The sequence below is a fragment of the Nycticebus coucang genome, chromosome 18, assembly GCF_027406575.1.
Source record: "Nycticebus coucang isolate mNycCou1 chromosome 18, mNycCou1.pri, whole genome shotgun sequence".
NCBI lineage: Eukaryota > Metazoa > Chordata > Mammalia > Primates > Lorisidae > Nycticebus > Nycticebus coucang.
The window spans coordinates 68,128,929-68,237,066 of record NC_069797.1 but is presented as its reverse complement, the minus strand read 5'-3'; the positions used below and the strand labels follow the sequence as shown (position 1 = coordinate 68,237,066).

At 40.5% G+C, this 108,138-nt stretch overlaps 1 protein-coding gene across 7 annotated transcripts; it reads right to left on the bottom strand.

Moving 5' to 3' along the window:
* Positions 1-8,927: 8,927 nt before the first annotated feature.
* On the bottom strand, positions 8,928-84,406 carry ABCA9 (ATP binding cassette subfamily A member 9). 7 transcript variants are annotated; one of them, XM_053568320.1, is made up of 34 exons: positions 84,103-84,406; positions 76,642-76,750; positions 74,971-75,178; positions 72,548-72,712; positions 71,692-71,795; positions 69,902-70,128; positions 67,102-67,243; positions 66,699-66,884; positions 65,700-65,847; positions 53,152-53,317; positions 50,928-50,986; positions 50,286-50,396; positions 49,731-49,906; positions 49,419-49,538; positions 49,083-49,221; positions 48,487-48,577; positions 46,264-46,403; positions 43,520-43,639; positions 41,664-41,862; positions 35,451-35,617; positions 34,714-34,847; positions 31,937-32,074; positions 25,569-25,742; positions 25,266-25,379; positions 18,833-18,952; positions 16,221-16,289; positions 15,681-15,772; positions 14,430-14,550; positions 13,786-13,903; positions 13,039-13,130; positions 10,641-10,801; positions 10,226-10,301; positions 9,251-9,370; positions 8,928-9,064 (listed from the first exon to the last, which is right to left on the bottom strand). In XM_053568320.1, exons 2-33 carry the CDS (start codon positions 76,735-76,737, stop codon positions 9,284-9,286), a joined length of 4,260 nt encoding a protein of 1,419 aa, XP_053424295.1. In that variant the 5' UTR covers positions 76,738-76,750; positions 84,103-84,406; the 3' UTR covers positions 8,928-9,064; positions 9,251-9,283. The 7 variants fall into 7 exon arrangements, 2 of the variants coding, with proteins under 2 accessions (XP_053424295.1, XP_053424297.1); XR_008375462.1 differs by lacking the exon at positions 50,286-50,396 and having other exon boundaries at positions 9,036-9,064; positions 9,251-10,301; XR_008375463.1 differs by lacking the exon at positions 84,103-84,406 and having other exon boundaries at positions 9,036-9,064; positions 9,251-10,301; positions 74,971-75,134; positions 76,642-76,727.
* Positions 84,407-108,138: the final 23,732 nt, after the last annotated feature.

Genomic DNA, 108,138 nt, shown 5'->3' with positions numbered 1-108,138 from the left:
CTAACTGTCATTGTAAGAAGACCCAAATCCCAGCAGTCTCAGTATCTTAATCCCACAAAGTGCTCGATGGCAGCTCAGTTTTCCCCTTTGGTTCGGCCCCTCTCAGCTACCACAACAGAAGGGCCCTCATTTCTCCTCATGTGGTCCCACCATCTTCAAAGACAGACACGGAGTAGCAAGTCCCCTTCCTGTTTCAAGTCCCTATGACTTTCCCTTCTGCCACTGGTTGGAAGTAGCTCTCTACAGTTAAAGATGACACGATCAGGCCATACAGATAATCTTTCTGTCCTAATGTCATGTGTTGTGCAGCGTAACAGAGACAACCGTGTAATAACACATCATCTTTACAGGGTCCAGAGATAAGGCCAGAGCACCTTTACTGAGCCATTTTAGAAATTCTGTCTCCCACCGTGGTAAATATGAATAAGAATATTTATTGGTAATATTATTGTCAGGCCTACATAAAATAATATATGTACAGAACCTGGCAGATAATGTATATTTAGACTTCTTATAAATGATGATAACATTGCCATTACTATACTAGGCTACTAAAATCATTGTATATCTGAAATTCTATGTGGCACAAGTTCATTCTTTTAGTTTCTTTCACAGAACTGTTATATATAAATCCTTTACTTGACAAACTCTCATTAAGATTATTAGCATTGCTTTTCTTCTCTCTCTCTCTCTTTTTTTTTTTTTTTTTTAGCTTTGGGAACATACTCTCAGAATACTAAAAAGGAATAAGCATCTCTTGGTCAGCTCCTGAATTATAGCATATCCACACTTTCTTGTTGAAAAATGCTTCACTAAAGTCCTCATTCTAACGAGTGCTATTAGTCCAGTTAAATCAAGTCTTAAAAAAACTATGTCTTATTTAGGAGCAAGCCTTATGTACAATGATAAGGGCATAGTCTTTGACAATTTGGTTCATTGCAAGGAATATTTTACTCTACCAATAATATAAGTAAAGTGAACTACAGTTTTCAACATTTAACTTATATTAACTCCTTTGTGATTCATAAGAGTTAAGAGAATCAGAATGACCAATATTAATGTCTTCGTCTCTCCCTTTTTTTTTTTTTCCTTTTCAGGCAAGGTCTTGCTCTGCCCCATGCTGGTGTGCAATCACAGCTCCCTGTAACTGTGAATCCTGGGCGTAAGTGATCCTGCCCCCTCACCTCAATCTCCTGAGTAGGTAGGACCACAGCACACGCTGCCACACAGTTTATTTACTGACTTATTTATTTGCAGAGATGGGTTTCATTATGTTGCTCAGGCTGCTCTTGAACTCTTGGTCTCAAGTGATCCTCCCATCTCAGGTTCCCAAAATTCTGGTGTTATTGGTGTGAGTTATAGTGCCTGTTCAATGTCTTTTTAAAATAAAGAATCTGGAAATTTTCGCGCAAGGTCTCCTAGAAGTGTTCTCATAGGTTAATGGCAATATTTTGCCTTCATAAACTAAGAGGATACAAGGATACGAGCAGTATCAAAATAAAGATCTTTCACATATCTTCCTTCAAATGTTTGATTAATTAGCAACCATAATAGTAGTATCAACAACAAAAACTCACTTAAATGGTAAGAGTGTACAAGTATATTGTGTTTACATTGAGGTGTTTATACAGTCACCAGTTGGATAGGTCAGAACAAACATACACACAGGAAATTAAGATGTATGAGGTTTTTGTGCTTTGCATAAGAGTAGAGCCTTGCATCATAAGAAACATAAAATCAGATACGTTTCAAACTCTTACATAAAATATATATTTTTTAATTTTCACTAATTTGATTATTCAAATTCTTATTTCAATTTTCTAATGTAATAGATTACAAATTTCCTTTATACCTATGACAAACAAAAAACATGAACTCTACAATCTAAAGTGTATAAAATTACAGGAAAGGAAAATCAGTGAATTAAGAACAGGTTAAAAAAGGAGAATTGGGCGGCACCTGTGGCTCAGTGGAGTAGGATGATGGCCGCATATGCCAGAGGTGGCAGGTTCAAACCCAGCCCCAGCCAAAAACAAAACAACAACAACAACAACAACAACAACAAAAAAAGTGAGAGAGAAGTACAAAGAATGAATACTGTGCTGCTATGTAACAAATTGATTCCCTTTTCCCCAATATAAAACTGATATCTTAATTTATACTTTCATCAAAAAAACTAAGAAAATAGTCAGCAATCTGAAGTTCAGAGAAAGATGATTAAACAATCTCCATTATTTTTACAAGTGTAAACAATTTGATAATAAATGCATCTTTAAGCTGGATCCTGTGTGAAATGTGGGACTCGGATGCTGGTGTGGATTCTGGTGCTCTGCGATTGCCCTCAGTGAAACCACCCCCCGGTCCTGCTCTGAGAAATACTAAGGGGAAAAATTATGCCATGACTCTCAAAAGTATTCAGTATCATGTGCTACAAAATATTGTCTTAAAAAGAGTTATACATTTAACAAGAAACATGGGGTATATATATTAAGCTTTAAGGCTCATCCTGTGGGAGGAGCTTCTATTTCACTGAAGGATCAATTTCCTGATCAAAATCATCCAACTCCTGCTCCTTGGAGAGTTCCAGGAAAACCTGTAATGGAAAAAAAATCAAAGGAAAGAGCTATGTCAAGCTATCTTCTACAGCTCCAAGTGAGTGCAAACAGTATGCACACACGAAGAAATACTTATATTCCATGGATGATATAAAGTCACTAACAGTGACCCACCTGCTCCAGGGTGGACTGTGAGAGGCTGTACTCCTCCAGGTCCAAGTTCTGTTTAACTGCTTAGGAATGAACATGCATTAGGAGTTTTGTATGTATAAATTTGGGGTATATATATGTATACATCAAAAAATTAAATTAAAAATTAAAAAATTTACATATATAATTTATTTAATTCAGGGAGGTTTACCAAGTCATGTTAAAAGTATAAAAATATATCTGAAAAGATAAAGTATTCCTGCCCCAAATTCCTCCACCTTAACTACAGCCTGTCTCCTGCTCAGATCTAGAACTAGACAAGATTCCCCACTGTCACTACTTCTATTCAACAAAGTGCTGGAAGTCCTAGCCGGAGCAATCAGAGAAGGGAAGGAAATCAGTGGTACCCAAATGGGGACAGATGAGGTCAAATTATTACTCTTTGCTAATGATACTATCTTATATCTAGAAAACTCCAAAGATTCTGCCAAGAAACTTCTGGAATTCATGAATAAATTAATCAGAGTCTCAGGTTACAGAATCAATATTCATAAATCAAAAGCATTCCTAGACGCCAACAACAGTCAAGCTGAGAATCAAATCAAAGACTCAATACCTTTCACAATCGCAACAAAGAAAATAATATACCTAGGAATACGTTTGACCACGGAAATAAAAGACCTCTACAGGGAGAACTATGAATCTTTGAGAAAGGAAACTGCAGAGGATATAAACAAATGGAAAAAAGACATTACGCTCATGGATCAGCAGAATCAACATTGTTAAAATGTCTGTACTACCCAAAGTGATCTACAGATTCAATGCAATCCCCATTAAAATACCAATGTCATTTTTTTGCAGATCTAGAAAAAATAATTCTACGCTTTGTATGGAACCATGAAAGAGCTGGAATAGCCAAAGCAACTGTAAGCAAAAAGGACAAATCAGGAGGCATCACTTTACCAACTTCAAGCTGTACTACAAAGTGACAGGAACCAAAACAGCAAGGTACTGGCACAAAACAGAGACATAGACCAATGGACAAGAACAGAGACCTCAGATATAAAACCATCTTCATATTACCATCTGATCTTTGACAAAGCAGACAATAACATACAATGAGGAAAAGAATCCCTAGTCAATAAATGGCACTGGGAAAATCAGACAGCCACATGTAGAAGACTGAAACAGGATCCACACCTTTCACCAATCACAAAAATTAGTTAAAGATGGATAACAGACTTAAACCTAAGACATGAAACCATAAGAACTCTAGAAGAAAATCCTAGAAAACTCTTATAGACATTTACCTAGGCAAGGAATGTATAAAGAAGACTTCAAAGGCAATTATAACAACAAAAATTAACACATGGGAACTAAGTTAAAAATCTTCTGCACAGCCAAAGAAACAATCAATATCAGACAACATATAGAATGGGAAAAATATTTGCATGTTATACATCTACTAAAGGGCTGATAACCTGAATCTATAAAGAACTCAAGCAAATCAGTAAGAAAAAAGAAACCCAAACAACTCCATAAAAACATGGGCAATAGACATGAGCAGAAGCTTTTCAAAAGAAGATAGACTAATGGCCAATAAACATATGAAAAAAAAACACTCAATGTCTCTAATCATTAGGGAAATGCAAATCCAAATCACAACAAGATATCACCCAACTCCAGTCAGAATAGCTTTTATCAAAAAAATCCCCCAACAACAGATGCTGGCGTACATCAGAGAGAAAGGAACTCTAATACACTGCCGGTGGGACTGCAAACGAGTACTACCTCTATGGAAAGTCACATGGAGACACCTCATGGAAGTAAAAGTAGACCTAACATTTGACCCAGCAATCCCAGTGTTGGGTATTTACCCAAGGGGAAAAAGTCATTTTATCAAAGAGACACCTGCACTCAAATGGTTATTGCACCACGATTCACAATTGCAAAGTTGAAGCATCAACACAAGTGCCCCTTGATACGTAAGTAAATAAATAGAATTTGGTACATGTATACTCCGTAGTACTTACTCAGCCACTAAAAAAAAAACAAATAGTGAACTAGCACCTTTTGTAACAACCTGGATGGAACTGGAGACCATTCTTCTAAGTGAAGTGTAGCAAGAACAAAAAACACCACATGGACTCCCTATTAAATGGTAACTAATTGATCAAAACCCATGTGCACATTTGGTAGTAAAATGTAAGAGAAAGCAAGCAGGTGGGATGGGGGACTACAGAAGGGGCAAGTTAAAATCTAACAGGTACAGTGACACTGTCAGGGTGATGGGCACACTTACAACTTTGACTCACACTGGACAAGACAGATTCATGTCACAAAAACATTGTACTCCTGTAATAGTCTAAAATTAAAAACAAATTAAAAGAAAAATAGTGGAACGCATTATTCTTATTAAAGCATCACAAGAATGGAGAAGCATGAATCCTATGTACTCAATGTTGATATGAGGACAATTAATGACAATTAATGAAATGAGGGGGTGGGGAAAGGGGAGAGCAAAGAGAGAGAGAAAGAGGGAGGGATTTGGGGTCTCGGTGTGTAACAAATCTTGTACTCTAATGAATCCCCAACAATAAAATAAATAAATAAAATACGATAATATTGAAAAGATATGAAAGAAGTGTAGATTAGTGTTGCCTAGGACTGAAGAAGATGGGGTGAAAGGGTGTTTTCATGATGATGAAAATACTCTTAATTGGTTATGGTGGTAGATGCACAACTTTGTGAATATAATAAAATTCCTAAAATTATATACTTTAACACACAAAAGCTATTTTTTAAAAAAGATAAAGTAATAAGTATACTTAGATTAAATATGGAAAAGCAAATGCACCATGTAGTCACACAACAGGATGGAAATACTGTCCCATTTTCCTACATGTTTGCAGAGACACCACAAGACCAGAAAATAATATGAGAAGTTCCAGAACACCTAATAGCCAATAAACATATGAAAAAAAAATACTCAGTGTCCCTAATCATTAGGGAAATGCAAATCAAAACCACAACAAGATAAAAGATGGCACCCGGGTACTTTCTGTGCTGGAAAATCATGTGCCCCTCCACAGCTGCCCTGATTGTCCTCTGCCCCACTGTCTACCCCAGAGGCTGACATGAGTCAGGTCTCCTGGTGGGTTCCACCAATGGCAGTCCAGCAGGAGGGGGAGAGGACCACGGAGGTCACAGCCTTAACTCCTTCACTCCCTCCCTGACAACAACTGTGCCCCTAATTGAAGGTCACGGCTCCTGTCCAGGTGGGCAGTTCCACCTGACTCCACCCCCATGTTCAGGTCACTGCTTCCTTGCTTAGCCCCTTTGGCCCCGAGAACGCTAACAGTCCTGCTGTTTCCAGTCCCGGGTAATTGCACTGTCCCTTGTACCTTTGCAAATATTCCCTTGATAAACAAAATTTCCTCTAATTATGCTAGTCTGAGTTTACCATCTGATACCAATGGGGCCATGACTGAAACCTCAAATGTGTCAATACGTAAGAGCAGGGAAATAGTGACTAGAAAAGTGATACTGGAAAGCAAAGATCTCTCTGGACAGTGTCAGACCACTGTGGTGTTTCTTCCTTCTCACCATGGACAAGGGCACTGGCCCCGTCTGGTGTCTGTAAACATGTGACAATGAAATACCACAGGTGGCCAACTGCCATGACCTTTTAGGGTTTGGAGAAGTCAAGATGCTTGTGTGTTTCTCATGGGATTTCAAAGGAGAGGTGCCTTGAGAGGATTACCAGGAAGGAGAATCTCAAGGAAGGGTCCTTTGAAAAAAAGGAGGGTGGGATCACACGTCCCAGGAAGCAGTAGTCAGAGGTTACAGGTGGGAGGGAAAGGGAGACTCCAAGACCCCCAGAAGCACCCCGTGAAAGAAACAGCCACCAGATGCATTTTTACACGGCAGGCCCTGATGCTGTGTTACCGCTGCAGTGATCAAGGCAAGCTTCACTGCCGTCTCCTCTCCTCTCCCTTCCCTTACACTCTGCCCTGGAGAGGCCCAGCACATTAGCTTGTGAGTCAAGGAGAGAATGAAGGAAGAGAAAAGATAAAACTGACCATCCCTCCATCTAGCTACAGGTCTCAGATACCAGGCAAATCCAGCCTGGAAGGGGCAGGCGGCTCTTACTGCAGTTTGCATCACCCAAGGTGTAGGTGGTGAGGAGGAAGGAGTCTACGTAGCAAAGCACAGGAATTGTCAGGACGTGAGCATTCAGCCTGCAGGACGCTGGCCTCGCTCGTTCATTCCACGTGCTACAGCTGAGTATGGAACAAAGTCCAAGAACATTTGGAGGAAAGATGCTGCTTACATTCCACATGTCATACTTTGTGTCACCTTCACATGATGGGGCAGGAAACTGTGATAAAAAGTAGGGATTTCTGCCTCTAACTGAGAACCTTAATTTCAGAATTAAACACAGCAGAGGAATTGGGGAGGGGCAGCTCTAAAAGCAGCAACAGTAGGAGGCTTTTAAGAAAAATCTCCATTGTGTTCCAGGGAGGCGGCCTTCCTGGAACGTCACCCTCCCTGCCCCAAATCCATCATAAAACGCTCCCTGTTGATCCCACTGTCGGAACCCTTCCCACAGGAATGATGCAAGACTGGCCACTGGGCCAAAGGGTCATGGTGGTCAGCATGGAAACTGGCCACGTGGCCCACAGAGTGAGGTTGACCAGCAGGATGAGAAGATGGAAAGAAAACCCATCAGGATAATCCTCACCCTGTCTCAGGAAAAGTCTCTGTAAAAACGAGGAAGCCCGAGGGTTCTGCTGAAGGAGGTGGGGAGCTCAGGAGGAGGCAGAGGTTCCACACACGGCTCTCAGGTTCCACACACGAACACAGAGGGCAGACATGGAGCCCAGACGGATGGATACAAAGAGCCGGGTCCAAGGGCCTAACTGAGAGTCGCAGGTCAGCGTGCCTGGACAGGGAGGAGCCTCCTCATCCGGATCTATCGCCATGGAGGAATACACAGGGACAAGCCAAGTTCTGTTGTGTGAATCTGTGGATCTCTAGCCACAGTTTCCTGCCCCATCACGTGAATGTCCATGGTCTCTGTCCTCAGGAGCCTGGATCAGTTACAACAGGGCTTCTCAACCTTGGCACTAAGGGTGTCTGGTCAGATCCCTCTTTCTGGTGGGGCTGACCTGTGCACTGTGCGATGTTTAGGGCCATCCCTGGCCTCTACCCACTAGATGCCAGCTGTGTCCCCCACCAACCACAACTGTGAGAGCCAAAAATAATCCCACCATCATCAAATCACCCTTGTTGAGGACCAGTGGATTAGAAGCTTAGTCATTTATTGACAATGTTCGTGTGTTTTGTTACCACTGGTGGCATGTAAGGTTTGGACTTAGCTGTTCCCCACAGTCTGTTCTCTAACAGCCGCTCTTACCCATCTCTAATTTGAAGAAAGCCTGGGATAAAGGTCGCACGTCCTCCACAGGCAACTTGTAGACCATCAGGGAGGAGCATCTGGGGAGAAGATGAGGGGTGAGGCTGCACTCTGGGTGTCCAGGTCGCGACCCCATAGGGTGCACATCTAAAAGGGGCAACACCTGGTCATTGGTTTGTTTAAAGTGCAGCTCTGTGGTGGGGACACTGAGAGCAGAGGCTCTTTGATCACAAGAAGTCAGTCTGCTCAGAGGGGACAAGAGGACAAAGTGGAGAAAATCACAGCAGCTGCTCCTTAAGAAGGGAAGGTCCCTTCTCCTTAGCCAGAAGAGAGCATTTTCATAAAAAGGACTAGGGTCAATCCCTCTTTCTCCCACTCTGAACCTCACACTCCCCACTACTAATAATACAGTGCTGAGATCCCCTCCACTGAGTTTTGACGGATGCCTGGGACTCCGGCAGGCTCTGGACAGGTGATCTCCTTTAATAGAGGACGGTTTTCCTTCTAGAAGGGACCTCTGAGCCGACCTGCATGCGTGCCCACTCCTGTAGCTGGCACACTGCGCGACCCGCATGAACACGCCTTCCCTTGTAAGAGCCAGGGGCAGGTCAGCTCTCTGTTCTCTTACTTCCCTCCTGTGGTGCCCTTGGAATTGAATTGTCTCTGCCAATTAAAGTACTCACAATTACCAAAGAATTACGCCCCCCCCCCAAAAAAAAGAGAGAGAGAAGATACTTTTATTTTTATCACCATAAGAGAAACACAGACCCAGTTGAAACAAAATGACACGTGTGTTCACCTGTCCTGCCGAGCAGCCTGGGGGAAGAGCCTCAGGATCTCTGTGTGGAGGGGCTCCACCTGTGTGGGGGTCTTCACCTTCATCACCAGCAGATACTCTCTGCCGAATTTGCTCTTCAGGTGTTGGATGGAACCGATGAACCTGGAGGTCGGAGGAGGATGAGGTCAGGGAAGAAAAGGCGGAGTCTGTGGCTGGGGACGCCCATTCTCTGAAGCCCGGGAAGGGCGGCCAGCCCAGCTCCTCCCAGGGGGTGGCCTTGTGCAGGGACCTGTCCTTCCTTCAGAGCACACAGCCTGGGGCCCAGTGTGGGCTGGGGTGGGCACTCACCTCAGCCTCCCCGACACCATGATGGCCACTTGGTCACACACGGCCTCGGCCTCGGCCATGTACTGGGTGGTCAGGAGGACGCCCCTGTCCGTGTTCCTGCACACGGCCCGGATCACCTGCCTGAATGTCAGTGGAGGGAAATGTTAACTAATTTAAGGAACATTTAAGGTATTGTGGAACTTTTAAAAAGAAGTTTCCACCGACACTCATATGAAGGAAGAAGTGAGATTAGACAAAGAAGGGAGTTTTTGGACAGGCATGGAAAACAACCAGACTGCTAGTTAGAGTGTGTAATTCAGAACGTGGCTTGGTTCGATTATAGGGAATGGTACTGAGTAAAATGTTGTTTAGAAAAATGGTAAGTTAGGGGACACTTAGGAGAAGGCAGTGAGAAGAAAGACTGACTAAAATGCACAATAATCAAAAAATATACCCAACAGGTACCAAACAGCAGAATTCAGGAAGACTGGGAATGTTTCTTTATTTCCACTGTAAGAATTGTGTATCAGATAATGCTATAGAAAAATTTAAATTGTCATAAGAGATTGATTTGACGGAGCATAAAAGTGTTCCATGCAGACCTAACAGATCTAAGAAAAAACAAAATTCTTAGAATGTTTATGCAGTGAGGGAACACGCCTTTCTCTGCTCAGTAAAGACTGGCTGTGCTATGACATTAGGTGATTTTTTCTCTCAATCTTGCCCTTCCTGGTGACGCGGGGTCTTTCCCTTTCCAGGTAAAGGGCGACCGTGAAGGCCACTGTCAGAGGGTATAAATCCGTGCAGAAGTCACTCGTGATACTGCTCACCACATTTGTTGTTGCCCCTCAGGATCCATCCCTGTGGACGGCTCGTCCAGCAGCACCACCGGCGGGTCCCCCAGTACGCTCAGGGCGAAGCCCAGATGGAAGGGGAGGGAGAGCGCGTCCGGCACGGTCTGCGGGTGCACAGAGCAGCCCCGAGCCCCGGCCCTACCTTTCTCTTTATTCCCTCCGATAAGGTCTCCACCGGGGCCTTCAGATGGTCCTGCAGCTTGAGCGCATCAGCCAACCTGAGGGGCACAGAGCAAGTCGGCCGCGGGACCCTGCGCCCTGCGGACTGTGTGCGGGGACGCTGCTGGGAATAGTCAGGGCCCTCAGGCCACTAATCCCACCCTGCTCCGCTTAGGAGCCTTTCCTGGTCATCTCTTTAATCCTTTCTCTCCACAGTAAGAATAACCTTTTCCTCTCCGGGAATGAAGCAACAGAAAACAGTCCTGAGCCCAGTTCTGGACGGCCACGTCTTCTCCCACCAGTTCGGGGCCACTGGTTAGAACCTTTCCCCCTTAAGGAACATCATGCCTGTGGCACCCGGCAGCAGAGAATGGTGCGTCCTGTCCCCCTGCACGTACCATGAGCCGGCGATCTCCGCGTCCCCTCTCCGCAGCCCCTTCACGGCGGCGTAGGCCTCCAGGTGCTCCCCGGCGGTCAGGCTGGGCCACAGCGCGTTCTCCTGAGGACAGGACCCCAGGACGCCCAGGGGGTCTCCTCTGCCGCTCCCTTTCAACAGCACCTGCACGAAATAAGCTCATTCTCAGAGTCTGTCCAGAGTTCTGTGTGTGCCTGTGCGCGCGGGTATTTCCGTGGTGGCCTCTTCCCGCGGACAGGTGCGAAGTGTACAAAAGCAAATAACTAATCCCTCAGCTCGGGGGAAAGACCGCAGAGCACAGGAAAGTAGAAGGCAGATACTCCACCGTGTTGCATCCGTTATACTTTAGCCTCTATTCCCAGTCCCGGCACCGTGGTTGGATCCAGACTGCCGGTCTGACTGTCTGTTGTTTCCCTTCACTTCATCATTCACTGATCCAGACACTCAGAGGAACAGACACTCAACTGAGGAGTCTTCCCCGAGAGAAACAGGAATAATTACAGGATCCATTCCCCAGTAAGGAAGCAGCTCTGGGTCAGGGACAGTCCTCCTCCCAGGGGAGATTCACCTGTGTCTGCACACACTTGGTTGTCATGACTGGTGTGTGTGCACACTGGTGGGGGGGATGCCACTGGCATCAGGGAAGGGGGCCAGGCCCAGCGCTAACTGTCCCACAGTGCAGGGGACGGTCCCCAACACAGAAAGGGTCCAGCCCACACTGTCACTGGAGCTTCAGCACTGTGTGTGGCCCATGGGGACCTGTAAATGCCTGAGGGCATTTATTAATCATGTGACAGGCACTGGGCTATACTATAATAACAGCTCGTGTGCACTCAGCGCTTGCTGTCTGCTGGAATCCAAGCATTTTATGCATTTTGGATAACATTATCATCTTACCGAAGCCCCGTGTGTGTTAGATGTGTTTTTTATCAGTCATATTTTTACATGTGAGGAAACTAACGCACACATGGATTAGGAAACTGGCACAAAGTCCAGATGGGAAATCTGAGACTTAAAACTTGACCCTGAGAATCCAAGCCCTTGACTTAAGTGCTATATGGTTTTCCCCAAAACAAAAGCGGGGAGACCTAGTCATCCCTGGCCATGGAGCTGTCATTCCACAGAAACGGAAAATAAACAAGTAAGCGTGTAAGAGATCTGATTATAGCCTCTGCTTCCTGCTTTGGAGGAAATAGATCTGCTGAACAGTAATAGACAGGGCTTAGGTTATCTAGTAACACAGCAGGGAAAGGCTTGGGGGGAGGTAGGTGCTAAAGTGACAAGGAGATGGCTGAGCACAGGGAGAGGTGAGGGAGGGCACTCTGACCCTGAAGAGCAAACCCGGAGGCCTGAGGTGAGAAGGGACCTGAGGCCAACAGGAGCAGGGGGAGGGCTACAGAAGGCCGGGTCTGTGGCCGCCATGGTGAAGATTTTGGATCAATTCTCAGAGAGGTGGTAAGTGGGAGGTGACAGGACCTCAGGTGCATCACGTGAGGACTGCTGGGGCTGCTGTGTGAGGCAAGAGTGGATGTGGGAAGACAACTTAGGAGTCTCTGCAGCGGTCAAGGCCGCCGGGCAACCACACCCCTGACGTCAGGGCAAGGACAAGGGTCAGCAGCATTTCCCCTTCACAGGTGTAGACCTTTGACCTCTGTCCATTATTTTACTCACCTTGGCCTAGCCCTAGACTCACCAGCAAAGGGTATTCCTATGTTATTATAGCAGGTTTTTCTCACTCTGATCACTATTGTTTTAACAAATCCGGAATCTTTTCTCACTAGGCCAGCACCACTTTGTGCTTCAGAAACCTCAGTGTACCCGCAATAATATTAATACTTTCTGCTGCTCTGTCATTCCATGACATCACTGGGGCCAGGACATGGCTCAGCAATTTTAAGGAAGTTTCTGTTGTGAATGCTCCATGCAAAGACACGTGACATTTTATCTGCTCCTGGACTCCTATTGTTTCGCGAGTGACGTACAATCTGTGATTACAGCACGTAGGTGGCAAGCAGATACTACACGGGAAGATTCTTGACTCTTCACACACATGAGCGGCATCTGTCAGGGGTTTCTGCGGGATGCTGCTGAGACTGCCCAGTTCTGACACTTCTTGGTTTCCAAGAATCAGCAAAGCATAGTCCTATGACCTTTCAATGAATCTATTTTTCACTCATTAAAGAGCATGCCATAGATTATATGTAACCCTTCTTAGCAGCTAACTATTAAAAAAGAGAAATTTTTAATCAACCCTCTTCATTAATGCATCTCACTAACTGATTAAGGATTATCTACCCAGTTTTAGGATCACCATTAAGGCCCCTGGTATCACGTTTGCCAGAGGCGGCATCAGTGACCATCTTTCCGTGTGTTTCACTGACCTGCCCTGCGGTTGGTTTTGTGTCTCCAGAGATCATCTTAATCACTGTACTTTTCCCAGCTCCATTGTGTCCTAACAACCCTATAACTTCACCTGAAAGAAAGAGATATGCTCAGAAATATGCAAATCATTACAATGAAAATAAAAGCAAATACTATAGGAGGACTCATTATCCATCAAGCAGTTTGTGAAATGTGCTGTGTGCATCATTACACACACACACACACACACACCCAACCCTGAGCATCTTCACGAGCTTCACTCTACAGGTGAGAACGCTAAGGCTTAAAGAGGACGAACAACTCACCCAGAGACACGCAGCCAGTAAGAGGCTGAGCTGGAATTTGAAATTAATTTAATTTCAAAGCCTGTTGCACTGAACCACAAAATGTGCTATTTGTTAGGAATGAAGACCCATTACTATGTCTCAGAGGGATCGGTTTTTAGTACTATTCTCTGCTGTGAAATTAATTCTTACTTAAACATTGACACCATCTTTCCCAACAGAAAGACCGCCTCTTTTGTTGTTGTTGCTTTGCTTGTTTTGACAGAACAGACATAACCGTCTTCCTATACAAAGAGAAACTCTATTATAATTATAACTGAGGCTTTTCTGTGGGAAGGAGCAACCTCAGCCTGCAGATGAGCTTGTCCACAGATGGCCCCAGACTCAGGACTCTTACTCCCTTTGCAAGGCCCAATCTTCAGAGCTCAGGATTGCTCTGCTAACAGACCTACTGTTTCCAACCTTTTTTAACACAGAAAGAGACATTCCTTGTGGCGATTTTTTTCTTCCTTTTGGAAAAGCAATTTTTCTTTTTGCCTGCATATTCCTTCCGCAGGCAGCTGGCAATGATGACTGGTTTCTGCAATTTTAAAAGCAAACTCTCCCGGCCTGTATTCCTGCAGGGAAAGGGTATTTGCACCGCATCCTGTGATTTGTTCTTGTCCTTATCCAGCCAGCAGGAATAGAGACATTTGCTGAAAAGAAATAGATTTGTTCATACACACCCTCTCGCACACAAACATGCAAACCAACTCACAGTCATCTCAAATGAACGTGTGTTTCATTCATTCTCCTAAACTCCCTCTGAGTTGTTTTGCAGTAAGTTTTACTTGGGTTATAGAAGTCAGAAACGTTACTCAGGTACTGCACTGTTTACTGTACTTATCAAAACTGACTCTGAACAATAAATTTACACAATAATGTCTGTGTCTGTGTGTTTCTTTGTCCCCTGGCCTTTGTGGGCACCGCGTAACCACTGAAGTCGAGTCATGAGCTCTGTGTGTAAGAATGAAAGAACTTCAAGTGTTTTTCAAAGATTAAGATTAGAGTGTCGCTCCCTTTATCTGACCGAAAAGAATACTGGGTGGGCATCTTGGTGACTCTACCTCATCCGTGTCTGTGACAGTCACAGCGTTCTCTGTCCTGGTTCTTTCCATCTGAACATCTTCATCCTCCACTTCTGGTTCTTCTGGGTTTGGGAAAACATCACTACTTCTTGGAGAAATTCTGAAATCAAAACAGTGTGATAATGACAACTTGCAAGTTGAAAAACTTGTAGAAAGTGGGCAGCGCCTGTGGCTCAGTGAGCAGGGCAGCGGCCCCATATACGGAGGGTGGTGGGTTCAAACCCAGCCCCGGCCAAACTGCAACAAAAAAATAGCCGGGCGTTGTGGCGGGCGCCTGTAGTCCCAGCTACTCAGGAGGCTGAGGCAAGAGAATCGCCTAAGCCCAGGAGTTGTAGGTTGCTGTGAGCCGTGTGACGCCACGGCACTCTACCGAGGGCCATAAAGTGAAAACTCTGTCTCTACAAAAAAAAAAAAAAAAAATCTTGTAGAAAGTAATGAAATTTCTAACATGAAGTCATGTTTACTTCAATTCTCTAATTGTTAATGGTATAAATGGACATTTGTACGTTTAATTTAAAAAAATAATAGAATAGTGGTAAATATTAAAAAAATTCTGTAGGTAAAGGACTGAAGTTCAGGCTCAAGGTCATTGCAGTGGCTATAATTGTATTAGTAAGCTCACTGAATATGCTATAGAAATGTAAGTTCAGGCATTAATAGGTACACACTAAATAAACCACATAGGCTGTTGGAAACATTATTTCTGATGCTGGGATTTTACCAGTTATAGAAATAAATAATGTAATGTGTGAAACAAACAACAACAACAAAAAAAAAACACCTTTTTTCCTGATACCTCACAATTTCCCACGTTTTCTCCTTTGTGGTAATGACTAATAAACCAGTGTCTTCACAAAAAGAAAAAGAAAGTAATGAAATTTCTATAAAATGCTATCAATAATTTGAATAGATTTCAATAATTTGAAAGAATAGATTATTGATAGCATTTTATAGAAAAAACAAAATCTCTGTCCTTGTTCTCTGCACCACGTGACTTTCAAACAGCCTAATTTCCACCAGTGAGTCTAATGACAAAGGTCTGATCTTATCTTTGCTTTTTACCTAAATTTAATTCTTCTGTGTGGATGTTGAATTATGGTAATTTCATATACCACAAAATACATTTAACACCAAACATGATACTTTTTTGCTTAATTTAGGCATATCAAAATGTCTGTATGCAATGAATTTTTAAAATAAAACAAGAAGTTTGACTTGAATTCTCTTCACCTGAACACAGGGTCATTTCTCATTCCTCCCTTTCTGAAGTTTTTTTCTAGACATCGCAGAATGAAGAAGAAAAGGAAAAACTGAAGATAAGGCTAGGGAAAGAGAAAGACAAATAAAATTAATATCACCACGCGAGCAATGATTTCAACATTGGAATTAATGGAAGGAGATTGATTATACGTAAAACTAGATTTGCTAACATTTTCATGAGATTGAAAGACCATCTACTTAATATACTATGAAACTCCCAAAATTAGCGTCACTGCTACCCAGATAGAGCCTAAGAGAATCATAGTAAGTAGTAGGCTGGAAACAGTATGATTTAAGCCAATTAAAGTTCAAATTTCACACTTGGCATTAGACAGTTGTTGTAAAGATAGTGGTCCAGATGTAAAAGCCATTTTTTGTGTGTGTGTGTGTGTGTGCTTCAGATGCCCAGAATGACCAAATCTTTTTCACTTGATGCGATTCAAAGAAACTCAAAGCATACACGGCTGTGTTCCCTCATGCGAGCACATTGACAAGGAGATGCCTTCTCACCAGGAGCGGTGCCAGGTATACTATTTGAGACTCTGACTCTCCCAAGTAATCCCTGGAGTTAGGAGAAACCTGTTAAGTGAGGAGAAAGTGTGTTCAGATGGACCTTTATCTGTTCACGGAATTGGCCCAACTTGAGACAAATCACTGTCCATTAAATGGCCTTAGGACAATTCTACCTGACCTTCCCTCAGGGACCAGATAAACGCTAATTTCTCTCTGTGTAGATGTTGTCTTTGCTTCCAGGGTATCTCAGTGAATTGTCGACCTGTGCTCATCTGTAAGCTGAGACACTTTTGTACATAACACCGTGAGTTAGCAAGATTTGCCCTGTTAGGAGAACCCACAGCTGGTTCTGGCAGGACGCTCTGAAGCAACCTGCAAGTTTATCTTAAGACAAACCCTCTCCCCTGACTTTCCCTGTCTTTCCCTCTGCCCTTGTACTCCTGCCTATATATTCTTCCACAGAGAGCACTGGAATTTCTAAATTGCTCTGCCCTCCAACATTTGCTTTTGAAAATAATCATAACAATCCCTTCACACTGAAGGCAAAGTGACTGCCCCAGAGTTTCACATGGGTACATGCAAGGGCACTTTCCTAGCATCCCCCACCTTTAGTGAATAAAGGTGAAAAGGGCTAATTTTGTTCCTAGGGCTCCACTTAGTAAGACTTTTCCTGAGCAACTCTAACCCCTTTGCAGTAAATTTTTAATGATCACAGCCATCTACCATCCACCAGATGACTTTTTTGGTAATTTGCACAACTTAACAGCATTTCACATGATTTTGTCCTCTGAAGTGCCTCAGTCGTCCACTTTCAGTAATTGCCCACATCCAGAATGAACTCTGGGCTCCCCCCTCTCTGCCACCACATTTCAGTTTTCCGGCTTCCTGATCCCAGTGTCCTTACCACAGAAGGTGGAGCTGGTGACCCTCCAACACGCCAACCTCTTCTCCACTGTTCACAACCCCCCAACGACCTGAGGGGACATTGTCCAGCTTAGAAGACACAGTACAACCCTCCTTGCACAGACCACAGCTCACTCACTTATCCTTTGCTTTGTCAGACTCGGCCACCAACTTTCCAAGCCTGAATGAATGCAACTCCCTGCCTTCCCAAACCTCAATGAGAAGCAACTTCAGTAAGACCCCTCAGATTTGCTGACTTCACTTGAAAAGTGGGGCACGGGGACTTGAGCCCTGCCTGTTGATCCTGCAGACAGCATCAACTACTTTCCACATCTTTAACGCTCAGAATCCCAAGACTCCTCTACCACCATCAATTGGGATTTCACCTCTCATTTCCCCAGGAGGTAAAATCGGGTAGAGAAGAACCAGCTCATTTTTCTACCAGCAAAAACACCAACTCCCTGCCTCTGTGCTCACTCACTCTGGTCACGATTTCCTGTTCAGCACGTGGGAAGTTCCTGCTTCTGTGGACAGGACCCCTCTGCTTCTGCCCTGAATGCACAATTTTTTCCCAGCTATTCAAGGACGTGACTCCTGAGGTGCCTCCATCTCTCCTTTCCATCAGATCAGCACAGTGAAGCTACTTTCTCAGCACAGACAGACAAAACCTCCCCTCCCCATTCATCAGCCCTTGAATTTTTCTGCTGCCCTTTTTGGCAAAATTCCTGGAAATACAGGGTGGCCATTTAAATTGTGCACTGTTTCGAATTGCACAAGGACTTTATGGCCGCCCCGTATTTCCCGTACCCACTTTCACTACCTCCTCACCTCACATTTGCTACTCAACTTACTAGAATTTTAAAATTGATGCTTTCATTATAATAAGCTTTGTTAAGCTACATGACCTCCATGTAGGCAGCCGGCATCTTTCTAGACCTCTCTGCAGCACTGATAATTTACCATGCCTTCCTCCCCAAAGCATTCCTTATTGCCTTCTGCCACATACAGATTAAGAGTAAGAGTGACTTAAGTTACAGACACTTAAATGTTTGAGAAGTTTCTGAGCAGAGATTCTGGCCCACAAGAGTCTGCCATGTCTGCTCTCCTGTCCCCCTGGCTCCATCTCAAACTGATTTACTGGATCCTCCTCTTCCTAACCTCTGAATTTTAAAGTTCAAGGTCAAGTCCTTGCCCCTCTTTTTATTTCTGCCCGTACTCACCATGTAGGTCATATTATCCTGTGCTAGGACTTTTAATACCATCTATAAACTGATGAATCTCAAGTATTTAGTTTCAATTCCAATATCCACATGCCCAGACACACTGAATTCCAGACTTGTACACCTGAGTGGCTACTGGACATTTTTCTTTGCATGTCTGTCAGGACCCTTAAATCTAACAGGCCCATAATGTTACCCAAAGGGGGGATCTCTTCAGCCTCACCATCAGAGTTCCCAGAAGTGAGGGCTGTCTTGACAGCTATAACATGCTACTCCCTTGAGTTGCCTTTGACCCCCATAAACCAAGGCAGGGCTTCGTGCTGAATGAGAACATAGCCTTTGCCTGTGCAAGAGAACTGGCTTTCCAAAAACAGAAGCTTGCAAACTTTGCATAGCCAAGGACACTACCAACATTTTTAAAATATTCATGGCTTTTTCAAATAGCCATATTTCTCATGACCCTAGGACAGGCGTAGAACTACTTACCTCAAAAAAAATGTATAGACAGCCAAGCATTGTGAATGGCGGTATTAATACGGTGCTGAAAAGTATTACTAGAAATCCATTGTGATTCATTTCAACAGTAAGTATCGCAAAGATGGTGGCCTAAGGTAAAAGCACAGCACAGTGTTACGGAAGTGTAGCTATCTGAATTCTAAGATATTTCCAAGAGGGTAGGAACTCATCTTGAAATTTTTCTACTTTTCCATTTCAGTTCCCAAGCTAGCATGGCCATCACTTCTCTTTCTTTGCAACATGGGATTGTGTCACCATTTTGTGTGGGATTGATTATGAATGGTTTAAAAGATACAACAGTGTTTTTCAAACTTACTGTGCTCACGAATCATGTGGGCTTCTTGGTAAAATTCAGATTTGGATAAGGGGATTATTTACTATGCATTATTTTGCCTTTTTCTTTTTTCATTTCTCAATAGAGCATAGATGTCCTTGTAGATTTGGGCAGACATGGGTACCAGCTATTTGTTTCCACGGCAGCCCACGAATCATGTGGGCTTCTTGGTAAAATTCAGATTTGGATAAGGGGATTATTTACTATGCATTATTTTGCCTTTTTCTTTTTTCATTTCTCAATAGAGCATAGATGTCCTTGTAGATTTGGGCAGACATGGGTACCAGCTATTTGTTTCCACGGCAGCCACTCACCTGAATGGACTGCAGGAATCCAGGAATTTTGCCTTCAGATGTGTTTTCAATTTTTCTACTCCTTTAAATGATAGTCTACATAAATGTTTTTATACAGGAGAAATTCTGAAAACTACAACTGCAGGTTAAAATGTACATGCATTTAAAATCTTAAGTTACTAACAGATTGTTTTATTAAAAGAGTGTGACATCCGACGGCACCTGTGGCTCAGTCAGTAGGGCGTGGGCCCCATATACCTAGGGTGGCAGGTTCAAACCCAGCCCCAGCCAAACTGCAACACACACACACAAAGTGATCAGGTCCCAGTAGTGTATTTTTGATGCTGCTTCAATTGCCCGGGGGGTGGGGGGGGTCATCCTCATAAAATACTCGCCCAGACCAATTTCTTCAAGAGTTTTCCCTGCACTCTCTTCTAATATTTTTATAGTTTCATGTTTTAAGTTTAATCTTTAATCCAGTGAGAGTCTATCTTAGTTAATGTGGGTCCAGTTTCAGTCTTCTACAGGTTGCCAGCCAGTTTACCCAGCACCATTTGTTAAATATACAATCTTTTCCCCACTGAAAGTTTTTTATTGGCTTGTCAAAGATCAAATAACGGTAAGTAGCTGGGTTCATTTCTTGGTTCTCTATTCTGGTCCATATATCAATCTCTCTGTTTTTGTGCCAGTACCATGCTGTTTTGATCACTATGGATTTATAGTACAGTCTGAGGTCTGGTAGCGTGATACCTCCTGTTTTGTTTTTATTGCTCAGTAATGTTTTGGCTATTCGAGGTTTTTTCTGATTCCATATAAAATGAAGTATTATTTTTTCAAGATCTTTAAAGTATGACAATGGAGCTTTAATAGGAATTGCATTAAAATTATATATTGCTTTGGGCAGTATGGACATTTTAACAATGTTGATTCTTCCCAGCCATGAGCATGGTATGTTTTTCCATCTGTTAACATCTTCGGCTATTTCTTTTCTTAGAGTTTCATAGTTCTCTTTGTAGAGATCTTTCATGTCCTTTGTTATGCATACTCCCAAATAGTTCATCTTCTTTGGCACTACTGTGAAAGGAATAGAGTCCTTGACTGTTTGTTTGGCTTGGTTATTGTTGGTATAGATAAAGGCTACAGATTTATGGGTGTTGATTTTGTAGCCTGAGACATTGCTGTATTCCTTGATCACTTCTAAAAGTTTTGTAGTAGAATCCCTAGTGTTTTCCAGATATACGATCGTATCATCTGTGAAGAGTGAAAGTTTGATCTCTTCTGACCCTATGTGGATACCCTTGATCGCCTTTTCTTCCTTAATTGCAATGGCTAAAACTTCGATTACAATGTTAAAGAGCAATGGAGACAATGGGCAACCTTGCCTGGTTCCTGATCTAAGTGGAAATGATTTCAATTTAACTCCATTCAATACGATATTGGCTGTGGGTTTGCTGTAGATGGCCTCTATTAGTTTGAAAAATGTCCCTTCTATACCAATTTTCTTAAGTGCTCTGATCATGAAGGGATGCTGGATATTATCAAAAGCTTTTCCTGCATCAATTGAAAGAATCATATGGTCTTTATTTTTAAGTTTGTTTATGTGTTGAATTACATTTATAGATTTACATATATTGAACCAGCCTTGAGACCCTGGGATAAATCTGACTTGGTCATGGTGTATAATTTTTTTGATGTGATGTTGGATTCTGTTTGTTAGGATCTTAATTGAGTATTTTAGCATCTATATTCATTAGTGATATTGGTCTATAATTTTCTTTTCTTGTTGGGTCTTTCCCTGGTTTGGGGATCAAGGTGATGTTTGCTTCGTAGAATGTGCTCGGTAATATTCCTTCAAGTTCCTATTTCAGAACTTGATATAGGCCTGTTCAACATTTCCACTTCGTTCTGGCTAAGTCTTGGTAGGTGGCGTGCTTCCAGGTATTGGTCGATTTCTTTCAGATTTTCATATTTGTGAGAGTAGAGTTTCTTGTAGTATTCGTTAAGGATTTTTTGAATTTCTGAGGGGTCTATTGTTATTTCATCATTACCATTTCTGAATGGTAAAATTGATGAAATTAGAGATTTTACTCTTTTTTTCCTGGTTAGGTTGGCCAAAGGTTTATCTATTTTATTGATCTTTTCAAAAAACCAGCTTTTGGATTTATTGATCTGTTGTATAATTCTTTTGTTTTCAATTTCATTTAATTCTGCTCTGATTTTGGTTATTTCTTTTCTTCTGCTGCGTTTGGGGTTGAAGTGTTCTTCTTTCTCCAGTTGCTTGAGATGTTCCATTAAGTTATTGACTTCCCCTCTTTCCATTTTCTTGAGGAAGGCTTGCAGTGCTATAAATTTCCCTCTTAGGACTGCCTTGCAGTATCCCAGAGGTTCTGGTAATTCGTGTCTTGACTGTTGTTTTGTTCCAAAAATATGGTGATTTCCTTCTTAATCTCGTCTATAACCCATGTATCCTTCAGCATAAGGTTGTTTAGCTTCCATGTTTTTGTATGGGTATGCAGGTTCCTGTTGTTATTTAGTTCAACTTTTATTCCATCATGGTCTGAGAAGATGCAAGGAATAATTTCTATTTTTTTAAATTTACTGAGGTTAGATTTGTGGCCTAGGATGTGGTCAATTTTGGAGTATGTTCCGTGGGCTGATGAGAAGAATGTGTATTCAGTTTTTTGGGGATGAAATGTTCTATAGATGTCTGTTAAGTCCAGATGTTGAATGGTTGAGTTTAAATCTAAAATTTCTTTGCTTAGCTTCTTTTTGGAGGATCTATCCAGAACTGCTAAAGGCATGTTAAAATCTCCAACTACTATGGAAGTGGAGGAAATCGAGTTGCTCATGTCTGTTAGAGTTTCTCTTATAAATTGAGGTGGGTTGTGGTTGGGTGCATAAATATTAATAATTGAGATCTCATCATATTGAGTATTACCTTTAACAAATATGAAGTGTCCGTCTTTATCCTTAATTATTTTGGTTGGTTTAAAGCCTATTGCGTCTGCGAACAGGATTGCAACACCTGCTTTTTTCTGCTTTCTATTTGCCTGGAATATAGATGACCATCCCTTCACCTTGAGTCTGTATCTGTCTTTTAATGCAAGATGTGATTCTTGGATGCAGCAGATATCTGGCTTGAGTTTTTGTATCCAGTCCGCCAACCTATGCCTCTTTAGAGGACAATTTAAACCATTCACATTAATCGAGAGTATTGATAAGCCTTTCGTAAACCGGTGGACATTTTTAATCCTTTTGCGACTGTGGAAGTTGGAATTGGATCAAAAATTTTGGGGGTGGGTTTACTTTTGTGGTGGAGAATTGCTCTGGTCTTTATGGAGGATAGGTCTAAGAATGTCCTGTAGAGCTGGTTTAGTTGTGGCAAATTTCTTCAACATGTGAATGTCGTTGAAGTATTTAATTTCTCCGTCATAAATGAAGCTCTGTTTAGCTGGGTACAGGATCCTGGGTTGAAAGTTATTTTGTTTTAGGAGATTAAAAGTCGATGACCATCCTCTTCTAGCTTGAAAGGTTTCAGCAGAGAGATCTGCAGTTGTTCTGATATTCTTCCTCTTGTAGGTAATGGTTTTCTTTCGTCTGGCAGCTTTCAGAATTTTCTCCTTCATTTTAACTTTAGTGAAATTGATTATGATGTGTCTGGGGGATGTCTTATTTGGGTTGAGTCATGCTGGAGTTCTGAAACTGTCTGCTATCTGAATTTCGGAATCTCTTGGCATGTCTGGAAAGTTCTCCTTCATAATCTCATGGAGAAGAGACTCTGTGTCTTGTGAAGCCACTTCATCACTTTCGGGGATCCCTATAAGACGAATATTGGTTTTCTTCAAATTATCCGAGAGCTCTCTGAGAGAGTGGTCTGTTTTTGCTCTCCATTTCTCTTCTTCTTTGATGGTTTGGGAGCATTCAAAAGCTTTGTCTTCAATGTCAAAAATCCTTTCTTCTGCTTGCTCCATTCTGTTACTGAGGGAGTTTACTGTGTTTCTCAGATCTTCGAGGGATGCAACTTCTTGTCTCAATGTGTCAAAATCTTTGGTCATTTGGTCTTTGAATCCGTTGAATTCTTTAGATAACTTTTGGAATTCTAATTCGATCTTATTTGCTATCCAGATCCTGAATTCAATTTCTGACATCTCAGCTATTTGTTTGTGCATGGGGTCTTGTGCTCTTTCTGCCCCATTGATCCTTGGGGGAGTTGATCTACTCTGATTATTCATATTGCCAGAGTTTTTCTGTTGATTTTGCCTCATGATTGTTTTTCACCGTTGCCTCTGGCTGTCCTCAGAGTTGGGGAGGTGTCTCTCCAAGATTAGACCCCAGCGGGATCACTCTATTGTTGCTGGATCTTTGTAGGGAGTGACCCTGTGTAGTTCCTCTGGGGCTGCTCTAGCTAGGGAGTTCTGGTTGTGGAAGGAGCTCTGGTTTGTGACACACCCGGATCCAGCAACAGGGCTGGGGGTGGTGCGCATGGTTCTGGGAGTGCCAGGTGCCCAGTGACTTTGGCACAGAGAGCCCAAGCTTCCAGCAGTCTCTGGCCAGGAGAGGAGCTCTGCACAGAGGCAGGGAGGGCTCCAAAGGGCACGCAGCTACCAGAGTCCCTGTCCAGATGAACGGGCTAGTGTGGAAGCTGGGAGGACACAGGAGGGAGGATGCAGGGTTGCATGGCTTCTGCAGTTTCTGGTCAGGGAATGTGGAAGCCTGGTGGGTGCGGGTCACCGGTCGGGAGTCGCTGCACAGCTCTTATGGATGTCTGGGCGGATCCAAGCCCAGGAGTTTGAGGTTGCTATGAGCTGTGACATCACGGCACTCTACCCAGGGCAACAGCCCAAGGCTCCAGTGTGCCAAAACCGTTCACTCTGCCCCTAAGGATTAAGGCTGTAAGGCAGCTCAGTCCCAGCCTTTAGGCTGCTCAGTTACTTTGACCTGCCCAATCCTTGCTCTGAGACCCTGGGGGCGGAGCTTGTAGGGGCAGTTCTTTCACAATGGCTTCCTGTGACGCTCTATTTCTTGATATGTCTGGTAGTTTGGGGGAAGTGCTCATTTAACACATCTTATTGTGCTGAACATATGACATCTGTGTATTTTTACATAGGTAGGCTATATTTTTAAACTAACATTTGTTTTTAAAAGATACCTTCACTTAAAGAATAGTTTACTGAAAGCAAGCGTAACAACAGAGAGACCAGTTATGGATCTATTGCAATACTCCTGGTGAGAAGTGATGAAAGCTTAGACAAAGATGTAGCCATAAAGTTGGGATACCCCAAACAGACTGGGAAATGTTTAGAGTTTAAAGGACATGCCTGAGGATTGAAAGCGGGAAGAGAGGAAAAAAGAGCAATCAAAAACATTTCCAGAATTTAGGTATGAGAAACTAGCTAGGTGCATTCTGTGACAGTAACCTAATCTATTAAGAGGCAAGCACCAATTGGATGAAGGAGGCCACTTTATTTCAGATATGTGGTCACTGAGGTCATTTAAAATATTCAAGCACAGTTGTTAAGTGAATTGCTAGAGGTATAAATCTCCAGCTCAGGGGAGAGGGCAGACCTGTAGACATGTCTGGGAGTCATGGTTTATAAACTGCTCATACCCATACATGGAGCAGATTCCTGGTATATCTGTGATTATCTTACAGTAATTAGAATGCTCTGGAGAGCAGTATTAATTTGCCATTCTGCTTAGTGGCATTAAAATATGCTCTTAGATTTATACAAAAATCATTTAAAACTAAAATAATACACACTATATGCATACTTACAATTAAGAAGAAAAATGACCAGGTGCCACTATTTTTTCTCCCATCGCGAGAAATGAATGAAATCACATATGTCAAGAAAACAAGAGATGAGACATAGCCAATACTACACAAGATCTGAAAATAGAAATATCAAGGTTGGTAAGGTTAATCCTATTTAGAAAATGCCTCATCCTTACCTTCAACTTTTCTAAACTGTGCAATAGCTCAGATAATTTGAAGTTCTTTGATTTAGGATTAATAATGTTACTGAGTTCATGGAAAAAAATACTCGAGCAAAAGCATTTTGTAACTCTTTCCACTTACGTGAATGAACAAGTTTTGAATTATCAATGCAATCTCTTCTGGGTTGAAGACGTAATCCATCGTGTGCATTAGAAGGAGGATCAGGAAGTGCAGGAGAACGTCCACCAGCGCCTGTCCACACCAGTAAGCAGAGGCGTAGAGGCCCGAAACCCGCAGCTGGGAACGAGCTTTTATCTGGTAAAGAATAGAAAAAGCACCAAAAGGTTCTGAAAAGTTGAGGTTGGGAAATTGCAGATAGAGTGTCATTAAAGCATTTATTTTTGCCACATACCTTTTGCAAATCTTACTCTGACTTGACAGATGACACTGCTACTTGCCACACCCCTAGCCAGAGGCCTTAATAATATTATAAACTGTTGTGACTTCATTGTCTAATGGGAAAATGCACCAACATAACTACCTAATGTTTCATCATAAAATGACTGGGCACTGTCTCAATAAAGACATCCGTTCTTTCTTTCTTTCAAGGCTAAACTTACCATTGCCATGAAGAGTCACAAATTGCACAAAAATTCAACAGAACTTTCCAGTAAGAGTCTTAAGATGTGTGGTGAATAGGAACAGTTCATTATAATCGGCATTTTATTTTAGGTCTAAGAATTGGTCATCTAACTAGTCAATTTTATTAAAAAAAATTTGGGTTGGCATAAGCTAGACAGCCTCTATTTTCATTGTCTTGAAGGAAATTACATTCTTTACTATGACATTGGGAAAACTGGTGTGTGGATTTCGTTTGCGACTCACCATATGTTGTTACAGGAGTTGTTATAACTCAACGTCTTAAAGTAGAACTTGGACTGTTTTAACAGTAAAGCAGAAAAGCAATTAAATTTTTAAATCTAAAATTGACTTTCTACATATGAAAGGATGTTGGAGGAAAAAGTTGAAATGCAGATAAATATTCTGGAATGGAGAGCACATCTGAAAGGAGGCAGAAAAGAGGATGACAGTGAGGACCTGTTAGACAGCGTGATGTTTGCTACTTGATAAGTGACTTAACACTTATTTTAAGTATATGACATGTGGCTGGGTTTGTGTGGGTCACAGGGCCCTTACAGACTGGAATAAAGGCAATAAACAAATAAACATCATGATAGCAACAAAATTAAAATTGTGTAAGTACGAAGAAGAGTTCAGAGTCATCTGAGAACTTTTCAAAGGGAAATGGATTGTAATTAGGGGGTCAGGTCAGAGAAGGGTCCCCTGGGAATGGGTGTATGAGGTGGGGTCTCGGCATGGATAGGCATCGTCCAGGTGACAGGCAGAGAGGGCAGCAGGAGAGAAGCACCTTTAGTGGGGAGAGGTTGATGTTTTGGAGAAACTGGGAAGAAACGAGTGTGGCTGCCGGATGGTTATCAAGGTGGCAGTGGCATCAGATCAAGGTGGAGAGATATACCCGGGTGCAGATCATCTGTGGGTTTTCAGGCTACAGCAGGGATTTCGTTCCTACTCCTTCACATGATGAGAAGCCCCTGAAGGGATTTAGGCAGGGAGCCAACATGGTCAGCTCTGTGCTCCTATTTGTGGAGAACGGAGACTCCCTAGGACCGAACCCTGGACACCTAGGCATCAAATGCCAGATCCGTGGGGAGGTTACCATACACCAAGGATGGGTCCAGGTGATTCACAGGTACTGTTCCACCACAGAATCACAGAAACCCCTCACTAATAGGTGGGTTACACAATCCACCCTTCTCTGAGAAGGGACCCTTCTCTGACCTGACCCCCTAATTACAATCCATTTCCCTTTGAAAGGTTCTCAGATGACTCTGAACTCTTCTTAGCACTTACACAATTTTAATTTTGTTGCTATGATGATGTTTGTTTATTGCCTTTATTCCAGTCTGTAAGGGCCCTGTGACCCACACAAACCCAGCCACATGTCATATACTTTTTAAATAAGTGTTAAGTCAATTATCAACCCCACAATAGGTGGGCTACACAACCCCTAACTATTATGTCTACTTTGTAGGTGATAAAAACGAGGCACAGAGGGATTAACCAACTTTCAGTGTTCACACAGCCTGACAATGGAAGACTCGGGATTTCTCTCATGGAGGTTTAACTCTGAACAATGAGAAAGAGTCACAATAGTTGTAGGAATAAAATGGTGAATGTGTGGTCTCATAAAAGTAAAGGAAGAATATCATTTTGTGTTGCTCATGAAAGAATTTGCTGAAGATGGGGACAGTTAAAGAGCAGAATAAATAAAAATGAATTCAGCCTTTCAAAAACATCTCTGGCACAGCAGCTGATGATTTCCAGGACTCAGAGACTTGGGACAGTGGCATCAGAAGTACCAAAGAGGGGCAGAAAGAGTCAATGATGGACTTCTTGAATTTTACATTAAAAAATCACAAAAAATACAGATGTATAGCAACAATTTTTTCCCAAGAATAACTCAAAGTGCTGCGGTGAGTTAGTTAGAGCTGTTAAATAAAGCAGCTTTCCCACCATCTGGAAGGTGGAAACCACCACTGGGAGACGGGAGGTGATGTCAGTGGCCGAGTGCCCATAAATAAAATTCTGAGGGCTACACAATTAAAAGCTGCCATTCTCTCTTAGCAGGTGAGATCCACGAGGCTGTCCTTCCTGAGGCCTCACATTTGTTTAAGAAAAATAGCATTTTCTTCATATCTGGCAATTTACTATTAAAATCTTGATTATTTACTGGATCAAGCACAAAAAGTAGCTCTACCATCTGCATGTCAATTTGTGGCCCTGGGGTGGGGAAGGGACATTGAAAACATATGAAGACTTCATTAATGCTTCTTACGCTGTGGTCAGTGATGCTGCTCATTGCAATGTACGGGGAGAAGCAGGCTGCCAGGGGGATCCAGAAGAGGGCGTGAGTCAGCTAGACATACCCAGCATCCTTCTGAAATTAAATAGAACGTGGTGAGCTGACAGCCACTGGACATCCACTTCATTTGTACTTTCTTAACTCAATTACTCAAATAAATGAACTGGGATAACCACTCAAAGCACTTCCTGAGCTCCTATGTGTAACTTCTTACCCGTATGCATTTTCAGTCCTGTGTTGCAACAACTTGGACATTTCCAGTGTGTATCCTGGTTTACTTATGAAGAAGCAAACTCAACAAAGTGGCAAGAATTGGCAAAATTCCCGCAGTTAATGTGTAAGGTAGGCATGCAACCTCCACTCTCTGGCTTTCTGGTTACAATATCACACGCGCTGCTGTGTACAGCAGGGCTGACACCTCAACAGACAGCAGACAGTGTCAACTGTGGCGGGAGATCTATTCCACTTTCCGAAATTGGTGCCAAATCTGTCCAGTTCGACCTTCATGAAGAGTCATTCCCCTGGTTCAGAATTCAAGTGCTTTCCAGGTACTTGAATAAATTAATACATTAATGAACTAATGATTAAGAAGATGTTAGAAAATAAGAGTAATGGAGCTTAAAGAAAAATGGTCAACTTGTGATCCGCATCAAGGAATTGAATTAAAAATAAAAATGAAAACCTTGTTACAGAGGACCTTGAGTTTTGCATCAAGCCTTGATGTGATCTTGTGACAAGTTGTTCCACTATCTTGCAAGTCACCTCTATCATGAGTTTTTCAGTCTCCTTACTTCTTCCTACTTGTACCTCTTCCTAAAACCTGGCATCCCTTTGAGACCTTACAGTATATGAAAATTGTTTGAATAAAGATGTAGAAGTGGCAAATAAAGCTCTGGAAGAGGAGAAAAGGGCACCGACAACTACATCACTCATCTCATATCTTGACTAAGGACACCACTGTTGATTTTCCTGATTTTTAAGATCTCTGGGAATGGAAAAGTCACAATCCTTCCTAATGCTAACCTCCTTACTCATGGTTCATAGACAATACATTATGTCCATATTAAATGTTACCCACCCACAGTTGGAGTCTGACATGACTCGGCCTAAAAGAGACCCACAGAAAGACACTCAATACCAACTGGGAAGTTTGGTCAGGAGGCCACAAGCAAGTATGAGATGAGTGGCTACAACAAGTAGTGACCAGGTGGGAGCTTTTTAGGACACTCTGATAGATGATAAAAATCCTTGAGTACAGTCTGGGCTAAAGTGAGCCCTGTCCTGCAGGTTTAGGTGGAAGAGGTTTTCAGAATTGCAAGAGAATGCCAGGTCCTGGGTAGGGAACCCAGCAGTGGCAACTCAAAGACATAATTTATCTACATCTGAGCGTAAGGTCAGCTGGGCTGCTGGGTAGCAAATACTTTGTAGGTGAGGAACCTCTAAAGGCAGAAACTCAGGTTACTTGTTCATTCTTGGGACAGTCCTATTCTTGGTTATCCAAATAATTAACCAGTCCACTTGCATATAATAGATAATAAAACACATTTGGCTCCTCTGGGTGCTATAGTTTCCTCAGTTGTCTGATAATAATAATGGGGAGATGGAGCATCCCTAAACTGAAAACCCAAAATCTGAAATGCTCCAAAATTCAAAATTTTTTGAGGACCAACATGGGCTGCAGTCAAAATGGCAGGTGTACAACACACAGTTTATTAAAATATTTTATTAAAAATACTGTACAAGCTTATCTTCAGGCTATGTATATAAGGTATATATGAAATATAAATGAATTTTGTGTTTGGACTTGGCTCCTACCCCCAAGATATTTCATTAGGTACAAGTAAGTATTCCAGAATCTAAAAATGTTTAACATTTAAAATGCTTACGGTGCTAAGTATTTTGAATAAAGGATATACAGACTATAATAAGAATAAGAATAACAACTAACTGAACATTTTTGGGGGGGGCATTTAAACATGCTAATACATACAAATCTCTCAGTAAATACCTGGTTTTGCCCAAAAGATCTTTGAAGGAAGGGGGACTGCTGAAATGTGGTTTGAAAGGACAGAGGTATGATGTGCTTTGGAGAAGATGTGCCAACCCCCTTCACACCCCCAAATTATGGACAGCAGACAGCACCTGAGAAACACTCAGCAGTTCTCGTAGCTCTTTCTGAAGCAGCACAGAGGTTAAAGCAAGGGCAGAAACCGTGGAACGCCCCGGATGAGGGCCGCATGGAAAATGAGCAATGTAGGCTGGAGGAAGCTTGATGGTGTGAGCTTCTCTGCAGCAGCCTGAGGAAACTCAGCTCCCCCACCATGAGTGTGCCCTCATCCCCAGGAGGGACTGGGGTCAGGACACTCACATGGGTCACCTGGGCTGTGGTGACCATGTGAGTAGAGGCCACCAGAGTGGATATAACTAGAGAAAGCACGGATGTCTCCTGGTACTATCTCCACAGGGTGACCTCCACCTCCCATCCTTCTCTCTGCCTCCAGCACCAGCAGTGTTTGACTCAGACAGGAAAGAAAGGGTAGAGTTTCAGAGCTGGAACATTCCCCGTACGCCTCATTTTCTGTGACAAGTGTTAGACCATAAAGGGAAATAAGAAGCAAATCTGCCCACTTCCTCCCACCTTGCCATGTCACTTAGGTCACAAGTTGACCTGCAGTGCTGGAATTTGATAGGAAATTGAAGTTTTGGACTGTGCTGGAATAATTACTAATAAAGCTACAGAGAGTGACTGAGAAGCTATAGAGTGTGCTCAAGGTGTCATTTAAACCAGCCAAGGGAAGCGCAACACAGCAAGATGAAAGGGATGGCGTGATGACACAGATGTGCACGCCCCACCCCACCTGGATATTCTGCTCACAGCATCTGAGATCGCATTTGAGACAAGAACCGCTCCTGCTTCTAGCTCAGCTGGTCCCATGATCTAGTCAAAGCTGAATTTTTTTCATAGAAGCTTCTTTTGATGCATTCCTAGGAAAAATAATGTTAGCAGCAATAATAGTAAGAAGTGAGATTTACCGAGCACCTGTGGTTTTTCTGTTTATGCACCTCGTCACTGGTCCTTACACGACGTTGGCCAGCTTAGCCTGGTGCTCACATTGCCTCACTTACTTCTTAAGAAACTCCTGTGATGAAGTTTGTATCTGTGTTATTTGTGGACTGGTGAACTCAGTCCTACAGAAGTCAAATGGTCTAAGAAGGCCACATAGTCCAGCCTTTAAGACTCTGACTGTTCCAACCACATCCCATTACCTAGGATCACAGATGGTGACAGAACAGATCCTAGACCAAAAGTTTTCATTTTTTCCCAATGAATTCTATGTCTATTGCTCCAATGGCCCCTCAGTCATCTGAGTAAAGTTATAATGTTATATAATCGTTGTTGAACAATGTGTATAAATACACACACACACATATATAAAATATATGAACTGATTTTTATATAAAATATAAAGGTATTTTTTAAAGGTTCATAAATATTACTATGTTATTTCAGCATTTCAAGAATATTCTTGAAGTCTCAGTCTAAGTGAGATGTAATTATACTTACCACAAACAATAAACTTCCTTCAGTCTGGATGTGTTCTGAAGAATTAAAAATTCTAAGCAGCCCATTACTAAGGACATCCATGAGGACAGGAAAGCAATTGAGCCTTTTTGTATTACAAGCTATTGAAAATCTGTGATCCTGAAACACAACAAATATCAATTCTAACTTCTCAAAAAGCAAGTACAAACCTTAACAAGTGAGGATGGTAGAAAATCATTCAAATTATTGATAGTATAGGGAGGCCAAAGCACTAAACGTGATTAACATTATCATCCCCCATATTATTTGATTAATTCCCAGCATATTTAAAGGAATCTAGTATTTTGGTTCCAATGCACATGGCTATGTATGCCTAAACTTTACAAAATACCTCAAATGCTTTTTAAGAGTAGCACTGTCAAACTCCATAATGCAACCTCTCATTAACAGAAGGGCAGACTTTGTTTCAAAATGTAAGATATACATTTTAGGAGTGAAGAATTTATGGATACTTGGCAAGAAGAGGCAGGCAGGTAATGAAAGCACAGGTTTTCAGAAATACATCTAAAATCTCTTTTTAAACAACGTATTTTTTGCAACTCAATTCACAATTGCCAAAATGTGGAAACAACCTAAATGCCCACCAACCCAGGACTGGATTAACAAGCTGCGGTACATGTACACCTTGGAATACTATTCAGCCATTAAAAAAGATGGAGACTTTACATCTTTTGTATTAACCTGGACTGAGTTGGAACGCATTCTTCTAAATAAAGCATCACAAGAATGGAGAAGCAAGAATCCAATGTATTCGATTCTAATAGGAAGGCAATCAATGATCTAATGCAAGGTGAGGGGTAGGGGAAAGAGGGAATGGGGAGACAGGAGGAGGGAGAGGGATAGAGGTCATGGTATATGACACACCTTTTGGGGGCGGGACACAATTATAAGAGGGACTTCACCTAACAAATGCAATCAGTGTAACCTAATTCTTTGTACCCTCAATGAATTCCAAACAATAAGAAAAAGAGAAAAAAATGACATATTTTATAGATACCTATATACAAAGTCTGACAAGTAAATTTGCAAACCTGCCACCATGCACTTAGGTTAGCAACACTGTACAGACAGTTTGTTAACGCTTCATAATCGTGTATGTCAGTGTCTCACGGTTGTGTTCATGTCACCTGTATTGGAACATCCTCCCTACTCACCTGATTTGGCCCCTGATGACTTTTTTCTTAACCCAAAGATCAAGGAAAATTTGACAGAAAGATATTTTGATGACATTCAGTGCATCAAGGGTAATACGCCAACAGCTTTGATGTCCATTCCAGAAGTACAGTTCCAAAATTGCTTTGAAGAGTGGCCTAGGCACTAGTTTCAGTGCATAGACTCCCAAGTGGAGTACTTTGAAAATGATCATGGAGACATTCAGCTCTGAGGTATACACAGGTCCTAGGATGAGTTAGTTCATGAACTTAATTGTCAGTCCTTGTATAATTATATTATATAATTATATTTCTCTCAGAGAAAAAAGAATGTAAGTAAAATAATTATCTATATTGCCCAAAATGCAGGCAAACTTTTTTAGTGGTCATGATTTGTGGGGTAACAGAGCTCCCCACATGCAGCACATGAAATGAGCCTGGTAAGGGTTAATTGGCTTTTGTTAACACAGAAGCAGCTTTGCAGACAGCAAAAAAGCTGAAAAGAGAGCTGGGCTTCCCTGAGGCATACGCAGGGCCTGTCTCCTTGGAGGTAAAAGTCCAGGAACAGTGACTCTGAAGTAATGCATTCCGTTAAGCCTGGGAGGTCAGAGGTATTACCTAAGGCAATGTTTATTGGTTTTAAGGCTGCCATTTTTAAAAAACTTTTTTTTAAGTATGCTGGATAATAATTTGATTAAGATATATTGAGGACTAGTTGGATAAAAGTACTTTATTATTGGCATGAAAATTTTTCCTGAAAATTAACTGCAATGAGCTGTAAATGGTCAGACTTTCTGACTCCTAACAACTATGGCTGGTACATTTAGCACAGTCTCACCTTTCTCCACATGGCTACTACCATGCTTTGTGATTCATATTCCTGCAGAGCTAGGAAGGGGATATCCCTGAGTGAAGCAGTATGGTCATATGTGAAATAGAAAAGCAAAGGCCAAGTCTAAAGTGGGGCAGATTTTCTCAGCTCTGAGAAAAAGATTTAAATTGATAATTTGAATGGAACCCAACTGATGGTAAGTTTTTCTTTCTTTCTTTTTTTGTTTGTTTGTTTGTTTGAGACAAAGTCTTACTGTGTTGCCCTCGGTAGTGTACCATGGCATCACAGCTCACAGCAACCTCAAACTCTTGGGCTTAAGCGATTTTCTTGCCTCAGCCTCCCAAGTAGCTGGGACTGCAGGCGCCCACCACAATGCCCAGCTATTTTTTGGTTGCAGTTGTCATTGTTGTTTTAGCAGGCACAAGTTAGGCTCGAACCCACCAGCTTCAGTGCATGTGGCTGGCGCCCTACTTACTGAGCTATGGGCACCAAGCCCCAATTGATAAGATTTAAATGAATTGTTAATTACAGCAGTGCCTACAACACAAGAAGGAAGAGAGCCAACAACACTTCATTATGTGTTGTTATACTGAAGGTTGTGGGCAAGTAGTTGGTGTCCAGCCTGTCCCATGAAAATGAGAGCTATCCCATTGGCTTGTGTCAAATTAGCCTTCCCATGTCCTTGACATGAATTGTTTGAATTTTACATCTATGGGTCATCTTTGGTGAAATGCAGCAATGAGAGTCCAACCTACCTTTCCATCCCCTGACACAATGATAGCACCGTTGTATGAAGGCTGATCTGTGCCGTTTCTAGTCCCAAAAGCATCCACTTCTAAAGCTATGTTCTGCTGCCTCAGTGAATGTATGAAGTCATCTATGCTTGACCCTACCATGAAGATAAAGACCAAAGGAAACAAAATAAAGAAAACAATGGTCAAGTAATAAAAACAGGAATAAGCTGCATCACATCACTCAAAACATACCACAAAACGGACTGTCTGAGGATTTCCTTAAAAAGGCAGAATTCTAACACTGTAAGTATGACAAGGTTACTTTACCTTGAGCCTAGACATTTAGTTATAATTTCCACTATTATAAAAATACTAGTTAATGCTACCTTTATAATCCTTGAGGCTATTAATCTTCTATCTTCTTATAAATTTGGAGCAGATTAGTTTTCCAGAGTTCAGCAACACACAGACTCATAGAATGAAATGAAAAGACCTCAAAAGTCAGTCAATGACTTGTGTTCCTACATCCCGTTTGATTCCCTTGTGCAAGAAGTATTAGAGCTTAAGTGAACTTGTAGAAGTTATTTCTAAAAGAAACTCCACCATCTTGTATTTTTAATTTTTTAATGAAGTCTCTGTTTAGACTCAGATGTGCTTTCTAAAACATAGGGAATTTATTTTTTCTTCATGTTTATATTTTCTGGGAACTTGCTTAACAAGAACAACATTTAGAGGTTGCGTTTCAGTCCCAGGCTCACCTGTTTTATTGACGACCAGTAGATGGGTCAGAGGAGCTTGTGGTGGTTGTCCTGGTGAGAGGAAGTACATATTCGGAGAGAGTTCCCAAGAGTAACTTTTTTGATATACCTCATAGAATACATATTCCACAAATTGAGGGATAAGACTAATCCCCAAAAGCAGTAATCTATGTGTAGGAAAATATAAAAAAAATTATAACAACTTTTATAAGTTTTATTAACAAGTATAAGAAGATAATGAACATAATAATATTTAGAAATAAGTTATAAGCACTGACCAAACATCTGAATCACACTTTCTCCTCATTTTCTTCTTTCTAAAATGTGATGGTTCCTATGCATCTATCTTTAGTCTTTTTTTTTCTCTCCCTCTCCTCTAAAGGCCAAGTAGTGCCGCACCCACGGCATATAGCCGTAGTGAGGCAGTGCTGTCCGCGTTATAGAACGACGGGAAGGTGGTTTGTGCTCCCCGGAGCTTTGCCCCTAGCGCCCCCAGTATGCACAGCATCAGAAATGTTGCCTAGCATGCTCAGTTACTCGCTTAAGTTTAAAGATTGTGGTGTCTACTCATGTGTTTGTCATCCTGTACCAGAAGTCTGTTTGTTCTGATAAATTGTCAATATGTACTTTCCTAAGAATGAGCACAATGCACTACTAATCCAGATAGAGCACAGCCTTGTGAGCTGCTAAACTCAGTGGCACCAACAATGAGTACATAAAGATGTTTTCCCACCAGTGAGCTAAGACGATAAGCCTAAGGACATAAAATACAAATTATCTACATAAGTTACAAAGTTACTGAAACACATCCACCCACCATAAAGTCCTGTTCAGAACATCTTGTTTCACCAACTGTTACGCGTAATAAAAATCAATAGAAAAAATAATACTTGTTAAGGAATTTACTCTAAATCAAAATTATAATTATCAATAACAATAAGATCAAATAGTAAATGTAAAATTAGTCAAGCATTAAACATAAAGAAGATGTCAAGCTGTTCTAAAAAAATAATAAGAAACTGAGATAGGAGAAAGCGGGCAGAGTTGACTAATAACCGCCACCCTCCGGAAGCGGAACGTTAAAACATAACATGATAAATCACACTTGTAAACGCAAAGATAACCCGCGCACGTAAGCAAAAAGATTGCATTATGTAAGCTCTGTAAAAATGTATAAATACCAACATGTGTACCCAATAAATTTACAGCTGCTTCCTTCATCACATACTATGTGGCAGTCTGTCATTTTTCCTACGCCGACCTCTCAACCAACCTGTACCGTTCACCCTGAGCCCCCTCGGACTGAAACCCACCGACTGAGCGGCCCGTAGCAGGTGGCGCCTCGAACAGGGACCTGAAGGACAGGTAATCTTCTCTCTCTTTCTTTCTTTTTCAAGGTTGAGGGCGGCTCTCACCAGGGAGCTGCAGTCCCGCCGGTAAAGGCTGACCGGTTAAGTGTGAGCAATCAGCAGGTACCATGGGGCACGCATTAACCAAGGATATTAAAACATGCATGGATGCCTCACCAGCGATAGTCCAAGATATGGCCTATGCTGCAGCAATGCAAGGACAGAAATTCAGCGCCTATATTAAAAATACCTTCAATAAGGGAGGTAAGGGGCCGAGAGCTCCTGCTGACACTTGCTACAATTGTGGCAAGCCAGGTCACATGCAGAAGGACTGTAAACAGTCCCATGCCAATAAGCCGAGGGGGGAACCGCCCGGCTTATGCCCTCGTTGTAAGAAGGGGCGACATTAGAGAAATGAATGTAAATCAAAATTTCATAAGAATGGAACCCCCTTAAATAACAAGGGAGACACTGATCCTGAGGATCAGGAAATGAGAAAATCAAAAAACTAGAGAGGGGGTGTTCTCCCAACCCTAACCCCAAGGAAAATCGTGCTGCACTGCAGGGCACGCAGCAACCGTCCACTTTAAATCCTCAGGCGCCTGAATTCACTATTCATAATCTCCAAAGAGGCACACCTGAAAGTACAGATTTAAATTTAGCAAGTGAAAAGAATGTCTTATTATCCAAATGGGACGGTGTTACTTTAATCCCCACTGCAGTAAAAGGGCAACTTTTGCCGGGGACAGTTAGAATTATAATTGGTAAAAGTTCAAATTATACTAAAAACTTTGAAGTTATTCCAGGAGTAGTTAACTCAGATTCAGAAAAGACAACGCAGAAGAAGACGCCAGCAGCTACTACAAGATCTCACCCGCCGCTTGAAGAAAATGAAAGTACACTCGCCGATAGCAAACAAAACCACCGGGCGCATTTCCACTGACTCCAAGACGGCTGAAAAGGCCCAGCGGGAAAGGAAGCTGAGGGCCCCCCTGCCCTTGGTGGGGCGGGCCTGCCTCCCAAGTGTTACAGCCCCCAGACAGCAGCACTGGCAGAATCCCAAGGGTGAGATTTAGAACCTTTATTATTGGCCCTTTGCCACTAGTAATTTGTATAAATAAGAAAAATATTTTTACAAACTGAATCTTTGTCAACGGATAAGATTCTTGCCTTTTAAACCTTCTAATTATCAGTTTAGCTGAATGAATAAGTGACTTCATGGTAAACTGGGATCCTGTTTAGTGGAAAGTGAGTTTTTGAGAGTAAGAGAAATTAAACAGAAAGGAGAATGACATTGTATAAAGAAAGAATCTTGTGTGATAAATTTTGTCCTAAAACAGAATAGTTATGTAAGAAAGTAAAAGACAGGGCAAAAGTTCAAGAAAGTTTAGAATGTTTGTAGATGGTCTGTGCAGGTTAAATGAAACTCATAAAAGAGAATTTATGAAAGAATTTACATGTGATCCAGTTGACTATGTATTTCCTTTAAAATCTTTTAACTTGTAAAAATAACTAATTGTATTGCGTCCTTTAATATTCAACATGATAAACAAGTAAATGTTATGTTAATTATAAAAAAACCTTCTTATGTGATGTTACCTGTAAATCTACAAAGCAATCCATAATATGATAATACAGCATTACAAGTGTTAAAAACACTTAATGAATTAATTAGACCTAAAAAATTTGTGACAACTTTAATTTTAGGCATTGCAGCTTTAATTTCTATAATCACTACTTTTGCTGTAGCTACTACAACTTTAGTGCAACAAATGCATACAACATACTATGTCAATACTCTTGGCAATAATATAACTTTAACATTAATGACACAAGCTAATATGAATAATAAGCTTAAAACTAAATTAAATGTGTTAAAAAGGATAGTCTTAACTTTAGGTCAGAACATTAAGTACATACAACAAAAACTACAAACAAAATGTCACTCAGCATTTCAAGCCATTTGCATTACACCTTTACCATATAATATATCTAACTCATGGAACAAAGTACAAGCACATCTTCAAAGTGTCTAGAAAGACAATAATATAACACATAATTTACACAGCTTACAACAAGATATTACAGCCATGAGTCAAGCTCATTTACCAATAACTTCTCTTAACACATTAGCTCAATCTTTAACTAATGGGTTTAGAACACTCAATCCTCTTAACTGGATCCAGTATATTGTGCTCATAACCATTATTAGTTGTTTGTCATTTTGTGTTATGTTGTTGTTGCCATGTCTCATACGGTGTCTGTTTTCCTCTATTATCTCTATACGCCAAGAAGTCTTTAAACTGCGGTTTAAAAACAAAAAAGGGGGAAATGCCGCACCCACGGCATATAGCCGTAGTGAGGCAGTGCTGTCCGCGTTATAGAACGACGGGAAGGTGGTTTGTGCTCCCCAGAGCTTTGCCCCCAGCGCCCCCAGTATGCACAGCATCAGAAATGTTGCCTAGCATGCTCAGTTACCCGCTTGGGTTTAAAGATTGTGGCGTCTACTCATGTGTTTGTCATCCTGTACCAGAAGTCTGTTTGTTCTGATAAATTGTCAATATGTACTTTCCTAAGAATGAGCACAATGCACTACTAATCCAGATAGAGCACAGCCTTGTGAGCTGCTAAACTCAGTGGCACCAACAATGAGCACATAAAGATGTTTTCCCACCAGTGAGCTAAGACGATAAGCCCAAGGACATAAAATACAAATTATCTACATAAGTTACAAAGTCACTGAAACACATCCACCCACCATAAAGTCCTGTTCAGAACATCTTGTTTCACCAACTGTCACGCATAATAAAAATCAATAGAAAAAATAATACTTGTCAAGGAATTTACTCTAAATCAAAATTATAATTATCAATAACAATAAGATCAAATAGTAAATGTAAAATTAGTCAAGCATTAAACATAAAGAAGATGTCAAGCTGTTCTAAAAAAATAATAAGAAACTGAGATAGGAGAAAGCGGGCAGAGTTGACTAATAACCGCCACCCTCCGGAAGCGGAACGTTAAAACATAACATGATAAATCACACTTGTAAACGCAAAGATAACCCGCGCACGTAAGCAAAAAGATTGCATTATGTAAGCTCTGTAAAAATGTATAAATACCAACATGTGTACCCAATAAATTTACAGCTGCTTCCTTCATCACATACTATGTGGCAGTCTGTCATTTTTCCTACGCCGACCTCTCAACCAACCTGTACCGTTCACCCTGAGCACCCTCGGACTGAGGCCCATCGACCGGCGGTCCGTAGCAAAGTAGGATGCCTGGACATGTCATTCAATCGGCAGGTTATGATTCTTGGCAGATCATTAACACCCAGACTTACTACACCCTGAACCTTTTCCCCATCCTTACCCCAATTTTTGTAAAGTGCATGGTCTCATTCACTCGGGCTCCAAAGCCCAATTACTTTCCTCCCATTTCTCTCCCTGAAGTCTGTTTTCCAGTGGTTGAAGATTCCTATCTCAACCACTTCAATCTTACTGAGGGGAGTAAGATTCCCATCATTACTTTTGCCTCCAAACCTCTTCTCCCTTTCACCTTTGAGGTTGGGCATTTATCGTCTCTTTCCTGACCTCCTTTTACCATTATCCTAAATGACTGTTTTCACTGTCTCCAATGCCTGTTATTGCCAGGCAATTTTGTACAATTGCCCAATTAAACTTCTTGGCAATCCTTTCTCATAGTCAATCGACTGTTCAAAATAAAAAATGATGCCTTACTAGCTCCTTCTTATTCATAAAGTGCAAACTCCCTAGCTCCATGTGATAATATATACTGAAAATTATTTTTACATTTTAATAAACTCTCTGTTGCAAATAACTCAGATTAATAACAGTTCTTTGATATCTCATGTATCACTGTACTCAGCACTGTACTCAGAAATCCCTGTCTGGATTTCTATCCTCCTTTCTCTTCTTGGCTAATTAAGTTCCATTTCCTTACATCAAATTCAAATTCTCCCTGTGTTCCTACTTTCATGTCCTTATTTGAATATAATCTTTTCCTAATAAATGCCATAGTTTACAAGACTATTATTTGGTGCACATCTAATTACTCTCAAGGGCAGATGTCATGTCTGATTTATTTTGATATATGTTACAATCATTTAATAGAGTGCTGCACAGAGGTGTTCACAGATATTTTTGGATGAATGAGTATTCTCAGTGGAGAGCTGAGCTTTTGCAAGGAGGTGGTACTCGATGTTGAGGGTAAAGCTGTAGGGATGTCAACCTCAAAGTGGGCTCCAGGGATGGTCATAAAGGCCAGACAGAGACCACGAGCACAGTCTGAAGTCATAACGTACAAAGTCGCCCAAGTTTCCAGTCCATCAACTGCAACACAGACTCTACCCTGAGCTTCCAGCCTCCTACTATGCCCTACAGATTTCAGATTTGCAGTCCCCGTGATTCCTTAACATAAAAACCTTTATATATACCTATATTCCTAGTTCCATTTTTTCTGGGGATTCCCACATAATGATTTTGGTATCTTGGGGAAAGAGGAAATGGTACGTTTGGGATGGGACCAAAATGCTAATACCCATCCACTTGTCAAGAACTTCTACTTCAACCCCTTAGTAAGAATAAAATCTGTGTGAAATTAAAAGAAATATCTCAATATTTATCTATTGTAATTATTTATCAACATGATTAAAAATGATTCCTTCAATTAAAGGATGATTCATTGGTCTAGAAGACCACATGCATTTGCTGGGATTTATTTTGTCTGGGTTTTTTCCCCCCTTTTTAGTGTTTTGCTCTCTTAAACTTATTTAAATTAAATAAGTTGAACTTATTTGGGGTTCACAGACCAAAAAGATCTGAAATGCTCAGATACTCACATAGTCCACAGGCTTTTTCTTTCATTCTTTAACTTTAGGAAGCGGACTTTTGCCATTGCGCAGACCTGCTGCCTCCATAGAGCCATGCCGCTGATGGTTTCCCTGACTTCTCTGAGAGACGACAAAACTTGCTCCAGCTCAACAAGGGTTCCTGTGTCTTTTGCACCATCACTTTGTAATTGTTCCAAGATTCCTAGATCTAAAACACAAGAGCAGTATTTTGTAAAATGCTGTTTCACTTGTACGGTATTAGCTTGTCTTGCAATCATCTTTTCAACCAAAGGTGTCAAAGTTACCATCTTGAGTCAAGATGCAAATAACCTAATTCTTGGCATTATTAGAGCAGCTATGAAAGAAATAGGAGAAAAGCACAAAGTATTTCTATAATAAAAGAAAATCATGTGTTTTCTAATTTTAAAAGTCCTCTGTCTATAGCTTTATAGGACTTAATTCATGTTAAGGAAATCAATAAAAAGAAACTCATAAATCTATTTCTTACAACAGATAAACTGTTTTAGTATTTCTGACCAAAATAAGAGAGTTAGGCGGCACCTGTAGCTCAGGGGGTAGGGTACCGGCCATATATACCCAGGCTGACATGTTCAAATCCAGCCTGGGCCAGCTAAAAAACAACAATGACAACTGCAACAACAAAAAAAATAGCCAGGCATTGTGGCAGGCACCTGTAATCCCAGCTACATGGGAGGCTGAGGTAAGTGAATCACTTAAGTCTAAGAGTTCGAGGTTGCTGTGAGCTATGACATCACAGCACTCTACCAATGGTGACATAGTGGGACTCCATCTCAAAAACAAAAAAATATGAGAGTTAGCACATACAGACGCCTCTTCCCTTTCCTCCAAGAGCATTAAAATATTAGAGAAAATATTTTTTAATATAATTATGTTTAAAAACAAGAGAATAGTTACCTCTTTTGAAGAAAACTCTAGAGGAAATGCCTATCTTAAACCTCTAGAAAGTTATAAAACATGTGTATTAAAAGTTAAGAATACCACTTTAAAAATGTGTCAAGTTCACAACTTCAAATGTGATTAAAATAGGGAGTGAGGGATGTAAGAACAAGAGTCGATCAATAAAAATACCCCAAATGACAAAAATAAAAACGAAAAGCATAGTTAAGAGTAAACACAATAAGATGGTAGAAACAAACAAACAAAAAATCTTAGAAGAAAACAGAGACTAAAGACAGAACACTTTCCAAGGAATAACAGTTAGACTTGCCAACAGATCTTTCAATAGCAACAAGCGAATGCTGAAGACACTGGAATAATATCTTCAGAATTCTACAAGAGCTACCACATGTTCTCACTTGGAGGTGGGAGCCCAGAGACGAGTAGCACAGCCATCCACTGTGGTAAGATAGACCTTAGAAACTCAGAGGGCAGAGGGAGGGAGGGGGGCGAGAAATGGAAAATTAATTATTGGGTATAACTTACACTATTTCGTGACAGGTACAAGAAAAGGCCTGGCTTCACCACTGTATAATTTATCCATGTAACAAAAAACTATTTGTACCATCTGAATCCATGGAAGCAAATTTTTAAAAACAGAAAAGTAATTGTCAACATAAACTCAGATGTTCTTTTCCCTGTAGCACTTACACTCATGTTACCCCACGTATTTATCATCTGGGGACCTCGTGTTGGACACTGCTATATCCCACAAAGATGCATGTTTTCTGTGGCTTTAAGTTTTCCCAAGACCAGCCTGAATTACAGCACCAAGAAAAGTATATACTCTCACGATTCAAAGCATGTTTTCAAGGTAAAATATTGTACGCAAAGACAAAAGTCAAATTTCTTTTTTTGTCCTTCCTTTATGACTTTTTTTCTTTTACCTGATTCATCAAGTGTTGATTTTCCTTCTAATTTCAGGAACACCTCATTCAACGTTGTCATGGAAACATCATAGTTCTCAATGCCTTGATTAGAACATTTATCAAGATCCCTGCAAAGGTCTAAAAGAAGGTACAGAAAATAGAGAATATAATATAATGTAATATAATGTAATGTAATATATAATGATGATCTCTTTTAAAAAGAAAATATTGAAAATAGGACAAATGTACTCCTCATAAACAAAACCAAGGTATAGATATTCCCTTATTTCTAAAATTAAAAAATACAGTGTATTTTTTTTTTTTTTTTTTTTTGTAGAGACAGAGTCTCACTTTATGGCCCTTGGTAGAGTGCCGTGGCGTCACACGGCTCACAGCAACCTCCAATTCCTGGGCTTAAGCGATTCTCTTGCCTCAGCCTCCCGAGTAGCTGGGACTACAGGCGCCCGCCACAACGCCCGGCTATTTTTTGGTTGCAGTTTGGCCGGGGCCAGGTTTGAACCCGCCACCCTCGGTATATGGGGCCGGCGCCTTACCGACTGAGCCACAGGCGCCGCCCAAAAAATACAGTGTATTTTTTTAGTTTCCATGTTGTCCTGAGTACCGAAGTTTAATTTAAAAATGTATATTTTTATTCTTCGAACATTACATAGATGTTTTGGGAAAAAACCTATTTTATTTAATGTGCTTTTAAATTTTTCTATCTATTATAGGGAGTGTTTAATTCTAAATCCCAATTAATAAAAATATTTTCCAGAGAATATAGATTTATACTTTAATATTAGAATTGTTGGAGAACTATAATAATCAATATAAAATAATTAATGTTTATAGAAATATTAAGCGCCACAGAATCTTTCCTAATTCAAAAATGTGTAAATTGAAGGACGGGGTGAAGTATGCATGTAACTTTACATACTTTTTGCCTCCCTCTTTCTTGCTCTCCACCCCGCTTCCTTTTTCTCTCTCTCCCTCTTCGTTTCAGCTTCTGACTGCAGCGTGAAAACTGTACAGAGCCTTGAGAGAGGTTAGGTCCTTATGGTGGATAAGTGGGTCCTTTTGAGAGATCATTTTTTTTGTCGCCCTCGGTAGAGTACCATGGCACCACAGCTCACAGCAACCTCAAAGTCTTGGGCTTAAGCAAGTCTCTTGTCTCAGCCTCCTGATTAGCTGGGACTCCAGGCGCCCGCCACAACACCCAGCTATTTTTTGGTTGCAGTTGTCATTGTTGTTTGGCAGGCCTGGGCTGGATTCGAACCCTCCAGCTGAGGTGTAGGAGGCTGGTGCCCCAGCCGCTGCGCTACAGGCACCAAGCCTGAGAGATAATTTGTTAAAAGATGTTGGATAATCCTTGAGCTGTTCAGGAAAACTGAAAGTTGGATAAAGGATGAAATAGTCTAAATCCTGGGAGAAATTAACGGCTTCTACCTTAAATATAAATATATTACAAACGTAAAGAAAACAGAAATGTATTGATAAGGGATAATGAGCTCTTAAATCTACCTAACTTTAGGTTCTCTTCATTTTCAAAAATTGCTCTATCCTCTTTAGCAATCAGGCCAAACTATGTTCTGCGGTAATCACACACAAGATTTCTGTTTTCATAGATGACATATATCTCGAAGATACCGTGTATGCACCTGTGTAGCATTAGTTCACTGATTCTAGGATGAATCCATTTCATTAGCTTTTAACAAATCCGATATGAGGATGTATTATGAATGATGGCAAATCATATTTTAAATGACAGTGTTAGTTCTTTCTGTTCCTTCCTTAGGGACACATCCTGTAGATGAGGATTTTCTTACACCTGATGAAATATCATCGGTACTACGCGTCAGATCTTACTCTAGATAATTTATTTATATTTATTAGTTTGATAATAAATTTAATCATACTACCTCATTCTATCCTCAAAACCATGGAGTACTGTTGCAATTTCCTTTTTACAAATGAGGAAATTAAAGTGAAGGAAAGCAGTGTAACTTGTTTAGGATTGTAGAGCTAACAATGGCATAGATGGGATTTGAATCCAGGCTGTCTAGCCCCATCATTTGGGCATCCAATCCCTGCACTTTATTCTCTGGTGCTGTGTCTCTTTAACCACTATGATTAGGGCAAGCTTATTGATTCAAGAATGCAGCAATGGCCAATTATTAAGGTAAACTCATTTTTACACTTTACCAAAAAACAGTCTACCCCTCAACTTTTAAGAAACGAAACAGATGTAGTAGAAAAATGGAAATGGCAGTGGCTCTCCAAATGTTCAAATTTGCAGCAAAATAGAGAATCTTGGGATGTCTGGCAGCAGGTAGGTTGATCTTAATTATCTTTCATAATTTAGATTATACCATTAGGTCATGGTCTTCATAAAGCAAGCTAAGTAGTGGGTATGATTCCCTTAGTTCTCTTCAATAGTCTAACAGTGTTTTAGTGGACCCCTTTCTGCCCTGGCCACACTCTCTCACTCTTTCTTGAAATGAATTTCCACCACAATCCCAATCTTACCTCACCACTTCATTGCACACATGGTGGCTTGACATATGTTAAACATCTATGTGCCCTGGTTTACCCAGAGGTGACATGAGGATACTATAAGGACTTATACTAGAAATGGCTCAGGGTTGAGAATATTAAATGAGTTGATGCATGGGGCCACAAACTGAGCAAGCATCAAAACTAGCCATCATTCCTAACATCATTGTTAGTAATGCCTCAACCACTCTGTGGTCTCTACATTTTACCTGGAAATTTGTTTGTCCTCCTTACAGGCAAAATATACACAAGTTTTTCTTCACTTTGTGCTGCTAATTTGGCATCAGGGATGTGCTGTTTAACCAGTGATGTTATCCTCTCTGGTTCACACATTTCATTCAGATGCAAACTAACATTTAAAAAAGTAAGTTAAAGTTATTTTTATCCATAACTGTCTTTAAAAACAAATTCCTACCTATGTAGTATATGCTTGTCACTTCATTAATACTTACAAGCCAAAAATTGCCTAATTTATTGGACAAAGCAAGATGTAAAACTTCTGACATAGTCCAAACTGTTTATACGGCTGGGAAGAAGAACTAGAGAATAGGAAGACTGGAATCAGATAAGATAATTCAATGACTCTTACTGGGAAAAAGAGCTATTAACCCAGATTCTGTTTAGGTAAAGAGAGTGGAATGTTTATTTTTGACCAGATCTATTGAAAACCCCAACCTCAAATTCCCCCTTTGCCGTAATGTATGTGTCCTACAGAAGCTAGGACTTGAAAAGGGTAAAACAAAAAATGGAGGTCATTTGTACAGCCATTAAGAGCATGGTCTTAATGGCATGCTATCAAAAGGTCCAGAACTCAGGGAAGTTGTTTAACATCTCTGAGCATCTGTTTTTTTTTTTTTTTTTTCATCTATGAGACAAAATAATACCCAACTTCTAAAGAACTTCTAAAGGCCAAATTGAAAATAGCATATGAGAAAGAATAGGGCCTTATACTAAGCAAACCCTCACTAGATGATAGCTAATTTTATCTTTTTTAATCTAAAATTTATTCGAGAAAAAGCTGGCCTGTCTTTTGATAAGCATATATAAAGTTCTTCATTAAACGATTGGAGTTTAGAAACCCCATTATGAGTCACATCCACTGACTTGGACTGTGAAGAGAACATCACATTGATGACACAAACCTTAACAAAATTAAGAAAATTATTCTGTGCTTACAAGGCAACTTCCCTAAAGAAGCCTATAACCTCATGATAATATAAATCAGGGTGTCCTAGACATGAGGGAAAGGGAGATTGAGTTAACTCAGGTAAGTACTTGACACCTTCTCCATTATTCATGCACTCAGTAATTCTTAGCCTGAAATGCAAAATAGGTATTGTTGTTGCTACTTTTTAATGGAGGTTAGAGAAGATCAAAGAACTTAATTAAGAACAACTCAAAATAGTGCTTTCAGGCTTCCAAAAAGGAGGATGCTCTTTTAGATTGCGCATCAAGGAGAAAATGCTTACAAAAAAAAAAAAAGAAAAGAAAATGCTCACAAGAAAACCTTTGGGAACGGGTAAGATTTCGCCTTGGTAAATCAGTGGAAAGAGGACAGGTTAGGCAGATCCTCCAGCAGAAACAAGGCAGCTCAACTATGGCACATACTTAGAGAACAGTGAGTGTTCAGTTAGTCAGAAGATACTGATTCAATTGGATTACAACAGGCAATAATGGTGGAATGGTGAATTTGCTCAAAGTTAAGTGCTGAGAATAAATAATGGAGAAATGAATTCAACCACTGGGGATGAAGCGATTTGAATTATTTTTTAAGAACTATTCCTATTTTAGTGTAAAGTATAGAAAGTGGTCCATATGACACCTACAATCTCGATCCAAAGACTCTACTACTTATAAACTGTTAAGAGTATTAAAACCGTCCAACATGTGCTATCCTCACTTGTCAAAAATGTATAATCATAGCATCTTCTTAGAGTTATTTGGAGAATCAAATATGGTAGTATGGATATTTTATATGCAAATACCAAGTACCTAAATACAGACAACTCTTACTAGAAATTTACAATAATGATAATAATTAAGGAAGAGAAGGAAAAACAAAAGAATAGTGGAGAAAACGAAGCCAGGGAGACTACAGAGGAGGGTATCAAAAATGTCAAGATGAACAAAACTTCAAAACTATGATAAGAGAAAGGGTTGGAACATCAATAAATTCCTCTTAGCAATGTGTTATGAAAATATTTTTCAAAAATTTGTATTTAAGCCTACATGGATCACCCTTCTATTTTCAATGTCTACAATCTCACATACCCTACTTTACAGCTAGAAAACAGGGCAATGGTGCCTAAGTCCTTATATAGCTCTTTTAAAATGAGCTTGTAGGTCTACATGCCAATCTACTTCAATATATTGATGCTGATAGCACCTGCCCCCAGGTTTCCAGCATGTTGCCCCCACATTAAGGGCTGTACCTTAAATGGTACCCAATACCCCATTTCTTCTTCAGGAACAGAGAAGAGCCCACACACTTCAGCTTCCCAGCAGATATGAACACCTTCCTGTCTATTTAGAAAGAACAAAAAGACAAATTGCATTAAGGAGTTACTCCTTTACAACTTACAAAAGAGTGAATCCATTACCAAATAATGTATTTTAGGAGCACAACATACCAAAATAGATACATCCTAATCCTGGCCACATGTAAACCACTTTCTTTGTCATCCAGCAACTAGAGTTATATTAGTTGATTCTCTAGCATATTTACAAAAACTATCCTGTTATATAAAGGATGTGTTTCAAGTCAGCTGGCTTTAACATTGAACAACACAATGATGGCTTTGTGAGTATGTGACATCATATTTTACAACCAGTTAGCTCTGCAATGGGGAAGAACACTTCCATGGGACAAGGTACTCTGGGGTGCAGATGTTCAACGCTGTGAGAGCAAAGTCCTCCTCTTGTGACCCACAGCAGTCCCCAGTGAGACACAGCTGTGGAGCACACCTAGTCCCACTCCACACGTGTCCCTGATTCCTCACTAACACACATGGAGAAGCCCAGACATTACCAGCCAGGATGTCAGCCTCATCCATGAACTGGGTGCTGAAGAGGATCACTCTGCCTGACCTCCTCTCTTTCAGGAGATTCCACACTCGGTGTCTGGACAGAGGATCCAGCCCAGCCGTCGGTTCATCCAGCAGCAGAACCTGGATGGCAGGAAAGCAAGTGAAATAATTCTCTTTCAGGCAAGTTTCTTTTTCAAAGCACAGGGGAGAGACACCTCAGTACTTAACATGGCATTGTAAAATTCTCTTACGTTTATCATTGGCAAATTCAGTTGCATCTAACAAAATAGTTGCCTAGTCGTCAGCCTGATTTCACCGGTCATTTCAGCTTAACTTACCTGAGGATCTCCTAAAATGGCAGTCCCCAAAGTGAGTTTCCTACTTTGTCCACCACTTAAATTTTGAGCAAGAGTGTCTTGAACATTTTCTATGTCTAAGTCCCGTAAAACTTGTTGTACCTAAACAAATAAAGAATAGTTAGTCCCAAACCCAGAATGTTTATTGGTAAGCACTATTCATTCTGTTCCGTACAAAGGGCATTTTTGTCTAACCTTTAGGCAAAGGATGGTGTCAAAATAACAAATACACATAGAATTTTCTAGGTAGCAACTTCACACTCAGGGCTGCGCGGCGCCTCACTTGTCATGTACCTGTTGCTCCACCTCGTGTGGCAGAATCCCTTTGATTTTAGCAAACAGTCTGAGGTTTTCTTTCACAGTCAGAAAGCCAAACTGCACGTTGGTCTGTGGACAAACTCCAGTGAGCTTTCTGACAGTCTCCAAGTCCCTCATTTCTGAAAGCGTGTGATTATAGATCGTGACCGAACCTACACGCAGAAGACATTGAGGATATTTTTAAATGCAAACAATGTATGCCAAAGATTATTTTCATTTCAACATACCTTACCTGTAAGGAATACACAGTTGGCTGATGACCAATGTAGTGTTAACAATAATACCTCGTCCACGTAGGATGGTAATTAGTCACTGAATAATCACAAAGCTACTTGTGAAATATTTAAAACACAAATAATATTTTTCTCAATAAATACAATTCAATAAAAGAATAACAAGCAAACTTCTAAAATTTTTATTTTAGATACCTGAGTGTAACGAATAGTTGATTTAAGTTCACTAAAAAAACTAATAAAATGCACAGCTAATTATTTCGTCCATGTACCTGTCCTTGGATAACTGTCCTCTCACCTGATGTTGGAACCGATAGTCCACTAAGTATGTTTAACAAGGTGGTTTTTCCAGCTCCACTGTGACCAAGAAGAGCAGTGATGTGTCCTTCATATATGTCAAACACCAGACCTGGCATCATATTTAAAAAAATTACACTTCTATCGTACACAGTAACTTCTCTGAAAGTTTTATAATTTCTTACACCATGAACACATCTGGGTAGTGAAGTTCCATACTTTTCTTAAAATTCTTTCTTTTGACATTATATCTCCTTTGATACACATTTTATAGTTACAGCATAGTTCATGATATGTCATTATGTGGTGAGTAATTTTTGAATAAAAGCAGTTTTGCCACTAAAGAGAGCCTGCCTGTAATAAAGCCAGCTTTAGGATTTAGGACTACAGCATGTAATGAGTTTTAAATACAAAGAACTTTTTGATACTACCATATATATTTTAAACCCACAAGATTCTTAATGCTACATACAACTTTTTAAGATTGTTATATTGGTTTTTATTTGCTTGGGAGGGAACATAATGTGTTTAGGTAAAGCAGAGTCATGCCATCTGGAATCCCTGTTCTTACTCCCACGGAGATGCTACAACAGTGGAGTGGTCACTAAGCCAAGTAGCTGTGTTAAATGTGGTGTTTGATTACCTTTCAAAGCTTCTATTTTTTCAAGCTTTCCTGCATATCCTTTTTTAAGATTTTTGATTCTGAAAAAAGAGGAAAATGATTTTAGGAAATTGTGGAGATGAGTAGAGGATTAATCAATCAAGTGTTCAAGGTGGGAGCAAAGACTCAAAGGAAATCTGGGGATTCTTTGCTTTCACACAGACACTGGCAGAATCACACAGGCATCTCCTTACAAGCCACGTTTCTGATCATTGAAGGCCTCCATGTGGAGGGTGCAGCTAGTACATGGAAATATGTTGCTGTAAGGATTGTGACAAGTGATTCAATATGAAGAAAGTTGGAGATTAAGTCAACAGTGAGGAGATACTATGGTGGAGAAAAGAAAAGAAAAGAAACAGCACAGCAAAACAGAAAGATCAGGGCTTTGGAGTCAAAATGTTCTGAGTGAAGCCACAGGTGTGCCGCACACTAGCTCTGTTACAAATGCTATGTGCTTGAAATCCACTGAGTCGAGTTCTTCAGCAGTAAAATGGGGATGACAACATTATCACAGGGGATTAAATTGTAAATAAAACAACATATGCATAACACAAAATGCTTGGAACCTAGTAAAATTCCAGGGAAGATGAGAAAAGGGGAAAGGGATTTCAAACAAAGATATGTTTTTTAAAAATTAGTACATAGAAAAAGATTTAAAATGAGTTGAGGGTCTACTATAAACTAGAACCTCTGCATTTTACCTGCATTATTTTCTCACATTATTGTAACAAACCAGCAGGTAGTTTGTTTGCTCATGCTCCTATAACACAATACCAAAATACTGGGTGGCTTATAGAATAGTCATTTCTTTTCTCACAGTTCTGGAGGCTGGGAAGTCCAAGATCAGCACATCAACAGAATTGACTTCTGTTGAGGGCTCTCTTGATGACTAGCATGCAGCCACCTTCTTCTTGTCCCATCACATGGCAGAGAGAGCTCTCTTGTGTCTCTTCTTATAAATAATAGGAATCTCATCATGAAGGTCCCACCCCTATGATCTCACATAACCCTAATTACTTCCCAGCGGCCTCATATTTTAAATACCACCACTTTAAAAGTTACTGTTTCAACTTACAGATTCTGAGGGGACATAATTCAGTCCCTAAAACAAGTCCAGTCCGGTCCAATATTTAAGCATTAATAACTGTGAGAAGAGGGACATTCAGCTGCAATACTCCTTGCCCACTGAGTAAATAAAAACACCTTCCTTCATCATTCAAGGTTCTCTGTGACTTTTCTGATAGGACCTGATTCTGATGTGGGCACTGGAAAGAACATAAAACTTAGAGTTCCAGATCAGAGGGAGATCACAATTTCTGAGAACAGAACAGTAACTCATAAGAATGAGAGAACAGTACTCTCTGTTGTCTGTTCTTCTTAGACCTGTGTTTTAACAAACTAAATGTGTAAAGACTGCAAATACACTATCATAAATGTTCAGAGTCAAAATACATTAGTGGAGGGTGGATCAGGAAGGTTCTATTGAAGGTGAGATTAACAAAATATTGAAGGATTGACAAAATTTGACCAAATTCTAGGGAACTCGAGATTTCTATCAGTTAGAAAATTAAGGCAACCAGCATTGAACAAAGTGCTTACATCGGGGCAGCACCTGTGGCTCCAAGGAGTAGGGTGCTGGCCCCATATGCCAGAGGTGACGGGTTCAAACTCAGCCCTGGCCAAAAACTGCAAAGTGCTCACATTATCTCAGAGGGAAGGAACGCACAGCACTCCAGTTTCTCGGGTTTTGTTCCCCTCTCTCTGGAATGTCTCTCTCCCTTTTATGCATCACTTGCATTTCCTCCCCCATCTCATTATAAGTCAGGAAATGAAAATGAAAGAGACTGAGTGAATTACTAAAAAATGGGTGCAGGGAACGAGAAGGGAGGTGATGGCTGTGTTTGTCACAAGGAGACTGGCAGACAGAGAAAAACATGAAGAGGAGAAACCAGAGACGACTTAAGGATAATGGACATTTGAAGGTTGTTTACTTGTGGATGCCTGTTGACATAGCCCATAAATGTAAATGCTGAGAATGTGAGGAAATAAAATACAATGAAAAATGAGTCTATACTTTTATGAATGAGGAACCCATAGGTGGATTCAGAGGGGCACAGAGGGGATCTTTGCACATCATGTTTTGCCTGGTGGAGCGCTGGTCTCTGCCCTGTTCTGCATTTGCAACTCCATGGAATTTATTTGTTACCTGATGCCTTCTTTGCCATAGAATTCTGGAGATACTGGTTCAAAAGAGTCATCAGACAAAGGGTAAGAATCCATTTCATTCTCAAGGGCCACGTGATCAGGTCTTCGGTGTTGAAACCAAAAAGATTTCAGGAAAAACAAGGGAGAACGTCGATGTCCGTACTCAGCTACATGAGCAGGAGGCAATTGAATAACGTGTCAGTGGTCACTTCCACAATCACAGGCATCCGAGGGCAGCATGCAAATACAACACATGTGATTCTAAGCCCGAATTCACATTATCATACTGAAGTAGTAATCTTTTAATGTGATTTGACAGACAGTAAGGAAAAAATAACTGAGATGTGACCTTCTAATATGAGAAGCAGGTGCATTGTTAACTATTAATTTAGTTAATAAATTAATTAAGTGCCTCAAAGTGGAGTGAAATGTTTCACGATGTATTTAAAACTACTATTAAAAGCAACTTTTACTTCAATTTAGCTAGAGACTTGAATGTTTATCCCAGAGTTTCTGGCTAAGCTGAGAAATAGCCATCATGTGATTGCGCTGGTGGCATTTTATCAAGTCAATAAATGACTGATGAATCTACAAAATTAGGTATCTTAGATAACTGGGGGAAACAGTAAAACAGGTACAACTTCCTAAGAATGGAAGAAAGGGACATGTGTGTATTAAGGAAGGAGCAAAGTGGAGGGCTTCCTGATGGTGATATCTATCAATATAAACAAAGCTTTTGATAATCATTAATATTAGCAGGAATAGACTAGAAAAAGAACTAGAAAATGCTAATAAATGGCAAAAAAGTAATTTATGGATGACCTATGAAAGTTTTCATTAGCCAATAAGGATGATTAAGTACAAACCCAGTAAACTGAGAAATACCCTTAATCAATGATCTATCTCATTATATACATAAATATATATATGAGCTATATAAAATATATTTACATATCTCATATATATATATGTAAAAGAGAGAGAGCTCATTATCCCATTAAAGCAAATTTTTTTTTTCTTATTGTTGGGGATTCATTGAGGGTACAATAAGCCAGGTTACACTGATCGCAATTGTTAGGTAAAGTCCCTCTTGCAATCATGTCTTGCCCCCATAAAGTGTGATACACACCAAGGCCCTACCCCCATCCCTCCGTCCCTCTTTCTGCTTCCCCCCCTCATAACCTTAATTGTCATTAATTGTCCTCATATCAAAATTGAGTACATAGGATTCATGCTTTTCCATTCTTGTGATGCTTTACTAAGAATAATGTCTTCCACTTCCATCCAGGTTAATACGAAGGATGTAAAGTCTCCATTTTTTTTAATGGCTGAATAGTATTCCATGGTATACATATACCACAGCTTGTTAATCCATTCCTGGGTTGGTGGGCATTTAGGCTGTTTCCACATTTTGGCAATTGTAAATTGAGCTGCAATAAACAGTCTAGTACAAGTGTCCTTATGACAAAAGGATTTTTTTCCTTCTGGGTAGATGCCCAGTAATGGGATTGCAGGATCAAATGGGAGGTCTACCTTGAGTGCTTTGAGGTTTCTCCATACTTCCTTCCAGAAAGGTTATACTAGTTTGCAGTCCCACCAGCAGTGTAAAAGTGTTCCCTTCTCTCCACATCCACGCCAGCATCTGCAGTTTTGAGATTTTGTGATGTGGGCCATTCTCACTGGGGTTAGATGATATCTCAGGGTTGTTTTGATTTGCATTTCTCTAATATATAGAGATGATGAACATTTTTTCATGTGTTTGTTAGCCATTCGTCTGTCATCTTTAGAGAAGGTTCTATTCATGTCTCTTGCCCATTGATATATGGGATTGTTGGCTTTTTTCATGTGGATTAATTTGAGTTCTCTATAGATCCTAGTTATCAAGCTTTTGTCTGATTGAAAATATGCAAATATCCTTTCCCATTGTGTAGGTTGTCTCTTTGCTTTGGTTATTGTCTCCTTATCTGTACAGAAGCTTTTCAGTTTAATGAAGTCCCATTTGTTTATTTTTTTTGTTGTTGCAATTGCCATGGCAGTCTTCTTCATGAAGTCTTTCCCCAGGCCAATATCTTCCAGTGTTTTTCCTATGCTTTCTTTGAGGGTTTTTATTGTTTCATGCCTTAAATTTAAGTCCTTAATCCATCTTGAATCAATTTTTGTGAGTGGGGAAAGGTGTGGGTCCAGTTTCAGTCTTTTACATTTAGACATCCAGTTCTCCCAACACCATTTATTGAATAGGGAGTCTTTCCCCCAAGGTATGTTCTTGTTTGGTTTATCAAAGATTAGGTGGTTGTAAGATGCTAGTTTCATTTCTTGGTTTTCAATTCTATTCCAAGTGTCTATGTCTCTGTTTTTGTGCCAGTACCATGCTGCCTTGACCATTTTGGCTTTGTAGTACAGACTAAAATCTGGTATGCTGATGCCCCCAGCTTTATTTTTGTTACAGAGAACTGCCTTAGCTATACGGGGTTTTTTCCAGTTCCATACAAAACGCAGAATCATTTTTTCCAAATCTTGAAAGTATGATGTTGGTATTTTGATAGGAACGGCATTGAATAGGTAGATTGCTTTGGGAAGTATAGACATTTTAACAATGTTGATTCTTCCTGTCCATGAGCATGGTATGTTCTTCCATTTGTTAATATCCTCTGCTATTTCCTTTCTGAGGATTTCATAGTTTTCTTTATAGAGGTCCTTCACCTCCTTCGTTAGGTATATTCCAAGGTATTTCATTTTCTTTGAAACTATGGTGAAGGGAGTTGTGTCCTTAATTAGCTTCTCATCTTGACTGTTACTAGTATATACAAAGGCTACTGACTTGTGGACATTGATTTTATATCCTGAGATATTACCGTATTTTTTGATGACTTCTAGGAGTCTTGTGGTTGAGTCTTTGGGATTCTCTAAGTATAAGATCATGTCGTCAGCAAAGAGGGAGAGTTTGACCTCCTCTGCTCCCATGCGGATTCCCTTGATTTCCTTGTCTTGCCTAATTGTATTGGCTGGAACTTCCAGCACTATGTTGAATAGTAAAGGTGACAGAGGACAACCTTGTCTGGTTCCAGTTCTAAGAAGAAAAGCTTTCAGTTTTACTCCATTCAGTAAAATATTGGCTGTGGGTTTGTCATAGATAGCTTCAATCAGTTTTAGAAATGTGCCACCTATGCCTATACTCTTCAGTGTTCTAATTAGAAAAGGATGCTGGATTTTATCAAATGCTTTTTCTGCATCTATTGAGAGGATCATGTGATCTTTATTTTTGCCTCTGTTAATATGATGGATAACGTTTATGGACTTGCATATGTTAAACCAACCTTGCATCCCTGGGATGAAGCCTACTTGATCATGATGAATGACTTTTTTGATGATAAGCTGTAATCTATTGGCTAGGATTTTGTTGAGAATTTTTCCATCTATATTCATGAGTGAGATTGGTCTGAAATTCTCCTTTTTGTTTGGGTCTTTTCCTGGTTCTAGTATCAGGTTGATGTTTGCTTCATAGAATGTGTTGGGGAAGATTCCTTCTTCCTCAATTTTTTGGAATAATTTCTGCAGTACAGGAATAAGCTCTTCCTTGAAGGTTTGATAGAATTCTGGAGTGAAGCCATCTGGACCAGGGCATTTTTTGGTTGGAAGCTTTTTTATTGTTTCTTTGATCTCAGTGCTTGAAATTGGTCTGTTCAGGAGCTCTATTTCTTCCTGGCTGAGTGTAGGGAGAGGGTGTGATTCCAAATATTGATCCATTTCCTTCACATTGTCAAATTTCTGGGCATAGAGCTTCTGGTAGTATTCAGAGATGATCTCTTGTATCTCTGTGGGATCAGTTGTTATTTCCCCTTTATCATTTCTGATTGAGGTTACTAGAGATTTTACTTTTCTATTCCTCGTTAGTCTGGCCAATGGTTTATCTATTTTATTTATTTTTTCAAAAAACCAACTCCTTGTTTCATTAATTTTCTGAATGATTCTTTTGTTTTCAATTTCATTGATCTCTGATTTGATTTTGGATATTTCTTTTCTGCTACTGAGTTTAGGCTTAGATTATTCTTCTTTTTCCAATTCCATAAGATCTCTTGTGAGATTGTTGATGCGCTCTCTTTCTGTTTTTTGAATGTAGGCATCTAAAGCGATGAATTTTCCTCTCAAAACTGCTTTTGCAGTATCCCACAGGTTTTGGTAGCTTGTGTCTTCATTGTTGTTATGCTCAAGGAAGTTAATGATTTCCTGTTTTATTTCTTCCTGCACTCATCTGTTATGCAACAGAAGATTGTTTAATTTCCATGCCTTTGGGTGAGGTCGAGCGTTTTTGTTAGAGTTGAGTTCCACCTTTAGTGCCTTATGGTCTGAGAAGATACAAGGTAAAATTTCAATTCTTTTGATTCTGTTGATATTTGTTTTGTGTCCCAGGATATGATCAATTTTGAAGAATGTTCCATGGGGTGATGAGAAGAATGGTATATTCTTTATCTTTGGGGTGGAGTGTTCTATATGCGTCTATCAAGCATAGTTGTTCTAGGGTCTCATTTAACTCTCTAATATCTTTGTTTAATTTCTGTTTAGAGGATCTGTCCAGCTCTGTAAGAGGAGTGTTAAAGTCCCCTGTTATGATGGTATTATCAGATATCATATTGCTCAGACTGAGTAAGGTCTGTTTCAAGAATCTGGGAGCATTTAAATTGGGTGCATAAATATTTAGAATTGAAATGTCTTCTTGTTGTATTTTTCCCTTGACCAATATAAAGTGACCATCTTTGTCTTTTTTGACTTTAGTTGCTTTAAATCCACATGTATCTGAAAATAAGATTGCAATTCCTCTTTTCTTCTGAATTCCATTTGCCTGAAAAATTGTCTTCCAACCCTTGACTCGGAGCTTTAATTTGTCTTTTGAAGCCAGGTGTGTTTCTTACAGACAGAAAATGGATGGCTTGTGTTTTTTAATCCAGTCAGCCAATCTATGTCTCTTCAGTGGGGAATTCAAGCCATTAACATTTATTGAGATAATTGATAAGTGTGGTAGTATTCTATTCGTCTTATTTTGTGAGAGTCCATTGCTTAGTTTTATCTTTTGCATCAGTGTGGAGGTTAGGTTCTGTCCTTTAATTTCTGAGTTCTTACTTTGCTTCTGATCCATTGTGGTGGTCAGTGTGCAGAACAGGTTGAAGTATTTCCTGTAGAGCTGGTCTTGTTGTGGCGAATTTCCTCAATGTTTGTATATCCGTAAATGATTTGATTTCTCCATCAATTTTGAAGCTTAGCTTAGCAGGGTACAGAATTCTGGGCTGGAAATTGTTCTGTTTAAGTAGATTAAAGGTAGATGACCATTGTCTTCTTGCTTGGAAAGTTTCATTAGAGAAGTCTGCGGTCACTCTGATGGATTTGCCCCTGTAGGTCAACTGGCGCTTACTCCTGGCAGCTTGCAGAATCTTTTCTTTTGTCTTGACTTTGGACAGGTTCATCACAATGTGTCTTGGAGAAGCTCGGTTAGAGTTGAGGCAACCTGGGGTCCGATAGCCCTCTGAAAGCAGTGTGTCAGAATCTTTGGTGATATTTGGGAAATTTTCTTTTATAATATTCTCTAGTATGGCTTCCATTCCTCTGGGGCATTCTTCTTCCCCTTCTGGAATTCCTATAACTCGTATGTTGGAACGCTTCATAAAGTTCCATAATTCTGACAGTGAACGTTCTGCTTTCTCTCTCTTCTTTTCTGCCTCTTTTACTACCTGAGTTATCTCAAGAACTTTGTCTTCTACCTCTGAAATTCTTTCTTCTGCATGGTCTAACCTGTTGCTGATACTTTCCATTGCATCTTTAAGTTCCCTAATTGACTGTTTCAGTTCCTTTAGCTCTGCTATATCCTTTTTATATTCTTCACATTGTTCATCTCTTATTTGATTCTGTTTCTGGATTTCCTTTTGGTTATTTTCCACTTTATTAGCAGTTTCCTTCATTGTTTCCATCATTTCTTTCATTGTTTTCAACATGTGTATTCTAAATTCCCTTTCTGTCATTCCTAACATTTCTGTATAGGTGGAATCCTCTGCAGTAGCTACCTCATGGTCCCTTGGCGGGGTTGTTCTGGACTGGTTCTTTATGTTGCCTGGAGTTTTCTGCTGATTCTTCCTCATGAGTGATTTCTTTTATCTGTTTCCTTGCCCTAATTTTCCTTTCACTTCCTCTTGCTCTTTAAGTTCTCGTGCCTGTGGACTAACGGTTACAGGACCAGAAGGGTGAGAAGGTTTAAGAGCAAAAAAGGGATGAAAGAAAGGAGGACCGAGTGATACGAAAAAAAAAGAAAAATAGAGAAAGGAGAGGGGGTGGGTAAAAGGAATATTGACAAAAAGAAGAGAGGCACAGAAAGAGGGAGACAGAGCAATATAGGTGTACAGTAGGGTACTTTGACACAACCTTAAAAAAACCCCACCTTCTGGGGGTGCCCAGTTGGGTGGTTCCCTTGAGGTCAGCAGCTCTTTGCTAACCTGATCAGACACAGTACCCCACCTCCACCAAGTAGAGAGGAAAGCCAAAAATGCTATAAATCAAACCAAAACAAGCAAACAGAAAACTTTATGGAATAAAATTGGGTGAAAAACCAAATAATAGCGGTAGAAACACTAGCAAAAATGAAGTTCCAGTTATTGAAAAAGGCAGCAATGTGAAATTATAATTAAACTAGAAAAATTGAGAAAGAAAAAGGATCTGTATGGAAAAGGTTGAAATTAAAATACCAAACAACATCAACAACATAAAAATAAACAAAAAAAAAAAACACAACCAAAAACAAAGCAGTATGTATATGTTATTGAATATTGTCTGGGCAACACATGGTCTTCTGGGGTATGAGATGTTAATCACAGTTCTGATATGACTGGAGGCTGCTGATTTCTCAAACCCCAGCAGGTAGATGCCCTAAATCTCTCTTCAGCCCACTTAAAAGGCACTTTGAACTTGTAAACTTGCTGAGCAGAAGCTTTCCCAGGAAAGTGCTTGTCACTGGAATCACTGCTGAAGTGGCTATCCACTTACCCAGTGTGCCAAAACCAGTCTCACTCTGCCCCTGAGGGTTAGGGCTGCAAGGCAGCTCAGACCCCACCCTTAGGCTACTTGGTCGGGTTACCAGCTCCCACCCGATTCTAGCTCTGCGACCCTGAGGGCGGAGCTTGCCGGGGAAGATCGCTCACAATGGCTCCCTGTGACCCACAGCCAAACACTATTAGCTCTGTCTGGCTCAGCGGCTCAGACTGGGGCCCTAGACAACGGCCAAAGTTCTCCGCACTCCCACTCATGCTCTCCCCAAGGCAGTTCAACTGAGTGCCAAGTCCAAAGACACCAAAACAGTTCACAGGTAAGGCCTTTCTGGCTTACAGTCTCGCTGCTACTGAACTTACAGTTGTGGGCAGGTTTAGACGGATTGAATACACGCGACCACTTGCCATTTTTCCACCATTTTAGTCCTCCTCTTGGGGTCCAGAAGTCTCTCGCTGACTCCCTGTATCCTCAGAGGGGTGATGATAGGCAGATCCCACCAGCCAGAGATGCCTGGAGTCCTATCTCCCCAGACTCACGGTGCCCAGATGCAAGGAAGTTGTTACTTGGCCGCCATCTTGCTCCATCCCATTAAAGCAAATTTTAATTATCCTATAAAACTTTACGTTCATTTAGGAAAATAGCTATTATGTATTTTTGAGGCAAAATAATACTTTAGTTAAATCAATGCAAATTTAATTAAGTAATGATGGAGTGTTTCGAAAGCAAGAAAGAAAAGCAGTGTAAAATTACTGCAATCTTAAAATTGTATATGTTTATTTTGAAAGACTGATGAGATTACTCAGACAAAAATAAATTTTTTTTTTTTTTTTAAAAAGACACTATCTTAAAAGGATGTGCTGAAAAGACAGGAAGGAGGATGATATTAGCACTTTACCCTTGTGTGGTGTGTGATAGATTAAAAAAACATTTCACGCGCTCTCCTTTTATTCTTGTAAAGGTAATGTAACGTCAGTACGCACTACAAAGTTATTGCCACTTCAAAGTAAGGCCTGTGGCCATCAGAAAACCTAAAGAACTTCACGAGGGTCGAATGACCAAAGTATCAAAGCCAAATCTTTCTAGTGGATCTAAAAGTGCTTCATTCTTTTTTCTAAAGGCTGATGTTCTAACAAAGGCAATAAATGATGTACAAAGATGAATGCCAATCCAAATGTTTGTAAATTCTGGAATTCATATTGCATTAAATGAACATTTTAGATGAGAATGAAGCAAATAAAAGCAAAGACATTGATCTTATTAACAATATTTTACTAACACAGTAACAGATTCCAGGAGAAGGTAATTTGAACTTTTACTTAAGAGAAGCTGATGAAGAAATGATTCTTTGCAATATCAGTCTCTGAGGTACAGTAAAAGATGTGGGGGCCATGTGACAAAACTACAAGAAAATAATCTGTGTCTGCAAATAAAATGTTGAAATCGTATCAAAGAAGGGAGAAAAATAAAGAACAAAGAATGCATCTGTGGAGATACAGGGTCTGTGGCAGAACAGAGGTGTCTGTAAAAGAAGCAAGTTAATTTCACCACATACAAATTGCTGCTATTGGCTTGGCACCTGTTGACAGGTTCAAATCCAGCCCGGGCCTGCCAAACAACAATGACGACTACAACCAAAAAAAAAAAAAAAAAATAGCTGGGCATTGTGGTGGCACCTGTAGTCCCAGCTACTTGGGAGGCTGAGGCAAGACAATCACTTAAGCCCAAGAGTTGGACATTGCTGTGAGCCGTGATGCCATGGCATTCTACCCAGGGTGACAAAGTGAGACTCTGTCTCAAAAAAAAAAAAATTTGCTGCTATCATTTTTAAAAGGGAGGAGGAGAAATATGAACATTGATTTCAAAATAATTTCCTGTACTAATGATGTGGATGAATTCATAGTTACTGGTCTGAGGATGAAAGTAACTGTCTCCCCTGAATTACCCACTTACTCATGTCTAAAATTTTTTTCAAAAAGAACTGTGAATTATCAAAATCAAGGATTTTTCATTTTTACACATTTCATTATAGAATTTCAGAAATTCATATTCTAAGAAGCTTCACAAGTAATCTAAGGAAAGCTTTGTGTGTAAAATGAATCCCTGTTCAGTCTCTGTGATTTCAGGGACAGAAAAGGTATCATTCCCAGAGGTCAGAGATGTAATGTTTCAAATGGTAAGAAACAACTTACCATGCGTTGTACAACATTTAGAATGGTAAGAAACAATCCCTTTGTATGAAGCCAAACGTTAGTCCTTGATTCACCAGACCACTGGTATTTTTAAATCCTGCTAAAGGTTGAGTAATGGAATTGTTGTGTTCTTCTTTTTTTTTTTTTGCAGTTTTTTTTTTTGGCTGGGGCCAGGTTTGAAGCTGCCACCTCTGGTCTATGGGGCCAGCGGCCTACTGCCTTGAGCCACAGGCACTGCCTGAGTACTGGAATTGTTAAATGCCACCCACTGTTTCCAGGATGACTCTTCCAAGTTATTGTCCAAAGCGTCACCTGGACATGGTCAGCATGAGTGCTCTGCAGCTACTTTTGAATGTTGGGTACAATGGTATATTAAATTTTATAAAAAATATAATGCTGCCTACCAGCCATCTGTGTCTACATCTTCTTACTTAAGGATAGAGAAAGAACTTCTATTTTCACATGCTTTAATAAAGTACAGATACACCACAGCTATCATTTCCTTTGATCACATAAGTCAGTAATCCTGTCAAAATTGACATGAGGTTTCCTAGAATCATTTTCTCCCACTGTATTGAAGCTAGATCCCCTTCCCAGAACATCCACTTTAATGGAGCTCACAAACTACAGTATCTACTGAAAACTTCACCCAGGATGATTTTCAATTTCAGTAAGTCACAGCTAATGAAATATAAGTTCTTCTTCTTTTGAAAAGCAGTGCATACATACATCTGTGGTCTTTTCTATTACAGTCCCTCTCTCCATATTCAAGTTTCCTCTAAAATTGTTAATAGTACCTCACTGACCTTTCCCTCAAGTATTTACAACAACCTGCCTCATTTAGAGTAATTAAACATACTGATATTGTCTTCTTACATATTTGTTTATGTAAGAAAAAAGTATCTTTATCATGCTCCAGTTACTACCAAAAGTTGACTGCATTTCATAAATTAATAGAGCACTTATACCACCTTCGAATTTTTATTTTCCAAATTTATTTTATTCACAGAATTTCTCTCCTTTGCTAGAATTCTATACATTATTATCCTGTGGTCACTATATGCTTTTAAATAATAATCTTTTTATCCTTTATCTTATTCAAAGATTTTGCATCTATTTCTAAATCTTTTAAGTATTGCTACTTTTCTATATTTAAAATTTTTGAAAGCACTTAGGTTAAGAACGTTGTCTTCTATTTCTAGGTCAGTATACATTTTTTATTATATGCCTTTAAAACTATCAAATATTAGTATGCACAGATTAAGATAATGATAGGATTTTCTTTAATCTGTTCTTGTTTGTTTGTTTTTTAAGACAAGATCTTATACTGTTGCCTAGTCTAGAGTGCAGTGGTATCACCAAGAAATCCTCCTGGCTCAGCCACCTCAGAGTACCTGGGACTACAGGTGCATAAACCACCATGCCTGGCTTTTTTTTTTTTTTTGATAAAGACAAGGTCTCACTGTGTTGTTCCATCTGGTATCAACTCTTCATCTCAAGTCATCCCCCTGTGTCAGCCTTCGAAAGAGCTGAGATTACAGTGTGAGCTACCACACCCAACCTTTGATCTGTTAATGTGATAAATTCTATTGCTGAAATAAATTCTACTTTGGTTATTATCTATTAATTACATAAAATACTGTTGGAATTGATTTGTTCTTGCTCATTTAGATTTTACAAACATCTGAAAATGTTAGCTGGTCTAAACATTTCTTTCTTGTACCATTTTTGCATCATTTCTCTCAGCTTTGATCTAGTCCCCCAAAAAATAAGGTGGGGTCTTCCATGTGACTTCATCTCCCTGTGTGGTTTTCCATGTCTCTTTGACAAGCTTTTGGTGGAATGGTTCTGTGATTGCCTTCTTTTGGATTAGATAAAGTACATGCTCCAAGTGTGATAGCAAATATAACAATAATGAGAAACCTTGAAATTTCTTACATTGGAATTTTAAAAAAAAAAATCAGAGAGCTATTATTTTTTATCAGCCCTCTCAGAAACATGATGGACATGTTATTTAAAAAGTCCCTTCTGGAACAGTCTTACACTGCGGGTGGGACTGCAAAGTAATGTAACCTTTTGGAAGGAAATATTGAGAACCCTCAAAGAACCCAAACTAGATGTCCCATTTGATCCCACAATCCCATTACTGGGCATGTACCCAGAAGGAAAAAAATTCTTTTATGATAAAGACACTTGCACTAGACTGTTTTATTGCAGTTCAATTTACAATCACCAAAATGTGGAAGCAACCTAAATGCCCATTAACCCAAGAATGGATTAACAAGCTGTGGTATATTCAGCCACTAAAAAAGATAGAGACTTTACATCTTTTGTATTAACCTGGATGGAGGTGAAACACATCGTTCTTAGTAAAGTATCCTAAGAATGGAGAAACAAGAATCGAATGTACTCAATTCTGATACCAGGACAACTGATGCTCTAACAGGGTGGGAGGTGGGGAATGGGGGAGGGGAGAGTGGGAAAGAGGAAGGGGGTGGGGGATCACGGTGTGTGGCACACCTCTTGGGGGCAGAGCACAATTATAAGAGGGACTTGGACTGACCATTGCAATTAGTGTAACCTGATTCTTTGTACCCTCAATGAATCCCCAACAATAAAAACAACAAAAAATGAAAGTCTCTTCCTTCCTTTCATCTCCTTATTTCTCTTTCTGCCTCTTCCCTAACGTTTACCTGGTATACACTTGGAAATGATAGGCATACTCCAGCAACGCACAAATAAACACTTGTTTCATATTGCACACTAATAATCTGTCCTTCTCTACCAAGTGAGTTAAAAGGGGAAGAACACAAATTGGTCTAACATTAAATATCAAGCACTAACATTCTTTTTTTTTTTTGTACAGACAGAGTCTCACTTTGTCGCTCTCAGTAGAGTGCTGTGGCATCACAGCTCACAGCAACCTCAAACTCCTGAGCTTAGGCGATTCTCCTGCCTCAGCCTCCCAAGTAGCTGGGACTACAGGCATCCGCCACAATGCCCAGCTATTTTTTTGTTGCAGTTTGGCTGAGGCCGGGTTTGAACCCGCCACCCTCGGTATATGGGGCCGGCACCCTACTTAGTTCTGACAAGAATACTAATGGTATAATTATCCATAATCTCTTGAGAGTATCTCCTTTTAAAAAGAAACACCCTGATGTATGATAGGAGAGCAAAGTCTTAGAGAGCGATTCTGTAAACAAACTGCACACTATCATTGGGTGTCTATTAGAAATTTTTTTAAATGCTTGCTCATCTATATTTAATACACTGCAGAGCTATATTTTAAATGTAATTAATAATTGTATCGAATTATACACACAGTCATACTTACTGGGCAAAACTTTGTCAAAATACAATGTCAATGCCAGGTAGAGAAGAGTATCAAAAGCCAGCATGAAAAAGGTCGCTAGGATGAGGTGTGGGTTGGTCAAAGAATTCAAATGGGCATCAGCATTCACATCATAGTCCAAATGTATAAGCTGAAGTAAAAAGGATAAGTTGAATTAAAAAGGCTTACTACAGCATTGAGAATTATTATTGTCTTAGTTCTGCACTGGCTTAGACAAGATAAGAACATAATTCCTGACTTTACACAGCTCAGACCTACTGGAAGATAACTTCAATAGCACGGGAATTATCCAGCTGAAGGCAAGTTGGGAAAGTAATGGACTTTGGCTCTGAGAACTAAGGAACCCACAGGCAGCACCAGGTGAGTCTTCTAAGAGGGGGAACAAACCCCACGAAGGTGATATTTGAGCAGGACCTAGGTAGGACTCCATCAGGCTCAGGATGGGGAAGAGCCGGGCATTCTGCGCAGGGCGCTCCACTTCAGACTACAGACGTGGAAGGCGGATGAACTTTAGAGGCTGGCAGGAGACAGAACAATTTCTTCCTGACTTCGTGAGTGTGTAGTTCACACCAGCTTCCGTGTGGCACCTTAGTTATGATATCAAAACTCACTTTTCTAAGAGGAAGCGCAGTTTCATGTAGAAATGGCCAATTAAAAAATAAAACTTTGTTTTTTCCAAATTTTCAGTTGTCAAATGTTTGTTAATAACATGAAGGATCAGGTTTCCTAAGCATTAAACAAGGCAAATGTTTCCGGGGACTACCAGCTAGAAGTAGCAGTCGAAACACACCCATAACGGAGCATCCTCCTACATTTAGGGACTTCAAAAAAACTGATTGTGCAGAGAGAAAGAAAAAAAGTCTCTCGTATCACTTCAGTGTTCATTTTTGCAAAAGTAGGATGAAAGCTCGGTGCTTAGAACATGTCACATGAATTATTCGAATGTTTTGTAGAACATGGAATAGTTACCACACCTCTTACCTGGGCCATTCCCACAGTGAAGGCAAAGGGGCTCAGAAGACACAAGGTCCATTCACAAAATGCAGGAAGATGTGAGTACAAGGCTGTGAGTCCCAGGGATCCCCAAAAGACAATAAGGAGAAAGACAACCAAGCCCGAGAGGAAAGGTTTCTTGATCAGCACGCCCATCAGGAAAGCTAAAGTTATCTGAGAGGAGAGAAAAACTTCAGCTGGTCTGTGATTCACTGAGAACGCCAGTGACACACAAAAGGAATTTTCTATTATAAAAGTGTATTTCGTCGATTGTCCCCACTCCGTACTGTCTCATGCAAACACTACCAAGAGAACAGGTGACAAATGATAATGATTGGTGGGAAGCGGAGGTGATGAGAACGAGGGAGAGGGATTAAAATCATCAACCTACCAAAGACAGGCCATAGAGGAGAAAGAGGAGGAAGACCACGGCAGAACCGGTGAGGACCACGACTTGTGCAGATTTCACAATAACAGCCATCGCTGTGGCCATAACAAGAATGAAGCCGGCGTACATCAAACCCCAGGAGAGCCTGGCAGGGAAGCGAAGCATCAGTTCAGAGGCTGTGACCTCGTCCCTTCCCTCATTCAGTCTCACTGAGCAAACCCTTACTGAGCAAACTTTTGCTACATCTGAGACTCTCATCACGGATCGGGGTACACGGGGTGCCACAGCTACAAACCTGAAAACTTCCCTGCCCTGAAACTCATATTCACAGGACGAGGTAGATAATAAACAAGAAAACAGGTAAAAATAGACAGCTAATTGCAAATTAAGAAGAGCTGGCTGGGACAATGAGCACAACTGGGAGAGGCCTCCAGGGAGCACTGTTCTGGGATGACATCTATGATGATTTGTCAGTTCTGGACAAGTTTTTTTAGTAATTGTGTGAGCAGCATGCACAAAAAATAGATTATGAAGCCAGCGCAAGCAGAACTTTTTCCTAAATCTTGAGCTATTTTAGGCTTTGCAGCCTGCACCGTTTCCATTGCAATCAGTGTTGTCTTTGTAGCACAAAAGCAGTGTAGTAAACATTTAAATGACACGTGGCTGTGTGCCCATAAACATGTGCTGGTAGACAAGGAGAGTTGAATTTACATAAATTTTCAGGTGCCACATGATATTACTGATCTTTGGATGTTTGCAAACATTTAAAAATGTAAAAGGCATTCCTACTGTGCAGACTGTACAAAAATGTTTCACAGTTTGCCAACCGCTGCTATAGATGATTAGATATGGCACAGAGATACACAGACATAGGGCACAGACAGAACACAGATCTATAGAGAGATAGACAGAGAGGGATGAAGGTTTGCAGATGTGTCCTTCCTTAGTACCAACGCCAAAGAAACAGGAAGAAAGTTCGTTTAAAAATAAAGCTTTAGAAATAAGCTTTCCAGGCACAGAGATCTCTTTCAGGTTCTCTCCATTAACTATGTAATCCTGACAGGTAGTTACTTAATCTCTTTAAACTTTAGCTTTCTCTGCTGAAAAATAAGAGCCTTAAATAAAATTATATATGTTGTGGGTTAAATATGGCAACTGGTTTATAAAGGGTCCATGGTGAACAGCTAGCTGCTTCTTTGCTTAAGAACATGGCATCACATTCTTGCTTTTAACATCATTAACTGTGATGATTCACTTTCACCATAAACTTTTGTTCATCTGAAATTGTTCTACATGAATGCTATTAAGCCATCCTTTAATTTCATTTACATGCTGTATAAATAAAATGCTACAGCCTTTTCTTACAGGAGGAAAAAAATCTCTGATTTTTAATCCTTCTTTAATGGAATTATTTTTATTATCATATTGGTTGTTTTTCTCTGACTTCTTATGGAATGTTATCATTTTTTAAACATAATGACCACATCTTCATCAGTATTGAGTTACCCAATTTTATTACAAAAGGGAAACCAGAAGAAATGCTCATTCTAAACTAAACCATTAATCCATCTTCTCCATTTCTACACGCAGTGTATTGAACACTTGTGTAGAAAAATAAATAAATCTGCTGTAAAAATAAATAAATCTGGTGTAGATCAGCAACATTAAAACTGTGCTGTCTGCCGACTCAACAGTGTCTACCGTTCTCTTCAAGGCTGCACAGCATCCGCCAAGGACTCTCCTGAGCATTCCATGAACTCATTTAACACTGAGAATAATATCACACAGAGTAAAGGACAAGTTCAGGATTCAAACTATTGTTCTCTGACTCCAGAACTCACACTTTTACCAAGATCTGTCTCTAATACATTGCTTGGCTAAACTCATTCAAAAATTGTGCCAATATTGGTGATTGAAACCTTGTTTTTCTAACTTGTGTCTACTGTCCCCTCAGGCCATAACACTTCCCAAAGTTTTATCGCTTGGTATCTAATATTAAGTGTTTACTCTTTTTTGTTTAATTAAATCATAGCTGTGTACATTAATGCAATTATGGGGCATGATTTAATGAAAAATGTACTGATTTAATGAAAAATGTACTGATTTTATATACAATTTAAGTGTTTACTTTTAAGCACCAGGTAAAGCACTTTAAATATTCCTCTGTCTTTTAACCCTTATGACCCATGAGATGATATTACCAATCTTCTGTAGAAAAGAAAGCTGAGGTTTAAACAGTTTGACTAATTTTCCTAATTTCTCGACATCTCAGTGACAAAATGCTGAGATGGAGACAACGTGTGGCTTCCTGACTCCCTGGCCTGGATTCTCACCACTCTGCTACGTCACCTCCACTCAGGACGTCCAGCATAGAAAGAGCATAACAGGTGCCATTTCTTGGTGTAATAAAAGTAACAACTCATTCAACATTGAGTCAAAATCAGCCACCAGTTCTAACATAAGGTATCAGCGAAAACACACATTCTATTAAACACTGGAAACTTCAACTTTTTGTATATTTGAGTTCACCCACACATGATAACTAGCAACGGAGACCATCAGTTGTATTGTTAGTGCCCTGAGGGCTGGAAGACACCTGCAGGACAGGCTTTAAGTCGAAGAGGTATGAAAAGTGTTGTTTAGTGATTACTAAGCCTATATGTGCATCCGCTCCATTCATTTATAATGAACTGCTTTATGAAAGAAGAAAGTTTAAACATGGTACTTTCTAGGCCTGAGCGTCCAAGCAGATGAGACAGTCTGTTGATTCACGCTACACGAGGGATTGTAGTCATGCCATTACCAGAATGCCGACTCGCGAAGTCCCATCACTGTCATCAGCGACGTGATGTATTGTCTTTCTTGTGCAACATTAACTGAGGCATAGTATATAAATGCAGAAAAAGACATAACACAGAAGAAAATCAAAATATCAGTTGCAACTCCTCCTTGGGCAATAAAAGGAAATATCTTCATATTTATACCAGTAACTGACATCAGCTGTTCCATCACTGAATGATTTGTTGTAATCTAAAGAAAAATATCAATGAACAAATGGTTATCAATGATCTAATGATAACATCAGGAATCATGTGCATTAAACACACACATAAGAAGTTTGAACAATTTAGTTCATGAACTCTTCTTAGAAAAAGTGCTACAGACCTCATTACTGAATACCACTATGGTCGAAGTACTCCCCTTGCAAGGCTGTGAATCAAAGCCAGCACCTACTGCACCCTTCAAAAGAATTTTGGAACTCTCTTTCTGAATGGCCATCAGAGCTGCCCTCAGGTCTCACAATTAAGTTTACAAACTTGACACCGTATGCTTATGTTGCCAACACTGTACAAACAAGTCAGTAAGGTTTATAGCCTTGATCTATCAGTGTCTGACAGCTGTGTTTGGGTCAACATATGGTAATGTCTTGCTGAGTGGTGTTCATTATTGCTGTCTTGTGTGTTTGTGTGCTATATGGTAATTCTTATGGTTATTCCAGAAAAATAATCCCAAAGTTGCTCTGAAGGATGGACTGGGCCCTGGAGTCAGTGCACAGCTTCCCAAGGGGAGTACTTGGAAGGTGACCAAAGTGATATTCAGCAATGAGGTCTGTAGCACATTTTCCAGGATGAGTTCATGAACTTAATTGTCAGATCCATGTATGAAGCCTCTTGTAGTTCCTGAAATGCTCCTGATTTTGTCTTAACTTCTTAGAATGCCCCTATTTACCATCTTTACTGGCAAAATGCTATTAGGTTTTAAAACCAGCTAGAATGGCAGATCAATTAGCAAGTCTTCCCTGATATTTCTCATCAGAGAAACTCCTACTTCATCATTTGCCTGATACACCCTTAAAATTCTATGGTAGAGCCAAGTGGAGCGGCATGTGCCACCCAGTTATTCTGGAAGATGAGCCAGGATGATCGCTTTAGCCCGGAGTCTGAGGCTGCAGGGAGCTATGATCAAGCCACTGCACTCAGTAGGGGTGACATTAATGACAGCTTGTCTCTAAAAAAAAATTAAAAATTAAAATTCTATGATAGAACCTAAAATCTTATTATGACAATAGATCCCTATTTCTGTCTCCCCCATTACCAGTGTCCCTAGACAAAAATGCCTGTGTTCTACTTATTTGCTGAGACCGAGTACTTAGCACAGTGGTTGGAATATAGAAGTCGTTCAATATATTATGTCTCATTAATAAAGTGAATAAATGATAGAATAGGAAAATCCATTCTATCGCTGATGTCATGAAGGGGCGAGAATGACTGCATTCATCATTTTGTTATGAACAGTTCACACGAGAGCTAGTTGTTGAACAAAGAGTGGCGCTGGCTCTGGCTTCGTCCTCTGGCCATGTGACGTTTCATCCCTTCCCTGTCCACCAGGAGTGGAGGCTTCCTGAGGCCCTCCCTGGGAGCAGAAGCCAGTGTCCTGCTTCTCGACAGCCTTCAGAACCATGAGCCAAATAAATCTCTTTTCTTTATAAATCACCCAGCCCCAGGTATTCCTTTATAGCAATGCAAACAGATCAACGCAATCATCATCTACCAAAATTCAATTTGTGAAGCAATTAGGTTTTTTAATACTCACTTCTATGATAGCAGCATTGATGGCAGCTTGAAAAGCTACAAAGCCTTTCTCCCAGAACACTAAAGATTCACATGTGATTTCTTCATTCATTATGTCACAGTGAGCTTCAGAAAAAGAACACACCCATTATTATGAGAAGGGACAATCTTGGTGATAGAAAAAATCAAAATTTCAAGGGTTCCAAAATGCACTGAAAGTCCATGATAACACGGCAGATGGTAAGTCTTCACTTTTTAAATTTATAGAATACACACCCCCAGGGAATTCACCAGAACAGCTTTATTAGTGTTCTCAAGACCAGTTTTCCATGATTTTTCACTCAATATTATAATTCCCTTCATTATCAAGCATGTTTCTGTTTGAGCTTTGCTCTTCTGTTGCTTGTGTTAAGAAAGCAGTAAACTTTTCTTAGATGTTTGGAAATCATTGAGGAAAAGCCCTTTTGAGGTTTTATTTTGCAGCAACATAAAAATAATAGTAAATATAATTTCTTTTTTTTTTTTTTTTGTAGAGACAGAGTCTCACCTTATGGTCCTCGGTAGAGTGCCGTGGCCTCACACAGCTCACAGCAACCTCCAACTCCTGGGCCTAGGCGATTCTCCTGCCTCAGCCTCCCGAGTAGCTGGGACTACAGGCGCCCGGTAAATATAATTTCTTAAACAACACAGTGAAGCATCTAAGTTTTATTTAATGAGGATGAATCTATTTTACATTCAGAGATTTAAAGTATATGTTCTGTCCTTTTGTGCCATTATCAATAATTTCACTTTAGCTCTCACATGGGTCCCCTTGTGGTGATTGATATAACATAATAGCAAAAAAAAGGAAAAAATGCCTTTTCTACTAGGAAAGCTACCTGAATGGTCTCTGTGTTCTTTAATCTTGGGCATTCTATATTCCCAATCAAACTTCAGATGATATGAGAAGGAATCAGTAAAGATGACTTTCACAACATCTATAAAGGAGTCTACATCCAGTTCATCCATGCCTTTTTCATCAGGCCGCCCCTTGATTGTTCTTCCTGCCATGAGAAAAAAGACAGTAGTTAAGTAAGATTTCTGTGTGGCCGGGAGACAGCATCCCATACACAATTATGCTGAAGGTGTTCTGTTATTAAAGTTGGGCCTGGGGGAAGAGGGGCAAGGTGGGGGAGGAAGCACAAATTTCTAATGTTCTGAATAAAATCAGAATTGTACATGGCTGACACTTTCATTGCACATAGGTTATGCCCTTCCACATGAACTTTATAAACAATAATTTAAAGCACAATGAATTTGAAATAATAGCAATACCATCACATCCATTTAAATTCATGTACAGATAGTCCCATCTACAGTTGAAATATATACCATAATACTATGTATTTCCATGTGACAGTAGTTTCAAGGTGGCCAAATTTCCAAAGACAGTAGAAACGGCTACATTTGGATGTTTTCTTTTTTAAGAGGCTTTGTTTATTCCACAATATATCATGTAAATGGCTGAATGTTATTATTAAACCCAGGCCATGTAAGACATATAATTTCTCAGAGCCTGGATTTTGCTGAGTACATACTCCTGGTGCAATTCAGTGTGTTCCTTTGTCCTCAGTATTTCCAAAATCCAGCAGCTGGAAATCCTTCTCACCAGAACACAGGAGCTGCTATGTTTATTTACCAGATACTCATACATTCTAATTGTTGCTCCTTTCAAGATATTAGCAGCTGGTGATGCAGTGTCCAGGACCTTTAATTCAATGAAGTTGGGTTTCAACAGGGTGATGTTCTATTATTCTAAAAACTTTATTACTAGAAAACATTGATAAAATAGTCCTTTTCCATTATGTATTTTGTGATACCATAATACACTTTCCATGGATAGATGCTGGTATGTCTCCTTTATTCACAAATTACTAGAAAACATTGATAAAATAGTCCTTTTCCATTATGTATTGTGATACCATAATACACTTTCCATGGATAGATGCTGGTATGTCTCCTTTATTCACAAATTTTCATAAGAATCCATTACTTCCAGTTGAATATCTCTTGCCCAAAATGCTTGGAATCAGACGTGTTTCAGACTGGGGGTTGTTTCGCATTTTAGAATATTTGCATATATGTATATAAAATGAGATTATCTTGGGGATGGAACCCAAGTCTAAACCCCAAATATATACATCTAATACACACAGGCCAAGGTAATACAATACTTTTAATAATTTTGTCCTTGGAATGTACATGACTTTCAAGTCCTCGCTTTTGTTGACACCCAACTTGTGCCAAGTTGGCGGCTGAGGTCTTTGGACACAACTTACCAGTGCTTGGCGGCTCCCTGGCTGTTTAGAATAACAAGACTATTTACCCTGGAAACTTTCTGTCCCTACATCTGCATTTCTCCTCTTCTTTCTCAGACTCCGGGATGGGAGGATGAAACTATTCCATAATTACTTATTGGGTCTACCCCACTGAATGCATTTAATGGCCTCATTAGCATTCTAATAATACACAAAGTAACTGCTGAAAATGATTTCCTTTGTATGCACAAATTAACCGCCTCTGCTTTCCAGTTGTTACTTCTTAACTCTTAAGGGGCTGCCCCGAGGACCATCAGACACCCCATTACTTCTCTTTGTACCCGTCCCACCCCCAGACAGAGGTACCATGCTGATCCTGCGGCTTCCAGTATTTCTTCCCCACCTGCTTATATTTTGGGACAGAGGAAACACCTCATCGCCTGGTTTTGTTGCAAACCTTGTTCTTGGGTTTTCAATATTGTTGTCTAGTTATTTCCCAATTTTTATGTATATGAAGAGATTTAAAAAACACTGTCCAATATTTCCAGGTCTCCTCACAAACACAGATTTACATTTATCTCTTTTTGCTGTGTACGATAATGAAGATAATCCTTTTAACATAGAATTTTCTAAATCAGCACTAATGGACAGAGTAAGAAAAGCATCTTACAAGTGTACATGTGAAATTTACTAAATGTAGAATATAAATGCCTGAACACAATAACTAAGAAAATGCCATGAAGGCTATGTTAACTAGTTTGATGAAAATATTTCAAATGGTATATAAAACCAGCACACTGTACCCCATGATTGTATTGATGTACACAGTTATGGTTTAATAAAATAAATAAATAAAACCTCCTTGAGATTGGAAAGGAACACACATTAATGTTGTTAATAAACTCTAGAAGCTGGAATATCTAACAAATTCGTCAAGGATATTGCAAAATCAATTTGTGTCTTTTGCAAACAAGGGAATTATTATGAATAGCCAGAGAACTGACCTGTCATGAACGGGGCTGAAGCCACTTTGTCCATTATCTCTTTGGTAGTTTTGGATTTAGGTGTGAAAGCGATAACGTAATCAGAATAATTAAAGTGGTCTACACGTCCCAGATCCATTGCAGGAATGTCATGATAGTCATAAACTTGATGTAGGTTCCAGGATCTTAGGTATACAAACAGGACCACAAGAAATGAGAAAAACCATTCCTGCAGGGCAATGAGGAAAAAAAGGAAGCAAAGTGATAGAAGTTCGGCCCTCAATGACTCGTTCACAAATGATTTAAAACATTATACAGATTGCATGCCATGTTTCCTGTCTCTCAGTTTTTAAATATCTTTAATCTTCATGTTTTGAAATATTCACATTGTCTACCCAGACAGAGCTACATACATCAATTCCAACTATAATCAAGAATTTAAGTTTCCTCTACTTTTATGTAAGGCGAGGAGTATGCATGTCCAATAGTTGACCCTTGTGTTGAGACCTCAATGACAACAATAATTAAATGGTAGGTGGCATGGAGTTGGCAAGTGGTAACCTTTAGCTTCTGTTTTCTGCAATGTGGAAGAAAAAGGTCCCAAAATTTTGCCCACAAAAACAATTTTAAAAGTCTTTGTCATTGTAACCACATTCTCGAATTGGAAATGAGCAGAATGCATTGGAAGCCTAGTGGTAAGACCCCACTTTATTATTTAGTTATAATTCTAAATACAAAAATCCTTTTAAAGGAGTTGTTATGTAATAGTCTTCATATCATCATCTTTTAAGTATATGTGTTGGCCTACATGTATCCAGATAAGAAAATAGACATAATGTTTACATACAAAAGAGTTAAGAGGTTGGAAATAAAACATATATACGATAAGATTTCAACTTTTACATTTATATTTATGTAATCTTTGCTCCATGCAGCAATATTTGTATAATTTATTTACTTCGAATCCAAGCATTCAATATATATTTGTAGAATAAACACACCATAAGATATGATAACATATCAGCCCTTGAACTCTGAGTATTGTATGTGTGACTTTAACTTATTTATTATATTTTTCTGAATTTACTGAATTTTCTACACAAACAGCATTGAATCACTCTTATGTTCAGAAGAAAATCAGTACTATTTTAATCAAAGTTCAAAATGCCGTTTTATTTTCCTGTTTCCTTGTGTGCCTATTATTTCCTACAAATGGACATTATCTGTATCCACAGTGCAACTGAAGAGAAGTAGGACAACCTGTCTTTTGATGTTTTCTAAATACTGGATCACTCTCTGAATTAACTCTGGAGTAAAGTCTGCCTTGCTTCAGCTGTTCAGCCCTGACCTCCTGTACCTATGCATTCACGGGATTCAAATGAGCTCAGATGTTAAATTTTTTATCTTTGCAGTATACAGATGTAGCTTTCTTTTCAAGGAGCTCCTTAATATGAATTCTTTGAAAAAAATGCCTCCACAAGAACATATAATAATGATATATTTTTTATTTTATTTGAAAAATAAGCTATATTTAAAAAAATCGTAGAACCCAGAATTTGAAAAAAAAAAAAATCTAGCCTGCTAATAAAACTATATATACATGAAACGTTAAATAATGAAGAAGTATTTGTGTTGCCTGAGGAAATGCTTTTCACCCTCTAGATATGAGAAGGCACAGACCCTGAAACGTACCAAGAAGGTGGCTCCTCTCGTCCTCCACTTCTTAAGACAATTCTTGCAGAGAAGAGCCCACGTTTGCTGAACCACACTCATGTGTCTCCTGCTCATTTTGACCTGTTCCCTTTAATAAGAGAAAGGAAGTAAATGTGAAGGGCTGAAGCAGATACATTGTATAATCCAACCAAAAAGAAACATTATAACAGCTGTTTCAGTTACATGTCCAGAGAAGAAGGAAGCCAAAAGGTTAAAACAAAACCTGGGAACAGATGCTCAGTATTAAAATAAATAACAATTATAACAATTAAGAGCTATGATTTTTCTCTCACTAGACTGGCAAAAAGCAGAGGAGTGAATAGTGTCAAGGGCTCTTGTCCCCCCACACTTGACATTTTTAAACCAACTAGTGGGAAAGCAGCTTTCTGCACTGATGGTGGGGGATAAACTCCCCCAGTCATTTTGGTGACTTATTACTAATTCATTACTACGTAGGAATACTCAACCATCAATACCTCCTGCTCCTGAGTATGTACCCTGAGGAAATGTTCATGTGGCTTCACCAGGGGACCTGTGCAAGGATGCGCTTTATAATGTAGATCATTGTGGCAGGTGTCACAGAACAATTTTTGATGGATATAGTCTGAAGAGTACTCTGTAGAATGCAAGAGCCATGAATTGAAATCGACCCATCCATAGGAAGAGAGCTTAAAAACATAGTGCCAATTCAAAAAGAAACAAAGAAGAAGGAAAAAGCAAAGGCTGAGAATCATATCACAATATTATTTATATTAATCCACACTACCTTCAATACATGTTTTCAAAAATATCTGGGAACTAAAGGGTCACCATCAAATATAATGAAACTGTTATGTTTGGCAGGAGGAAACAGAAATGGAGGGTGGGTGTAAAGTGGGAATTTGAAATAAAATGCATAACCAAAATAAGACAGGAGCTTTCTTTAAACCAAATATTTTGTGCGCCATGAACTCAAGACTATAATTAACTCAACCTTTTATTGACCTTTTATAATTGAAGTTCCAAAGTGTTCCAACACAATCATAAGAGAGAAAAAAATTCCTAAACAATAAACACAAAAGCAACAAAACTCAAAAGCAAATAGAGAGAAAACATCCTGGGAATTTCAGAGAATTTCATATTGTTCAGTCTGACTGGAACCAAGAGATTGGAGTAGTTTGAATATAAGAAAATGAGGAAAAATACTACCTAACATTTGAGGATGACTTCCTGTCATCCAGGTAATTCTAAAGGGTTTATATGAATTCATTTAACACTCACAATAAACCTCTGACATAGATCTTATTGTTCTCCCCATTTTACAGATGAGGAAAATGAGGCAGAGAGGGGCAAGGTGACTCGCCAGACATAGCTAATGGTGGCAGAAGCTGGGCTGTAACTCTGGAGACCTCGCTCTTAACCAACATGCCATGCTGGTGTAGGAAGTTAGCAGGGGAATGTGCAGGGCGATTCTCCATTCAGGGCAAGGGCAGAGATTTCTACAAGCATCTCTGAGCAGGCAGTTAGGAGCTCTAGGAGGAATCACCTCGGGCTGTTTATTCACAGGCATCAGTGTGCACTGTCATTATCAGGAGCCCTAAGATGCTGGAACATAAGAAAAGAGATTACACTCAAGAGGAAGAGAAAATACAGAATTATTAGAAAGAAAACTTCATTGTGATCATCAGGAGAAACGTTTTTAAATTTTGTATCTAATGCCTAAAAAAAAAAAAAAAAATACAAGAAAGAAAAATGAAAAGCAAGTAATGACCTAAAATTCCCAACGAAGTTAGTAATATAAAATCTTCCAACAAAACAGAAATTTTGTAAGCCTCCCAAATTTTCAAAGAATATTGAAACCACTTGAAAATAATGAGAAATGAAAATATATAGACCAGGAAAAAAAGTCCAAAGTAAAGTATTTGGCAAAGAGACATCCATAAAAGATAAAAGATGATTGCAAGAAATACATTGCAGAAAATACACGGAAGCAAACACGTTGTAAAAACTGCCCCGGAAGTTAATCTTTCAGAATGGTACGGAGACACAGCATATATTTCCATAAAAAGCTATAAAAGTTTCAAAAAATAATGACCAAAAGGGATATATTTGAAATTAAATGATAAAGTCTATACAAGTTTCAAAAACAAGGGATATATTTGAAATTAAATGATAAAATAAAATTTCAATATATTTGAAATTAAATGATAAAATATGAATCAAGTTGAGAGGGGTGGTATTCAGTAGGAAGAAAACAATTTACGAAGGAACATAAATTAGCTTCAAAGTGGAAGTGGAAAAAAATGTGATTTGCTCAATTTCCTCTATACAAACCTATTGAAATGGACAAAAATAAAAAGGAAGAAATGTCCATTTGTAATAATATTAGAAAATGCCTCGATCCTGAATCACAGACTCCCCCCAATACACACACACACACACACGTCAGCCAATTTTTTTAAATTTTCTCTCAAATTAAAGAAAATACTCATGGGGGTTTTTCAATTCTACTGATCAAAATGTGCACGTTAATCTAAAATTATTTGGAAAGCACTGAAGCCCTAATACAACAGCTGTAAAGATGCAATCACCTGTGGTGACAGAGGCCAGGACAAAACCCTGGGGTCTGACCCCCGTGGGGGATGTCGGGAGGCATGGGTGAGGGCGAGTGGACATGGGAGCAAGAGCTCTGGGACACAGAATAAGAGAAACACCTTGATGTCAATGGTAACAACAATAGCCAAACAAAATTAAATACGTATCTTCACGACACTAGCAAAGATTAATAGAGGCAAGGCACTGCTGATAAACTGAACTACCAGGAGAAACGAGCCCATGATAGCTAGAAGGAGAGCCACCACCCTCACTTTGTTTCCACATCCGGGGGTGAGTACCCCTTTTCGGTACGGGCAGACAGAGAAGGTGAGTCCACCATACAGAGTGTATGTGGGTATGAGAAGAAAAAAATAAACCTTAGATAATAGCATGGGCTGGATAGAAACAGTGAAATCTAAAAGAGCCCAAAGTACAGAGAAAAAATATAACAACACAATTGGATTCTCCAAAAACAGCACCAGTGAAAGAGGGCCCCCAAAATAGACAGAAGCCCTGAAGCCCCGTGCATTCTCATGCTGCTTGGATTCTGCGGCCCTGCCAGAGTTAAAGGCAAAGGTGACATAAAACGGTCACCCAGCGCCCTGCCAGCTCAGACACTGATAATATCAAAGAGCAGTGGGCTGCAGTCCCCGCTCTGGCCTGAGGGAACCTGGGGCTGACTACTCCATCCTACCAACAAGTAAAAGGCTGAACACATTGAAATAGCAGTAGCTCTTCTTAGATCCCGAAGGGGGTGAGACCGCAGGGCAGATCACTGCCCCCCAACTAGAGAGACAGACGGGCAGATACGGAGAAGCACAACTTACTGGAGCAGAAACCCTGAGGAGAAACCCCCGAGGCACCCTGTGCCAGGGCAGGGGCACCTGGGCTGTGACTGACGCCTTGCTGGAGACTCACTGTGGACAAGCCCAGGAGATAAAACCCCAGGGGACCCAGTCGTTTGTACACTTCTGTGAATCACACTTCCAGAGGCACTGCCGTCCACTCTAGACCTCCTCGCCCAGGGGAATGGGGCTGGAGATGGGTATTTCCCTTCCCCACCGTCAGTTAAGCTCTGATAGAACCCCAGAAATTTAGGTTCTAGAAACAGAAGCATGTGTGATGTTCACAGTCCAGAGTCACGGGCTCACTACAAGACAGAGACTGACTCAGAGGACCATAGACGGGCTTCCCTCTCCTCACATCTTACCACCACATTACTAGTTTCTTTTACCTAGTACATGATGTCCAGCAATCAAGAAAAAATTACAAGACAGCACATGCTAAAGGTGACCTCCCCTAAAAAAAAGTTAAATATAAAAACACTGTTTAAAGGAGAAAGAGCAAAAACCAGACTTGGATATGGCAGAAATGTTGAAATTATCAGACTAGGAATTTGAAACAACTATGATTAAAATGCTAAGAACTTAAATGGATCAACTAGACAATATATAAAACAGAAAAAAAAAATCACAGTTTCTCTATTAAACATTGATACCAAATGTGTGGGTTTTCCCATGATGCGACCTCCAAATCTCTGTGGAAACCAACTGGGCAACCTATGAGTCAACCTAATCTGGACACTGTACGTGGAGTTATACAGATGCCACAGGTTAAGGACCCAGTCACACAAGACTGACCCCACCCAGGGTTTATATGCCTATTGCCTATCACAAATCCGGGTCTCCTGTACTTCTGACAGACTGGCTATGAATCGGAGGTCCCACAGTCTTCTCCTTTGATAATTTGCTAGAATGACTCACAAAGCTCAGGAAAACAGTCTTCTTAAGATTACCGGTTTATTATTATACAAAAGATAGAACTCAGGAATGGCCAGATAGAAAAAGAGTCACAAGGCAAGGTATGCAGGAAGGGGCACATAGCTTCCATGACCCCTCCAGGTACACCACCTCCCCGGCACTTTGATGCCTTACCCAAACTAGAAATCATCTGAACCCCTTCAGAGAGGGTTCATTACATAGGCATGATTAATATAATCATTGGCCATTGGTAATGAACTCAAACCCTACCTTCTCTCCCTGGATGTCTAGGGATGGGGCTGAAAGTTTCAACCTTCCAATCACATGGTTGGTTCCTCTGGCAACTGGTCCCGTCCTGAAGCCATCCAGGGGCTTTTAGCCACTAGTCACCTCACTGACATACAAAGAGACACTCTTACCACGCTGGAGATTCCCAGTTTTAGACAATCCATGTCAGGAAACAGGAACCGAATATTATACTCAAATATTAATGCTACAACAAAAGATGCTCCAATCATTCCCATCACTTGAGAAGTTACAAGGGTTTTAGCAGCTCCTTGCCAAGAACTGGAGGCAGAGACTAAATATAAATTTCTTGTAATGTCACAGCACGTAAGAGCAAATGGCAAGGTAAACAGATGAAATGCCTGAGATTATAATGTTGTTACACTCTAATAATAATGAAGAATGACTCTGATGAGCTTATAGTAGACCATACATGGTAGAGAAAAGAATCCAAAAGTGAAAAATTAACAACAACAACAACAAAAAAAAACCAGGTGACTGAGAAGGCCTGGCTTTCCGAGGCTGTGGTCTCCTCCTTTAGTGACATACTGAAAAGGGATGGAGATGACAGGGTTGCCGTTTTCTCTGCAGTGGTTTTAGTGATGAGGTTGCTCCTGGTTCCAAGGTTCACGGTTCAGTCACTGGGCAGAAACAAGCCATGAAGATGCTGACCCCTTCTGGTATTAGGAGGCAGCTCAAGTGGGAAGGTGATTTACTCAAGGCAGCCCCGGGGGTGCTGCCGGAGATGGAGCCTAACTGCGCTTTATTGTAAGGGATGCTGTACTGCTCTCATTTATTTCCTGAAAGGCAAGGAACAGTTTAAGAGAAAGGGGATGGGCAGAATAATGATCCCGTCCTAATTGTCCAACTTGTGAATGTTACATTCATGGCAAAAGGGAATTGAAGTAGCGGAATTAAGGTTGTTAATCAATCTACTTCGAAGTAGCAACATTATGCTTGATTATCTGGGTGAACCAGAGGGAATCACGGGGGTCCTAAAAAGTGAAACCTGGAGGCAGGTAGGGAGATCAAACTGAGGAAATATAAGAAGGACTCGATCTGCTGTTGCTGGCTTTGCAGATGGAGGGAGAGAACCATGAACCAAAGAATGCAGGCAGCCTTGAGTAGCTGCAAATGTGGAGAGAACAGATCCTCCCCTACAGCCGTCAGGAAGGAAGTCAGCCCTGCCAACACCTTGCTGATAGCCCGGTGAGACCCACACCACACTCCTCACCTCCAGAACTGTACGCTGATGAATCTGCTTTGTGACAAGCCATTAGGTTTGTGGCCACTTGCTACAGTAGTAATGGAAAGTTAATATGAGACGGGGGTGGGGGGAGAAGTCTGACACTCTAATGACCGAGGGCAAGACAGGAAGAAATTCTAAAGCAAGGGCTTTAGGACAGAAAATGTTCCTGGAGGTTCCTTTCGTGATGTATCCCATCCAAGGAACAAACAAAGGCATGAACTCATGTTTAAACATTGGCCAAAGGTGGCTCAGCACCTGTGGCTCAGAGGCTAGGGCACCAGCCACATACATGGGAGCTGGCGGGTTCGAATCCAGCCTGGGCCTGCCAAACAACAATGACAACAACAACAACAACAACAAAACAGCCAGGCCTTGTGGCGGGCACCTGTAGTCCCAGCTACTTGGGAGGCTGAGGCAAGAAACTTGCTTAAGCCCAAGAGTTGAAGGTTGCTGTGAGCTGTGATGCCACAGCACTCTATCCAGGGTGACATAGTGAGACTCCAAAGAAAGAAAGAGAGAAAGAGAGAAAAGGAAAGAAAAGGAAAGGGGGGAAAAAAGGAAGGAAGATTGGCCAAAAATGAAGAAAGAGATTCAGTTGTGATGTAGGTGAGCTCCTGATGATGGGGTCATAAGAGCAGGCTATAATAGCTTGGAAACCCTGGTTCAAATCAAACTACAACAATTGTCAACTAGGAAATCAAGACTGTGGTGCACCTCAGTATCTGAAAGGTTAAACATGGTGCTCACATGATTGCTCTTCTTTCTGTCCATGAATTACGGTATATGCTGGTAAATAGCGGTGAATAAAAACTCATGTAATTGAACTATCATGAATCTGCTTACTTCTGACTCTCAAGACTACTTTTTTCCCACTGCATATCTTGCTGTAAATATCAGGAAAAAAAATGCTGTCCACTGCAATAGCACAAAACATTGAGTTAGCTTAAATTGTGCTGAGTAGGAAATTGTTTAATTTAGAAACAATGAATTGGTTATAAAAATCCAGTCATGTTCCTGTTAGATAAAATTCCTTTTATTAAGGGAATAAATGCAGTGCACAACAAATTAGATCAAAATCCTTATATAATTAATATCAAAATCAAGGTCAATAAAAATATATCCCAAAGTTTTCTTGATGACAATATTCTCAAGTCAGTTAAAAACAATTCAAGACTCAGAAAATTGTGTATCTTGCAATGCTTATAATTCCTCGTCAGCAAAATTGAAAGGGAACAAAAAAGAGTTAGTAATTCAAATAACTCTGAAAACAATTCATATTTGCAAAGAAGCAACAGGAAGTTGCATTCCTTTCAATTTACCCAATAGCCTGTTGGATAATACATGCTATTTGTCCACACATGCTTTAGTCATAGTGCAAAAATGGAAATTCCTGGGTCTCCAACTGATTAGTTATACAAAATAAAATATTCATGCTTTAAAAAAAATCAAAACAATTCTCAAATAACTTACTGCACTTCGTGGTTTCCACCCAAATGTTTGGCATTTCTATTTCTAGGGTCAGATTATGTATTTCTAGAGGCAAAATAGCCATGATTTCTGAGGTTAACTTACTCTCAGAGAAGTTGGAGGTAAAATCTAGAAGCACAGTCCATCTACGGGTCTCTGAGTCCTGGAGAAGAAGCCACATTCCTTCTGGGTCACTACTACAGCATGCTTTTCATTTCGTGTTCATTATAAATAGTCCTGTTTTCAACTGGTTTCTGAAGGGGATATGGTCTCCGGTCAGTGAGGCTGCCGGAAGCTCTTGTGCTTACAGAGCGACTCCTTTGTTGATTTCCATTTCTTTGTGTCTTGCCAGTTTCTCAGCGGGGAGTTTGTAGCTGCAGATGGTTGGTTGGCTGGACATGTCAAAACACCGGCAACCATCAAACCAGGGAGCATCTAATCTTTCTCAGCTGGTTTTTTCCTATAAGGCCCGGATGGGAGAGTTGACCCCAACACAATCTTTTAAACAAGATAAGTAAAAAGCCAGTTCAGAGAAAGGCAGAGCAAAGTAGAAAAGAAAAAAAAAAGTATGTATTTTTAATGACAAAATACAAACACACAAATTAGGCACAGGTTCTTCAAACCTGAATCTAGAAATTAGGCATTGAAGCAATGTAATTTTTTCACCGTAACAAAGTAAACTCAGCATTTTCATCTGCATCTCAGAGGCACCGGGTGTGTGCTGATTAAGCATCTTTCTTGGAATTGAAAGCAAGGGAATCCTTAGAGCAATGTCACATATAACGCGTGCATTCCTACAAGCTTGCCACTTCTGCAATAGTCTCAAAAAACAAGCTATTTTCTCTCTCTTTTTTCTCTGCATGGGTTTTAAAGTATCCTGCTTTGCAGTGTTGTAGAGAAACATTTTTAACAGGTAATAGATACGATTCTGCCTTTTCTCGAGCACCTCGTGTAAGTAGAAGGAAATTTTGTTCCAAAACTGTTGTAATTCATGAAGTTTTCTTTGGCTAAAGAGGAAAGGTGAAAAAAAAAAGACCACTGTCTTTCTGCCTACAGACAGTAAGTCTGTTAAATCCTTCTGCCCTATAATTACTTCCCAAACACACAACTGAAAGGGAAACAATAAATGCAAACAATTCTCGAATCAGATTCTCATCTGTGCCCCATTGGCCATTATAATCACATGAAATCTTATCTATTCCCCCATTTCTTCAGTATTTATTTAATCATATTTACCCTTTTACTTATTATATGGAAAGCAGAAATGGCTCAGTAAGCAAAGTCTATAGAATCAGACTAAACTCAATAATTCACGGGACTGTCAAACTTAAAAAAAAGAAAAAGACTTCAGATTCCTTCTAGATGCCTACTATCTTCGAGAGAAGATACAAGCTGATCACATTTAAGAATGTTGCCTGGCTGGTGCCCATAGCTCGGTGAGTAGGGCACCAGCCACATATACCCAGGCTGGCAGATTTGAGCCTGGCCTAGACCTGCTGGATAGCAGTGACGACTGCAACCAAAAAAATAGCCGGGCATTGTGGCAGGTGCCTGTAGTCCCAGCTGCATGGGAGGCCCAGGCAATAGAATCCCTTAAACCCAAGAGTTTGAGGTTGTTGTGAGCTGTGACACTGCAGCACTCTACCAAGAGCGACATAGTGAGACTCTGTATCAAAAATAATAAGAATAATAATAATAATGATGTTGCCAACATTTTCTGCAGAATGATTATCATTTAGGAAATTTGTTTTCTAGTATCTCATTTCCTAGAAAAACTTTGTATCTAGATTGGAAAGCATATGAGTTCTAGCCTAGCCCACTTTTGGTTGTGCCTTCTGCTCTTTCCCTTCAATATGTTGGCCTCTTCTTTCACCTATGACAGACTGTAATAATCTCCGTGGCCCTCTATGTAATAATCTCCGTGGCCCTCTATGTAATAATCTCCATGGCCCTCTATGTAATAATCCCCGTGGCCCTCTATGTAATAATCCCCGTGGCCCTCTATGTAATAATCCCCGTGGCCCTCTAACCGAGCAAGCTCACGCGCATTAATCTTCTTTTCAACATGTTCTTAAATCACATGTATTTACTCTTCTAACTAAATTTTAGAATCAGTTTACCAATTAAAATATAATCCTATGAGATTACAAAAATGAAATGGCACTGATTTTATAGCACAACATACATATTGAGCAACCACAAAGAGCATTGCCTATGGGCAAGGCACACTTAAATACTAACACATTTAATCCATATAATAATCCCATGAGGTAGCATTGTTATAATCATCGCGATTTTATAGACAAGAAAGGGAGGCCCAAAGGGTTTAAACAACTTGTCCAAATTCACATAGTTGGTGAGTAGCAGAACCTGGGTTAAACCCCAGACCATCTCCAAAGTCTGTGAGCATAAATTACAAATGCTATGCTCTCACTTTTTGTCTTTGTTTGTTCAATTATTCTTACGTCAGCTGCACACAATTTACATCTTCCCTCGCCTTTTGCTTCATGTATTTTGCAGCCACGTTCTTCAGTTGCCTTAGAAATTCCATGAGATGTGTTTTGCATCAGGCTAAAACCTTCCTCTTGGGAGCACTGCTGGGTATTTGCAGAGTACTGGTCACCCTGGGACCTGTGTGCGGCACTTCTCACGCTGTGTGCAGAGGCAGGAAAACTTGACCGGCGCAGAGAGAATGAAGCAGCCCAGCTGCCCGATAAAGAGAGACCTGCCAGGGCTGCTGTGTCCGGGGCCTTTCTGCTCTTGCTTTTTGTCTTTCCTCAGACCCAGCTGCACAGTCTGCACAAGGCTTTTCTCAGATACCCTCCAGAATTTTCTCTTTGTTTCTTCAAAATATAATAAATTCTATTTGATCCTGCTTTGTGCTTGTTTGCCTTGAAATATCCTTCATGTGATAGATTCCTGCCCTCTGTTTCATTCGCTCTTTCTCAGGTGGAGTTTGATATCAGGTATCATCTACCTCCAGGGTGTGTCTTAAAAACAGTAAAATGGCACTTTTCTCCAGGTGCGGGTTGTAGGTCCCTAAGACGAGCAACCTGTTCCTCCAGCCTCCTTATTTTACTGACTCTTTGAATGAAGCTTCCCTGTTGTTTTCCATTTCTCCATTTTCACACCGATTGTGTGTTCTCTGTTCCTTTTTCTTTAGGTTCCCCTTTTCCCCACCTCTCATCCAGAAAGTTCTGGATTGATATTTTGAGCTCCTACTGATTCCTAACCACAAATGGCAACAAACACACGTGAATCCACTTTACTCTGGCAAGTAGAAAAATCAGCCTTTCTCTCTACTCTTCTTTCTCCCCCACCTTCCTGCTCCTTATAGAATAAATCCATTTGCATGTTTGAACTTAAATCCTTAGCTGTACTTCTTACTAACTGTGCCATCCTGGGCAAGTGATTTACCCTGGAAGCTTCCATTTTTCTTTTATCTGTGAGATCCTGGGGATATAATAATACCTGTCAGATGTCATTTTAGAATTTAAAACTTCAAGATTTGTGGGGCAAGAGGATGGTAGGGATTCGAAGAAATAACAGATGGATTCAGCTCAGTACCCAGTGCTGAGGGATTACTCAGTAAATAGCCTCATCAAAACTGAACTGTTTTAAATTTTTTTTTTATTTCAAAGTATTATGGGGTTACAAATGGTCTTTGGTTACCTGGATGCTTTTGTAATGGTTGAGTCAGGGATATTAAGGTAGAATTAGGCAGGTTTATACCCACCCCCTCCTTTATTTCCACTGAATTTAATTCCCTCTATGCACACATGCGCTTATCAGTTAGTTCCAATTTAGTAGTGAGTATATTTGCCATTTGTTTTTCCATTCTTGAGATACCTTACTTAGGATAATGGTCTCTATTTCCATCCAAATTGTCGTACAAGCCATTAAATGGCTGAGTGGTACTCCAAGGTATATACATACACCACTCGTGTATCCATGGGCACTTAGATCAATCCCACATGTTTGCGATTGTGAATTTTGCTGCAATAAACATTTGAGTGCACTCTCTTTTTGGTAGAATGACTTATTTTCCTTTGGGTAAATACCCAATAGTGGGATTGCTGAATCAAATGGCAGGTCTACTGTTAGTTGTTTGAGGAATCTCCACACTGTTTTCCAGACAGGATGAGCTAGTCCGTGTTGCCCCCAACAGCACATACGTGTTTACCTCTCTCCACTCCCACACCAGCCTTGTTTTTGTTGATAAAAGCCATGCTCACTGGGGTTTGGTGATATTTCAACGTGGTTTCTCTCATGATTAGAGACGTTGAGCATTTTTTCAATTTTTATTGGCCCTTCGTCTATCATCTTTTGAAAAGCTTCTGTTCATGTCTTTTTACTTCCCTTTTTAATGGTGTCATTTGATTTCTTTTTCTTCCTGATTTGCTGACCTCTTTGTAGGTCCTGGTTATTAGCCCTTTATCAGATGTCTAGCATGTGAATATTTTCTCCCATTCTGTAGGTCATCTATTTGCTCTATTGATCATTTCCTTGGCTATGTAGAATCTTCTTAATCTAATCCAGTCCCATTTATTTATTTGTGGTGTGGTTGTGATTGCCCTTGGGGTCTTCTTCATAAATTCTTTGCATAGGCTTCTATCCAGAAGCATTTTTAACATTTTCTTCTAGAATGCTTATGGTTTTATGTCTTAGATTTAATCCATCTTGAATTAATTTAGTAAATGGTGAAAATTGTGAATCTGGTTTCTTTCTTCTCTACCTGTGGCTATTCAATTCTCCCAGCACCATTTGTTAAATAGGGATTCTATTCCCCAGTCAAAGATCAGATGGCAATAGTAAGTGGTTTTATATCTGGGTTCTCTGTTCTGTCTCATTGGTCGATGTCTCAATTTTTGTGCCGGTACCACGTTGCGTACTCACTGTAGCCTTGTAGAATAGTTTAAAGCCTGGCAAAGTGATACCTCCAAATTTATTCCTTTTGCCAAAGTTTGCTTCAGCTTTTCAGGCTCTTTTTTTGGTGCCAGATAAAGTAAAGAATTGTGTTTTCTAGATCTGTGAGAAATGACAGGGGTATCTTGATGGGGGTTGCATTAAATCTGTAAGTCACTTGCTGTATTTGCCTTGGGGTCTTAGTCATAAATGGTTTGCCGAGGTTGATGTCTACGAGAATTTTTCTTCTAGAATTTTTATGTTTTAACAAGAAATCAGTAATGTTTCAAAAAAGAATTTCCCCTAAGCAAGGAATCAATATAGAGGAAATAAAACAGGCAAATAGTATGTCAAGTATTTTTCTTTGTCATTTGTAATAAGCAAATGAACCTTTCCAGCAATTAATACACAATGGTAAAATAAAGAGAAAATGATTATAGTCCTTCTACTTGAATATTTTCATGAAAAGAATATGTTGTTTACAATTACATAGAATTAAAAAATAAATCTATCAATTAAGAAATTCATATTGTACTCTCTTTTGTTCTCGATAGTATCTGTTGTTGAGGTTCCTTGTTTTTTAAAAAATACCTTTAAATGCCAAAATTTTACCTGGTAGAGATTCATCTGACATTATTAATGAGTTCAAAGTTAAGTGACATTTAAATGCAGATAAAGGCAACTATTATCAGAAGATGACCAGCCTCTCTAAAGATATTAGTGCCTAGTATTAAAAATACCCATTTAGTTTCATAACAATTTTACTAAATAATTATGGTTACTTGAAAATATTTACCAACATTAAATCATATGCTAATGATCGTAAGGCAGTATCTAAATAATAAAGAGAGGTTCACAAGGATGAAGAATCAACGATTGTTGGGTGCCCCTTGCCAAGCACTAGGTTAAGTACTAAGGTTCCATTCAAAGGCATAATTTCAGGTTTTAGCAAATTCAGGAGTAGGAAATCACATCTCATGAAATAGTTTTAATTTTTGTACCATGTGCAAATATCAACTATGCCTAGTTTTGCGAGATTACAACATAATTTTGAAAATCTGTCCACAGTATAACAAGGAATTTTTATGAAAAGATTCCTGTTCCACAAAATCCTAGCTCTTTCTATTCATGCCTTTGTGTGCATACACCACCATTTATTTCTCCAATGGTTCGACCATTCATTTCATTCATTAATTTCTGGGAATACAAAAAGGACTATGACATCCTCTACCCCCAAGAAACTCAGTTGAATGGGAAAATGGGAACAAATTAGATGACTCCACTTAAAATTAATAGATGCTATATAATTAACTGTGAATAGAGTACTGCAAAAGCAAAAAAGAAGGAATAACAGTGCTCCCTGCCAGCCTTTTCCCTCCACTACCCTCTACCATCTTTCTCCTCTAACTGGTCATAATACCAAAGAAAATTACATCTCTTATTGATGTAATCTTATTAAATGCAACTTTATAATGATCGACCTAAATCAAAAGAGAAAGTGAATTTAAACATTATTTTATTTCTGCAGCAAAATTTCATGAAGACTAATAATAGCTTAGGATTTTTTAAAAATTAAAGGGTTTTGGGGTCTCCAGATGAGGAGGGGTTTACACGAGGAATGAAGATACTTGATAGAAAGTCTGTGTCAGGGGAAGAGGAACTCTGGGAGGAATCTTCCTGAGCTAACCTTAGGTCCATATTTATTAGCATAAAGCAGGAAAACATATTTAAAAGTTACTTATCAGATATCAGCACTAAAAACGGAGAACATGGAAAGTGTCAGACAGAATGTCTCCAGTTTGTTTGTGCAAAATATCAGACCTTAAGCAAGACCTCTGCCTCCAGCATCAAGAGACCTTTGGAATCTAGAGAATCTTTTTTTTTTTTTTTTTTTGTAGAGACAGAGTTTCACTTTATGGCCCTCAGTAGAGTGCCGTGGCATCACACGGCTCACAGCAACCTCCAACTCCTGGGCTTAAGCGATTCTCTTGCCTCAGCCTCCCAAGCAGCTGGGACTACAGGCGCCCGCCACAACGCCCGGCTATTTTTTTGTTGCAGTTTGGCTGGGGCAGGTTTTAACCCGCCACCCTCGGTATATGGGGCCGGCGCCCTACTCACTGAGCCATAGGCACCGCCCGAATCTAGAGAATCTTTACCACGACTACTAGGCCTGGTATTGCCACAGCTCCCATATGCATTCTCTTTCGGAGGCCAGTTCTCTGATCTCCTACACAGATACAACTCACACGTTCTGGTGATTCTCTAGGTCTCTCAAGCAGGAAGCAAGTCTTACACTAAAGATCAGGGCTCAATTACCCTATAAAAAAATCACCAAAGCGTATATTTTAAGGGCAGACAAATAATTTTGCTACCGTATATGACAATTCTTAGTTTATCTGTAGTTTTTGCCTAATAAGTTACCTACCAACTCCAGAAAGATATAGTTATTTCGATTATTATAAGGTAGCAAATTCTGGCTTTATTAATTTTCTTCTTCACTTATTGTTTCTCCTTTGTATCTCCAAGCTAATATCACCTGATCCTCTGCTTCATAGAAAATATCAACCTCTCCTTTGACCAACAATGTTCAGTGCTAAAATTTCAATCTAGCTATATTTGAGACTTGGTGTATGACTGACTCATGTATTTGTTTAGGAGGATGAGCAACATAGGAAACATGATTCTGGGGTTTCTTGTTGGAGTGAGAGATGAAGTACGGTTAAACATTGCCTCAACCTTGCAAAAAAATGAATGACCTCCTTGTCCCCTGACACCTGACTAGAGTAATATGCAACCAAGCATACTGGGACTGGGCTCTACATTTCTGATTGGATTTAGAAGAAGGGGGCTAGCTAACATCTGCTTTGATTCACATTGCCTGAATCAGTATTGTCTCTGCAGACATGTGAATTGAGTGTTGTGGTCACCCTGGACAGATTCAGTATTTGCAAGGTTTTGGGGTTTTTTTGGGTTTTTTTGTTTGTTTGTTTTGCAGTTTTGGGCCAGGGCTGGGCTTGAACCCACCACCTGTGGCATATGGGGCCAGCACCCTACTCCGTTGAGCCACAGGCAAGGTTTTTTATTCAGTCATTGATTTCTTGAAGCTGTTGAAAATCTCTAATTAAAACATTAGCTAGAGACTGGAGGAGTCTGGCCCTTCTGTTATTTGCTTCTCGTCACTGCGTGTAAGTGATAAGTAAATCACATCTCCCGCTAGGTTGGCAATTTGAAAGTTAGCAAATTCAAATTTATGTCACTCTCATTAAACTGGGCAGCTGAACAAAAATATCACCCTTTTTGCCTTCAAAATTAGCTTTAAGAAAATTTTTCTTTTCTATTCTATTCTCAGGAGAGGTGAAATGAAATTAAAAGATACTTAAATTTCTAAAAAATTTAAGAAAATTTTTCTTTTCTGTTCTCAGGAGAGGTGAAATGAAATTAAAAGATACTGAACTAATATCACTGGGTCTGAATTGGCATCCTTGGATCACATGACCAGGCTCGTTGGACTTCTGATTCTTCTTTCCCACTTCCCTTTTCATGATTCTTCTGGTTTGCAAAAAGAAAGTCATTCTTGGCACCCATTCTGAATCTTACTGTAGCACCTTACCCTGAAAGATAATGTTAAAACAAAACAAAACGAACAGAAATGATTCTGATCATTCCTGAGTGTGTATTCCCTAAAAGCAAAGCAAAGATTTGGTAAGAAAGTGTAAAGTCGGAAATACAGTACCTTAGTCTGTCCAGCGACAAAGTCAGGGCACAGACTTTTGCCTTATCTCTCTTTTACTATCTCTTCATTCAATAGAATTTCGAAGGGAGAAGTCTGTGACACAGATGTGTAGTAAGATGTTTAATTAGAAATGCAGTCAGTTCATTTTCTACAGAAAGAAATGCCATCTTGCGTGATTGATTTTGACTCTGAGGACTGGTTTTACCAATTAGATTACGTGGCAGAGATTTTCCATAAGTTAGATACATATATAAATATGCAGCCGTAAGTTTTCAGGGAAAGATATAGACACATTGATGGTGCTGAAACGTGGATTCTTTACAAAGATTTGAACTTAAGAAGACTATTTTAGATGTCAATTTTAAAATGCATGAGAGATCATTAAAATACCATGGTAATAACTATTGCAGGCATGATCTTCTGATGGATGATAAAATTACTAAGCAAGTCTTTAAAAGAAACGGCACATTTGTGTAACACCAAAGAATCTTCCTAAATCTGTTAATTACTGTGATAGTTTTAACATGTGCTCATGAATTCCTTAAGACTCCTCCCTTCAAGAGGGGAAGTCTGATTCCTTCTCCTTGGGCGCAGGCTGAACTTAACAACTTGCTTCTAATGAACAGAATATGAAAAGGGAAAAATAGTAACTTCACAGTGTCACTAGCTGGCAGAAAACATCTAAGTCAAGTCATCAAAATTACCATCACCAGTAACAAGTCACGGAGCATGATGCAGTGGTACGCTTCAAAATCATTAAGAAATGAGTATAATTGTGATGGATGTGTTACTTAGTTCAATGTAAACATTTCACATTGTATAAGCAGTACCCTGAACTCCATAAATGCATCAATGTACAAAAAAAAAAAAGTCACACTAATATTGTACACATGCCACAGCTAAATTGGGTGTGATGGGATCAGAAACACATTTTGCCTCTGTGGTGAAACTCCCCAGATTCCATAACCTCAGTCTAACCAGAAGAAAATTTTAGATAAGCCCAAATCCAGGCATAGCCTACAAAATACCTGACCAGCGTTATTCAAAGGTGTGAAGTCACGAAAAACAAGGAGACTGAGAAACTGTAATAGATGGAGGAGGCTAAGGAGACACGCTGGCTGAACGCAACACTGGGTCCCAGATGGGATCCTGGACTTAGTAGGAAAACCAGTGAAATCAGAGTAATGCCCGTAGTTTTGTACCAATGTCGATTTTTAAAACTTGATACACAGACTGTGGTTACATAAGGCATAAACATAGGGGTGCGCTGGGTGAAGTGCTCCTCAGTATTCCCCGTACCATCTTAGCAACTCTCCGTGATTGTGAAATAATTTCAAATTTAAAAGTTAAAAAAAAAAAATGACCACTTAACAACAAAATTAATGGGTGAGAGGGCACAGAGTTGTTCAGAATTAATTTAATGAGTCTGGCAGCAGAAATAGTTGAACTTCCCCGTGAAGTTCAATCATGTGATGGGGAATCATGCTCCACTGTGTCTCGTCCTGGGGTCCTGGAAGTGGTAGATGTGTGTGGATGGAAAATTACAGAAATTCTCTTCTACTAGTGTTTATTTTCCTGGTGAAATAAACAACTCAGTGCAAGATGGGGAGAAAGTATTTTAGACTTGGGGAAAGAGCATAGGAGAGTGGAAAACATTAACACGATAGTAGGTAATAGAGTTTGGGGCAGCCCCAAGGTCCTGTGTGGGATCAGTGGTCATGAATTTAAGGTGAGACTTTCAACATGTTGTGTGGTTTTCTAGAGTCATGTCCTGGTTCCTAGAAACAGATGTGCTAAAGGCAGAGAGTTAGAGCAAAGATGAGGATATCAAAGGTCTAATACTCAAGGACAGAATATGATGATGCAGCGATTTAAGCTGGGCAAGTAAGGAAGTGATATCACAGAAATGGGGAGAGATCGTGAAAAATTCTTGCATAAATGGATGGCAGGTCCAGGTGGGGTTAAGTAATTCACAGGAGTCAGAGGCTACCACAAGGATAGGAATGGTGGATGGAAGTTGGGTATGGGAGGAAATGTTGATATCGGTGCTAATAAAGTGTCCTGTCCAGGGATGAGCTGGCAAATGCCTTTTCATTTCTAGCTGAAAGAAGGATCAGAGGCAGATTTCATCCATGAGGAGCCGTCAGCTGGACATGTATAATCTCTCCCCAGGGCTGTGTTAATGGTCTTGCTCTCTATCAAAACAGAGTCCAAGGGGGTGAGACCATCTGGCCATTGCACAGAACCACACATTAGTCCACTAAATCAATGCCATTATGGCAATCAAACCACATGAGCAAGGAGTGACAAACAGATCAGAGGCCTTGGAAAGACACAGGCGCCCCAGAGGGTGGGAGATACACCCTATAAAGGCTCAGGAGTCCACATTTTTCAGGGGCTCAGACAGGTGGGTCATCCTGGGACTCAGTCTCTTAGACAAAAGAAAATAGTTGTATCTTATCCCTCTGTTCACTAACAAAAGAAATTCATGGCTTGGTCATTCTCTTCAGGCTCTGAGGAGAATGTCCTGCCCTTAGGGATACGGCTCCAACTCTCGTGTTCATGGCAATTAACCTTTTGGGAGTCAGGGAAACAAGCACACGTGTTGCTTCCTGTGACCACAGAGGATGGAGCACGGTGATTTTTTGATTTGCACCCTCCGAGTTTTATAGTATTATCTCTGAGCTCATCTTCAGCTTGACACCCTATGGCAATTCTGTATCTTGGGCTCAAATACACTTGCTTAAGTTCAAGATTCTGCTCCCTCCGGCCCCCATAGTGAGGGTCTATTCTTCAGTATAATCAAGGTCTGGATGTTTAGAAACCACTTTTCCTATTTATCTATTGTCTAATTCTGTTGCATCCTAAGTCATCTCACCACCTCAAAGTATTCTTCCCATGGAGCAAACGCTAACTATTGTTATCACTTTGAGTTGTTCCAGACCTGCCTTTCATTTTGGTTTGTCCATCATCCTTAGTGAAAAATGAAACCAAGTGGAGAAAATGTGCACTTAATAACCCAGCAGTTTATAATTTCAACAATATTGTAGATACAGTAAGCTTGAGTTTAAAAAGATTTACCTGTACAATATTGTAGAGGTAAAATGTTAGAATAAAAAGGATGAGGTCACTGGCAACATGCCTTCTTCAGAATCATTACCATCCATTTAATATTTACTGAACACCTAAGCATGTTAGAATTAGCTTCACATTTAAAACCGTTGCCTTAATGACTCTCATGAAGATGATGACGGTTTGGGAGGACCCTTCTTGGTCTTCACTCAATACATCTTAGGGTAAATAAATTGGAACAGGCATTCCCAGTACTTGGCAATTTGAAGACACGTGATGATTAGAGAGTGTGGCATAAGCCTCCAAATAGGAGGGGTGCTAAAAAGAAATACCCACGGCGAAGTGAAGATGATCACAAATTTTAAATGTAAGTTTAAATATAAGATGAAAATTCAGTTCTGCATATTCAAAATTGCTTTCTCGCTGGGTGCTGTGGCTCATGCCTATAATCCTAGCACTCTAGGAGGCTGAGACAGGTGGATCACTTTAGCTCAGTAGTTCAAGACCAGCCTGAGCAAGAGCAAGGTGTTGTGGAAGGCACCTGTAATTCCAGCTACCCGGGATACTGAGGCAAGAAGATCGTTTGAGCCCTTGAGTGTGAGGTTGCTGTGAGCTATGACACCACGGTACTCTACTGAGGGTGACTAAGTAAGAGTCTGTCTCAAAAAATAAATAAAGTTGCGTTCTCTCAAAATCCATAGAATTGACAAAAAAATAGAAAAAGAAGAAAATCATCAGCCCTAAGAATCAGAAAAGGTGGTATTAATAAGTCACAAATCAATTTTTAAGAAGTCAGAAATTAGCCAGGCATGGTGTCTGATGCCTGTAATCCCAGTAGTTTGGAAGGCACAAGTTTAAGACCAGACTGGGGCAACAAATCTACAAAAGATTTGTATAATATGTATACATATAAGTATAAATACATATACATACATATATAAAGATTCATTTATGTGTATGTATGTATATATGTATATATATATATATATATACTTATATATATAGTCTGGCATGTTGGCATGTGCTTATAGTCCCATCTACTCACAGGTAAAATTAAATTAAAAAGCATTAGCTATTAAAATATTCATTGCCACATTACTAATAAGGGAAAGTTAGAAAATACTCAATACATTTAAAAAAGTGAATTTCTCTGGGTATAAAATGGATGCACTATCCCCAGGAACTCCCCACCCCCAGAGAGTTCAGAGGGCCAGCAGGGAAAATAATGAGACAGTTGCCAAAGGATTTGGGCAGCTGAGCCAGGCACTGCCCGGAAGGCAGCTGTCTACAGCATTTGACCACAGCTTTCAAGAGACATGGATTGGCATGGGGTTCTTGTAGGGAGGCTCTCAGAGATGCCACTGGACCTGACTTCAGACAGCCACAACAAACAAAAAAATAAGACAACACACATAGGGACACCTGGTGTTGCTTCCTGCCTAAAATTCATTCACTGTCTGAGTTTCCTTGGGAAAACCACAGTCCCAGTCATAGTCCACAGGTCTCAGGAGGAACCACCTGTCTGCTCCCAGGCATAGCTGACCCACCTTGGTGTTTCTGTACTCTCCATCCATCCTAGACACATTGACCCTTGTGGGGATGGCGCTCAATTCCAGGTCTCTCGGCATGGGGATTTGGGGGGAATGAGAAACTCTATTTGTATTGGAACTAGTAGATACACATCTAAGGAAAATGTAAACATGAGCTGATGGCAACCACCCGGTATGAAAAAAAAAATGGAAAATCCGAGATTTGATGTGATGAAGATCAGGTCTAGAGAGACAGGGGCTGGAAGAAATGATAGAGCTAGACCCACTCAGTAGCAGCAAACCTGGACTCACAAGAGCCACTCTAAGAAGTGGCCGCAGCAACCTCTCCGTTCTGAGCGGCTGGAGAGATCCGTAGGGATGAATCCTCACTGGAGGACTGCATTCCAGTTCTGATGATCCCCCTCCAGCCTGCGCTCAGGACAGTTCAGGCACCGTGCCAAGCACCACTGAAAATCTGAGTTACTTTACACTACTACTGTTTCCACTTTCCACATGAGACAGTTGAGGTTTGTGAGTTGCATCATTCGCTCGAAGTCATGCGGGCACACAGTGGAGCCAGGCTTTGCATTCGGACGGTTCGACTCAGATCACATTCTTTCAGCCACTGGATTCCAATGACAAATTTACACACTTCACACAACCCATCCAAGAAGGTGGCTTTTCAGGTTAAAGGCGGCAATTGACAAGTTTTTTAGCATCCCATCTTTCTCCACAATATCATTTTAAAATCTAAAAATATGGAAAATGTCTGGAGCATTGCTGGAAAAGAGGAGAGTAATATTGAATAGCAAGTTAGAAACAAGTTCCTGAAAACAGTAGCACGTGGTGCCACATTGACTGAAATGCTTCCAGCAGGCTATAATTTTAAACGTCCAGAGAGGGTCCCCTCCTGCCCCAAGAGATAAGGACGTACATTACCCTATTAAAATCTTAGGGAGAGTTCCAAGCAGAAAAAGGGCTAGAATAGAAGATCGGGGTTGGCAAATTGATGTTTTCTTTCAATGAACTAATGGCCCAAAATCTGGTCAAGGATTTTCCACTAAGCAAAGTGGACGGGGGAAAGGAAATGTTCCCACATCAGGATCAGAGTGGGTGAGTGCCCTGGTGCAGGAGCCCTGGGGATGAGGCCAGCTAACTGTGAGAATCAGCGGGAGTAAATTTTTAAAATCACTGACTGGGCTTGGCTATCGCAGGATTTTATTCACTAGATTCCAGAGCCAGTCACAGTCCCCCAACAGACACTGGGAAAGACCCAGCAGCAGGGCTGGCAGGAGCACCAGGGAGCGGGCAGCCACGCGGTGGTGACCAGGAGCCCAGGAGAGCTCCGCACAGCAGCAGGGCTGCCCATCAGCACGGCCCTGGTGATGGAAAGAAGCGCACGCGGGGTCTGGTGGAGCCGTATAGTCCAGGGGTGGAAGAATCCTTGCCCCAAATGTATTACGATGCAGCAGAGATCCCAGTGCAGAAAAACATCCTGTGAAAACGAGACGAAACGTACCCTGAAGTCTTCCCTCTACTCCAAGCGCCCAAAAGAGACGAGGCTTAAAAAATGGTTTCCTGGCTGAAGCCACATGGAGGCCACGGGCAGAAACAATGAGAGCTGCTGAGGAGTTGTGGGCACCGAAGCCAGACAGTGTGGGCTCCATAGTGAGCGCTGGGTGGGAAAAACTAAGGTAGCAAATACGGACACAACTGGAGAAAGTGACTGTGAGAATAAAGCAAGACCGGGCGTGGCGGCTGGACGGCCTGCTGGTGCAAGAGGACACATGAGCACAGGTCACGTCTAAAAGAGAGAGGGCATAGCTTATCAGGTGACCTAAAAATGAACATCTTTATTGAAACCCCTGACAGGAGGACAGATGGAGACCGGCAGAGCCACGCGTGTAAGTGCAGAATCTGGAGGGCGGGAGCCGCCTTCTGCTGACACCTGCCGAGTGTCAGTGTGAGGAGGGGAGCAGAAGTTGAGGAGAGTGGAAAATATTTGAGAGCACTGTGTCAAGGATTTTTATTTCTTATAATGATTGGTGGTTAGGTGGCTATTTCCTACATCGGTAGTATTTTACACCATATACCCAATGCATTCCCTAATTTATATAGGTGATACGCTCCACAATAGTGTTTAAAAATGTATATCATTTGTGGAGACTATTAGACTAGGTTGATTAGATTTAAATGCAGAGCAGTCCAATGGGATGGAACTTTCATCATTTGCAGAAATGAATCCACGTGCGGTGCTTTCTCAGATGCAAGTGTGGAGTTAGAAGATGGCGTGGTTTATGTAGGGTTTTATGACATGGGTTTTAAAAAAAAAAAAAGGATAAAAGAGAGAGAAACAAGAAAGTTTGGTATCTAAGACAGTATGATGGAAATAGGAATTGTATACGTTGAGTTATTTCAGAATGGATGTGAAGAAAAGGAAGGGAGAACAGATTGAAAGAAAGTTGAAGATTTAAACACTGGACATGGTGAAAATAATCAAATATGGTCAATGGGAGTGATTATTAATCTGAAAGTAGAGGGGGCTACAGTCAAAGGGAAGGTATTTGAATTATCATTTCTGTTGGTGGGACAGTGGTGGGACATATTTCCAAAATGTCCTTGTGGGAGGGGGTGGGTGGAGCTGTGTAGACAGGGAGAAGAGGATGTGGGAAGAGCAGGTGCTCCCGGGGCCATTCCTGCAGATGTGGGAGGGTGGAGAGGGACACCCCAGAGGACTCCAGGGCGAGGGTAGAGGGGAAGGTGATGCTAAATGCCAATCTCTTCGATGGATCATGGGTCACCACTGTGAATACAAAAGCTTCAAACCTTGAGAAAAAGGAACAAAGCATTGCGTATTCCTCAGTGGGTGAATGAATGAAGCAAATGTGGTGTGTGCCGCGTATGCGCAGTGGAACACGGCACAGCCTTACAAAAGAAGGGAATCCTGGCAGCTCGGATGAATCTGAAGGACATTATGGGAAGTGCAATAAGCCAGGCACAGACAGACGAATATGGGTCTGCGTACTCTCACTCGGATTGGAATCTGAAAACGCTGATCTCATCTAAGAAGAGAGTTGGACAGTGGCAGCAGAGGCTGGGGTGGGGGACAGATTTGCAGTCAGTTAGAGAGGAGGAATTAGTTCAAGAGACCTGCTGTGCAGCATGGTGATCACAGTGGATGGAGACACAGTGTGTTCTTGAAAATGCTGAGAGAGGGGATGTTCTGTGCCCTCCCCACAAAAACGGGATGAGTGTGAGGTGATGTGTGTGTTACTCAGCTGGGTATCGCCATGCCACAATGTGTATGTGCTTTAAAACATCATGTGGCACAGTGTAAGTATGTACAATTGTACTATGTCAATTTAAAAAATGAACAATTTAATGAAAGAGAAATGTCTTTTCAGTAAGTATGGAAAGAGATTTGTTAAAGAATCTTTCCCTACTCTTCTTCCCAGACCCTGTTAGAAAAAAAAAAATCTTGAAGTGATTGCATTTATAGCCAGGGTATAAACTTACGGTGGTTTGTGATTAATTTTCACTTTATGTCATCCTTGACAGTTTTATTTAGAGATGTGTTTACACTTAATAAAATGTGTGCAGTATTTCCAAAACAGCAAGAGAGAGGCTATGGAGCTGAGCAACACCTTCTCAGCATGACAATGATTTCCTGCGGCTTCTGTGAAAAATTCCTGCTTTCTCCCAATGCCCTGTTCCTTTTTCTCCATGTTGCATATCAAATCAGCACATTGTACCTCATAAGTGCATTAATGTACACAGTTATGATTTAATAAAGATTTTCTTTTAAGCTAGTGGGAATAGAGATTGGAACAGACACTTTGAAAAACTGCTCGGCAGTATCATCTACTGAGCTGAATGTACACATACCCTAACTCAGAAATGCTGCTCCTTGGTACAGGCTCAAAAGAAAAATAAATGTCCATTCAAAATATATACACAGGAATGGTCTTAGTATTACGTGGTACACTGCACCAGAGCATGGCCGGGCTCATGCAGAGCAGACCCACACCTCCAGGGAGGAGGTAGCCTATAAAGGCACCACCCTGGCCAACCTCGGAGGCAGGAGTCACACCCAGCAAGAGCAGGAGCTCCAGCACCTGCTGTGGCCGAGGGTCTGTCCTCCACGTCCCCCCCTCCCAGCTGCTGTGCCTGAGGATTGCAAACTTCAACCCCCATGAAGTTTCCTGAGGAAGAAGCACAGTGTTGAAACGTTTGCTCTGTAATCCCTACCTGTCACTTACCCAAAGGCGGGAGGCAACAGCTAATCCTGCCAGGGGAAGTGGGGGACACCCTTGGTAGCTTAGTTAGTCTATGATGACAGTGTGTGTTCAGGGTCTCTTCCCCACCCATGTAGAGAAACCTGCCTCATTGGAAGAGACACATTTTCTCTGTAATTTGTGTGTTTTGTTCTATAATAAATGTATGTTGCTGGTGAAAAAAATAAAGATTTAAAGCTTTTATATTCACAGCAACAACAAAAACTAATTTATACAACTTTTTGGTTGTATAAAGTATACAATTCTTTATACTTTAGGTATGTCCCTTTTCACTTCAACCTTGGGTAAGCTTTATTCAAACAAAGAGAAGAGTTTTAGATTCAGGTGAAACCTAAAAATACACGGGAACTTGGCTCTGATAAATCCCTGTGATCTTACAATGTCTTATTTAATCAATTCAAAACTAAGTACTAGTTTAAAATAATTTTTATGAGATAATATAGTTTGTGAAATTCAATAATGTTTTTTAAAAAACTATCAACTTGAATATCTTATAGTCCTAATATTCCTGAATTATAGAATTCTCTAAGCACATGAGATTTTACCACTGGTGGGATTGCCCATTAATAGCTGTATCCTCTTGGTATTCCAAAGAATAAAAACAAACTGCCTGGTTCCAAAGAATCTAAACACACTTCATTAAAGTCATGTTGCCCATCGAAATATAAAGCCAGGGATTTTAACAACAGAAATCCAGCTCACATTGGTAAATGTCCCCCAAGATCCTATAAGGTTGTGTCTGTTTCATTACTATGATATCATCCCCAACCCTATCTCTATTCAATTCCCTTTCCCGATATTATAACAAAAAAAGGTAGGAAAAACCCTTTGGTGTCATTCATCATAAATCTCATCCAATGTCCATATCTTCTTAAGGGCTTTGGACAGCTCATAACACCCGTCAACTAACATTAGCAAAGTTTCAGACACATATATGCATTCCCAACATCTGGGCACCAGTTATACCACTTATGCCCAGTCATGTCTTTTCTCAACATCCAATGTCCATTGTACTAATTATCTACTGCTGCAAATGAATTATCCTAAAATTAGTGGATTTAAACAACACGCTTTTGTTAGTTCACAGTTTCTGTAATGTATTTTGAAATGTCTTAGCCAGATCCTCTGCTCCATGATCCCTCATGAGCTTGTAATCAAGATTTTGACTCAGGGTCTCATCTGAAAACTTGACTAGGGGAAAAAATCTACTTCCAAGTTCACTCAGTGCTATTGGTACTCTTCATGCAGCTCCTCATGACTGTTGGACTAAGAGGCTGCCCACAGTTCTTTGCCATGTGGGCGCCTCCAACTTTGCAGATTGTTTCAGCAAAGTGTACAAGCCAACCAAAAAAACTGGTAGTCTGCCAGCAAAGCAGAAGTCATGGTCTGTCATAACATAATCAAGAATATTACATTCCATCACCTTTTGTGTATTCTAGTAATTAGAAGGAAGTCACTCAGTCCAGCCTACATTTGAGTAAAGAGTATTTACACCAGGACATGAATACCAGGAAATAGGGAATGTTAGTGACCATCTTATGGGAAATCCACATTCATAGAGCAAATTAGATATTCATGCACCAGTATAGGATAAATAAATATGGCACATCTCTAGGTATATAATTGTGTCCTAATCACAAGCTGTAAGAGCCCCAAGCAAAAATAAGGGTATAACATGACTCTCTAAGACAAAGCAAATGTTAGATGCATCATAAAGAAAGGTCCATCATAATAGTTTCTAATATGCAAAAAGAAAGAGAACTAAAGAAATTTGGCCCTTCAGAGTGACAATCACCTGTACATGAACCTGCCTACCCAGCTCAACTAGTCCAGTCAGCCCTCAGAAAAGTTGCAAACAGGGCAACTTTATCTCCTAGGAACTGCCGGTGTCCCACCTCTCTGAATCCTTCCACCAGTGTCTCCCCACATGGAGCTCAGGAGCTGGGTGCCTCCCTGCCCTGCTGATTTATTGCTAAGTAAATCACCATTTCCCCTAAAGTTACCTCTTGTTCTCCTCTTCTCCCATCCAATGAACTGAAATCCATTTTTCCTTAGTGTAGCATTAGTACATTTGGAGGATGCTTCATAAAAAGGAGCTGGGTAAGAAAAGAGAGTTGGCAGAGAAAGATCACTTGAGACCCAGTGAAGGGCAGATGGAGAGGGCTGGATGTATATGGTGAAGGTTCATTCAGAAATGAACTTGGAGAAGAAATAACAGTGAAGCTATGACTCTTTTTCCCAACCTGAAGAGATTATAGTACTATGCCACTTTTTAGTAGAGACTTGAGCATCACTGATTCTGGTACCCACACGGCATCCTGAAACCAATTCCCTGCAGGTGCTGAGGGCTGACTGTGTTCTACCACGTCCAGGGGGTCCTAGAGCAGAGATGAAGCTCTGAAGACCACAAGCTTAGATGCTGGGTTCCCCAAGTTTTGAACAGCATAGTAAATTTTTCATTTTATCTCAGGACTCAGAAAAATGGGTGGTGAGAGAAATATTCCATCATAGATGAAATTCTTTCATTAGAAGTCATCTAAAGTCAATCAAGAGCACCCTTAAGGCTAGAAAGGACCTTTTCTATTTTCTACAATAGCAACCCGAGTGAACATTAGATTCTGTGTTCCTGTGTTTGCATCTATGAGACTTGGAAGATATGGGTAAAGAACAAGAATATCATCGGGTTTGTAGTAAAAGGTACTCCCACAAGCTACAACTCATAAATGTAACAGGATTTTAATTAAATGCTTGTACTGGGCACTCGTGGTTCATTAAAGAAAGAACCAAGTAGCCTTCGTGCTGGGTGGTGGGAAGTCAGTTAACCACACCTACACGGGACACTGGTACAAGAACTTGAAGGGCTGAGAGTCTTATTTTTCTTTACTCAGTAATTATTCTAAATGAGTAGTATTTTAGAAAAAGAAGGAATAAAAAATTCCCAAACTCCATGCTGTTATTTATATAAACAAAAAAGGCTTTGTTTGCAATTTTCCTTAGAAAATTGTAAAATGTCTCCAAACTTTCCCAGAAAGGACATATGAGAGATTCCTTTGCTACTTTTTTTAAACTGAAAACAATTTAACAACAAAACCAATAATCCCTCAACTCTTGAAACCACCAAGATACCATCTAAAGACTTGTACAAAAGCTGTTCTCTTCCCAGCTCTGCATTACATTTCTGGAACTCACATAAAGAACACATTTCTATCTCTCCTCATTTTTGCCAAGCTCAATTTTCAAAATGTACTGTCTTTTGGTCTGATTTCTTAAATGCCCCTGGGCCCCCACTGCCAGAATGCTTCCCAAAACTTAATATGCAGAAGCCCTGCACTAACAGTAAGAGATTTGCTTTCCACTTCCAGCCACCTGGGTGGCATCAAGTATCTCAGGCTTCTGAGAATCTGACCCTGCTTCTTGACAGGCAAGAGTGTAAATGCATTCCAGCAGAATTAATATGGGAAAAGGGTATTGAAAGCCTGCAGATTGGACAGCAGCCTTTAATGGTCAACATTATACCTTACAAATATATTTAGTATCTATGGTGGGGACAAAGCTGTGGTCCCCAAAGTGCTCTTCACTGCCAGGAGAACCAGTAGTCTCCCAGCTGGTGCCTTCCAGCTTTTCACACATGTTGAAAATAACACAAACCTTATAACCGGAAGCTTACTCGAGCACAAAATACTTTAACAGCCCTTATTTATTAGAGTCACTAAATAATTTGTCATGCCAAAGTTTAAAGTCCTGTCTTATTCCTCCAAGTGCAATGTACAACTCACACCTTCATCATTGTGTACCAGTTCCAGTTACAACAAAATAGTTTTATGTCAAATTAACCCTCCTGGCGACAATAGTTACAAAACTTGGTGGCAGTGGGAGGAGGTGGGGGGATGATATTCAATGAGGGGAAGGATGATCACAACAGATAAAAATTGAATGGGACAAGACCCTTGGAAGAAGAGATACACGCCAGCCAAGCTCCTTACTTAATGAGCTTTCTTCTAAGAGAAATTTCCAACATTTTCCAATGCCGAGAATGGGGCCTCAGTGGAAAATAGCAGTCTCACTAAATGTAGGAGACAGAGGTCAAAGTTCAGGGCTTCAGTAGTGATTAGAAATTAATCCTGGAGAGAGAGAAGCAACCAGAGTGTGTTACCCCCAAAACCCACGCACAGACGCAGAGCAGGAAGATCCAGCTACCCATTCCAAGTGAGAATTCCCCTCATCTCCCCAACAAGAGGAGCCCCCAGACAGCTCACTGCATCTTCTACAGGTTCAGAGTGGGGGTAGGGTTGGGATCTGGTCAGGTGCCACCGCCACAGGACCACAGACCACCCCAGGAAAAGAGTTCCAGAGAGGGAAGAGAGGCAGTGGTTGGAGACACTGAGATTGAGAGTCCTTAGACGTAGCCTAATCAGGGGACTGCCAGGCCCTCCAAACTCAGTAATCCCACACTTGTGTGGTAGGGAGTACTTCTCTCTCTCTGGAGTTCAGTATTGAACATCCAAATGGTGAGGTCCCATTTGGGGACAGCACTCCACTAATTATCACTTCTTTAAGTGTTTTAGTCTTCCATTCCACATTCAATGGCACCTTTAGCTTGTTGGTGGCATGGAGTGAGAGAGGCCCAGCATATGCCCCAGCACTGTGCCCACTGTTGCATGAGTGCTGCAGAATGCATGCCCTGGTTTGACTGGAGTCTGGTAGAGAACTTGAAGAGACGTTTCCAGGATGACTGTGGTGACAGTGGCATCTCTGTACAGGTCAGGGATGACAGTTCCAAATCCAGAGCCAGTGCCAACTATTGTGAAGCACCAGAGGAAACCACGGCTGGGCATTGATGGTCCAGTGTGATCAATCTGCCAAAGCCACACTGGGCTGACACCCCTGCCCGTGTGTCCTAATTCTCCGTGCTTTGTAAGGCTCAGGCTCACTGGTAGGAATCCCAAGACTGCACGGCATCCTCAGCTTCTGTGACTTCAGGGTTCACTTCCATGGATTCAGCCCATTGCTGACAATGAGGTGGACTTCCATGACTGCTCCGCCGATGCACACAGCAAGTGACACTTGACACTTCTTGTGCATAAGCTTTGTCAGTGGGGGATTCCATTTGTGTTTTTGTGTGAAAGGCCTCTTGCCGTGAATATCCACATGAGCGACAAAGATTTGTCCATAGTCCTAAGTGTTGCCGTAGTTCTAGTCCCCACACATGGGCATCTTTAAAGGCCAGCGATTTAGGCCCAGCATGGAGGCTCACACCAGTAATCCCAGCACTCTGAGAGGCCAACCTGGGAGGACACTTTGAGCTCAGGAGTTTGAGACCAGCTTAAGCAAAGTGAGACCTCATCTCTACTAAGAATAGAAAAATTATCCAGGTGAGGTGGTAGATGCCTGTAGACCCAGATACTCGGGAGGCTGAGGCAAGAGGATCACTTGAGCCCAGGAATCTAAGGTTGCTTGAGCAAGGCTGAGGCTATGGCACTCCAGCCTGGGGCAACAGAGTGAGACTCTGACTCAAAAACAAAAAAGCCCCACCAGTCTCCTAACCAATGGCTACACTGTGTGCCATGTCCTAACAATCTCTAAGGATGTAGTGAGGAATTCCAGGTGAGTGGGCCTATATCCATCACCTCTGCATGCAATTTGGCCCAGTGGACAAATTCATCCCTTCTCAACATCTCTCTCAGCAGCCTGGTGAACTCCACAACCTTTTAATTTCACAGAACATTCAAACTCCAGGCCACACCTTCAGCTGGATCCTCTTCACCCCAGGGTTCCCAGGTACCTAAAGGAGGGACCCTCCCAGGCCCAGTGATCTCTCCAGCTGGGGTAGCCACCTGCTCATGGAACTGACAGACTCTGAGGGCTCCCAGACTGGCTGGATCTTGGCGGTACCATTTCCAGTTTGTGACAAAACTCTGCTGGGTTTGTTCCATTTTATTAACGGGATTGGCAGGAATCCAGAGAAGAATGAATACCCCAGCCTCCGAGTCACATAAAGGGCTTTGGCAGTGAAACATTCAGTCTCCCCCGCAATAGCAAGTGAGAGGCTGTCGTTCAAAGGGCATCCATCAGGTATTGGGGCTGCTGGCAGCTGCATGTCCAGAATCTAACAAGCCTTCACACCCCAGTGGCAGTTTCCTGCTGCCAGGGACTGCAGTCACCATGAGTAGGGGGTTGGGGACATTTGCAGCCCCACCAGGCCAGGAGGCTCCAAAGGCCCAGAGCCAGCACCTGCACCACATCTTGCTGAAGAACCCCACTGGGAGGTGGCTGCTGTTTGTGGCACTTTGACTGAAGGGGGCCCGAAGGATGCCCCAGGAGAATGGCTACTTGCTGCCTCCAGCATCCAAAGAGGCTCACTAGCTGCTGTACCTCCCTTTCATTAGTGGGTGCAGCAGGGAGTAACTTCCGTTTATTTAACCTTCTCTGCAATACGCCCCTGACCATCTGCCCGAGATAGATTGTACCTGTTGGACAGATCCTTGAATCTTATTTGGGTTTATAACCTAACCAGCATCCGTCACCACATTGGCAACTGATCACAGTGCCATGGGCACTTGTTCCCTTGTGGGACCCGCTGTCAAGATGTCATCTTTAAGGGACTGGG

Coding starts and splice junctions, on each gene's coding strand:
- ABCA9 (XM_053568320.1), bottom strand. CDS start 76,737: ATGAGCAGGAGACACATGAGTGTGGTTCAGCAAACGTGGGCTCTTCTC. Junction 48,578..49,082: donor TGAGGCTGACATCCTGGCTG/GTAATGTCTGGG, acceptor CTTTCTAAATAG/ACAGGAAGGTGTTCATATCT. Junction 10,802..13,038: donor CAAAACCAACCGCAGGGCAG/GTCAGTGAAACA, acceptor TATTTCGTGCAG/GTGCTGTTGAAAGGGAGCGG.